At 47.3% G+C, this 143424-nt stretch overlaps 2 protein-coding genes and 2 non-coding genes across 5 annotated transcripts; all 4 read right to left on the bottom strand.

The window, feature by feature from the left end:
• Positions 1-13357: 13357 nt before the first annotated feature.
• Positions 13358-18299, bottom strand: HSPA8 (heat shock protein family A (Hsp70) member 8). 2 transcript variants are annotated; one of them, XM_043579660.1, is made up of 9 exons: positions 18180-18299; positions 16957-17166; positions 16419-16624; positions 16026-16178; positions 15377-15932; positions 14960-15162; positions 14522-14720; positions 14083-14315; positions 13358-13778 (listed from the first exon to the last, which is right to left on the bottom strand). In XM_043579660.1, the coding sequence occupies exons 1-9, from the start codon at positions 18199-18201 to the stop codon at positions 13593-13595; spliced, it is 1968 nt and encodes a 655-aa protein (XP_043435595.1). In that variant the 5' UTR covers positions 18202-18299; the 3' UTR covers positions 13358-13592. The 2 variants fall into 2 exon arrangements, with proteins under 2 accessions (XP_043435595.1, XP_043435596.1); XM_043579661.1 differs by lacking the exon at positions 18180-18299 and adding an exon at positions 17905-18035.
• Positions 14805-14890, bottom strand: LOC122484633. Its single transcript, XR_006297672.1, has one exon. It is a non-coding gene; the product is annotated as a small nucleolar RNA SNORD14 (small nucleolar RNA).
• LOC122484632 lies at positions 15230-15317 on the bottom strand. The gene has a single exon (XR_006297671.1). It is a non-coding gene; the product is annotated as a small nucleolar RNA SNORD14 (small nucleolar RNA).
• Positions 18300-21016: 2717 nt separating the features above from the next.
• Positions 21017-120056, bottom strand: LOC122483092 (CXADR like membrane protein). The gene is given in 8 exon segments (XM_043579662.1): positions 21017-24021; positions 24024-24268; positions 24848-24989; positions 25978-26100; positions 26562-26729; positions 27726-27927; positions 45325-45482; positions 119707-120056. Coding segments are annotated over 8 exon segments (1122 nt in total). The 5' UTR covers positions 119738-120056; the 3' UTR covers positions 21017-23968.
• Positions 120057-143424: the final 23368 nt, after the last annotated feature.

The raw sequence follows: 143424 nt of genomic DNA on the forward strand, positions 1-143424 counted from the left end.
GAACACGGTCTTTGCCCGGTGAAGAAGCCTGGCCTAGACTGCCCGGGCATGCAGGTCCGTGTGAAAAGAAGCCACGCCAGGCTCCCAGCTGGGCTCAGTTCCCAGTCAATCTGCCACCGGAATGCAGCCACATGGGTGGGCCTGGATGAAGAACCACCCGAACACATTAACAGAATCCTGAGAAATAACTAATTGTTGTCTTAAGCCTCTCCATTTGGGGGGCAGTTTGTTACACAGAGACAGATAACTGCTACATGGGCCCTCCGCAGTAGGAATTGTGCAAATCTGTCCGAGTTGTCATTAATGTGACTATTCCAAAGTCTGGCGTCCACGCCTCTTGGCTCCAAGTCTGAGCCAGGAGTCTACGTCTGAATCACTCAGCTGTGGCAGGGAGGCGAGGCCACCTCCTAGCACAGACAGGGGACCCAGGGGGTCACCCAAGTGGGTATCTCCCATCACACGCACACGTTGACCCAAGGAGTTTGCTCTGTCTGCTTTTAACCTTCAAATCCAAGCCCAGGGAGGATGGATGGTTTTCCTTCCTCACTTCCCTCTAAGAGCTGAAAAATGGGGAAACTTAAAAAAAAAAAATTGCCAGAACTTCAAGAGGAACCAAAGAGACCAAAATAAAGAGAAATAAGAGGTATTCAATAATCTAAGTAACAGGGCTCCTGATGAGTGCTAACTACCCAGTGATGGCAGGCATGATGAATTCCATCGGTCCTTACGTCATATGCTGAGAATAATTTTGTCCCTATCACAGATCCAATAATATACTAATATCCCGACCATGCGGTACACGTATGTATTGAACACGGTCTGTCCTGGGAAATTTCCGTTCATAAATTCCACTAGGAGAAGTTTTTCTATGGGGAGAGAGTACTGCACAGGGTTTAATATTATGAATCAAAGAGACAGACTAATCTCCTCATTGGTAACATGGAAATAGAATTATCTGCACCATTTAGGAGTAAGATAATGGTGCAGATTAAATTTAAAAAGCACGTATAGGGGCGCCTGGGTGGCTCAGTCAGTTTGATCTGACTTTGGCTCCGGTCATGATCTCGCGGTCCGTGAGCTCGAGCCCCACGTCAGGCTGACAGCTCAGAGACTGGAGCCTGCTTCATATTCTGTGGCTCCCTCTCTCTATGCCCCTTCCCCACTCACACTCTGTCTCTCAAAAATAAATTAACATAAAACAACTTTATTAACAAAAGCATGTATAATATTTAGCATACTTGGCAAATAGTAAGTACTCAATAAATATTTATTTTTAATAAACTGAGAAAAGCTTTGAGCACAGGGGCATCGCTCATTCATCTATGTATCCTCAGAATCTGCCACACTGCCTAGCATATATTAGGGGTTCAGTAAACGTTCACTGAGTGAGTCACTATCTCCGGGGCTCGGGGAACATGAGGACACCCAGCAACGAAGTCACTTGCCCAAGGTCACCATGCCCCCTGCCACTTTAAAGCAGAGCTTGTAAATCTCTATAGGGTGGGTTTCCCTTTAAGCTTCTTGCTTCCTACGTGTTTAGGTTGTACCTGACTGAGCATAAGTCTTGTGGAGAGAGATTCAATCAAAGTTCCAAGTCTGATTCTATTCCAGCCAGAGCTGCGTGAGTGTCTGTCTCTCCTTCTCCCTGGGTCTGTCACAATCTCAACAAATAGGCTTTTAAATTAAGTAGTGATTTGGAATGTAAGTGAGTGCATTTAAGATGATAAGAGACAGAGAGATCCTAATGGCTGAAATATTTGTCATATCACAAGTAAACGGAGTGTTTCAGGGAGTCACTAATATAACTAATTTTTTCCAAATCCTCCTCTGCTCTGTGTGGGAAGATGAGGTCAGCGCGGGTTGAGTCAGCCGGCAGTGAGCAGCTGTCGGGGGACTGAAGAGAATACTGATGGATGGCAGAGGCACCCAGACTGTTTTCCTCGGGAACCCAGAGCCCAATTGTTCAAATTAAGCTGGAGCTGCCCAACAACCGGCGACAGGCTGCTGCTAATGAAACCGTGGGGAGCTGAATGCGTGGCCCAGACTGCCTCTCCCCAGAGCACACAGATGTGCTGACGGTTTGGGCTGGGCCCTGCGCTGGGGCTCCGAAGGGAAGTCGGAAATAATCGAACGCCACTCCCCCTCCTCCTCGCTCCCAACTGCCCATTCCTGAACCTCCTCTGCAGCAAACCCAGACGATGGCCGTCAAACCTCTTCTTGACTGCCCCCCAGAGCCTGGGATCTCACTACCTGCAAAGCAACCTGTTTCAATTAGCGTGCTCGGGAGAACCCAGATACCTTCTCTTCACGCTAACATTTATTTACTTACTTAGAGAGCAAGGGGGGGTGGTGTGCAGAGAGAGAGGGAGAGAGAGAATCCCAAGCAGGTTCCATGCTCCGCACAGGGCCCGACATGGGGCTCGATCCCACGAACCGTGAGCTCTGATGATCAGAGGCGAAATCGAAAGTCCAATGCTCAACCGACTGAGCCACCCACACTAACATTCTTGAACTGAAAAGGGTGGGCAGCACCGGTCAGCTGGGCTCGGTGCTTGCTGTGTTCAGAGTTCAAGTCTTGATCCCCACCACCAACGTGCGGTTATATTTTTACCTGGGAACAACACTTGCTGAGACACTTCTGGTCTGTAAAACTGAGGGAATGATGCCTACCTTTTCCTAAAGTGGAAGCGATGGTGGAGAGGGAGAAATGGTCCTTTTACCCGGACTTTGCATTTACTGAATGTCTCACATTTAGATTTTGACATCATCTCAAAACAAATATACATTCAGCCACAGAGAAACACAGCCTTGGAAGGAGGTGTTCGCCCCCCGATTTGAAACTTATGTGACATTTTGGGCCACACCTGCAGCACACTCTAAGGAATTTTTTAAATAAATATTTTCTGGGACAAGTGCACGGCATCACATTCTGAAGACATTCATTCATTCAGAGTAAAATTTTTAATGTACCACAATTTTTGTAATATCAATTTGGTATTTCTTTATATTTTGAGAGCCTAAAAAATTGGAAATGGACCAAGCCTCCAAGAGTCCTGCCTGCTTGTAAGATTATTATTGTAATCAGGGGCGCCTGTTCGGCTTAGTGGGTAGAGCCCCTTCTGCAACACTTGATTTGGGGGTTGTGAGTTCGAGCCCCATGTTGGGTGCAGAGATTACTTAACAACAAAAAAGATTATAGGGGCACCTGGGTGGCTCGGTCGGGTAAGCGTCCGACTTCGGCTCAGGTCACGATCTCACGGTCCGTGAGTTCGAGCCCTGCGTCGGGCTCTGTGCTGACAGCTCAGAGCCTGGAGCCTGCTTCAGATTCTGTGTCTCCCTCTCTCTGCCCCTCCCCCACTCAGGCTCTGTCTCTCTCTCTCAAAAATAAACATTAAAAAAAATTTTTTAAGATTATTGTTGTAATCAAATAATATTAAGAATGTAAAGTTGGTTTTTTAGAAAAAGGTTTTGTAAACCTTTTATATGAGGTATCTAGAGTAGTCAGTTTTCTAGAAACTGAAATTAGAATGGTAGTTGTCAATGGGGGGGGGTGGGGAATGGGGAGTGATTTCATGGATACAGAATATCCATTTTGTAAGAGGGAAAAGTTCTGGGAGTTGATTGCACGACAACGTAAATATACTTAACACTTTTCTGTACTTAAAAATGGTGAAGATGGGAACATTTGCTACATGTATTTCACCACAGGCAAAAAAAAAAAAAAACCCAAACATCTTAGGGGCGTCTGGTTGACTCAGCCAGTTAAGTGTCCAACTCTTGATTTCGGCACAGATCATGCTCTCATGATTCACGGGTTCAAGCCCCACACTGGGCTCTATGCTGCTCCTGTGGAGCCTGCTTGGGATTCTCTGTCTCCCTCCCTCTCTCAAGAGAAATAAACATTAAAAAAAATTTAAAAACAGAAAAAAAACAAACAAGACATTTTTAAATCATAAAAATGGGGCACCTGGGGTAGCTTGATTGGTTGAGCGTCCGACTCTTGATTTCGGCTCAGTTCATGATCCCAGGGTGGTGAGATTGAGCCCTGCGTTGGGCTCCACGCTGAGTGTGGAGCCTGCTTAAGATTCTCTCTCTCCCCTTCTGCCACTCTTCCTCTCTTTCCCTCTCTCTCTCTCTGAAATTAAAAAAAAAAAAAGGTTAAAAAAAAACCCTTAAATGTTAAGTGTTGCTGCTACTATTAACATGAACAGGGATCATATCAGAGTATATCAGGCTGTTATCAGACTATAACAGAGTATCCATTCTGCCAGACACTGCAAGGCTCTAAAGGACTTTTAAGTGTAGGTGCTGAATAAAAAGAACACAGAATTTCTAGGGGCGCCTGGGTGGCGCAGTCGGTTAAGCGTCCGACTTCAGCCAGGTCACGATCTCGCGGTCCGGGAGTTCGAGCCCCGCGTCAGGCTCTGGGCTGATGGCTCGGAGCCTGGAGCCTGTTTCCGATTCTGTGTCTCCCTCTCTCTCTGCCCCTCCCCCGTTCATGCTCTGTCTCTCTCTGTCCCAAAAATAAATAAACGTTGGAAAAAAAAAAATTAAAAAAAAAAAGAACACAGAATTTCTTGAGGTGGGTAACCGGAAGCGTATAAAAATGTGATAGAAATTAGCGTCAGTTGTTGGAGGGCTCAAATGGTCTGCAGGGGCCATGTGCCCTACCCTCAGTGGGGCAGTAGGAGAATGCTAGAATGGGAGTGAGCCACCCCAGACTGCAGTCTGAGCACCGGTGCTGTGAGTTAACAGCAACACAGAGAAAAGAGTTTCTTAATGGTAGGAGCTCAAGCCAGAAGGCTTGGGTCCAAATCTCAGCTCTGCAATGTACTATCTGTGTGACGTTGGGGAAGTTACGTAACTTCTCTGGATCTCGGAAAAGAGGAAGGAGTAATAGTACCAACCCAAGAACGTTGTTATGGCTTAAAGGAACTGTCTAAACTGCCTCACATATAGTAAGTGCTGTATATAATTATTAAATGAAATAGCGTACTTTTCGGTGAGCCAGTTAATTTTCTGGGCTTCCATAAATTAACGAGGTGCAACACATAATTCGTAAGGATGCTTCGAGGTCTACCAATTCCGTGATTCCATGCTTTCAGAAATGAAGAGTTAACTGGAAGAATAGGTCGTAGCAAAAGCTTTCTTGATAATAATTAGGTCAGGGTCCAGGGTAAGAAACCAGAAACTAGGAGCGCCTGGGTGGTTCAGTCGGTTAAGCATCCGACTTCGGCTCAGGTCATGATCTCACGGTTTGTGGGTTCGAGCCCCACATCGGGCTGTGTGCTGTCAGCAGAGTCCGCTTTGGATCCTCTGTCCCCCTCTCTCTCTCCGCCACTCCCCGTTTGCACGCACATGCACGTGCATGCGCACTGTCTCTCTCTCAAAAATAAACATTTAAAATTTAAAAAAAAAGAATGGTTTTGGAACCAGAGGCAATAACTTAAGAATTGGCACATTAGCTCCCAAACTGCTGCCTGTTACTTCAAGTCAACCACAGAAGCCGGTCCTGACCTCCAGAGTAATACCAGTACGTTCATACTCTCCAACTAGGCAAAAACAGCCATCCCAGCCTCCCCATGCTTTCCTTTTCCAGCCTAACAGAGCCTCTGTGTTGATTTCTCCACGGTGGGCTCCTTAGGACAGGGAGTCTGGGAGACTCATTTCTGCGCCCCTCTGGAGTCAGCCTAACACCATGACCACACCAGGGGCTTTCTCAGAGTTGATGTGAATTGTCGGATTGTTCTAAACGTTCAGAAATTGGTCTCTGGGGGGCGCCTGGGTGGCTCAGTCGGTTAAGCGTCTGACATCGGCTCAGGTCATGATCTCGCAACTTGTGAGTTCAAGCCCCTCGTTGGGCTCTGTGCTGACAGCTCAGAGCCTGGAGCCTGTTTCCGATTCTGTGTCTCCCTCTCTCTCTGACCCTCCCCCGTTCATGCTCTGTCTCTCTCTGTCCCAAAAATAAATAAACGTTGAAAAAAAATTTTTTTAAATAAAATTATAAAACACTGCTGACAGAAACTTAAAAAGACTTAAATAAATATCACACTTTTGGATTGGTGCTCAATATTGTTAAGAGGTCAACTTTACCCAACGTAATCCGTAGTGTCATTAAAATCCCAATTAGAATTCAAGCTACATTTATGGTAGAAAATGAGTTTGTTCTTAAAAATTTACATGAAAAAGCAAAAGATCTAGAAGGGTCAAAACAAAGTTGGGGGACTCATACATCCTACCTGATTTTAAGACTAACCATAAAGCTATAGTAATCAGACTTAATCAGATACAAACTTAATCAAACCTCACTGTTCCAATTATCTATCACTGTGTAACAAAGCATCCCGAAACAGTGGCTTAAAACAGTAACAATCATTTACTTTGGTCATGAACCTGGGGATTGACTGGGCTCTGAGTAAAGATGGAGTCAGTTGATGGCCGCGGCTGGATCATATTCAAGCCTTTGTCACTCACGTGTTTGGGGTGCAGACCAGGACCGCTCAACAGCGGGGGCTCTTCTTCCTCTGGGACTTTCTACTCATGGGCCTCCCCGGGGGGCGGGACTTCCTGAGGAGTAGCTGAAGATTCCTACAGTGAGGGTCCCGGGAATCAGGTGACAGTGGCATGGATTTCACAATCTAGACTCGGAAGTTACCCTGAGTTACTTTCTCTGCTTTCTATCTGTTGGAAGCCAGTCCCCAAAGCCAGCCCATACCCACAGGAACAGGAATTAGATTCCATACCCTCATGACAAGGAATGTCAAAAAAAAAGTTGCAAGAAAAAAAAAATTGCAGATATGTTTTAAAGCCACCACATGGGGGCGCCTGGGTGGCTCAGTCGGTTGAGCGTCAGACTTCGGCTCAGGTCATGATCTGGCGGTCCGTGAGTTCCAGCCCTGCATCGGGCTCTGTGCTGACAGCTCAGAGCCTGGAGCCTGTTTCAGATTCTGTGTCTCCCTCTCTCTGACCCTCCCCCGTTCATGCTCTGTCTCTCTCTGTCTCAAAAATAAATAAACGTTAAAAGAAAATTTTTTGGGGGGCACCTGGGTGGCTCAGTCGATTAAGCGTCCGACTTCAGCTCAGGTCATGATCTTGCGGTCCGTGAGTTCGAGCCCCGCGTCGGGCTCTGGGCTGATGGCTCAGAGCCTGGAGCCTGTTTCCAATTCTGTGTCTCCCTCTCTCTCTGCCCCTCCCCCGTTCATGCTCTGTCTCTCTCTGTCTCAAAAATAAATAAATGTTAAAAAAAAAAATTTTAAAAAAAAATTTAAAAAAAAATTAAAAAAAAATTTTTTTTAATAAAAAACAAAAATAAATAAATAAAGCCACCGCATGAACGAAACAAGTGAAGAACCTGAAATAAAACTCACTTTGGGCCTAAAGAAAAGCATGGTAGAAACAAGAAAGCTTCTGATTTAATGGGAAATGCCACCTAAGACTCAGAGCTTTCCTGAGACTTCTATGGGATTAATCAGCAATGGCAAGTGAGTAAAGCCAAGAAAGCAGACTGGGGGTGGGGGGTACTTTTCCCCACCTCATACAAAGTGCTGACCTTACTCACCTAGGGGAGGTCCCCAAAATTTCACGTGCCTTCTTTCACATCCAATCCTTTTATTTATTTATTTATTTTATTTGTTTATTTTTAGAGAGGTGGGTAGGGGCAGAGAAAGGCGGGGGGAGACAGAGAGAATCCCAAGCAGGCTCCACACAGTCAGTGCAGAGCCCAACACGTAGCTCGAACCCACAAACCATGAGATCATGACCTGAGCCGAAATCAAGAGTCAGAGGCTTCACTGACTGAGCCACCCAGGCAACCCACTTCCGGGCCTTTTAAACATGCTGTTCCCACTGATTGGTATGCCCTTCCTCCTTCCTCTATCTCCTAGTCCTTCTTAGGTTTAGTGTAGCATTTGCCCCTCCGGGAAGCCCTCATTAACCCCCAAGCCTGGGTCAAGGCCCCTTCCGTGGGGTCCCATAATTCCCTGTACTTCGCCCTTTCTCAAGGCCCATTAGTGTCTTGCTGCCTATTTGGTTATTGGTCCCTTTACCGCAGTTGAAGCTCCCTGAGGGCACAAGGCACGATTTTGTACACCTTCGTATTCACAGCACCCCTGGTAAGAAAGACTCCCGACTTTCAGGGAGGGTGTGGCAGATTTCTGAGCTACAACAGGACTCAAAGCCACACAAGGAGGCGGCTGCGGGATCTCTCGCTTTATCCCAAGGTACGGTTCATCACCTCCCTGCACAGGCAAACTAGAAGTGGGCAGAGCAGATCTAACAGCACGATTAGCCAGTCCCTTGGTGTGAACAGCCAACACTACGATCTGCTCAACCGTGGCCTCCCCTCCAGCCTCCCCAAATCGGCCAACTCCCCTTCGCAGCTCCTCTCCGAGAGCAGATCGACCTGCTTCCCACTAAAACCACAGACGCGATAATAGGAGGGAAAAAAAAGGGTCGAGGTGGGGGGGGAGCACAATTGGTGGCAAGGACACGAGCATAGATTAATGATGCAGACCTCGCCCTGGCGGCCCCGGCCCGGGCTGGGGAAAGTTCATAGTTGATACCCATTAAAGGGCTTAATGAAATAATTATAATTCGCACCCCAGAGCATCAAAGAAATCAATACGGGGGAACTCTGGAGCACTCTGGGGGTGGCACCTCCCTGGCTTCGCAGTTCAGCACAGCAGGCAGAGCTGGTGGAAGTAAATGCAGTCCACATGGAAGCTGCATTAAAAGAGGGCAGTAATAGATTAAAAGCTGCCGGGATCCTGGCGACAGTCGTCGATATCCTTTATTCCCTACCTCGCTCCAATTCTGCCCCCTCCAGGCACTATTAGCCCAAATCAATGGGCTGTCAATTGACATCACCAGCTCCAGCATTAATGCGAGCTCACAAAAGCAGCCCGGCCCTATATTATCACTTCTCTCGCTTCCAAATTACCACATAATGCAGGCCACCGGCAGCCTGTGACATGTTAACACTACACACGATTTGTGCGGATTGGACTAAACGTTTCACGGCTAAAGATTTCATCAGAATCTTGATGACAGAAATAAACTGCTGCCCACGGGGGAAATCGCTGAGCATGAATAGAATTAGGCATTGTTTGGGAATCCACAGGGATGATGGGCTGGTAAAGGGATTCGAACCCACGACCTGTGAGATCATGACCTGAGCTGAAGTTCGGAGGCTTAACCGATGAACCATCCGGGCACCCCTAAATATATTTTAAAGATCTTCTGGATACCAGTCCTTTATTAGATATATGGTTTGCAAATACTGTCTCCAATTCTGTAGGCTTTTTTCACTTCCTTGATGGTATCCTTTATGGAAGTTAATTTTCAGGAAGTCTTTTTGTGGCTTGCGTTTTTGGGGTCGTATCTAAGAAAACTTTGCCTAACCCAAGTCAAGATTTGGAGCTCTGGGGCTGGCTGCATCCTCTGAATGCCCTGATCTGTGGCCCAGCTCCTTAGAATAGGCCCTATTCCCTCCAAGTTGTGCTGTCTGTCCTCTCATATGGCAAAGACTAGTTGTGCCTCCTCTGCTCACCCAGCCCACCCCCCACATACTGCCCCAACTGCAGGGCAACCTAAAGACATCAGGGGGTCCATTAGGCCAAAGGTTCCGACAGTCCTGTTGCCGCCAACTTTCATTTGGCTAGACCTATTCCAGGCTTGACTGATCATTTCCTCCTCTCACCAACTCTAATCCTGGCTCCTAAATTCTGCAAGGAGCCGATCTGTCAGGGGCCTGAGCTCAGCCAGCCAGCCAGCCAGCCACTCACCACTCCAAGACCCATGACCGTGACCACACCCTCAGAAAGCTCAAAGGGAGTACATTCTGCCACCAACCCATTGGGTGCCTGTTCTACTCCTTTTTCTTTCACTTGTGCCAAACACTAGAAATATAGGAGTGTGTGAATACTCTTGCATTCTTGGGTTTGAGTCTGGGGGTAGGTGGGAATTCAAGCATTTCATACAAATAGGATTCTCGGGAGAAGTTCAAAATAACACAGGGGCTTAAACTGGGGACAGTGTATCCACTAAGACTACTCTAACCACAGAGATTTAACCCTTTTTCTCCTCTATGGTTTTTTTTTTTTTTTTTTTTTTTGAGAGAAAGTGGGGGAAGGGCAGAGAGGCAGAGAATCCCAAGCAGGTTCTGCCAGCACTGAGCCTGATGCAGGGCCCCGATCTCAAGAACTTGAGATCCTGACCTGAGCAGAAATCAAAGAGTCAAACACCTTCCCGATGGAGCCACCCAGGCGCCGCTCCCTCCCAAGTTTCAAAGTTCTAGATCTAACCACCACCTCCAAACCCAAGCACTCGGAGACCTCTACTCAAAGCTATAACCCCAACCAGGAAATGCTTTACCTAGAACACGAATGTGAATACACGGGGCTTTCTTCCTCAGCACTTGCTATGCTTCGGGTTAGGCAAAACCTGTACTTTCCTCAGCTACCCTTTGCAGTTGCTTTCTAAATAGCTACTGCCATCTAGTGGGAAAAGAGGCCCTTACACCCATATGCAGACCCCACCCCGCCAATGAAAATTCTGAACTTTTTTCCTATTTATGTTCCACCATCACTCCACGCTACCTTACCAGAATCCAAAAGGCTGTTTTTCCTATGAAAGTAGAGGACCTGGAAAATTATATGTACTCCATAAATATTGTTTAAGCAAAGGATTGTTTGCAAGTATTACCACGCTATTTTGTACTATGTTTTAAGTATATAAATATTAATGCTGTTGAAAGTAAATGTCTTGCTGTGGCTTTACAGATAAAAACTACGCCCTTAGTAGTTTAACAATTACTGTTGACGAAAAACTTAAGCTATTGTCAAATACATTTAGCTGAAACCAACACTAACTCTTAAAAAGGTGGAGATGGGAGGAACAGTGCATTTTTTGCTCCCTCTCCCCAGTCCAGTGGGATCCTGTGCAAAATTTAGGAACCAGCCATCAAGCACCATGTTACCGCTTATAACCACAACCCCAAATCACCATTAGTAAAATTGCCTTTGCCACCCTATATAGATTTACGAGTGCACAGCTGACCATCCACCCATCCTTCCCGTAGGAGGTTGTTTAAAAAAAGTAGGAAAAGTGAAAGCTACCTGTTAACTCTAAACTGAATATAAGTGGTAAACACTACTGTTCCTTCCTTAGGGCCACCTTCTCTCCATCTTCTAAGCATTCTTCTTGCCAGAATTTTCTTGCAAGCATGCCATTTTATACTTTGTTACTTCGGAGTTACCAATTTATCTTCAGTCACTCTCTCCTGCTATCCTATAGACACATAAGGCTGAAACACATTTTTACCAGGTTTTGTATCTATAACCACAAACCAGGTCTCTTGCACAGCAGGAACCTAATTAATCACAAAAACAAAAGTTGATTTGAATCACTGTGCTTCTCAAATGCCCAGAGGGCGCCTGGGTGCTCAGTCAGTTGAGCGTCTGACTTCCGCTCACAGCCTGTGGGTTCAGGCCCTGTGTCAGGCTCTGTGCTGACAGCTCAGAGCTTGGAGCCTGGAGTCTGCTTCAGATTCTGTCACCCTCTCTCTGCCCCTCCCCCGCTCATGCTCTGTTTCTGTCAAAAATAAAAAGAATTTTTTCAAAAAATGCTCAGATGAATATTGGGACCAAGTTACTAAGTACACAATTGCATGTGTTTTGAGGACCAAGATCATGAAACTCCTTTAAGAAAATATTCTTTCCAGTATGAATCCCAGATGCTCTCTGTTGAAAGGAGCCAGAGTTTCAGAATTCACCATGGTAATGAAGGAGCAAAAAATACAGGTTTTGGAATAAAGCCGATCATTATTTGAAGATTTCGATCTGCTCTCCTACCGTGCAATTTGAAATGAATCCAACTCAATCTGTGTCAACTGTAAACACCACCTTATGCAGATTAATTTTAATTCTAGCAGAGTTAATTTCCACCTTCTTGACAAAGCCCCGTTATTTGCCCTAGCACAGGTATGGCTTCTCCCATTTGCATAAAGGGACTGCCACCACTTTTCAATCTGTTTGTTCCACTGATTATACTACTGTTCCCTTTTGAGATCTCAAGTCAGAGTTTTGTTCCAGTTCATAAAGAATGCAGTGACAAAAAGGGACTAAAACAAGTCAGATTAAGAAACCAAATTATAGAGATACTCCACCCTGGGCCTTTCCCAAGGATCATGCAAGGCTTTCAAATTTTGGATAAGCTAAGGGAAAATAAATATAAATCACATATGGTACCCCGAGTCTCCTGTAGACTCCAAGCACTACATGGGCATGGCCATAAATCACTATGTAGTAAAGTCCATGTAGTAATAACCTCATTTAGAGAAAAACTGATGACTTCCAAACATCTTCACTATACTCACTGAACTAAACGATCATTCTGCAATTACCACTGAAATCCTAACTGTCATAACAGGGGTCACCCAGGAACCAACAATTCTATAAAGGCAGGGAAAGATTCCAAGCAGATCTTAAAGTTGGACTGTTCCACTGGGAGCATTAAGACCTCGCCAACACACAGCAGGTTTCTCCTAAACTGACCACCAGATGGCAGGTGTCACCAGGCACTGTGGGTAACAATCCCTTTACCTGTTTCCTTACTTGAGGGTTCTCAGGACAGAGCTATACATTGCACACAAGGACATTTGGGGACTGAAATTTCATGGCAGCACTTGTGTAGCCCAATACCTTGGCTAACATTCCTCAAGAATCAAGGCCACGAATGTACAGCTTTGCTCCAAAACCAGGATCACATAAAGGCAATCCAGTTAAGTGGATTTAAGTGGAAATGTAGCAATGTTTGTTCAACAAAGTCCCTGAAGGTTAATCGGTGTTTAGTATTAAAGTCAGAATTAGATGCTCATGGTTTGATTCTATGGGTAAATAAACCCTACCCTCCTCAAACTCCATTGCCACCCCCTTCAAGTTCCCACCCAGCCAAGTTGAGAAAAAGGAACAGAACTGTTATCAAACGTGCTGGTGCAGGGCTTTACAGTTCCACACGTGGGTCAGTTTCACATGCTTAATGCTACTTTCATGGACTGGCTATCTCACTGTTCAAACGGACCATCCAAGCACAAAAACCCCTTCTGGTATTTTTAATGCTTCCTTCCCATCAACAGTTCTCCAAACACTGAAAAATCTGCAAATTTAAAAAGTTCACTTTACTATTAATCTCAAACCCCAAATACAACATTAACATGAATTCATTAACCCAAGGCCTCTTTTGAAAGATATAACTGCCCAAATACTATTTTGTGTGATTTGCAGTTAGCCAAATAAATATCCATCCAGCCCCAAACCAAAAATGCCTGCTGCCCTTGTATAGACTCAAGACAATCATATGGTGCCAATTTTAAATACAGTTTTATTTAAGACATTGCATTTTCCACTTAACAATACAGTGCTTATAAAGTGCAATGTTGTATTTCCTTTTCTTGTGCACATATTCCATATTCAAGTATCAAGAATGCCCAGTTTATTAACTATAGCAGCTCAACTTCACTGCCATGGAATTTGCTACAAATTTGGGTCCTTCAAATGTTTTGTGTGGAACAATGCTAGACCTATTCTCAGGTTGGCTTAATCAACCTCTTCAATGGTGGGCCCAGAGGAGGCACCACCAGAGGGGGGAGCTCCACCACCAGGGAAGCCTCCAGGCATTCCTCCAGGCATGCCTCCTGCACTCTGGTACAGCTTCGTAATGATGGGATTGCAGACCTTCTCCAGCTCTTTCTGCTGATGTTCGAATTCTTCTTTTTCTGCAGTCTGAAGACAAAACAAAATTCTTTACTATAGGTTCCTCAAAGGAGGAAACTTCCTACACCAAGTCAACCTGATGTTCCTAAAATGCAAAGACCTACCATCACATAGGAGTCTTAATTACCAACAAACTCTTGGGTCACTCAGACATCCAAGGAAGGAATCTAAGTTGCCAACATTGGAAGTTCTGGTGGAAACCGCGAATGTATGGACCATTCATCATTGTGACCGATGTGTATCGTAATATCCCATCTAATCTTGCTGAAACCCCCATACCCTCTCCACTCTCAATTTATTAGAAATTACAAACCTGGTTCTTATCCAGCCAGTTGATGATCTCATTACACTTGTCCAGGATCTTCTGTTTGTCCTCATCGTTGATTTTACCCTGAAGCTTTTCATCTTCGACAGTTGCTTTCATGTTGAATGCATAAGATTCAAGGGAATTCTTGGAGGACACCTTGTCTCGCTGCTTCTCATCTTCAGCTTTGTACTTCTCAGCTTCCTGGACCATGCGTTCAATGTCTTCCTTGCTCAAGCGACCTGTGGAAGTTAACTGGTCTTTTAGACAGGACTTTTGACATTGAACCTTCAGTTATCCTGCCAACCTTAACCGTTAATGCTCCAAGCCCATTAGAAGCGAGCCCTTGGGTTCAATGCCCTTGGACAGATTTTATAAGATCTATGGTCCCTACGACCCCAGACCAGATCTTTTAAGACAAAGGAAAAAGTACCAAAGTTGTGCCTACCTTTGTCATTTGTGATGGTGATCTTATTCTCTTTTCCTGTGCTCTTATCCACAGCAGAGACATTGAGAATGCCATTAGCATCAATATCAAAGGTGACCTCGATCTGAGGAACGCCACGGGGGGCAGGAGGTATGCCTGTGAGTTCAAACTTGCCCAGTAGGTTGTTATCCTTGGTCATGGCACGCTCACCTTCATAAACCTTGGTAGGAAATGAAAATTACTAAGGAGTTGCAAGCATCACAGCATACCAGTTTACAGACGTTCAAGTCAACCAGGAAAGACCTCGCTCAGACATCCAAGGAAGGAATTGGCCAACACAAGACTTCTGGTGGAAACTACGAATGGTTTTGGAATCGATCATCATAGCAGGACAAGTCTTCCCAAAATCTCATAGGACCTGAAGCATAACTGAATTGGTACCAATACAGCAAAACATACCTGAATGAGCACACCAGGCTGGTTGTCAGAGTAGGTAGTGAAGGTCTGGGTCTGTTTGGTAGGAATGGTAGTATTGCGCTTGATGAGAACAGTCATGACTCCACCAGCGGTTTCAATGCCGAGAGAAAGGGGAGTGACATCCAACAGCAGCAAATCTTGAACGTTTTCGGATTTGTCTCCAGAAAGGATGGCTGCCTGCACAGCTAAAACAAAAACATTTAGTTAAAAAATAAATAAATAAAAACAACCTCGTTACCTAACAAACGTCTATCGCTCAGACATCCAAGGAAGTTAGACCATCATCAGCTTAAGCTTTTGGTGGAAACTACGAATGTTTAAGAATCACTCATCATAGCGAGTCAGCGTGGGGCTTTCAAGACCACCTGTTAGAACCATTTAATTCGAATAGTGGATTACCTGCACCGTAAGCGACAGCCTCATCAGGGTTGATGCTCTTATTCAGTTCCTTCCCATTGAAAAAGTCTTGTAGAAGTTTCTGAATCTTGGGGATACGCGTAGAGCCACCCACCAAGACAATATCGTGGATCTGAGACTTGTCTAGCTTGGCATCGCGAAGGGCTTTCTCTACAGGGTCCAGCGTGCCACGGAACAGGTCAGCGTTTAATTCTTCAAACCGGGCACGAGTAATAGAGGTATAGAAGTCGATTCCTTCATATAGAGAATCAATCTCGATACTGGCCTGGGTGCTGGAAGAAAGCGTACGCTTGGCGCGTTCGCAGGCGGTACGGAGGCGACGGACTGCCCTCTTGTTCTCGCTGATGTCCTTCTTGTGTTTGCGCTTGAACTCCGCAATAAAATGGTTTACCATTCGGTTGTCAAAGTCTTCTCCACCTAAGTGGGTGTCTCCAGCAGTAGATTTGACCTCAAAGATCCCGTCTTCAATAGTGAGGATTGACACATCAAAAGTGCCACCTCCCAAGTCAAAGATCAGCACATTCCTCTCGGCTCCAACCTGCAATTAGAATACAAGGTGATTACTCATCCAAATCTCCAATGGCTCAAGTCAGTCGTTAAAATGAATCCCAGCTCCACAAAGGATACATACCTTTTTGTCTAAGCCGTAAGCAATAGCAGCAGCTGTTGGCTCATTGATGATTCGAAGTACATTAAGACCAGCAATAGTTCCAGCATCTTTGGTAGCCTGACGCTGAGAATCGTTAAAATAGGCAGGTACTGTGACTACAGCATTAGTAACAGTCTAGAAATACAGAAAAAACAAAACCGTGTTAGAGATCAGTTCATAAATCTGGCAATACTCCCATCTCCGTCTACTTCTGCGTGTACTGAAGATAGCAATCACATGCTTTCTAAAGATAAGGCAGTCAGATTACTAATGTGGATCCTTCAATCAAAACCCCATGCATGAATTCATCAGGGAATCTAGTGCATAATGCTCAACTTCCAGCCACGTGGTCTCTAGGATTAGCAGGCTACTCACCTTCCCAAGGTAAGCCTCTGCGATTTCCTTCATCTTTGTCAAAACCATAGAAGATACCTCCTCTGGATAGAAACTTTTGGTCTCTCCCTTGTATTCTACTTGGACCTTGGGCCTGCCAGCATCATTCACCACCATGAAGGGCCAATGCTTCATATCAGATTGGACAACAGCGTCGTCGAATCTACGTCCAATCAGGCGTTTGGCATCTATAAAAGTTTATCAGGTCAAATGTTACATTGCATCTACCAAGTAAGAACCCTAGTACACCATTACTGAAATGTGAAGATCAGAGACCTAGCAACCAAACTCCAGATTAGTCAAATGGACTCAAGTTCTCTCTGGCAGAATTGCTCAGATTTCCTTATCTGATACCCTATTTTTAGCATTTAAGAGTACAAAATTACCAGGTAAATCCTTAAAAAGGCTTTTCCCATTTTCAAAACTTTCATGGCTACCTTACATTGATAAACTTTGAACTTTCTCATTCAGTCTACACCACTTAAAACTCAAGGCATGTTGCTCGAAATTAACAGCTTACCAAAAACTGTGTTGGTGGGGTTCATTGCAACTTGATTCTTTGCAGCATCACCGATCAATCGTTCAGTGTCAGTAAAGGCAACATAACTTGGGGTGGTTCGGTTTCCCTGATCGTTGGCAATTATTTCCACTTTCCCGTGCTGGAAAACACCCACACAGGAGTAGGTGGTGCCAAGATCAATGCCAACTGCAGGTCCCTTAGACATAGTTGCTGAAAGAAAAAAAAAGCCCAGGGTTTGGAAAAAAAACAAAAAAACACCAGCACTTGGAAACGCTTCCTGCTCCTCAAGCTATCAGGTATGGACACTTTGGTAAGAAGATTACACTCAGCACCTCCCCCCAGAAACACTGCCCTTGTCGGAGGAAACCACGCGGGAGGGCCAGAGCGAAAAATGCTGCAATCGGGGTGTTACCGTGCCAACCGCGGGCGAGTCCGGCCCTGAATCAAGCACCTGCCCGGAGGGTCTGCGACAGGAGCACGTGGCCTCGACTCAGCGCAACCTTCTCCAACCCCACCCCCCACCCCGTGCTCCGGAGCCAACACAATACGGCCTGCGTGGCGAGCTCAGAAGCCCCCTCCCCCCACGTTGGGCCCGTGCCAAAAGCGGCTTCCTCTTTTTGAGAGCCTAGGGAAGGGTCCGCTCCAGGGGGCCGGCTGGACTTCCCGTGCCCCGCAAACGGATGCGGCCCACGCCCAGCCCTCCTCGCGGGCACCGCCCTGACCCCGCGGCGACCATCACGGCCTGCAGCCCACGTCCCGCTTGCCCGCAAGGCCGGGTCCGCCGCCTCCCCGTAAGGAGCGCGCCCCAGGCGGGCAGGGGCCCGGGGGGGGGGCCCCCCACCTACAAGAAAATGATCAGAAGCCTCTGGGCCTCTGCAATCCCGACCAGCCCGGTGGTAGGTTGCACATTTCTTAGAAACTCCCAAAAGCTCAGAAGACAGGCCTTACCTTCAGTATGGGCCCGGCCCCGCTTGCCAAAGAAACAGCTACCTGGAAAGCTAACGCCGCGTTGAATGAGGCCGGTTTCCGCCCGCCACCCTGCCTCTTATACCCTGCCTCAGAACCTTCCAGAAGGGGCCCACCCCTGCCGGCTGCCCATCATGACTTCCTCGACCAATGGGCACGCGGCCATCTCTGTGAGCCCCAATGACTAAGCCGGCTCTACCCTCGGGCCTCGCCCACTCCCGCCCCCATCCCACCCCACCTCGCGATGACGCACTCACCGCAGCGTTCTGGAACTTTCATTCTCGCCCCCGCTCTCCGAACGGCCCCGGGGAAAGGGAGGGTGGAGCCGTGAGAGCCCGCGCGCGGGAGTCCTCAGTCACCCCAGGCGCGGGGGGCCGGGCCGGGGGAGGGGGGGGGGGTGCATCCGCTTCTGCGCATGCGCTCCCCGTCAGCGCGGGCGGGAGCGGACGGAAGGAGGTGGAGGAAGAGGGGCGGGCAATTTTGGAACCAGCCAATGACAGCAGAACTAGCCGCAATCTGGATCTACGTGCAACCGGGGGAAGACGAACGCAGGGCCTGAAGGGAGGGGTCCGGACCCGGCAGCCCAGGAGCGAAGACGGAAGTGGAGCGAGGACAAAATGGCCGCGAAGGTTGTTGCGCCCCTCCCCCCCCTCCGTCCTGGTTCTGTTTTCCCCACCCCCCACTTCGGCGTTGTAGAGGCTCATTTAGGCCCTCCCGGATTCCACGTTTCTATGTTTCGTATCTAGGGTGCCTTTGGGCTAAGTCGGCCTTCTAGGAACCGGGAGGAATGTCCCCACCCCTGAGCGCTACTAGGGTGTCTTGCCCAGGGACACACAGATCTGTGGCTGGAGGGAGCCGCCTGGCCCAACTTGGGTGTAGGAAGAGACAGGTTAGCCAGGCCAAGCCTCCAGAACCCTCAGTCACCGTGGCACCTGGAGGCCGGCAGCCCTCGAGGCCGAGGTTGGAGGGGCTCCGGCTTTTCAGAGCCTTTAAGGCCGGATGCTGTGCCTGGACCCTCGACAAAATAAGTGGCCAAAGCCGCTTCCTTGACCCCAGACAACTCCGCCACTCCCCACCTCCCGCCAAGAACAGGTTTGGCGTCTCGGCTCTGCCTCTGCATTTGCCCAAGTCCCGCACCTCGCAGTTATTTGTGAAAAAGAAAAGCTTAGCCAGATTTTTCCGTGGAGGAGAATCAGGCATTAGGAACCTGGGTTCCGGTAGCCCCGTGTCCTTGATTTAGACTCTCGGAGCTGCTTTTATTTTCAGTAACATGATGTAATGTCTTTCCTGCCTTGACTTATAAAAAACTAAGCGACAGATCGTTCAGAGGCATCTTGAAAACATTACTAATCGAGTCCACGAAACAGTACTACTTAGAATTAAAATTGTGGTGCATGGTGGCAGGTATTTAGGCCTTGTCATTCTAAGAGCCTTTCTCAGTACCTGGAAATGTTTTCCAGTGTGTTCTTTCAAACAGGCAGGGCAGCTGATACTCTTATTTGATAGATAAAGGGGCAGATAGATGAAAAGATTTTTTTAACACTATCTGACACAGTGGTGTGGCCGGAATTAGAAAGACCTTCCAGACAGTGCCTCCAGAAAGGGTGTCACAAGAGTGAGGACACCTTGTCCTTGTCAAAGCCAGTAAAGCCTACAGACGGATTCAAACATACGAAGGAGACATTTTCTTTTCACATTTGCTTTTTCCGGGGCAATGTTGGCTTGAGTACGTGGAGGTATATACTTAATTTCTTCCCACCTCCCAAGATATTAATTTTATATGGTGTTTTCGCAGCATATAAAGTGCTTTCATTTGTTATATCATTCAATCATCAAAACAGTTTTCTGAGATATACATCCGGTATGAGGAGAAAAATGAGGTTCAGAGATGTTACTTGTGGAAGGATTAACAGCTAGCTGAGCTCAAATGGAACTTAGCTCTTTTGATTCCAGAATCTTTGGTCTGTGTTTGTTTTTTTTTTTTATTTTTTTAATGTTTATTTATTATTCAGAGACGGAGCGTGAGTGGGGAGGGGCAGAGAGAGAGGGAGACACAGAATCTGAAACAGGCTCCAGGCTCTGAGCTGTCAGCACAGAGCCCGATGAGGGGCTCGAACTCACAAACCGCAAGATGGTGAGCTGAGCCGAAGTCGGAGGCTTAATGGACTGAGCCACCCAGGTGCCCCTGGTCTGTTTTTTAGTTACACTACAGTGTAATTTTCTTTCTAGAAACACTTGTAACTTCAACTCCAGAAAGTGGAAGATGTGTGCTGTGGGAGGCTCCTTTCAATTTTCTTTGGTATCTACAGTCTTCTCCCACTCAACCTATCAAGGACAGTCTCTGAACTATGCCCTACATATCACAGTTTTTAACTAACCTCTGAACTACCCACATTTTAACTACTGAACCATTGGAAAATGGAACAAGGGCCAAGCCACCTAACAGCAGTGATTAAAGTAGAGTAGATAACCAATTTCCAGTCATTCAAAAGTACATTGTAGGACTTGAACTATGCTCTTATTACATAGAATGATTCAGAGTTTGTGGATTTAAAGGTCAATAAGATGACTGTCCTGTCTCCACCTCTTTAAATGCACAAGGTTTCAAACACATTCAGGATGGAAAGTTAAAGTTTGGGGGCATAGGAACTGCAGTGAAGAAGTCTGAGGGCTTGGGTTTCTGACTGGGGAATGGAGCCCTTAACATATCTGAGCCTGTCACATGTTCTAAGTGCTCTGTGTGTATCACCTCCTCTAATTCTGTGAACTTTGTTTCAGATTCCTTTGAATCTCTTGTATTTACTTCTTTTGAGATTTATTGGAACCCCCAAGTGTGGAGTTCTGTTGGCACTTGACCTTGGCATAAAATATTTGCTTAAGAAATACTATTTATTTTGGTAAAGTCTTTTAGAGCAGGAACTCTGCCATAACTTGGTATCTCCAGTACTGCTTAGCATCTTGCCTTGTGAGAAAATAGTACTTGGTATATTTGGGACTGAAATCAATAAATAATAGATCCTATGTAGGCTGAGTTCTTCCATTCCTCTCTTGTCAGCAAGCTAATGAACAAATTTCCAGTGCGGGTTATACGAGCTTCACCTTCTACAGTATCGCCTTTACTTATTTATTTTTAATTGCTGATACAGATGCATCTGTAATAAATATTTGGTTTTTGTGATCAATTACAAGGCAACTTAGAAGTTAAAATATGAACAGTTTAACACCAGAAATGAAGCAAAATTCTCCATCTTTTTGCATGAGCCATTCGGAAAATATTTTTACACAGTGTAACAGCAAGGGCATCAACTTCATGGTTTTCCAAATTTCAGTTTGGTTTATATGTTTTATTGAAATGGTTATTCTCTAAACATTCACACCATTCCACCGTTATCTTCTTCCACAAACATTTTTTCCTTCTACCTTTTAGTTATTTTACCATTTTGTTTGTTTCCCATTAAAGGATCAAATGTATTTGACTTGTAGTGTTAATGGAAATATGGCTTGAAACGTGTAGTGTCTCAAAACTGTGTCTTAAGCCCAGTATTTGCCATGTCTGAACCCAAAAGCCAGACTCCAAGAGAAGTGCACTATCATTGCTAAGACTTGAACATCTTATCTCAGAATTTTCAATTCCTTAGAATTTCTCAGATATTAGGTAGTTATCTGTGATTTTTTTTTTTTTTTGTAGATTTCCACTATGAATAGATTTCCAAAATAATCTGGATATCCACCTGGTATTTGTCTTTTAATAACTAACAGGCTTAAATAATCTAAATCTCCATATCATGCAAAGGGGACCGATTCCTGCTTTCAAAGGCATAGGCAGGAAACCTTAGGTTCAAAGGTAGAAATAATGATAAGAACAAATTGCTTGTGATGGTACAGCCACAGCCTCCGTAGTGTACTTGTTTGGCTCAGGTACGGTAGGAATAAGAATTCTCAGAATCACAAAGCAGAAGTGATATGTTATCACACTACCAGAAGAATAAAAAAGTAGAGTAAGGAAGGGAGTTAATATCTTACAACGAGGCAGTGTTAGTATAAGAAGCATTCCAAATATGCCAGCCTTCTTAAATTAATAGACCTTCTTTACATTACTTCCTCCATGTCTCCTATTTCCCACCTTTTTTTTAAGAGGAAGATAAAACTCAAATTACAATTTTCACCCAGGGATCAACCCCTGTTTCTTAAAGAACCTTAGAAGGAAATGCATTTGCAATATCCGAGGGCTCTATTGTGAGAAACACAGACGTGAAAAAAACAGAGAAATGGGGCAAAATCTCAGATCCACCATTTCTCTTTAAGCATCTGATTCCCATTTTAGAAACCATGCTGTCATCTCCAAATTCCGCATGATTTTTTTCTTCCCTGCAACCTGCTGCCCTTTTAATAATAAATATTTTGCAATACCAACGGTGATCTGGTGACATCTGCACCGGGGTCCTTGCAGGGCGGTTTCAGGTCTCCCATTCTTGCCACATGATCGGACTAACAGAATAGTTGGTCCGTTTTGATTAACAGAACAGTCAAAAGGATTAAAAAGGCAAGTTCTTGTATTGGAGGCTGCCGCTTCCTTTTTATTTTTCACACACCTTTTTTTTTCCCCCATGAATCAACCCTTCTGATGGTTATCCTGGTGAATCATTTCTGTTGTTTCCAGGAGGGTAACAGTTCAAATGTTAGCAGTCACTAATCCAGCCCTGTCCTGCCACCCACTAGTTATCCTCACCAGCTCTTCCTTAAATATAATTCCCTTTCCTTCCAGCCCACACCTGGACTTCCTCAGAGGGTAGGCTGGGAAATTACCGAAATTCTGTGTCACCCTCTCAGGAGAGAATGGTAATGAAGTACTTGCAATGCCATTAGGAAACGGTAATCCTTGATCTTTTTGATAATTTAAGGCTTAGAATTATCAAAAGTCCCAGGTTCACGTCCTTGTCCTAAAATGAAAAGAAATGGAGGAAGCTCCAAGTTTGGTATAATAGTAAACTTCTTTATACCGCTCCTTGACATGTTACGGAATATGAAGAGAAAACCGATCTAAGCTCCCTTTCTAGTCATAGTCAATCTTGAAATTCTGATTTCATATGTTCTCAGAAGAGAATGCAAGGATATGTCACATGATCTTTCAGCATCTCTGAACGAGCTCTTTTTCTCTAGAAGACTTCTGAGAACATTGTCAAATGACACATAGTGAACGTTTTCTTGCTCCAGAGATATCCAGCAGGAAAGTCCTTAGAGACATCAGATTTGAGGGAAAGTCCACAATTGTTCCAGTATAGATTTCTGAGATCTGTCAGTGACCCTCTGAACATGATTAAGGTGGAAAGTTTTTTGCAGTCCCTGGTCACACGTTTTGGATTCCTCTCTTAGTTCTCTTACTGTTCACTAGAAGTAGGGAGATTAGTAGTGGATAGAGTGGGAAAACTGGCACCGCCCACTAGTTCGGCGCCTTGTGAAATTAACATCCAAACCTTATGGTAAATGAAGTCAGGTCAGAAGAAACGTTACTTCCTTCTTTGAAATCTCTCAGAAGTGATATGCCCAGTACCTGGTGCAGCTAGGTGTAATATAAGGCTGTGGGTTCCCCTTGACTCTGAATAATCACAATAATCCAGTAGATTTGCAGAAATGCATAGAAAATGTATGAACACCACCTCATTTCCCCTTGACTATGGTGAATCAGTATTGATACAAAACATTTCCGGTGAGAAGTTTTAAGTGTGTTCAGTTCCCCTTTCCCCACTTTTTCCACCACAGGTCCTGGCCAACAAACACACGGAGTTGGACCCCCGCTTTTCCCCACTCTGGTCTCAAGGCACCACGAGATGCCTTTTTGGAGATGAACAGTTTACATCCTTTTTCTTGTTCGGTGTCCTAGAAAGAAAGCGCTCATTTCGATCCATTCCACGCAATGCTCGCCGCTACTTAAATGACCGGTCATCTGGTTCCAGGGGGTTGTGTGGCTGGTGACTGAGCTTCAATGCCTAGAAGAGTCCTAAGATCCTGACTCCTAGGAAAGCACAGGAGTCAAGTCCACTCTAATTCAGACGGTTTGCAAGGCTCTGCTATGGCTGGGGATCATGCCGGGTGTGGTTCTGCTTTGGTCAGGGTAGCATGGTGGACTTTCTTTGGTTCAGAACCTCTCCCCGCTGGCCCCACCAGGCTGTATGCATGGGTGGCCAGCCCCGGCTGGGGTGCTGCTTCCGTCGACAGCGTCCGCTGGCTGCGTGAGGCACTATTTGCTGTGGAGCGAGTGGAGGAAGAACCAGAGCGTGAGCTTCGAGAGCCTGAGGAAGAGGAGCTAGGTTTCACCAGGCGGGCTTTCGGGGCTTCCGCATCTTCTCTGAGGAGGAAAAAAACCAGCAAAGGTAAACTTTAACACCGGCAAGACTATGATAACACCTTCCACTACGGTTGCTTCCTTCTGAGGCTTCCCAATAAATTCCTCAAGCCGTAAACTTCACATTACACCACTGGAAGGCAGCCATTTAGGGGAAGAGGGACTTCCCCAGTCGCTGAGACTTAGCGGTTGACTTAGGCAAATGGATGTTTTGTCAGCCCTGAAGTCAACTCTATTACTCTGGGAGAGTACACGCTTACCATTGAGATTGACCTGGGGTTTGTCTACGCAAACCCTTTCACGGCCCATCGGTTATGCCCATTCCTTATTGTAGGCCCTTCATAAGTGGACACGAATCAGAAGTAATGTAAAGTTGATCTTTTAATTACCAGTTGAGGATAGACAGTTTCACGATAAAGGCAAGGGAAACCGGACTTTCTGTCCCTAGGCAGGAACTCCTTGCCTACCAGAATAATCCTTTTAACAGATTCACAGTTAAGAGCAAATGGGACATTTATGTTCCCTGGTCACTACGGAGCTGGAAAGGAAGCCTAGGACAAGGGATTTTGGAGGGAGGGTTACCGAATTTCATTAGGTCTCTCTTCTTCCTCATATCTCTCTTTGTCTTTCCTTCGGATTAGCAGCCACACCAGGAGGAATGTCAGCAGGGCTCCAGCCACCATGCCTGTCACCGCTCCTGCAATCATGCCGATGCTTTGTACATCTATTTTCTCAGAAACAAAAGCAGAAGTAAAACCAAACATAAGCTAGGGAACGCATGAACTTAAAAACATAAGCCCTGGGGGCGCCTAGCTGGCTTACTCTTGATTTGAGGACTCTTGATCTTGGGGTCGTGAGTTTGAGCCCCATATAGAGGGTAGAGTTTACTTAAACAAACAAACAAACAAACAAACCCATAAGTCCTGGACAGGATGGGTATTTCCAGATCTTTCTATCTTTTGGAGTTTCCCATTTACCCTTGATGTATGACTATCCTTCTTGGTATTGAAAGGTGGCAGAATATGCCACCCCAAAATATGCCTCTTTACCATTAGGACTGTTTTAACCTAATTTTTTTTCTTAATGTTTATTTTTGAGAGAGAGGGTACAAGTGGGGGAGGGGCAGAGGGAGACACAGAATCCGAAGCAGGCTCCAGGCTCAGCACAGAGCCTGTCGCGGGGCTCAAACTCACCAACCACAAGACCATGACCTGAGCCAAAGTCGGACACTTAACCAACTGAGCCACCCAGGTGCCCCTAAGCTGATTTTTTTAAAGTAGGCTCCACACCCAGCGTGGTGCTTGAACTCACAACCCTGAGATCAAGAGTCAAGTCCTATGCTCTACTAACTGAGCCAGCCAGATGCCCCCTTAATCTGATTATTTTTGAGAAACAGCAGACACAGGAGAAGTTCTAAAAACAAAGCACAAGTTCCCCTTTTATAAGGGAAATTTACATTTATAAAGGAAATCTCCCTCCGGTCCCCTCCTGGACCTAACACATTTCTTTAGGGAGCTGACAGATTCACACGTTTGTAAATACAGTTAGCTACACCAGTTGAATGGTCACTGCAACTACCGAATTTATTTTCACGGTCACCACGTCCTCCCGGAAAGAAAGATTTCGGCCTTGACCTTACTCTTACTTGCGATGAAAGGTGCTGTGCGCCAAACCACGACGCGACCACAGGAATAAACCGTTTGGATACTTACGCCGTACAGTCACTCGCACCACACAGCTCTCCTTCCCGGCCTCGTTGCCTGCTGTGCACCGGTAGAGCCCAGAGGAGGACATGGTGAGATTCTGCAGCAGAACGCGTCCAGGGTTATTGTAGTCTACATAAGCAGAAGGAACGACTGTAATCCCCTGAGTGACAGGGCCTCTGTATTGTTTGCTTCAGTGCGTCATTGACCTAAGATGCTCTAACACAATTTGGTGGGGAGGAGATGGCAGATTTCTTGGAAGACGGAAAAGGCAAACATTCGTTTAACGTGTGCGTCCACCAAGAGTTACAAAAGACTGAACGTGTAAGGGACACCAAACGCGATCGTTTAGATACAATGGCTACGCAGTATATTTCTTCCTCATTTCTTCTGCCACTTTTAGGTGCCATTTGAGGAGGGAAAGGATGGATTTTTCTCTTTTCCTGTCCCGGTTGACGGATGAAAAGTAGGAGCTCAGGGAGATTTGGCCGGGCACTCAAGGTCACGTGGTGAGTTGCTGACAAACCGGATTTAGGATTCATGGCTAGAGTACCATTCTGTGGTCTCAGCAGACTGATGGGAAGGTGACTTACCAATCCTGGACCTGGGAGGGAGATGCTCATCCTCTCCCTCCTTCTCCCGAACCCGCTGCCAGTCATACACGATGGGCTTTGTGCCAGAGGCTGACTCACACTGCAGAGTCAGGTCACTTCCTTCCGTCAGCTCTCCTTCCAACTCACACTTGGGCTTTGATGGTCTCACTGGCAAAAAGAAAGAAGCTTCAAAGATGGCCACACACCAGACTCCATGGAAGAACTATGTCCTGTTGAGTTGTTTCTCTAGCTGGCCATCATCTGGTCAACTTTTGCGTGGGGATTCAGTAGCCTTTTGCTACCTAACTATGCTTTACACCACCCCCAGAAACACACGCCCCCTCCATCCCCTGTGTGTGCGTGTGTGCGCGTGTGCGCGCGCACACACACACACACACACACACAATTCTGGCTGCTTCCAGTGGTGCTGTTGTAATTTGCAGAGGCTCCCTCAGAAACCTCCTCATCACTTCTCAAAGAGGACACTGTTATTTAATTAGAAATTTTAGGGGTGTCTGGGTGGCTCAGTCGGTTGAGCGTCTGGCTTCAGCTCCGGTCATGATCGCACGGTTTTTGACTTCCAGCTCCGCGTCGGGCTCTATGCTGACGGCTTAGAGCCTGGAGCCTGTTTTGGATTCTGTGTCTCCCTCTCTCTTTGCTCCTCCCCTGCTCATGGTCTGTCTCTCTCTCTCTCTCTCTCTCAAATAAACATTAAAAAAAATTTTTTAATAAAAAAAATAAAGAAGAAATTTTAGGAAAGTTGAGTGTGATTTTACTAATACTGAAACAGGGACAGAAGTCTGTTAACTCGGAAGCAATTAAATGGAACTCAGCAGCTCTCGCTGTCAGAAACCAGAAAGGCAGTTGAATCGTACCTGTGAGATTTAAGTTAAATACAAGAACACCACTTAAACGTCAAAGGAGATTTAAATTTTGTAATGCACTACCAGGGAAAATTGTGATTCTTCTTTCTCCTTTTATTACATCTAAAATATAGAACATAAACTATAGAACATACACACTTCTTTCCGGAAACTGGACTAGCTGATCTCTGCATGCATAATGCAGGGTATTGAAAAGTTTCATACCCCCATGATGCATTTGGCTATTCCTCACAGAAACCTTATTACTAAGATACAGGCGTTTACCTTGATGCTGTCTTACCTAAGACTTTTAAGGTGACGTGGCTCCACACATAGCGCCCTGAATTCTTCACCTTGCAGGTGTACCGGCCCTCATCACTGGGCTTCAGAGGCTCAATCTGTAGGGAAGCATCTCCTGCCAGGAAATTGGAAGCAAAGGCCACTCGGCCCTTCTGTTCCTCAGTCAAGTTACTGTAGACATGATGACTGGAGTAAGTGATCACCTGTGGGACAGACCAAGGCAGGGTCAAGCAATGTGGCCCTCAGCCTTCCTCTCTTGCTGATGTCAAGATGAGGGATGAGAACACTCCTAATGGAACAATGCAGCCAAGACTGGGGCTGATTCTAAGGGTCCAAAAGACCTCTGTTCTAAATGAAGTTAAAAGCACAATATGTTTCTCTAGGCCTTTCTCCTCCTTCCCAAAATAGCAACACTTCATATTTGTGCACGTTTTAATTACAGAGTAGCAACTGTTTCACTAAATTCTCAGAACCATTTCATTTAATTTTTTTTTAAGATTTCTTTCTTTCTTTCTGAGACAGAGGGAGGGAGACAGAGCAGGAGTGGGGGAGGGGCAGCGAGAGAGGGAGACCCAGAATCGGAAGCAGGCTCCAGGCTCTGAGCCGTCAGCACAGAGGCCGATGCGGGGCTCGAACTCACAAACTGTGAGATATGACCTGAGCCGAAGCTGGCTGCTCAAGCGACTGAGCCACCCAGGTGCCCCAGAACCATTTCATTCCATAGGTAAGGAATTTTAAACTTGAGTTACTTGTGTAATCATGACCACACAGCTAAGGCAAGGAAGGAAGCTGACGCACAATAAATGCATCAAGAGCTGGCTGTGAGGAGAACTGGCAGAATGGCACGGGAAGGAGACTTTCTAACTTTTGCATTTCCTACGAACTGCATGTGAGCTGTTCAAAATACACAACACTCAGGGCAGCTGGGTGGCTCAGTCAGTTAAGGTCTGACCTCGGCTCAGGTCATGATCTCGCGGTTCGTGGGTTTGAGCCCCGTGTTGGGCTCTGTGCTGACAGCTCAGAGCCTGGAGCCTGCTCCGGATTCTGCGTGTCTCTCTCTCTCTCTGCTCCTCTCCGCACCCCCCCCCCCCCCCACACACTCTCTCGCTCTCTCTCTCTGCCCCTCCCTCACTTGTGCTGTGTCTCTCTCTCTCAAAAATAAACAAACATTAAAACATTTTTTTAAAAAATACACAACAGGGGCGCCTGGGTGGCGCAGTCGGTTAAGCGTCCAACTTCAGCCAGGTCACGATCTCGCGGTCTGTGAGTTCGAGCCCCGCGTCAGGCTCTGGGCTGATGGCTCGGAGCCTGGAGCCTGTTTCCGATTCTGTGTCTCCCTCTCTCTCTGCCCCTTACCCGTTCATGCTCTCTCTCTGTCGCAAAAAAAAAAAAAATACACAACACTCCTTGTTCTGGGTGCTTTTACATCTAGCTTATTTCTCACATGATTTTTACAAGTTAAGTAGCCCTCCTCCTGCCTTATCTGTGGTTTCACTTTCCATGGTGTCAGTTGCCCAAGGTCTGGAAGCAGATGATTGTCCTTCTGACATATTGTCAGAAGGTCAACAGTAGCCTAACACTGTATCACAACGCCTGTGTCGTTCTCCTTGTCCGTCTCATCACAGAGGCACTCTATCATCTCACACCATCACAAGAAGACGGGTGACTATGGTACAATAAGATTTTGAGAGGGGGAGAGAAAAACTGGTCATATAGCTTTAGGGTCATTTTATTATTAGTTATTTTATTAATGATTGTTAATTTCTTACTCTGCCTTACTTATCAATTAAATGTTATCACAGGTATGTATGTATAGGAAGAAACAGTGCAGATAGGATTTGGCGTTATTCATGATTTCAGGCATCTAGTGGGGGTTTTGGAACACATCCCACGTGGGTAAGAGGGGGACAGTGTATTCATGATCTCCATTTCACAGACAAGTAGCAGAACTCGGATTTGAACATCACCGTCTAAGGCCAGTCAGTTCGTTGTCCCGGTATACCAGTTATCTCTCAGCCACTTCCTGTGGCCATCTCCACTCATTTCACTGCTCATTAACTGCTTTTCTAGAAAGTTTGGAAGTGAAGGAGGAAAAGCGACACTATCAAATCAATCTGTTTCGTTCTTAGAAAAGTTTAGAGTCCAGGGGTTCCTGGTTGGCTCAGTCGGTTAAGTGTACAACTCTTGATTTCGGCTCAGGTCATGATCTCACGGTTTGTGAGTTCGAGTCCCACATTGGGCTCTCTGCTGTCAGCATGGAGCCTGCTTGGGATCCTCTGTCCCCCCCGCTCCTCTCTGTCCTACCCCTGGTCACTGTCTCAAAAATAAATAAACGTTAAAAAAAAAAAATCAAAAGTTTAGAGGCCAGCCAAAGGGTTTGGAGGAGTTAAAGAGTAGGAGTCCATGCTTAAAATTCAAGTCTAATACTGAGGACTTCATTGTTTGGCTTTCCTTTGTGGGGGGTGTCACTGACAATTAGTAAAGGGAAGTCGGGTGGAAAAAAAATGACATCCCTTCCTTCCATAAAATACATGTGAGCCATCATGCCTTTGTTTTTCAAGACAGGGAAACCAAAGTTTAGATCTCTCTAGCAAAAAAAAAAAAAAAAAAAAGTGTTTGTGAAGTTTCATTTGCCTGCATCACAGCCCATAGTTCTCGAATCCTTCCTGGGTTCTGTTCCTCCTTTGTCTCACCCCTGTTAGTCACAAAAACCATACTGATCTAGTCCACCAAGACTTCAAGCTATATAACTTCAGCTTTACCCTTCCTACCACTCATCAATCATATTCTTAAATTCATTTGATCTTAAATGCCAGCAAACATTTTTTTGGAATGACTGCTTCCCATCAGGTCCGGGGGAGGCTATTCAGATGACTAAAACCCTCTTCCTGTGTTCAAGTGATTTAAAATCTAATGGGATTAACAAGGAGAGAAGTATAAACATAGAAAAAGGATTAATTAACTTGAAATAGTATCAGAGAGAATGTCCCAGAAAAGTTGGAAGCATTCGAGTTAGGCTTTGAAAGATAAGTAGATGAAATAAGAGATAACAGAGGCAGGGCGAAGCGGGCTGCAGGGAGCATTCCAGATACACAGAAGGCACTAAAAACAGGCTTGCAGGCCTAGGGGAGTCTCCCAGGCACATTTCTGGCTGCAGCTGTTCAAATTGTTTCGCTCCGCTCAAGCCCTGAACCCCGTCCTCCATCACAGGATGCTCTACAATGCATCAAATGCTTTCCTGAAAAGATTTGAAGCCATCCAAGAAAACGTCCATCCGTTCTCTCTCCATTATGTCAAAACCCTTCAGTGGCATCCATGTTACCTTCGCCATCTTTCTGAGAAACGAGTTTTCTCCTTTCTCTGCGTACTCTTTTTCATCAGCAAACATGTATTGCATTCGCATGGCAGGGTACAGGGCCGGGTGCCGGACGACAAGCAGGAATAAGACACCAGAGCCTACCCTGAGGACCTCACACTCTTGTGGGCGACACGTTGGGGAGAAGAAAGTAAGAGAAAAGTAAAGGTAGACCCTGCAACCGATACTAAACTTAAGACATTTTCGGGGTGCCTGGGTGGCTCGGTTGGTTGAGCGTCCGACTCTTGATTTCAGCTCAGGTCATGATCCCAGGGTCATGGGATGGAGCCCTGTGTTGGGCTCCACGCTGAGCGTGGAACGTGCTTAGGATTCTCTCTCTCTCTCTCTCTCTCTCTCTGTCTCCTCTACACCTCCCCCCCACTCACACGCGCTGTCTCTCTCTCTCTCTCTCTAAAATAAAAATAAAAAATAGACTTAAGACATGTTTAGTATTCAATTCCACCCACTCGTTTCAACCAGCACTACTGTTGTGATCATTCTCATCTCTCTGTGCCAACACAGTTTGGGGCCCCAGTTTCATATTTCCAGCTGCGTGGCTGCGTCTGTATTTCTGCCCTCTGCAGCCTGTAACATTGTAAATTGGATGCCAAGTTAATACCAATGTAAAACTCACAGGGGCTCTTTTCCAGCTCAAAAGACTTCAGTGGCTCCCGGCCACCTCTGAATGATGACCAGATTCAGTCTAGAGTCCTCACAGTGACCTCTGCTTTACCTTCCCAATCTCAGCTCCTATTGGCCACCTCCCCTACCTGCATACTCTCAGGTAACATCATCTCCCTTCCGTTAATACGGGTTATGCTTTCTTTGTACTCCATGCCTTTGCCCGCTGCATTTTCCCACACAGAAACTCCCTTTTCTCCATCTCTCCACATAAAGAATTCCCAATCATTCTCTTAAATCCAAAATCAACGTTAACTTTGCGTGACACATTCCCTGTTAATGACACTCAGATTAATGGTCTCTTCTCTTTGCTCTCACCCATAGCGGTTTTTTGTGTTTTGTTTTGTTTTGCAGCATTTTTATGTGAGGAGAAATCATGAAAGACTTTGGTCTCATAGGTTGCTGGATCCCCTTCCTGTAAGGCTGGGTGTCGTCCAGGAGAGCGTTGAGGGCATTCGGGTTTTATGTGTCTGTTGCCCTGAATGGTCTTTGGCTAGGCTGTTTTGTAACTCGGCAGTCCTTTGGTGAATACACAGTCCCTGAAAACAGACTCTGTGCCTGGCCCTGTGCTAGAGAGGATACCAATTCAGAGAAAATTGTTTTATGAACGTGTTGAGGACCAGGACGTGCCAAAATACGCCACTTTGCACGTGCCTAAGAATTCACTTCAAATGCTGAAGGCGTTTGAGTTCCTGAAGTTCCTTATCAGACCTAAAAGCAGAGCCTCTCAAAAGAATTTGTCCTAAATCCCCTCCTGAGAGCAACTCTAATCTCTTCGAGGAGACCAGAAATCTGGCACCACACCCCCCACCCGGACAGACAAGGTCACAGACTAGATCTCCCATCTGTTCTTCTGAGGGCCCATTTCTTTTCCTCAGAAGTCATTTGCTTTTCCCTAACTGCCCTCCCTCCTCTTCCCTTTCCCCCACTAAGTTAGGCAGACAGCCGAATTCTAGCCACCACTTGAGGTTACTCATCTGTGGGTATTCGCTGCATGCTACATAAATGGTACACAGAAGTTACAAACTTGTTTGTCAGTTTCCTGTTCATCTGTCCCTTGAAATATAAGGGTTGTACATCTGAAATATAAGGGTATGTGTCAACTGCATCTCAGTAAAAAATTTTACACTTTTTAAAGAGAGACAACAAACCAACAAAAATCTTTTGTCAGTCCAATTTATAGTGCCCCAGCTGGAGATCCTAGGAAGAGAAAGGGGAAAAGATATTCTTTTCCCTCTCCTGCGGTTTTAAAAGACAACTTAGAAAAGAAAAAGGTAAAGGGCACCTGGGTGGCTCAGTTGGTTAAGCGTCTGGCCTTTGGCTCAGGTCATGATCTCGCAGTTCGTGAGTTCGAACTCCGCGTCGGGCTGGAACCCGCTTCCAGCTCTGTGTCTCCCTCTCTCTGCCCCTCCACCACCCCTGCTCACACTCTGTCTCTCTCTCTCCCCAAACTAAATATTAAAAACAAGGGGAAAATTACGACCCTCATATGCATAGAAATAGGCCCATGTCGAAGATTTTATTTCACTCACTAATAAATGATGGAACCAGAAAGATTTTGCAACAGGTTCAAATGAGAATTGGACTAAGATTCATAGTCTCCTTCGGACAAATTTAATTTGCATTTCTACAAACAGGAACCACAGCTATGCGATGGGAAATCGCTATGGGCATTCCATGAGTTAATTTCTACTTCTGCAGAAATTAATACGTGAGGAAAATTAGACCCTAATTCATCTCTGGAAAATATGGAGTCTAAGCATGAAGATGATGTCTGGGAGGGACCTTGTATGTGGGAGGTGGAAGCAAGTGTTCCTATTGGGCTAGGGGGGGAGCCTCGAAGGGTTAGATTCCTTGAAGACCGCTCCCCTCTGCCCTGCCCCTACTCCCCGACAGCCTCCTCTGTCAGCAGATGGCTTCACGGATCAACTCTGCAAATTGAATAAGGTGGTCAAAGTAGACCTTATTGGAATGAGACAGAACAGTCAATACTTGAGATGTGGAACTAACCTTGGAGCTTTCTAGGAGAAAGAGAGTTCTAAGTGGAGGAAAAAGCCAGTGCAGAGACCCTAAGGCAGAAGAGTACCTTGACATACTTGAGGACCAGCAGAGAGGTCAGGTAATTGGAGTAAGCCAGGGGAATTGTCAACGACGAAGTCAGGCAGTGGGACCAGATCCTGCGGGGGCGGGGCTCTGGTCCATTATAAAGATGATGATGGCTTTCATTTTGTGGAAGTGGGGGGCTATTATAGGATCTTGAGCAGAATAGCATCATGATATGATTTATTTTGAGAATAGGCTGTAGGAGGCCAAGAGTGGAAATGGGAAAACCAGTCAAGAGGCTATTCTAGTAAAGATCCAGGCAATAGATGCACAGCCTCTACGGTGGTAACAGTGGAAGAGACAAGAAGTGATCAGATTCAAAGTGTACTTTGAAGATGAAACCAACTGGATCTCCCAATAAACTAACCCCCTTCTTTAAACATTTTTTTAATGTTTATTTTAATTTTGAGACAGAGAGAGACAGAGCATGAGCGGGGGAGGGGCAGAGAGAGACACACACACACAGAATCCGAAGCAGGCTCCAGGCTCCGAGCTGTCAGCACAGAGCCCGACGCGGGGCTCGAACTCACGAACCGCGAGATCATAACCTGAGCAGAAGTCGGATGCTTAACTGACTTAGCCACCCAGGCGTCCCGTGACCACCTTATTTAAATGTATATTTGTGGTATGAGAAAAAGAGAGGAGTCCAGGACCACGCTCAGGTGTTTGGCATGAGCCTCTGAAAAGAGAGAACAGCTACTAACCAAGAGAAGAAAGCCAGGGAGAGGAGGTTTGGGGTCAGAGTGTGCACAGTGAGGGGAATCGGGAGTTTGGTTTCAGATGCTTGTTAGACTCCCAGAGGAGGCATAGAGTAAGTAAGCAGTTGCATAAAAATGAGTCAGACATTCAGGGGGCGGTAGTCCTGGAGATGTACATTTGGGAATTTAAGCTTGTGGATAGTATTTAAGGCTGTGAGACTGGATAAGATCCTGGAGGGCACGAATCTACAGATTAAGAAAAGAAGGCATAAGGAGGCTATCCAAATGGTGGATATCTAAACACAAAGTTAAAACTCATTAAAATACCACGGGGTTGGGTGGGGGGGGGCGCCTGGGTGGCTCAGTTGGTTAAGCGTCCGACTCTTGATTTTGGCTCCGGTCACGATCTTGAGGTTTGTGGGATGGAACCCCATTGTCGGGCTCTGTGCTGACAGCGGGGAGCCCGCTTGGGATTCCTTCTGCCTTCCTCTCTGCCCCTCCCTCATTCACGCTTTCTCTCTCTCAAAAATAAACATTTAAAAATAAATAAACAAACAAACAAACTTAAAATACCAACCTCAGAGTAAAATTGATAATGCCATCTCGGATCTTTTTTTGCTGACTATTCAAGTCCAGCCTTTGCTCACCATTTCCAGCCTCACGCCTGGATGAGACCGCCTCTCCCTCCAACCCTCTCTTTCCTAGAGACTCAGTGAGTTGAACCCTGAAACCACCTGCTGAGGCAGGAGGCAGGAGGGGAGTAGGGGCAGGGGGAGCAGCCTCGAAGGGGTTCATTGCACTCATTATCATGCAAATAGAAGACCTCTCCCTACCCCAGCCTGAACACCTGCCCACAGCCTCCCACAGACACCACAGGGAGGTCACTCCTGAACTTCATCTTCACGCAGGGGCATATTCTGGAAAGTACAGGAAATGCATGACTTCAATCAAATGTGCAGTGTTTACTTCCGGACAAAAGTTTTACCTTGAAGTTCTGCATTCTTTTCAGCAGGGAGCTGTAAGTTACAGGGGCGGCGACAGAGGGAGAGAAAGGGATGTAGCTTCAGGAATTTGGGCTTTAGATCCTAGCTCTGAAATCTGTCTTGGGCAAGGGGCTTCACCTTTTAAAGTCTAAAAGGTATGAAGCCCCGCACGGTCCTTGAGTTCGAGCCCCGCGTCGGGTTCTGTGCTGACCGCTCAGAGCCTGGCGCCTGCTTCAGATTCTGTGTCTCCCTCTCTCTCTGCCCCTCCCCATGCCACCCTCTGTTTCTCTCTCTCTGAATAAACCTTAAAAATGAATGAATGAATGAATGAATGAATGAATAAATAAATAAATAAATAAATAAATAAATAAAAAGAAGGTTTGAAGCCCAAGTTTTCTGGAGAAGAATTAAGGTCTAATTTTCTTCACGTATTAAAAGAAAATTACAAAAACAATTCTTAGCTCCACAAGCTTATAGTACTAATTTTAAGAGCAGAGATCTGTGGAAGGACCTCGTTCCTTTGCTCACTGACCATTCAGTGACTACACTGTGACAAATTCAGCACTCGGCCCCGGAGTTAGGAAAATATGCATCAGGCCTAGAAACGAAAATCCATCAACACGACGCAATACGTTCGGCCAGGGGGTTGTGCTTTTATTTAACAAACACGTATGTGGTATTTATTTTGTGCTAGGCACTGTCCTAAATACTTTACAAGTATTAACTCCTCTCATTAAAGAGAAAACCTTGGCAGTGAAACGTTCACGAGATTAAGGAGATTAAGGAAGTGAGTCTCTGAGACAAACTGCTTAGACTTAAGGCTGTTCTTTTGTTTCACAAATACTTAGAGAAGGCCTTCAATGAAGTGGGTACATATATCGCAATCTAAAATGGGGCAGCTGCAGTCTGGTCCTACTCAAGTGGGGCTGTTTTTGTGGGCCCTCCTATGTTCACTAACTCATTACTGCATTCCCATGGAGACTGGGCATCCCAGCAAGGAGTTCTTAGGGCCAGGCAGAGGTTTCTTTCCTATTCTTATCCCTTAAAATGTGACCAACCTTGTGTGCCAGGCTACAGCCAGTAATGTGGAGAAGAAAGGCAAAAGAAATATAGATAAAATTAAATTTCCCTACAACTTGCAGCTCATTGGGGCATCTTGGTGGCTCAGTTGGTTAAGCACCCGATTTTGGCTCAGGTCACAATCTCACCGTTCAGGAGTTCGAGCCCCGCGTTGGGCTCTGTGCTGAGAGCCTGGAGACTGCTTCGGATTCTGTTTCTCTCTCTCTCTCTCTCTCTGCCCCTCCCCCTCTTGCTCTCTCTCTCTCTCTCTCTCTCTCTCCTCTCTCTCAAAAATAAATAAACATTGGGGCACTTGGGTGGCTCAACCGGTTAAGTGCCCGACTTTGGCTCAGGTCATGATCTCACCGTTTATGAGTTCAAGCCCCATATTGGGCTCTGTGCTGACAGCTCAGAGCCTGGAGCCTGCCTCAGACTCTGTGTCTCCTCTCTCTCTGCCCCTCCCCTGCTCACGCTATGTTTATCTCTCTCAAAAGTAAATAAATATAAAAAGTTTTTTTTTAATAAATAAAAAAAAGAGAATCATATTTTTTTTAAAAAAGAAAGGATAGGTTTCTTGGGGGCTAGTGGAAGGAGTGACCATAGAAATGCCAAATCGCTGGGGCGCCTGGGTGGCGCAGTCGGTTAAGCGTCCGACTTCAGCCAGGTCACGATCTCGCAGTCCGTGAGTTCGAGCCCCGCGTCGGGCTCTGGGCTGATGGCTCGGAGCCTGGAGCCTGTTTCCAATTCTGTGTCTCCCTCTCTCTCTGCCCCTCCCCCGTTCATGCTCTGTCTCTCTCTGTCCCAAAAATAAATAAACGTTGAAAAAAAAATTAAAAAAAAAAAAAAAGAAATGCCAAATCGCTGAGACAATAGCAAGAGGAGGAAATAAGTTAGTGATAGGAAAAAACCTGGAAGGCTGGGATCTTATCTCCTAAGACTGAAAGTTGGGGGCTGATGTTTGGAGTAAGATGGGAATGCCTAACAGGTGCCCAATTAATGTCCCTTTCTTTCTGACTTCTTCCTATTACCTCGTAGGTGCATAATCACTACGAGGAAGTTAGTTTGTACTTCCTAGGAAGAATGAAGAGATTCTAAACCTAGAAACCGGTAAAGCGCTGGGTAATATTTTTTCTTTTTTTTCTTTTTTTTTTATTTTTGGGAGAGAGAGAGAGAGAGAGAGAGAGCGCGCAGGAGCTCAAGCACGAGCAGGGGAGGAGCAGGGAGAGACAGAATCCCAGGTGCTGTCAGCGTGGAGCCCGAAGCGGTCTCCAACTCGTGAGATCATGAGCCGAAATTGAGAGTCAGATGCTTAACCAACTGAGCTAGCCAGGCACCCCAAGAGCTGGGTAATTTTTATGCATTTTGGGGTTTTGTGGGCTTTGGGAAGTTGGTGAACCTTTACACATAGTAGGTACATACAACCAAAGCGTGAGTTTCATGAAATAGCTTTTCCAGTCGGTGGTTAAAAAAAAAAAAAAAAGTCTGCTCACTTAGAATCCACTACAGGGCCTTGATTTTGAAAACCTTAGCCCCAGGGCTGCACCAGGGCACAGTGATTGAGAGTGAGCTGGCTGGAAAGTCCACCGGTTTACATTCCAATGGGAGCCCCGCCACTTAGAGCTGTGTGATGGGGGTCAGTTAATCAACCTTTCCAAACCTTTAGTTCCTCAATTGTAAAACAGGAATAAGCTACTTCATCGGGTTTTTGTGGCAATGAGAGAATAAGCGCTCACAATTACTTTCATTGTCTGATTCCGGGTTTACGAAAGCCCCTAAGGTTTCCAAAACTGTCCAGCCCAGTACCCAAACAACATTAGTCATTCCATACATTTGTATATTAAAGCTTCCCTAGCTGAAAGCCTCCATTTGTTTTCCATCACCTGTGTGCCCTATGGACCAAAGCTTAGCCCTCTGAATGTGGCACCTAAGGCCAGTACAGCCTGGACTCCACCTAATCTTTAGTCCCTGTCCTCACCTCTCTGAAGAGCCTAGTCCCCAAATTCGATGTCCCTTGATTCTGGAACAACACCCTCAGATGTGTCTTTGTCTCAGATCATGCAGTCTTCTTCTTTTGAAATGCTTCTCTTTTATTTTTGCCTACACAACACCTACAGGCCTCAAGCTCAAGCTCAAGGGCCAGCTTCTCTGTATTCTAGCCTTTCCTGGCTCCCTGTGTAGAATCACTGACTTCCTCCAGCAAGCCTCAGCTGTTTGGGCAAATCTCCACCATAGCACTTAATACATTCAGGTAGGGCTGACTCCTGAGAACTTTTCTCTCCTTTCCCCCAAATCCTGCCCCCCATTATTATTATTATTATTATTATTATTATTTTAGAAGATTTTATTTTTAAGTAATCTCTACACCCAACATGGGACTTGAACTCACAACCCCAAGATCAAGAGTCACATGCTCTACCGACTAAGCCAGCCAGGAGCAACCCCCCCCCCCCCGCCATCCCATTAATTAATGGAAAGAAAAAAGGGGGGGGGGAGACAACCAAGGTAAGTAGTTAACATCTTTGGAAAGCGGACATTATACAACTCCATAATAATCTGACTATAATTAAATAACCATGACCTAATATAAGCATTTTACACTCATTTATGACACAGGTTGGGGATCAGTTACAGCCTTGCAGTTTGTCTCCATTTTTTCAGACACACATTTAATCTTAGATACTTGTGTCTCTTTGTTTTGTTGTGTGATTTTTTTTTTTTTAGTTTAAAATAGTTTTATAAGGATATGTTATAACATACGACTGTTCACGCCACCAAATTTTGATCATAGAGCTTATTTTGTTTGGCAGCAGCGGGCAGGTTTTTCTAAATAGTCATCATTTTTCTCTGGTCTGCACAGACGTCTTCTCATTAGCTGCCTTCTGCTTTTGTTGCATTATCTCAGAGTCCCTCGGCTTTCCCTGAGAGATAGTCAAGCTATCCTCTTTTTGATGAGGGAGCCTAAGGCCAGCTGACACCCCGGAACCCCCTTCCCCCCGCCCCAGGTGGGACCTGTGTGACATTCCTCAGGCACTCCAGGCAGCCCAAGAACAAAGGAAAGAGAAAAACCAATGGTTGACTGATAGAGATCACAGTTAGCCAGGATAGGAGTCTCCCATCACTTCACAAAAGTCTTAGTAAATTACAAGAAAAAAGCAATCTTATCAATAGCCTAATCTCCAGAAACCCATAGACTCAGTTTCCCGGAGCCCCAACATCACCCTCCCCTTCATAGTGCCGCAGGGAACAAAGGCAAGAAAAAAATGGTACATAAAATTAAGTTTCTTTAGAACCTGCAGCCCACTGACAAATACTTAGGCAGAGTAAAACATTCCTCCAGGAACTCTCAGTCTTAATGTTAATGCCTTACTGGAGGGAAGATAACTTTAGTTCAACAATAACAAGGCCTCCGCAGTCCTCTTTAGCATATGAAAGTCGTTTTGGGAACCTCCCTTTGGCCTTTACCTCCCCCGACTCCACGGGTCCTGTCCCCGTGCTTTAATAAAACCACCTTCTCGCCCCAAAGACCTCTCAGGAATTCTTTCCTGGCCATCGGCACCAGACCACCGCCCACCACTCCAAAATCACATCAGTTTCTTTTTCCCTTGCTAATTTCCTGGGGTTTCTTCATGTTTTTCTGGCGGGCAAGTTCTCGCTAATTTCCGAGGGCCACGCAGACCCCGGACCGAGCCCGGAAGAGAGCTACTGGGGAGAGAGCAGCGGCCTCCCAGGTCGCTCAGCGAGGCTGTCGGTCCTGCCCACCCGCAGCTCTTGAAGGCTAAGCCCCTAGGGGCGCCCTCTGCAGGGCAGACACCTCTGCTCCTCCCACAGCCCCGCCCGCCGAGGCCCTGCTTTGTTGTGGTTTTAATTCTAGGAAACCCAGAGCCGAGGCTAAGTCCTTGTTCCAGGTGTGACGGGAGAACAGTGCACATACATTCAATCCTTTTGCAAACAGACAACAAATGAAGTACATGAATTGCAGCTGCTGTGGGGCTGTTTGTCTTCTGACATTCCAGGTGGACCCGTTCCCAGCGCATTTTTGAGAGGAGGAGGACGGTTTGTTAGGACCTGATGGAACAGATGGAGCAGCTCAGCTTCCTAGCAGGGGCTCTGCTGCGCCAAGGGCCCCGCGCAGTAATCGTGCAACTGCCTTGAACGGAAATGGACGTAGGCCCCTCTCTGTGGTTTTGATGAGGGTTTTTCCTGTTCGGTATCAAAGAAAAGGGGCAAAGGGAGAAAGGATGTGCCAGAGAGGTCTGGCAGGGGAATGAGAACATCCCTGTCCTAATTTCTTCGTCTGAAAAATAGAAGGGAAAGGTCTCCGTTGTGTGTGCATTGGGGGGGGGGGGGGGGGGGGGGGGGGGGGGGGGGGGGGGGGGGGGAGGTGGTCACTCCGACTTTGGAAATTAACTATGTGCCCATCCCTAGAACCAGGAGGAAAGCTCCAGAGTTCTAGCGGCCATGCTACCCACCTGGACTGAAATTCATATATTCCCCAAACTGCCTACCCACCCCCAAGCGTTTCTGGCACCTCTGAGCATCCTAGACAAAAGGGGTGGAGCCAACGCAAAGCTAAACTTGGGGTCTAGGTCATTGGCTAGCCTACCTTAGGCACCATCTCCGTTCCAGCCCCTCCCGGATTTTCTTTCCCACCCTCACTCTCATTCCGGACATGGTGCCAAATTTACCCGCTACATTTTTATTATGCCCATCGTGATATTCCAACTACCCATGGCTATAGTTTAAGCCCTTATTGTATAGCTTGAAATTTTCAACTGACCTTGCTCCCATTCGAGTCTGCTTTAAATCAGTGTGGCGCTGCGCGGGACCGGAGTGATCATCTGAGATGCATATATGTCCCTTTCACTCCTAAAATCCTTCAAGAAACTCCATGACATCATAGAAAAGGATCTGAGCTCCCTAGCATGGTACACAAGACCTTTTTCACGTTCCGGTCCTGCAACCTCTGCGTGCTTACGTTTTGAGCTGCGCCTGTGCTAGCTGCTTACTTTACCATTTCCCAGAATATTGCAGCCTTTGCGTCTGTGCTCTTGGGAGATCCTCAGGGCAGCGCCTTCTAACAACAGTCAGATCAGCTGTGACTTCTTGTAGGGAGCTGCCCTTGGCCTTTCCCCCTCCTCCAACTAATTCTGGCCAGTGGCTCCTCCTTTATATTCATCTAGAACGCTCTGCTTCTATCATGATCTATGTCAAATTGTCTCTTTACACATTCTCTTCAACCACCTCCTTCATGACAGAGTACGTGTATAGTGGGAATCCAGGGTTTATTCAATTTAACCTAAATTGCTTTTTGAACTTTTAGAATGTTCAACAGTGCCTGGCTTGTTCCAGCATTAATTAGGGCCCTGGCATAATTCGTTCTGTCTGGAACAATTTTCTTCCCACGTTCTCCTGATTTCCCACATAGCACGTATTATAACTTCAAATTATTTACGAAGGGAACATAGCTAGCAGTTAATAGCCCAGGTACTGACATCACAGTGCCTCATTTCAAACTGCAAAATGGGTGAACTTCTGCATTTTTCTCACTGTGTGTATGTAGGTGCACATGCTGTATGTGGTTCCCTTCTTTTTTGCAAAATAGGACTAGTAATCCTGGTTACGAGGATTAAGTTAAATGAGATCATTTGTGCTAAACAGACTTGAACCTGGCAAGTAGCTAATAGTGCTCTCTGCTTAAAAAAAATTTTTTTTGTTTGTTTTAAATCACGGAATGGCTGCATTGTAAGCCCCATGAAGGCAGGGACTTGGACATCTTCTTCAGTATTGTAAGCCAGTGTCTACCATGGCATACGGTAGGTGCTAAATAAATGCATGTAATCTGAATGACTGAATAAATGATTGATTCTTACTTTGGAGTATGATAGGAAAAGATAGGATTCAGTAGGCAGACAGGGAAAGGATAGGACCTGAGGTCCCTGGGGGGCTGGGGTGGGGGGAAGCACATATTTTGGAACACCGCTGGGAGTGTCTGACCACAGCAAACTCCCCTGGGCCTAAAGTTCCCCTTAAGACTATAACTCACACCAGGGCGCCTGGGTGGCCCAGTCGGTTAAGCACCCGACTTTGGTTCAGGTCATGATCTCGCGGTGTGTGGGTTCGAGTCCCGCGTCGGGCTCTGTGCTGACAGCTTAGAGCCTGGAACCTGCTTCCGATTCTGTGTCTCCCTCTCTCTCTGTTCTTCCCCTGCTCATGCTCTGTCTCTCTCCCAGAAATAAACATTAAAAAATTAAAAAAATTAAAAAAAAAAAAAAAAAGAACGTAAGAGACACCACCTACCCCCCTCAGGATTCCCTCAGGAATTTGATAAAAGACCTAACTAAAATAAGTAGTCATAAAACATATGACCCACAAGGAATGACATGGCCATAGACCACCCCTCGTACAGTGCAGTGGTGGCCATCGGGAATGGACAACCCAGCACCTAGAGCTTATTGAGCCAGTAAGGGTGTGACCTGAGAGGGAACGAGGGGGGGATGGGAAGGGGAGTGGCAACCAGAACCCTATAAAACAAAGACGCTTGTCTATCTTCGCAGGCATTCACACTTTGAAATGCCCCCTCTCTGGAAAGAGAGCTTCCACACTATTCTTGCTCTCTGATTTTCCACTCTAATAAACTTCTGCCTGCTGCTCATTCTGCCTCCACCTCTTCATTCTTCCAAGTGGTGAGACAACGAATCCCGGGTATTGAGAAAAAAAATCCTGCGACAGGAGTATGAATCGAAGACAAGTAGGGAACTGTCCCTGCTTCAAACGTCTCTGAAAGGCCTGCTTGAATCAACAATTAACTTCTCAGCCTTATATTCACTTGGCTACATAAGCATGCAACCTTTCTTTTTCTTTAAATGAAAACTCGTGGCTAAAAAGTTAGATGAGCGGAGTTTTTCATTTTTTTAATTTTTATTAGCAGGCATGGCTCTTATTTGCTTCATGCAGAACTGAGACTATCATGTCTATGATTGACTAAGACCCCGTGGGAATCAATATGCTCAGGTTAAGGTGACCTTGCTCTCCAGAGAACAGAGAGTCTCAGGACGATGTACTATGAGAACAAAATGACAAAGTGATGTAGGAGCTAAAATCCAACAGTTACCTTGGATTTTTTTTTTTTTTTTTTTTTTTTTTAGTGAAAATCTTAGCTTTGGGGCACCTGGGTGGCTCAGTCAGTTGAGCATCAAACTCTTGATTTCAGCTCAGATTATGATCCCAGGGTCACGGAATCGAGCCCCATGTGGGACTCTGTGCTGAGTGCTCCCTCTGCCCTTCTCCCCTGCTTGCACGCTCTCTCTCTCTCTAAAAAAAAAAATAATAATAATCATTTCTTTAAGAGTGCCTGGGTGGCTCAGTAGGTTAAGCGTCCGGCTTATGCTCAGGTCATGATCTCATGGCTCCTGTGTTTGAGCCCAGGGTCGGGCTCAGTGCGGACAGCTCAGAGCCTGGAGCCTGCTTCGGATTCTGTGTCTCCCTCTCTCTGCCCCTCCCCCACTCTCACGTGTTTGTGTGTGTGTGTGTGTGTGTGTGTGTGTGCACGCGCTCTCTCTCTCAAAAATAAACATTAAAAACATTAAAAAAATGTATAAAAAATAATAAAAACCTTAGCTTCCCCCAGCACAAACCATGGTATGAAATCGGCGGTATAGACAGAGAAGAAGAAAGGACACCTTTCACTTTTTAGTAGGGCAAGAGGTAAAGTTCTGAAAAGGACAAAAAGTCTAAAAAGTCAGCTTCCCTGGTATTCTGTGTGATGTTTTTAAATCACAAAACTTTTGACCAACAGATTTTTATTTATTTATTTACTCTAGATTTTGTTTTTTAAGCAATCTTTACACCCAGTGCGGGGCTCCATGTCACAACCCCGAGATCAAGAGTTGCACACTTCACCAACAGAGCCAGCCCAGGTGGCCCTCAACCCAAAGAATTTTTAAAAGTCAGTGGGTAAATGGAATAGGAAGAGTTACGCTAGAAAAGCCAGGTGGAGGAAAGGTACAGAGGCTGAATGCAGCCAAGTCAGACAGGATAATACAGTAGCTAACTTAGTTCTCGCTCGGTAGAGACCAGCCCAGCGGATCGTTGGGAGCAAAGCACTCACTACAAGCTCTGTTGACACTGCCCCAAAAGCACAGAAACACCAACGGACCTCCCATCCTGAGCACCGAAGACCCGGGGTCAGTTCCTTCATTTTTCCAACTCCAGAACCCATATCAATTCTTCTGCTGGCCAATTATTGAAGCGTTAACATTTTCAGTCCCGTCCTGCATTGTATGTGGTTTGTCGTATTATATACAATCTCCGAGCTTGCGAGTCATGGCTTTGTGCAAAACTTACATGTAGGCAGGTGGTAATGGTTTCCGAGGATGGGGAGGAGCAGGCTTCCTAGTATAGATCTGGGGTTCTGGCCACTTGGCTAGGGAGCCAAGCTACTGTATCTTTGCTCCCTTCTTAGGAAAGACGCTAATACTGCAGATGCCCTCCTCGGGCAAATGACAGGTGGATTCCTAGGAGTGTTTGCTTGCCCAAAGAGTACAGACTCTCTTGTCTTTAAGACCCAAATACCTTTTCTTATGTATAATGTTTGTATCTGGAGTCTTTCAACGATAAGCCAGATGGAAGAAACAGAACACTGGAGGACTGAGGGAAGGCGACTGTAGGAGGGTGGGGAGGGGAGCCGGGGGAGGCGAGGGGTCTGGCCAGTTGTACACTCACCACTTTTTGGTTCCCTTCGTTGTCGGTGAGCAGCCATTCGATATCCAGCGTGTCTTTTTCCGGAAGCCCCAGTTGATGGTGACAGGGCAAGGTGACCCTTTCCTCTGCCACTCTCTTGATCTCAGTGTGAGTCCCCAAGGTTCCAACATAGTAGGACACTGAAAAAGAAGAGCCTCTAGTGAGTAATGCAGAAAACTGGGTAGCAACGTATAGGAAGCAACTATTACAAGTAATAATTATTGGATGTTCCTGCAGGCAAGGGGCAAATCAAGGTGTCCGAAGAATCCTAGACCAGAAGCACCGGAAGTCCTGGAATCGCACAGTGGTTCCTCCATTAACTGAATTCATTGTATCTTCCATGGCCCCCCAGATTACACTCTTACCTACCTTATTGGTTTTTTATGAGTGATGAAATGACTCAGGTCAACAACTGTGTGATCTGGACCTTCTCTCCCTTACTAGCAGAGGCTTCCTTAAGAACAGAGACCAAAGGAGAAAGGCAGGGGTTGGCATCCTCCCCAGAACAGGCTCTAGGTACCATTTTCACTCCTTGAGCCATCTTAGAGACAGGTGATCCCCCCACAGACCTACAGGGAGCGCAGGATGCCTCAGAGAATAAGTGGGCTCTTATAGGCAGTTACTACTTCCTTTAGGGACACTCATTCTCTTAACCCCAACTTCTATCTTCCATTCTTTATAGTTTCACACCACATGGCTTCAAAATATAGAGGCAACCCTTCCTATCCAAAGTGAAATTCCAAGTTCCCACATTTGGATCCCGTCCCTCCACCCATCCAGTATCCCTTTGGCCACCGGGATTTCGGTTCCATTTTTGACTTTCTTTACCTCTAATTTTCATCTTTTTACAAATATTTTTTAGAGAGAGACAGAACGTGAGCGGGGAAGGGGCAGAGAGAGAGGGAGACACAGAGTCCAAAGCAGGCTCCAGGCTCTGAGCTGTCAGCCCAGAGTCCGATGCGGGGCTTGAACTCATGAGCTGTGAGATTATGACCTGAGCCGAGGTTGGACGCCTAACCGACCGAGCCACCCAGGCGCCCCTAATTTTTATCTTGTTCCAGGAACGGTATTCCGTCAGCAACTCCGGGCTCCAAAGCTCACCTTCTCTCCTTCCTATTAATCTCAGACATTGTTGGCCATTAAATCCACAGAATTAAAGAACTTCCCCTGGACTCTAGGTGTGATGTGTCTGGCGTTAAGTTGGGCTGTAAGGTCCTCCTTTGTCTCCTTACACAGTGACCAAGAGGCTCAGCGTGAAAATGGTCTCTTTCTCTTTCTAGTCACTTACAACGTCCCCGTGCCTCATTCACCATGTAACAGAATCATACAACCTCTGAGTTGCAATAGCCCCCAGCGTCAGGGTTTCTACAAAGTCCCCTTTCCCGGGGAGAACTCACTCTGCCAGTTCAGAGAGTTTTAAGCACTAAGCATCAAGGATCATGACTAACGGAAGCACGTAAGCTACCTTTTTTATTCTGTGTTCATTTCCCAAGATAGATTAGCAGTAACTCTGTGGGAAGGAAAAGAGCCTGAAAGAAGGAAGAAGGGGGCAGGAGAGACTGTAGTTCCCTCTCCGGGGAGGCAGACTGGTTTGACGTTGCAGGGCGGGACCCCCAGAGGCATCCACCCTGGAGAAGCAGCAGGTGGATTCCCAAGCTCGGAGGCAAAGAAAGGAGACCACAGAAACCCGTTGGGCCTAAGAAGGGGCCTTCAGAACCAACGGGATAAGCCCCTTCCGGAGTCTTACTGACGCTCCCAGTAAGGTTTCTGTTCTTTCTGTTTAGAACTTAAACCGCGTTGAGAGTGGCCGCCCTTTGTGTGCCCTGGCTGAACGCTGAGCGCTAAACCCCATGAAGAAAGCGATGTTATCCGCATCTAGGGATGAAACAGGAAGAGGAGCTCAGCACTTTGCTCAAGGTCACGCCGCTAAAGGTGCCAGATCGGGGGCTCAACCCCAGATCTGTCCCGCTGCAAAGCTCACGCCCTGACGGCCATTCTGTGCCGCGTCCCCCCTGTGTCGTATGCGGCTTCCCGGACACCTGGTTCTCCCATTAGCCTCTAGGCTCCTTGAGGTTAGGTACCATCCACCGCTACGTTCTCAATGCACTCGGCTCAGGGTCTCTCACATCGCAGGTGCTCACTAAATAGTTGTTGGACTGACTCGAATTTAACCTGTGTATTCCTTTCACCCTGAGCGAACTGAGGCCCAGGGATAAAGGAGTCGCCCTGAGGTCCTACAAATCACTTAAAGGCAGAAATAGCCCATACAAAACCCATCCTCCCTCGGTCCCGGGAAAGCACACTTCCTATAGAGCAGCAGGGAGATTAGCCCAAGAAGGAGTTCCGCCTTCTACCCCTGCTCACTTTCCCCTGGACACAACAGTGATCAAATGAAACCAGCATCCCACACCCCTGGCAAAGCGAGAGAACCCAGCACCGATCTGGTGCATACAGTAGGCACTATACGTTAAATACAGGCCAAGAAACAACCAGGCAAGTTGCCGATTGGAGCCACTAGAGGGACTCAAAGGCTCAGATTTGGTTGCTGTCCCCAAAGGAAAGGAACAAAGCGGAGGGTGGTGTATTTTACCAGAGTGCCAAGTTCTATTTATACCATGTCCAGAATTAAATACAGCAGGGCAGGGAGGGGGCCAGCCAGCGAATACAAATGACTCCACCAAGGCAGGGAATCTCAGACTTCAGGGGTTTGCTGGGATCCCTGCAAATTTCTCAGATTGCTCCTTCTGTGCTCCCCCCACCCCTCCCCTGTGGCGGATGGCCTGAACACACAGGTGCCTGGGCTCTATTTATAATTCTCAGGCTTGGCAGTGTGTAAGGGGACGGCCAAGCATGTGTCTGTCCACTGCCTGGTGGGTGAGTGGGAAAAGCCAGCCGTGGGCTCCAGGGCATCGAAGGATTCATCTTCATCGAGAAGACCGTAGGAGGGGCGCCTGGGTGGCTCAGTCGGTTAAGCGTCTGACTTCAGCTCTGGTCATGATCTCGCGGTTCGTGAGCTCGAGCCCCGCGTCGGGCTCTGTGCTGACAGCTCAGAGCCTGGAGCCTGTTTCGGATTCTGTGTCTCCCTCTCTCTCTCTCTGTCCCTCCCCTGCTCACACTTTGTGTGTGTGTGTGTCTCTCTCTCAAAAATAAACATTAAGGGGCGCCTGGGTGGCTCAGTCGGTTGAGCGTCCGACTTCAGCTCAGGTCACGATCTCACGGTCCGTGGGTTCGAGCCCCGCATCAGGCTCTGGGCTGATGGCTCAGACCCTGGAGCCTGCTTCCGATTCTGTGTCTCCCTTTCTCTCTGCCCCTCCCCCATTCATGCTCTGTCTCTCTCTGTCTCAAAAATAAACATTAAAAAATTTTTAAAAAAATAAATAAACATTAAGAAAAAATTATAAGTCTTAAAAAAAAAAAAAAAAAGAAAGACCTTAAGAGGTCATCAAAACTTAACTTAGGAGGAAACCACAACCCAGAGAACTGAAATGCTAAGTCACAGGGTTAGCGGCAGAGCTGGTAGTAGGAAGATACAGCTGATCTGGAACAAAGCAGGGTTAGGGACACCAGTGCCCCTCGCAGTCCAAAACCCACGTATAACTTTTGCCTCCCCCAAAACTTAACCGCTAGCCGCCTACCGTTGACGGAAATCTTCACCGGCAACACGATCATTTGACACATAGTCTACATGTTATACGTATTATACGCTATATTCTTGCGATAAAGTCAGATGGGGAAAAAGAAAATACTAAGAAAATCACAGAGAAAACACTTGCACACCACTGTACTGTCAGAAATCCACATCTAAGTGGATCCACACGATTCAAACCGGTGTTGTTCAAGGGTCAACGGAAGTCTCCACTGGGTGTCTGGGACACTCGTGGTAGTTGGTGGCGGGGAGGTGCTGGAAGGTAGCAGGGGTGCAAATCCTCTCTGTGCGCCCGTGCAAGAGGCAGTCATGGAAGCCTTGGGCTCTCCCTGAGGGAAGGCTTCGGCGTGCAACTCAGGCACTTAACACAGGACCTTTGGGAGCCTGAGCTTGGGAGAATTAGCCTCTCTGAACCTCAGTGTTCTCGTCTGCAAAATGGGAATTAACCAAGACACTGGAGGTAAGGCACCCAGCTGTGTGATGGCACATGGGAGTCTCCCCCCACCGCCAAAACGTCCGTTCCCTTCCCCTGCTTTCCTCTACTAGAAGGAGGATTTTTGTTTTCTCTTTGTTTTTAATGTTTATTTATTTTTGAGAGAGAGGGCACAAGCGGGAGAGGAATAGAGAGACAGAGAGGGAGACACAGAATCCAAAGCAGGCTCCAGGCTCTGAACTGTTAGCACAGAGCCCGACGTGGGGCTCGAACTCACGAACCACGAGATCACGACCTGAGCTGAAGTCGGATACTTCACCGACTGAGCCACCCAGGCGCCCCCTAAAGATTCTCTTGAACCTCCTTTAAAGAGATGGGGCAGGGGTAACGTTTGGTTTTTCAGCATAAATACTTTTATATAACTGAGGGACATAAGGTATCTGTTTCGAAGGTGAATCCGCTGAGGAGATAATAGGACATTTTAAAAAGGAGGTTTCTATAACCAGTTGACTGTTCCATTCACACGAAAACAGACAGAATCTGAGCCTTTAACCACTTTTATGCTCAGAGAGCCAGCATCGTTTCTGCTGTCAGGTAGACAGATGTCTTGGACGATCCGTTCAAGCAGGTTCACGCAGTCCAACCACACGAAGCCTCTATTCCTCACATGCTTGTGTCCCATCACATACGGAGGCCATATTTCTGGATCAAACCAATGACATACAGACAATTCTGTCAGCTTGGGCAGACGCGGCAAGAGCAAGAACTTGGCGAACTTTCTCGAAGGGCTCCTCTAGAGCTGCTGGTACCCATCTTGCTGTCGCGGATTCAAGGAGGCAAAGGAACAGGAGAGCTTTTCACAGCAACCAGGATGCTGCATGTAAAATATCTACTTCTCTCTTATTTCCCTAACGGGCAATTCTTCAGCTTCTCAAGGACTCCCTGATGCCCATGGGGTGCAAGGTGCCCTAGGACCTCATGGTTAAGTCTGCACGCTCACTCCCCGCCAAGGATGGACCCTCCAGCACCTGTCGTCGACACAGGCACCCAATGCTCCCTGGCGCCTCCACCTAGGAGAGGCCACAGTGATTGGTGCACAGGTCAATGATAGATAGGTGCTTTTTTTTTTTTTAAGACTTGAGCTATTTACCAGGCTGTGTAGACATGCAGTTTGCAAGTAGCAAAGTTAGAGAGCGGCAGTTAGAGTCACTACCTGATGTCGGGTACAGGAGCTGTGACCTCACCCCGTTTCATGTACAGTGGGGCCCCCACCAATGGGCTTCTGGGGTGGGTAAGGCCTCCTTCCACTAGGGATCGTATTTTTCTCATTGGGCCTGTTTGCTTACCTGAATGGGAAGAGAATTTTCTTGTGTTTCCCTTCACATGTTCCAGAAAGCCTCATGAGAATCAAAAGCATCAAATGTCCGTCAGGAAAATAAGAAGGACTTGGGATATTTTTAAATCAACTTCTCGGGGCGCCTGGGTGGCTGGCTCAGTCGGTTGAGCGTCCGACTTCGGCTCAGGTCATGATCTCGCAGTCCGTGAGTTCGAGCCCCGCGTCGGGCTCTGGGCTAATGGCTCAGAGCCTGGAGCCTGCTTCTGATTCTGTGTCTCCCTCTCTCTCTGCCCCTCCCCCGTTCATGCTCTGTCTCTCTCTGTCTCAAAAATAAATAAAACGTTAAAAAAAAAACTTAAAAAAAATAAATCAACTTCTCTTGTGTTATAGATCCAGAAACTGAGGCTCAGAGAGAAGTGACTCACCCAAAGGCCTCCTGATTTCTAGACTAATGACATACATACAATTCTGTGTGTGTGTGTGTGTGTGTGTGTGTGTGTTTGCAGGCATGCGCCTTCCTGGCTGTTTCTGGAACACTATGTACAATTCAAGAGACCGCATGATGTAATAGAAAGAGCATAAACTTTGGAGTCAGATCAACAGGGACTTAAACAGTACCCATAAGTCCAATTAATTTCCTGACCACTCTAGGTCATTTTTCCTCCCTGCGAAACGAGAAGAAAAACATCAACCCGGAAAGACTGTTGTAGGATTATATATGATGTATGTAAAGTGCCTAGCACAGATACACGGTACACAGTAACCAGTCACACATGGTAATTATTATTATTCATAATTCTACAACTGTACTTCAAAAGGCAAGAAAAACCAGAAGAACATTCTGAGGAGATAAAGCAGGACGGTGAGGAGTTTGGAAGTCATTTTGCTGGATAACTGTTAGTATTTGGCCGTATTTGCTTTGTCTCTCTCTCTATATATATATGGATATTTTTTGCTGCACTGGTTGAAAGTAAGTCGCAGATAGCAGAACATTTAACCTCTAAATGTTTCAGCAAGCACCTCTGAAAACTAAGGGCATTCTCGGGGCGCCTAGGTGGCTCAGCTGGTTAAGCGTCCGGCTCTTGATTTCGGCTCAGGTCGTGATCTCATGGTTTGGGAGTTCAAGCCCCGAGTCAGGTGCTGCACTGCCATCATGGAGCCTGCTTGGGATTCTTCTCTCTCTCTCTCTCGCTCTCGCTCTCGCTCTCGCTCTGCCCCTCCCCAGCTTGCGCACACACTCACTCTCAAAATAAACAAACACGAAAAAAAAAAAAACCAACGAAGGGCATTCTTCTACACAGCCATAATATCACACCTAAGAAAGTTAATAATACTATATGGGAGCTCATTTATTTTTTTTAAGGTTTTTTATTTTTAATTAATCTCCTCTACACCCAACATGGGGCTCAAACTTACAACCCCGCGATGAAGTCACATGCTCTACTGATCGCGCCAACCAGGCGCCCCTGGAAGATCGTTTCTGACAAGAGTGGGTGAAGGAGGCTCTGGTGATAAGTGGGATTGAGATAGTTCTGGAAAGACAGACATGCTTCTCCTGCGCAGCCCGGAGGTGGTGTAGGGGCAACTTGAACAGAAGGCAGCACGGTCTTCTCCTGTCCCCTCCTTCAAGCTCCCTCACTGACAACTGGAGAAGTCTCTCTTCTATATATTTTGCCTTCCCAACCTACTCCCTCCCAGTTCCACCCCAGAATCTCTCGGGCCAGTTCCCTTCATGAGGTCTTCGGAAAAGGAAAACCACATTCACTGTGACCTATTAAGCAACTGATATGCTCTCATGTCTTCTCAAACACAAACATATATTCGATATTTAGAGAAAGCCTACAGCCAACTCAGCGAGGCTGGTGGGTCATCAGTGGAATTTCAGGCATCTGAAAGGGCGGGTGACTTCTTACTTGTGTCCCTCCCGAGGCGACTGTTTGTTCTCGAAGTCCCTAAAATTCGTGGTGTGTGTGTGCAAGGACCCAGGTGGCAGCCTGAGAGGTGGGCTCGGGTCAGGGGGCCAGATATTGAACTTCCTCCCCCTCTCCCGTCTGTGGGTTGGTCTGGGGGATGAAAAGAGAGAAAGGGAGAAGGAAGAGGAAGGAAGAGGGAACAGGAAGATGGAGTGGGGGAGGGGTGAGTGAAGAAGGAGCCTAAGCGCCTGAGCTAGTGGGGGAAGGTCAGAGGAAGAGGGGAACGGAGAGCCTCACACTACAGAAGGCAATTGAAGACATCTTCAGACTAAACACAGATGGATTAAAAGTGATCACCTCCCTTGGGGCGCCTGGGTGGCTCAGTCGGTTGAGCATCCGACTCTTGATTTCAGCTCGGGTTATGATCCCAGGGTTGTGGGATCCAGCCCCACACTGGGCTCCACACTGAGTGTAAAGCCTACTTAAGATTTTCTCTCTCTCCCTCTGCCCCTCTCCCCTGCTCATGTGCTTTCTCTCTCTCTAAAATAACATAACATAAAATAAAATAAAATAAAATAAAATAAAATAAAATAAAATAATATATAATTATCTTGGGGCACCTGGGTGGCTCAGTCGGTTAAGCGTCTGGCTCTTGGTTTTGGCTCAGGTCATGATCTCATGGCCGTGAGCCTGCTTGAGACTCTCTCTCTCTCTCTCTCTCTCTCTCTCTCTCGTGCGCACATGCTCGGCACCCGCTCCCCTGCTCTGCTCTCTCTCTCTCAAATAATAAATTAAAAAAAATACATATAATTATCTTGTTAGCTGGGATCCTGAGCCAAAAGTGAGATGACATTTAATAGAGACAAATGTTAGAAGTTACAGCTAGACACAAGCCCAGAACAGGAAGGCCAGGGGACCCGGGCGGCTACAAGATTTAGAGTGACCACCAGTGTGATATGGCTGCGGAGAAAACTGACAAGAGTCTGGGCTGCATTAACAGAGGTCTGAGGTCCCAAATATGGGGTGGCACACTTCCATCGTATTCGATGCTAGCCAGAGGAGGGGGTCTGAAAAACATATCCGATGAGTAAGGGTTGACACAATTATAGGGGAAAACTTAGGAAGATGGGAGGCTAAGGGGCCACACAGTACCTACCTTCCAACATTTAAAAGGCTGCAAAACAAGTATTGTTACTTGTTGGGTGTTCTTCTAGAAGGTAGGATTGGGTCCAGATGGCATAATAGCTCGGACCATAAAATGATAGACTGGGAGATCTCCAACACCTCTTTCCAGTTCTCAAATGATATGGTTTTCTTACAAAAGACTTATTCCATTTCAGCTTCCTATGTTGACAGACTTTCTAACCGTCCTGTCTGACAGGAGAATGAGCTGTATCATTTGTTTGTTTGTTTGCTTGTTTACTTATGTGTGTTTATTTATTTTTGAGAGACAGAGAGAGCAAGTGGGGGAGGGGCAGAGAGAGAGAGAGAGACAGAGAGAGAGAGAATTCCAAGCAGGCTCTGCACTGTCAGCACAGAACCGTGAGATTGTGACCTGAGCCAAAACCAAGAGTCAGACGATTCACCAACTGAGCCCCCCAGGCACCCCCCCTTATTTCGTGGATTTTCCATTACCGGCATCATTCGAGTTGGGGATGCATCAGGGGCTATAAGAGGGATCCTTATACATGGATGTTGAATCAACATCAAAGTCCTTTCTAACTATAACATTGTATGAAGTATTAATTGATATATTAATATCCAAGGCATTGTCCTAGCTGAATGGGATGCAAAGTATAAGATAAAATGTATTTCTATTGTCAGTATAGTGTGTTTTGTCACCATCAATCATCTCTTTTTTTTTTTTAATTTTTTTTCAACGTTTTTTATTTATTTTTGGGACAGAGAGAGACAGAGCATGAACGGGAGAGGGGCAGAGAGAGAGGGAGACACAGAATCGGAAACAGGCTCCAGGCTCCGAGTCATCAGCCCAGAGCCCGATGCGGGGCTCAAACCCACGGACCGCGAGATCGTGACCTGGCTGAAGTCGGACGCTTAACCGATTGCGCCATCCAGGCGCCCCACCATCAATCATCTCTCATGCAATTTACACAAATGATCTAGTTTGGTTTCATTGTTATCATTGCTTTTAAAGATTGTTGAGGTGCTTTTTGAAAGAATTCAAGGGAACTGACCCGAGCAGTTACATTTCTTTCCTATCTGTGGACGTTTAAATCCACAAGGGGGCAGAATTTACTTAGAGAGGCTTAGCCATGCCTCCTCTTTAATGCAGTTCTTATATTAGTAAGAAGGATGATAATTGACAAAGTCTTATAGATGACCTTGAATTTAAGCTTGATAAGCACTTTGTTGCCACTTGTGATTATATACTAAATTTCAAACGATGCACATTTAGTTTTCAAGGGCAACACGAATCAGAAAATATGGTCAGACGTTTGAGAGGAACCTTATCAAGGAAAGAGAAGCGTATACTATTTTAGTAGCTTAAGTTCACGATTTTAACTTTTTCCAACTGAAATGGATGTTTACCTTGAGATCAAAAACCTTATTTTACTTGTAGAATTTATTATGAAGCAAATCGATTACTCAGGCGCTGTGAAATATTGTTTTAGCAGAGAGTCAATAAGAAAAGACAAAGGGAAGGAACAAAAATCCATCACAGATGGCTCAGAAGGACTGAGGAATCAGCAAAAGAAATCTCAAGGTCTTTTCAGTCTTGAAGTATAGTCTTTGTTCTAGGCCGGCATCGTACTGAATTACAAAATCCTGGAATGTCCTGGTTATACGTAATCCACAATCTCAAGTTTGGGAAGGGCTGCAGAAGGTCATTGTCTTGCCTTCCGGACAATTTCATATTTAAAACCAGTCTGCTGAAACGTATCAAATAGTTCATGTTCTCTTATTATCATTGAGAATCTGAAATCATAGCAAAACTGTTCCAAGATACTGATATCTGTTAGGATCAAATTTTTTAGTATTGTACAATCAGGAGATGCTTAGGGATATTGACTTCTATGTCGTAGGATAATCAGGGATACTGACTTCTATGGAATGTCCTTAAACAAACACCTTATCCTCAATGCTTCAGATTCCGGGTGCCCCCAAAAGAAACACTGACAAAATGGTGGGTAACCCGAGGGGAGTAACTAGAAGTTCACCTTTGTTGGACGAATTTGAGTGGCATTCCTGCTACCCTACTAGATGCTGCTGGAAACAAAGATCAATGTCATTGTCTTTTGTCTATAAAGAGATCACAATAATAAAGAAACAAAACAGGTATTCAACAAACCCAGTTCAGGACGGCGTGTGATCGATATCAACGTGACGGTCAGGAAGTGGTAAGGGAATTAAGAAGAGGAAGATCACCAAGGTGACCAGGGATGGCTTCATAGAAGGGGAAGTATTTCACCTGGGCCTTGAAGGATTATTAGTGAATGTGCTGCCGAAGGGAGCACTGGACGCTGAAGAACAGATTGGAATTTTAGCAGTGATAACTGAGGGGATGGCACTCCAAAGACTGAAAACGGCAGCCTGGCTGCTTAGGAAACCAGTTGCAAAGCCGACCTCAGAACTTGACAGATTGGAACATCACCGTGGACCCTTGGTGTTGACAAGTTCCCACGGAATGGGCAGTAATATCACATAAACGGCATGTGAGCTGTGCCACAGTCCTACAGACTGGGGGTTGACTTTGTTGACTGTGCAAGAGTTTTATCCTGATACCTCTAGTAACAATTGTCAGAGAAAGGATACTGACCTGGTCCACAGGGATCAATCACCCTGCTGCTCAGAAATACACTTGTTATCCTTCGGAATTCTGTTCTTGGAAACATGCTAGTACATTTTCCATACACGTATTCGTTTTTATACATGGGAAAACCTGTGCAGAGAACCCTACAAGCATGTCTGTGTCCGTACACAGATCAGACAAGAATGTGAGCCTTTTGATTCTGAGACTCTGAGAGCTAGATCCCTCACTAACCTATTTCATCGACATGTCTATTTATAGCCTCTGTCTCATTTCAAATGCTAAGTCTCTTTCTAAATCTAAATCTTTTATTACCTTCAGCAGAGATTTGAACAGAGGGAGGAAATTAAAAACACAGTCTTACACTTGAGAATGCGATAGTCCGTTGTTAGGGACTCATGGCAATAGAAAATTGAGATTACGCTGATAAAAATCCACTGATAAATTAAAGCAGCAATTCAGCCATTATCTATCCCATCTACCTTCCTATAAAAACTAGTAACAAAGAGAAGATGATCTTCAGAGAGAAGATCTCTTTCTCCCTCAGTCACCTTCTCTAGGGATAGAGAGGAGAGTCATGAAACTTTGAAAATGAATAAAGAAAAAATGTCCACCAAAATGGAGTTGGGAAGTTCTGAAGGGATGTGCTTATGCAGGTACCACTCCTCAAAACTTACTTTACATACCCCAGCAGGAAGAAGGAAGGTTTTCTTTTTGCCCGGCAACAACTCAGCTAATGAGAACCACTGCAACTCAGCCAATGAGAAGTCACCATAACCCCAAATTCTTGCTCTGGTCCAATAGACTTTCATTTAAAACAGCCCCTCCCAACTTCCTTCTTTCCTCTCCTTTGTTGTCTGGACTTGCCTATGGTTCCCCATGCTTTGCATGTCCCAAACTGCAATTCCTCTGCTATTCCTTGATTAACTCATCTTGCTGATAAACTCACTGGTTATTTTCTTTTCAAGGTTCACAAAACAAACAAAAAGAATCAAGCAAGCTGTATTTTCTACTCACAGGCAAATCATTTCCTACATGAGATAAAATGATAGGTAATACACATTCGCCATCCAGTATATTTTAAAACCCCTCTATGGAAGCATTTCTTAACAATAGCTAGCAATTTTTGAATGCTTATTATGGGCAAGGCATTGTGCTACTTGATTTCTATTCATTTCCATTTAAAAAAATTTGTAATGTTTATTCATTTTTGAGAGAGAGAGAGACAGAGACAGAGCATGAGCAGGGGAGGGACAGAGAGAAAGGGAGACACAGAATCCCAAGCAGGCTCCAGGCTCTGAGCTGTCAGCACAGAGTGCGACACGGGGCTTGAACCCACGGACTGTGAGATCGTGACCTGAGCCGAAGTCAGACGCTTAACTGACTGAGCCACCCAGGCACCCCTATTCGTTTCCATTTTTAATCTTCTCAACAATCCTGTAAGGTAAGCACTAACTATTATTACCCACACTCTACAGACAAAGACACTGAAATGCAGAGAGATGAATTTGTCCAAGATCACAAAGTTAGTAAGGACTGGTGCCACAGTTCAAACCCAGCCATTTTAACTTTAACACCATACCCTTAATGGTATATTATACTGCCTCCCAGGATATATATGTAACAAAAATTTTATTGATCAAATGTCACGCTAGCATTCTTAGGAGTTCCCTCAAAGTTTTTCTTCTTTTTTTCTACTCTTGGCCACATACAGAATTGCTTCTCAATATCTCTCTACTTACCCTCCCATTTTTTGCATATATAAAAATTCACACTCTTCTTTACTGTTATTTGGAATAGATTAAATACTGTGATTACACAATGGCAGTTTAGAGGACACTTTTAAGAACCTAGATATTAATATAATGCTGATCAAAAGAAGACAGACACAAAGCAGTACGTACCACATCATTCTATTTACGTAACGTACAAACACAGAAAGAATTAGTCTATACTGTCGGGATTCCAAAGAGTGGTTACTCAGAGGAAGAGATGATGAGTAGAAGGGAACGTAGGGAGGCTTCTAAGGTGCTGACTATGTTCTATTTCTTTTCTTTTCTTTTTTTTTAGTTTATTTATGTATTTTGAGAGACAGAGAGAGAGAGAGAGAGAGAGAGAGCATGCGTGCATAACTGGGGGAGGGGCACAGAGAGAGAATCCCAAACAGGCTCTGGGCCATTAGTGTGGAGCCCTATCTGGGGCTCAAACTCACAAACAGTGAGATCATGAGCCAAAATCAAGAGTTGGACCCTTAACCAACTGAGCCTCCCAGGTGCCCCTGTTCTATTTCTTGATTTGGGTGCCTATTGGGGCATGTTCATTTTGTGAAATTTGTCAAGCTGTACACTTACGGGTTGTGCATTTTATGTATTACACTTTTCACTAATCATCTATTGCTGCATAACAAACTCTTCTAAACTCTGCAGTTCAAAATAACCAACATATCTTATCTCGGAGTGTCTGGGAGGCAGGAATCCGGGCATAGCTCAGCCAGGCAGCTCTGGACTCTCATGAGGTGGAATCAAACTGCTGGATGGGGCCGTGGTCTGATCTGAAGGCTCACCTGAGGCACAGAGAATCCACCTGTCAGCTTACAATGTGGTTGGTGGCAGGTCTCAGCCACCACGTGGGCCTCTCCACAGGGCTACATCACCACATGGCAGCTGGCTTCCCTCGGCGTGAGGGATCCAAGAGGGAGCACAAAACAGTGCCTAAGATGGAAACTCAGAGGAGACATCTGTTGTCATATTCCATTTGTTATAAGCAATCAAATCATTCCAGCCCACATTCAAGGAGAGGGGACCAGCAGGAGGCAGGAATCATTAGGGACAATCTTAGAGGCTGCCTACTACCCAACTTAATAAAAGCTTTAAAAATTATACAATAACTTCCTCTACCTCTCCACTCACAATGATAATCATTGTCTTATAGACTTAAAAGTGCTTTAACCATTCATTAATGTTTTGGTAATCACAACTTCCCTTAAGAGTAGGTGATGACATGAATTTTTCATTCTGTTTTATGGAAATGCAATAGTAAGTCTGATATTACCACTTTTATATTTGCATAGCACTGTTCAGATTTCACAGTTCTTCCCCACATGTATTTTCAGTTTTGCTATGCAGAATAAGTGGGGATTATAGTTTAGTGTTAGTTTATCTGAAAGTACTATGAAAATTACAAAAACGTTTTATAATATTAATAATAACTAGCATTTATTGAGCGCTTACTATATACCAGTTACTGTATGCTAAGGAATATTTACGTATGTATACATATGGTGTGTGTGTGTGTGTATGTGTGTGTGTATACTTAATCATTCACTTAATCATTTAACCCTATGAGGCAGGGTTTTGCTTCATTTTACAGAACAAAACTGGAGACTCAGAAAGGCTACTAATTTGCTAAGACTCCAGAGCTAATAATATCTAGAGCCAAAATTCCAGCCTAAAGATTCTGATGTCAGACTTCCTATGCTCTACAAAGAAGGTAAACTATAATCTTCATATCACTCTGATAATACATTTTCCTAGAATTATGTCATGGGAATTTTTTTTTTTTTTTTTTTAGATAGAGTGAGTGAGCAAGGGGCAGAGAGAGGGAGAGAGAGAGAGAATTCCACGAGGGGCAGGGAGAGAGAGAGACAGAGAGAGAGTGAGAGAGAGAAGTGGAGCTCACCCCAAGCAGGGCTCGTGCTCATCCCACGTGGGACTCGAACTCATGAACCATGAGATTATGACCTGAGCCAAAGTCAGATGCTTAACTGACTGGGCCACGTAGGTGCCCCATCATGGGAAAATTTTTATAAAAGCTGTGCCATCCTGATCTTGGTGTGTGTTTGGGGGCAGGGGGGGGGCAGAACTGTCTTCAGAGATTATGGCAGGTAGAATGCAAAAGACAGTAATTCCCCATATGGTGTTTGTATCCAACATTAAAGACTATTTTAATCTTTCTCCGAGAGGCTGATGCTACCGAGCTGTGATCATTCAGGTAAAGTGCTTGGAATACATTCTTACTAACATATTCGTAAAAAGTTGACCATATTCATCATACTATTCACTTAACACCAACTCTTTCTAAAGGGCTTAAAAATAATTAGTGTATTAGATAAGCTCTTAAGGACTGCAGTGAGCTTTAATATTCTTCTTACATCAAGTGTATGAGCAGAATTGTAATCAGGTATAGCTCACGCTTCACAGGAAACTAGAGTTTCTCTTCTCCCAGAGACAGATAATGGCAATTAAAAATCTGGACGTTGATCTGTATGCTACTTAATGACGGTCTGCAGATAAATCAGCTACAACAGACGGCAGCTTCTCACATTAAGGTGGCAAGAACAGATCCAGAATTGCGATCTGGCTCCCTGCACTCAGGATATATCCCCGAAGAACATGTCAGTTCTCTGCAAGGGAGGATTCGTAATGCCAAGTAATTTCCCCTAACTTTGCTCTCTTCCTGTTACTCACCCACACCCAGATGACTCACATGGCTGCTTCTTGCTCATTTATTCATTCATTCCCTCATGTATTTATTCAAATGGCCTAATGATGAGTCTTGGCTTTGCAACGCCCAAGAATTGTCTTCCAGATGATCTTCGCCATCAGCAGTGCAAACAGGTTCCGGTTGACCTCCCTTTCCCCCTGCCCCCTGACCAGGTGTATTTCACGCTTACGGGAGAGGACTGGTGAAAAACGAGACATCACCCAAGTGCTTTATAACTTAAGATGGGTGCCTTCCAAATCCAGGTCATTATTAGGACCACGTAAAAAAGCTTTTAAAAAACTTCTTGGGATAACATAAGCGTATGGTAAACAAACGGAACAAAATGGCATATGGTGAAGAGTCAGCCTCTTGCCCGCACCCGGGTCTCAGTTTCCCTTCTACAGGGAACACTTGTTAGTTCCTGTGCATTCTGTGTCTCACGCTTGATTCACGGTTCGGCTGGGTATAGAATGTTAGGCTGGATAGGATTCTCACTCAAATTTCAGAAGGCATGGCTCCATGGACTTCCAGCTTTCCAGGGTTACTGTTGAGAAATCTGATGCCAAATTTAATTCCCATCTTTTGTAAGTGACCTCTTTTTTCTGAAAGTTTTTAGGGTCTTATCTTCATTCCCAGAATGAAGATGGGTGCCCAGATGGGTTTTTGTTGGCAAGTCTCTTGTTCTGTTCATTTCAGTCTGAGAGCCTATTTTATTTAAATGTCAGGAAATGTTATTATACTATTTAAAAATAATTCCTTCCAGAGTGCTGGGTAGCTCAGTCAGCTGGGCATCCGACTCTTGATTTCAACTCAGGTCATGATCTCATGGTTCGTGGGCCCGAGCCCTGCATTGGGCTCTATGCTGACAACCTACGGAGACTGCTTGGGATTCTGTCTCTCTCCCGCTCTCTCTGCCCCCTCCTCCTCCCCCCGCATGTGCCCGTGCTCTCTCTTTCAAAGATAGATAAATAAATAAATAAATAAACAAATAAAGAATAATTCCTTTCATTTTATTTTCTTCCCGTTAGTATATATATATGTGTTATATTGATCCTGGATTGATCCTCTATTTTTCATGTTTTTCTCATGGTTTTTGATTGAGTTTTCCCAAGAATTTTTTTCAAAGGCTCTCTCAGGGGACGTTATAAATACGGTAGTTGTTAAAATCAGGGATTCAATATATTTAGTATACACGCCTTTCTAGGTGTATGACCTTTGACACTTCCCTTACCTCTCTGTGCCTCAGCTGTCTCATGTATACAATGGAGGGGAAATAATGGTACCCAACTCACAGGCATTAAATGAGGAGTAAAGGAATGCTATGCTGGTAAAGTTAGCTTTCATACAAGCCTGGTACACAGTAAATTTTCAATAAAAACTGCTATTATTATTATTATTATTAATCTGTTCCTTTTGCAAAACATCGTACAATATCTTCCCTTACGTCTCCGAGGATATTAATCACAGGGTTCCCTGCAAAATCTCTGTTTCTATTTGTTTTCCTCTTACTTTTCGCAAATGGCTTTGTACGGTGGGTTTCTCTGTAGCTTTTTTTTTCACGGTGGCCTTCCCAAATGTCAGCGTCTGTAGGCCTCTTCTCGGAAGCTGTTCTCTTTCTCCGGAGGAGAATTCTTAAATCACCCATCTGTCAGTGGGAGGTGGGCAGTGGCCCATGATCTCCGAGCCGGGTGAGTAAAGGGGTTGGGGAGTCCAATTTGAAATGCAAATCAAACAGCCTCAGAGAGAAGGCCTCTCAAACTCCCTTCTCCTGTGGGATGGGGGAGGCGCTGGGCCGTTCCATAGACCGTCCAGCAGGAGAACCTGAGATCTTTTTTTTTTTTTTTTAATTTTTTTTTTCAACGTTTATTTATTTTTGGGACAGAGAGAGACAGAGCATGAACGGGGGAGGGGCAGAGAGAGAGGGAGACACAGAATCGGAAACAGGCTCCAGGCTCCGAGCCATCAGCCCAGAGCCTGACGCGGGGCTTGAACTCACGGACCGCGAGATCGTGACCTGGCTGAAGTCGGACGCTTAACCGACTGCGCCACCCAGGCGCCCCCTGAGATCTTTTTTAAACAGATTTTCATCTGACTCCCCAGCTTTAAGACCACGTCTCTGCTCCGCGTTTTGCTGTATCTGTGGCGCCCCCAGTTCCTGAGACTTTTCGCCAACTGGCTCCCCATCCATAAGCAATGGGGGCTCAGCTTTACTAGATTTAGAATACTCTGTCTTTAACCCGGTCGATACCGCATTCGGGGGAAAAAATATTCATTTTTTGAGATGGGACACAAGAAAAAGATCACTCTTGAGGGTCCACCTTGAAAAGAAAAAGCCAGTGTTTGCACACAGCCGCAAGACAGCCCTGTTTTTGTGCAGCTCACCCGCACACAGTGGGCGTGCATACACACGCACAGACACGGTTCACCGCGTCCGTTTTGACGTTGAGAACCGGGGCTTGTTCGAGTCACAGGTGCCCCCACGTTCCGCAAGGAGGCGGTCGAATTGCACGTGCACGGCGAGAAAGTGAAAATAAACAAGGAAACAAATATGGCAAGCCCCCTGTCGGGTGTAGAGATTACTTAAAAATCAAATTAAAAAAAAAAAAAAAGCAGCCTTAAAAAAAAAGAAACAGATGCAGCAAATATAACGTGCTTGGCATTCAGAACTCGGCCCAAAGCTAACACTTAGGAATGGTCATTAAAGGGGTTTCCACTCCTTACAAAAAGGCCCTCGTTGCATATTTTAAAATTTCAAGATCCCAGAGAGTTTGGCAAGTCGATTGTCTCTCCTGCATCTGCTTCGCTTCACCCAAACATTTGTCAGCCTTTCTTTCTCCTTTGTTTCCTCCCTCATTCTCTTGTCCTTGTGGATTTATATCCATTTTACTCCTTCACTTTCATCTCAATGGGATTCGGGGAGCAGAGAAACACAACGGTGCTCCATCGACCACATGACCTCAAACATCAGTAAGTGATTTGGGTGGGGGCAGGTATCGTCTTGGATACTGCCCTGATTTTTTTTTAACTTTTTCTTTTTTTTTTTTTTTTTTTAATTTTTTTTTTCAACGTTTGTTTATTTTGGGGACAGAGAGAGACAGAGCATGAACGGGGAAGGGGCAGAGAGAGAGGGAGACACAGAATCGGAACCAGGCTCCAGGCTCTGAGCCATCAGCCCAGAGCCTGATGCGGGGCTCGAACTCCCGGACCGCGAGATCGTGACCTGGCTGAAGTCAGACGCTTAACCGCCTGCGCCACCCAGGCGCCCCAACTTTTTCTTTTTTAATTATAGTTTTTGGAAGAGAGAGAGAGGGAGAGACAGAGCGTGAGTGGGGGAGGGGCAGAGAGAGAGAGGGCCACACAGGGTCGAAAGCAGGCTCCAGGCTCTGAGCTGTCAGCACAGAGCCTGATGGGGGGCTCGGACTCATGAGCCCTGAGATCATGATCTGAGTTAAAGTTGGACGCTTAACCGACCGAGCCACCCAGGTGCCCCTATTGTCGTCAATACTGTAGACACTTTCTTTTCACCATTTTTGAGAATAACTCAAGGCTTGATAGTGTCTGTGGCCTTTGACCCTCCCTCTTCCTCTGTCCAACAGGCAGTCATCTTGGCAGGGCTATGTCCCTCCTCTGGGATCCTGCCATGGAACCCTGTGCCCTTTGGGGTCATTCTTTGGGAACAGAAGTGCTTACTCTTGCACTTGGGATGTGCGCATCGGGACAGGGTGGTCACGCTCCTGCCAGAAAGCATTTCTGCTGGAACAGCCTTTGCTCGGCATGATAGAAGAGGGAAAGGAAGCTGCTGCTTCCCAGCGCATTCTGTCTCTTCTCCATAAGATCTTGCCTGAGAGAAGGGCACAGAAAAATGTGAAAGCAAGTCTCGTCTGGAATGAGAAAACCGTGAGTCCTTTTGCTAATCTTGATTTAGGAAATGCACAGAGAAAAGGTGTGCGGGAATTTTGTGAATGTCTTCCTTCCCTTCCCTTCCCTTCCCTTCCCTTCCCTTCCCTTCCTTTCCTTTCCTTCCCTTTCTTTCCCTACCCTTTCCTTTTCCTTCCTTCCTTCCTTCCTTCCCTCCTCCCTCCCTTCCTTCCCTCCCCCCTTCCTTCCTTCCTTCCCTTCTTCCTCCCTTCCCTTCTGTTCACCAGGCATGTTGCATTTAAGCTATTTTGGTCAGACTGGGGCAAAACGCGTGAAGGTTCTCAGACCACATGAAGGAAGTGCAGAAATCCTGGGGACGAAGTCACCATGCTCAGCATAAATGAAACCCTGTTCTGCCAGACAGAGTTCCTGCCTGTACCCTCCTCTCTTCTGCTGTGTCTGCAACTTGGAAACCCTACCAGAGACTGAGGCCTTCTCAGGACACATGTTTGTTGAACTCTTTCGTTTTCTCTGTGGTCTTTAAAAGCCACTGTGGTTTTTAGTCCTGGAATCAGCTTTTCTGGGCATGATACGTTGGCCTCCAGCTGTGACCTTTCTGGGGCCACGAACTCTAACAGGACTCTAGCAGAGATCTGAAGATTCTCGTTAATGAGTTGGTGGCAAACCCCGTGAGCAGCTGCGGGGGACGGGCAGGCAGACTTCGGTGACTACCAGCTCCTGTAGCGACCAGTGAACCAACCACGTGCCCAGGTACCCCTTCCCAGCCTTGCACGGGAATGCTGTGGAAGACAACGGGAGTAGGGTTAACACGGGAGTCCCGGTCCCGTCCTCACGGAGCGTCCAGTAAAGTGCTAAGTTAGATGAAAGAATCAAAGAACACCAGAAGACAGCACAAAATTGGTACAACCTGGAAAGCCACAGGAACTCAGAGGAGGTGGCAGCCTGTGGATGATGAAATCAGTGAAGGATATGAAACTTTCAGTGTGAAAGATCACTGGGTGGGGTGGGTGACAGGGTGAAGGGATTTGGCCAAGCCAGAGAGGCAGGAATGAGTCCTGGACGTTCGAGCAGCAGTGGATTCATCACTCAAGGTTGCAGAGAGGAAGGAGTGAGTCATCTGAGGTGAGGTTTACGAGAGGGAAGCTTCTAGAAAAACACTGTTTGAATCGGCCCCTCGAGAACAGCTCTAATTTGTTGTTGTTGTTATTTTTAGTTGAACAACTGTCTCTGTTTTTATGTACAATTTTCCCAGCTCACTGGTTAGCCACTGTTTGGGATTAAATCAGAGGCAAGTGGAGACTTATTTTTGCCACCCCCCCGCCCCAACTTTCTTAAATTCCCACGCTTTTGGTGGACTGTGCTGTCCAGGTGAGTGAATGGAGATGAAAAGGGACAAGGCTCTATCTCAAAAACTCAGCAGACAGGCCTATGGGGCAGCAGAGGACTGAAGTGCCAATATGACTGGGCTGCGTCTCTGAAATAATCCAACAGCCACCTGTCCACGTCACCTTTTAAAATATCTGGTCAGGGGGCACTTGGGTGGTTCAGTCGGTTGGGTGTCCAGCTCTTCAGGTCATGATCTCTTGGTTCGTGAGACTGAGCCCTGCATTGGGCTCTTCACTGAGCATGGATCCTGCTTGGAATTCTCTCTCTCCCTCTCTCTCTGCCCCTCTCCTGCTTATGCTCTCCACCCACCCGCCTCAAAAAAAAACAAAAAAAAAAACCATTTACAGTATCTGGTCAGGGGGCGCCTGGGTGGCTCAGTCAGTTAAGCTCCCGACTCTTGATATCAGCTCAGGTCATGATCTCACGGTTCATGAGATCAAGCCTCAGGTTGGGCTCTGTGTTGACAATGCGGAGCCTGCTTGAGATTCTCTGTCTCTCTCCCTCTCTCCCTGCCCCTCCCCTACTTGTGAGTGTGCACGCTATCTCTCTCTCTTTCTCTCTCTCTCAAAATAAATAAACATTCAAAACATTCAGGGCATCTGGGCAGCTCAGTGGTTAAGCATCTGACTTCAGCTCAGGTCATGATCTCCCAGTTCATGGGTTCGAGCCCCACATCAGACTCTGTGCTGACAGCTCAGAGCCTGGAGCCTGCTTCGGATTCCGTGACTCCCTCTCTCTCTCTCTCTGCCCCTCCCCTACTCGTGCTCTGTCTCTGTCTCTCTCTCTCTCAAAAATAAATAAACTTAAAAAAAATAAAATAAAAACATTAAAAAAAGAATATCTGGTCAGATTATGTCATTTCATGGCCATCATTCATTCATTTATTTTTTTATATGAAATTGTCAAATTGGTTTCCATACAACACCCAGTGCTCATCCCAACAGATGCCCTCTTCAGTGCCCATCACCCACTTTCCCCTCTCCCCCACCCCCCCATCAACCCTCAGTTTATTCTCAGTTTTTAAGAGTCTCTTATGGTTTGCCTCCTTCGGGGAAGCTTGTGGTGAGTAATTGAAAACAAGGACCTGTATTTTTTTTAAAAATATAGAACACAAAATTCATATGCAGTTTTCAGCTAAAGCAAGACTGTAAAGAAATGCCCTTGTGGCAGGTTATTCTGGGCTGTGTTCCCAAGTCCCCGGGGGTACACATGCAGGCTCCTTCCTCTGCCTTTAGGCGTACTTGGGGGGAAAGTCTGCAAAGCATTGCCTTCCTTAACTGCCTCCGATGGCCTCACCTTGGCCTACAGGATCAAGGGGAAACTCCTCTGTGAGCATTCCACGTTCTATATCTGTAAGAGTGGTCCCGAGCCACTTTGCTGAGAACTCACGCTCCCTGCTTCCTAGACCCCCCTCCCACGGCAGGAGTGAGCACGCCCTAAACAGACAATTACTGAGCACCTATTCAGTACCCACCAGCCTCTGTAAAAGTATTAATGAGTTTATTCCTTATCTATCCAGTCATGAATTAAATATTTACCAGTTTTCTACTACTGAGCCAGGTGTATGAAGACAATCGTAAGGAAAACAGAGTTAGTCTCTCCCCTAATGAAGCTTATAATTGTCTAAAGAAGACTCACAAGAATAAAAGAAAAATAATTATAAGTATCTAATTATGTTTAATGTGATAAATTAATATGATTAAGTAATTAGATCAAATCTGTAAATGTGATAAATGTTATAAAGGAAAAGCATGGGAAGCTATAAACCTATATTTTCATCATGAAATATATTTGATTTCGTAATATCCTACACAGCTAAATAATTTTTGAGTACAGTAGAATTCTTCCTTTTTTTTTTTTAATTTTTTTTCAACGTTTATTTATTTTTGGGACAGAGAGAGACAGAGCATGAACGGGGGAGGGGCAGAGAGAGAGGGAGACACAGAATCCGAAACAGGCTCCAGGCTCCGAGCCATCAGCCCAGAGCCCGACGAGGGGCTCGAACTCACGGACCGCGAGATCGTGACCTGGCTGAAGTCGGACGCTCAACCGACTGCGCCACCCAGGCGCCCCGAATTCTTCCTTTTTAAACTTTTCCTTCACCTATTCAAGCTCTTTTTGAACCGTATTGTTAGACTTTTCCACCTTTTGAGACAATGACTTCTTTTCCGTATTGGTAATTAAGACCGCTTGGACAGGGAAGGGGGTACTAAGGGGACAATCTCTTTCACATTTAAAAACCAGAGATAGGGGCACCTGGCTGGCTCAGTCGGTAGAGCAGGTGACTCTTGATCTTGGGGTTGCAGGTTCGAGCCCCACGTTGGGTGTAGAGAGTACTTAAAAATAAAATCTCTAAAAAAACCCAAACAAACAGAGATAGGTCTTCTGGAGGCATGACAGCAATTCTACACAAAATCTTTCAGAAACCAGAGAAGGAAGGAACACTTCCCACCACATTTTATCAATATTACTCTGATTCCAAAACCCAGATAAAGATATCACACACACACACACACACACACACACAAATCTCACATACAAAAACCGCAGACCATGTGAACACGTACGCGATCATTTCTTGACAAAATCAGATCAAGTAACAAATACAAAAAATAATGAATCAGACCAAGTAGGTTTTATCCTCAGAATGTAAGGTTAGTTCAACATTAAAAAAAAAAAAATCATTGTGGGTCGCCTGGGCAGCTCAGTCAGTTAAGCATCCAACTTCAACTCGAGTCATGGTCGCACGGTTGGGTTGGTGAGATCACTTTGGATCCTCTGTCTCCCTCTCTCTGCCCCTCACACACACACACGCTCTCTCTCCCTCTCTCTCTCTCTCAAAAATAAACATTTTTAAAAAATCATTGTAATTACCCATATTTATAGAAAGAGAGAGAAGCAATATCATTTAAGCAGATCAAGAAAAAGAACATAATAAATTCAACACCCATTCATGAATTAAAAAACAATTCTCAGCAAACCTGGAAGAAGAGGAACTTCTTAAAAAACAAAACTGAAATAGAACTCCCAGTAAAAAAAATTGGAAGACTAATTTAAAATGTAATCATCAGTGATCTTTTTATTTTTTAATTTTTTTTTAACGTTTATTTATTTTTGAGACAGAGAGAGACAGAGCATGAACAGGGGAGGGGCAGATAGAGAGGGAGACACAGAATCTGAAGCAGGCTCCGGGCTCTGAGCTGTCAGCCCGGAGCACGACGCGGGGCTCGAACTCACGGACCGCGAGATCGTGACCTGAGCCGAAGTCGGATGCTTAACCGACCAAACCACCCAGGCGCTCCATCAGTGATCTTTTTAAAAATCAAGTCATAAACTGTATAGATGTGGGAAGAACCCTGTGGAGCCCCTACGCTCATCATAAAAGTTGTACCTATTTTATAGAGTGGCTGTAAGTATAAAAAGATAGTGCTCACTGAGCTAATTTTATTGAGCACTTGCTAAGTGCTCAGTGAACACTATCTTTTTATACTTACAGCCACCCTATAGAATAGGTACAACTTTTATTCTAATTTTACGGACAATGAAACCGAGGCTTGGAGAAATCAGGTAAATTCCTAAGGAAATATGACTCACAAATGGCACAGCCGGTACTTGAAACTAAGGACTGTGGGCTTAACCACTGTCCTCACAACGTCTAGCCACTTTGCCTTACAGAGTAGGTGACTGAGTGTCAGGTCACACCGATGCAAGTTAATGGCAAGACTGACAGGAACCCGGGCCTTCTGGGGGCGCTGTTTTTTTTTTCCAGAAACTATGTGCTCCTTTCACGTCGAATCCTTCCCCCCTCACTCCTCCTTTTCACCAAAACACACATTTTTCCTCCATGGAAGCTCTAGGCCCAAAATACTAGAGAAATAAATATAATTTAGAGAACCAAGGATTGAATTTCATCTCCTACTCTGTTTGCAGTGGAAACCACTAAGCCACAGACAGGAAGCCGCCCACATTCAGAAAAGAACAGGCTGAGGCAGGATCGGGTGGGAGCCTCCCTTCCCAGGAATGGACACGGTGAGAAAGCACATGTGTTAAAAAGAAAAGGAAGTTAAGAAAGTTAGAGGCGGGGATAGAGAATACTGGATGGTATTTACCTTCTAGAAATGTGAAGCTCTGGGGCCCAAACAGGGAAACCCCAAATGTGTAAGTGCCTCAAGAGGCCTGGGACTGGCCCTTTGGTGACAAAGATCAGCCACTTGTCCCAGCCACTGGGACAAAGATCAGTCCCGTCCCGGCGACTTACTCACATGTTACCTAGAACAGCCCGAGAGGGGCTGGGAAGTGACCCCCCCGGGGCAAGGAGGCTCAGGTGTTTTGACCTGCGCTCTGGAAAGCGTTGGCAGAAAGCGTTTTCTTACAAAGGAAGAAAAACATCCTTGCAATCCGAGCACTGAGGGTCAAGAAGAGCAACGGTGTGGGCTGGATGGTGTCTGAGCAGATCAGGAGGGAAAGAACAAGGTCGGCACACTTTCTGGTACACACGGTGGAAAGCCCCTAAGTGACACTCTCACCTTCCCTGGCAGGCACCCAATGTGACCAACGTCATACCCGGGTCTTCTGCACGAGCCGGGAATGTACAGCAAGCATTCTGAATGATGAGGGTTGGGCTTCTGAAAATGGTTGGGGGCGGGTAGAAAAGTAGTTCATGAGTCAGAAAACAGTTCAAAGATCTAAAACTTGGTTGAGGGGCCCCCCGGGTGGCTCTGACGGTTAAGCCGTTCGACTCCTGGTTTCAGTTCGGGTCATGATCTCGCGGTTTGTGGGTTCGAGCCCAGTGCTGAACTCTGTGCTGGCAGTGCGGAGCCTGCTGGGATCCTCTCTCTCTCCCTCCTCTCTGCCCCTCCGCCCCCCTCAAAATAAATACATAAACTTAAAAAATGTATAAAAAATAAAACTTGGTTGGAAGTTGCTTCTTCTAAACACCATCATGCATGGTCTCTCCATGGGGGTGTGATATTCACACCCAACTAAAAAGGTGTGCTAAGACCCAAAAACTCTTTGTTTTTCTTCCCTAAATGGATTTCAAAAATGATAGACATCATTCCAAAATGGGATCTAGATGATTGTTTTTCCTTCCCTCAAACCGCATTTGGTTCGAGTTCTTTGTTCTCCTCCCTCAGATATAAAGGGTACAGAAGAAATTTCACTTGCCCTGTCAGTTCCATTAACAAATATTTCCTGGTAGCCACAGAGGTTAGGCAACAAACAGGGAAAAGAATATTTGGAGTCTTGGAGGGAATATTGCACTCCTCTTAGCTTAATTTTATGTATTTAAGATTAGGAGCAAAGCAAAACAAACAGACGATAACAACAAAATAAGCCCCAAACTTACTCCTCCAAAGTCTCAAAATAGTAGGTTTAAAAGACAGCATGGAGAACGGTCACCTAAGTGGGCTTGGGTCCAAAAGGAGTCCTTCAGTAAGATCTCCCTCCCCCCCCCTTTTTTTTTCCTAACGTAGATCCTTAACTTTAATAAACCTGGTTTTATTATCCATAAATTGCCTAACAATAGTCCTGATTTCGCTGGTCTATTGTAAGGATTAATCACAGGAAAGCTGGGTTTAAAGCACACAGTATGAAATCTACCTTAGCTATTATAACAAGGAGTACAAAAGTGGAAAGAAAGGAATAATCCTAGTGAGAGGGAGGACATAGAGGCAAGAAACCTCTCAGGAAGCAGCAGAACCAACCCTAAAGATGGAAACAGGGTCTCTAGTTTCCCGACCAAACTGCAGAAGGACAGGATTTCTATCTTCCTTCAGGCTGACTGAGCCCCACACAGACACAGGCCAGTAAGTGCGCAGCAGCCCTTATTCAGGCATTTGGGAAAGGAATGATTGCTTTGGGGACCTGTCAAAGACAATTACGGTATGATCCCACTTAAGTGTGGAACAGGGGAAGCCGTTTGGAGGGTGGATGTGGAGAAAACGATTTCTTTAATAAGTCACCACGGTGTTTCCTATTTCTCTGCACTATGACATTGTAGTTGCACCCAAAGGAATTCCAGAGTTGTTGGATGACCCGGAGAAATGCTCAGGGAAAGATGAGAAATTTCCAGGGACTTTAGTAGGGAATTGACAGGAGCTAGGGACTGGAAATTAACTGGAAAAGTAGATGGGGCCAGACCAGGAAGAGTTTGCGCGACATGCTAAGGAGACGAGAATTTCTCCTTGAAGCACGGGCAACCGGGAGCCAGAGGAATTGCAGGCAGGGGTGTCTCATGCCCACATTGACACTCTAGCATGACAGCTCTGTTCGCAGTGTGACAAATTAACTGCAAAGAAGGGGCCTGGATCACGGGGGCCAACTGCAATGAATCTGAGAGCAGCAATAAACAAACGAACTGTTTTTGATCCTGGGAAAATTTTCCCTTTTCCTTATTCACCTCAAGAATAACAACACGTTGGGCGCCTGGCTGGCTCAGTCCAAAGAGCATGCAAAACTCGATCTCAGGGTCGTGAGTTCAAGCCCCACATTGGGCGTGGAGCCTACTTAAAAAAAAGAGAGAGAGAGAGGGAGAGAGAGAGAGAGAGAGAAGCATAGCAAAATACTCAAGAAAGTTGCCAAACATGATTGCAATGTTCGTGCTGATGTTCTGAGAAAGTAAGGTTGTTCTGTGAAAATGGCAATCCTGATTTGTGGAGTGCAAGCGATAGGCACGAATGGCCAAGGCTAAGGGGAGACAGGTTTTTTTTTTCTTAATGTGTTTTTATTTTTGAGAGAGAAGACAGAGCGTTAGCGGGGTAGGGGCAGAGAGCGAGGGAGACACAGAATCCAAAGCAGGCTCCAGGCTCTGAGCGGTCAGCACACAGCCTGATGTGGGGCTTGAACCCACGAACCTTGAGATCGTGACCTGAGCCGCAGACAGACGCTTAATGACTGAGTCACCCAGTAGCCCCTAGATCATTACTTTTAAGCAACACTTCTGAAATCTAGGCCCAAAGTGTAACTTTCTCATAACCTGCCTTAAGTGGAATCTCACGTATGGGCTGGCCAACAGCCCTCAGTTTTAGGAATGGCAATCTGCCCACACCGACTGACAGGGTCTGTCCGCATTCCAAACTGGGCGAGAGCAAACCTCCCCTGTCCAGTTCCTGGAATCCCACAGAAGTTTCCATGCAGCCCTTCTTTTCTAGAAAACCAAATTAATCTTCCACCTTTGAAAGCTTGAATTTCCCCTACAAACCCCTTTCAAATTCAGAAGAAACCGGTTCGAAGCGGGGGAGTGGGCGGGTGTAGGGAGTGAGAGGAGAAAAGGCCCGTGAAGCCTGTGGGGTCCCAGAGGGGAGATGGCCATCTCCCTAAGAATGAACCGTGTCACCAGAAGCTGCGCTGGGGACGTGTGCTCGCTGTTTGCTTTGGCCAGCGCTGGCTGAGAGGTCGCAGGTTTACTTCTCCCCAGAGACCCTGAGCAGGGCCCCAGGCAGCCCCAGCTCCCCCAGCACGCTGCCTGCAGCCTGCAGCCCTCGCCTGGGGCTGCCCTACCATTTCCGGAATGTCCTAGAAAGGGGAAGCCCGCCAGCCCCGAGGGGCCCAGCTCTGAGCAAACAAAGAACTCAGAGGGCCTCCCGAGCTGCTGGGCTTTACGGGGGTGGGCTGGGCGGAAGGCGCAGGGCTGGGGATTGAAACCACATGGGCTGGAGGGTTCGAGAATGCCTCAGACCCCACCAGGCTTTGGGGCGGAGGAGGTGGCAGGCTGTGAGGCCGTTTCCGACTCCAGTCTCCCTCTGCAGGGCCCTGGACCACCAGTGTCCCCGCAGAAAAAGCACTATTGTAGCTGGCTTTTTCTTTTTTATTGTCCCCCTTAATTTAGTGAAAGGTCATTCCTCACCTCCCACCCCCGAATAACAGAAAATGACCAGAAACCCCAAGGCCTGGGGCCTTTGACTCCGAGCCCCGTCTCCCGGATTTTTCTACTTATAGGAGGTTTCCCAACTCCCTCCGGTAAGACAGCAAGGAGGGCCGGATTTGGGGGTGAAGGTCCAGGGCCGGTATGTATATCAAAGTAGTGTAAGAGACACATTAACCCTTTTTCAATGTAAAACTTCACCGGGCGCCTGGGTGGCGCAGTCGGTTAAGCGTCCGACTTCAGCTCAGGTCACCATCTCGTGGTCCGCGAGTTCGAGCCCCGCATGCGGCCCTGGGCTGACGGCTCAGAGCCTGGAGCCTGTTTCCGATTCTGTGTCTCCCTCTCTCTCTGACCCTCCCCCGTTCATGCTCTGTCTCTCTCTGTCTCAAAAATAAATAAAGGTTTAAAAAAAAAAATTTAAAAAAAAAACTTCGAAGAATTACAAGACTAATACAGAAATATATTCTCTCATTCTCCTCAACCCTCCTCCCCTCCCCCATGTAATTCCTGGTAGCGATTTTAGAAATGCTCTTCTAAAGTTTCCTCTCTGTAGTTTATACGTACATGCATGTGTACATATACATAGAAAACTCGGTTTCACATAGAACAAAATGAGATTCGTGTTGCGTGTATGGTTTGCCATTTATTTTCACTAGGCTTTGAAAGTTGTTTCATGCCAGACTATAGAGAGCAAACTTTTGTTCCCAAATTGGACTTATAATTATAAAAAGTGGGGAACAAACAAGAGAGAGGGATTGGCTATAGTAACTTATCAGCATTTTTTTTTTAACTTAAAAAAAATTTTTTTTTACTTTTATTTATTTTTAAGAGACAGACCACAAGTGGGGAGGGGCAGAGAGAGAAGGAGACACAGAATCCGAAGCAGGCTCCAGGCTCTGAGCTGTCACCACAGAGCCCAATGTGGGGCTCGAACCCACAGACCAAGAGATCGTGACCTGAGCCAAAGTCGGACGCTCAACCACCTGAGCCACCCAGGTGGCCCTCAGCAGTTGTGACCTGTAGGCCAAATCTAGTAACACTTTTCCTGTCCCTGCCCCTGCCCCCCCCTTCTGTATGACCCGGAATTAAAAATTAAGAATGGTTTAGGACATCTAGGTGGCTCAGTTGGTTGAGCGTCAGACTTTTGGTTTCAACTCAGTTCACAATCTCACAGTTGGGGCCCTGAAACAGGCTTAGCGCTGACAGCGGGGAGCCTGCCTAGGATCCCCTCTCTCTCTCTCTCTCTCTCTCTCTGCCCCTCCCCCGCTCACACACACTCTCTCTCAAAATAAATAAACTTTTAAAAAAGTTAAAAAAAAGAATTTGTTTTTCCACTTTTAAATGGCGGAAATACAAAAAAGAATAATGTTCTTTGTCACACGAGAACGATACGAAGTTTAACTTCAGTGTCCATAAATCCAGTTCATTGGAACACAGAGCAAATGCATTCCTGTCTGCATCACCCGCGGCTGCCTTCACGCTACAGCGGCACAGCTGAGTATTTGCAACAGAAATTGCAGGGCCTACAAAGCTTAACATGTTTACTCTCTGGTCCTTTACGGAAACACGGAATACGGAATACGGAAATACGCAAACTTCTGAGCTGTAGAACAGTTTTCAACTTAGGAGGAACCACCTTGGATGGGAGATTTCAAAAGGTTATTGTATTCTTAGAAATCAAAAAAAGGGGCGCCTGGCTGGCTCAGTCGGTGGAGTATGCGACTCTGAATCTCGGGGTCGTGAGTTCGAGCCCCCGTGGTGGGGGCGGACCCTGCTTAAAAATAAAATCTTAAAACAAAATCAAACATACAACGGAAGAAAGAGGACTGGGCTGGGCGCTAGGGGCCTGGGTTTGAGAGCCGGTGATGTTGTCCTACCTGCAGGAAGGAACTCAGTTTTGTCTCCTTATGGCTGAGTATCCATATCTGTAATACTGAGGGGTTAGACTGGATCTCGAAGCACCCTTTCAGTGATAACACTTTAAGATTCTAACTCTGTAATTCTTACGTTCGCTGCGGCTGGCCAGCCATATGTCAGAAGACGGGCTGTCATTAGTTGGAGAGAGAGAACCCTCTAGATTAGCCTGTGGGCGGTGGTTGGTGCCTCCACCGTCCCGCCATCTGTTGCTTCGCTCCCCTGCTGCCCCGCCTCCCCCAACCTTTGCTAAAAGGCTTCCTCTGGGACAAGTCTAGACCAGAGTTTTTCAACTTTGGTTTGGTTTCGCTTTTTTCAACAAGTCAGCACTGTTGACATTTTGGGCCAGATAATTCTTTGTTGTGGGAGCTGCCCTGTGCTTTATGGGATATATAGCAGCATCCCTGGCCTCTGTGCACTCACTCTATAACCCCTCCTCCCCCATCAAGTTGCAACAATCGAAAGTGTCTTCAGACATGGCCAGATGGTTCCGGGCAAACAAAATGGCCCCCGTTTGAGAATCACCGCTCTCTAGGGTCTCTTTCTAAGCCTGGCGCAAGCTACCAGATTCTGGTTCACAGTGGGCTCTTCCCTCTGTGCGTCGGTAAGGCATTTACCCTGTATTGTAATTCAGCGCTTAAGCAGAAAAAATTAATTACTGAGTTAATTTAAATAGTTTTTCATAAAGTGGCTCATAGTGGTTTGGGTTCATCATTTGCAGTGTGCCGATTTCACCCCCCAAAGCGTAATGAATGTGTTCGGTAAGACAGGGATGGTGTTTTGTAACTTCTTTGATTTCGCATGAGTGCCCACAAAGACTTCAATAGTACTTATTCACACAAATATTCTCTCCACTGTGGCCCAGCAGGACAGCTCTCTGTCAGAGCCAGAGAGACTTAAGCGGATCCGGTCAAAGTTCTTCAGGTGGGACCTTGATCCTGGAGGTCAGGGGTGGGATAAGGGAGGCAATGGGAGATCCAAATGTCTAGGTGCTTCCCTTACGGGTACTCAAATGATCTTAAAGCTGAAATGTGAGCCGAAGATTAAAGAGCAATCTTTAGGGAAGTTTCCATGGCACCTGGCAGAGGAGACAAAGGAACCTATAGTAAGTGGCTTTGACCTCTGAATCCCACAGGCAAAACACTAAGTGGGAGAAGGGGGAAATGAAAGTTGTGGGGTTTCTCTTGTAAAATCACCTAGGAAAAGTTGTGGTTGAGGCTCCTGGGTGGACAGGATTTCTGAAAATAGTCAGCCTGCTGCTGGACATGAGTTCACGATGTCTTAGCTCCAAGCCAAAGTCCTACCTCTCATCTCTGGTGTCTCTTGGGTACGTCCAGGGAGGGACACATCAAGAACCCAGTGAAGGTTCCTGACAACCTATCCCCTGGGCCAATCCTCTCCTGTGTGATGGCACTCCAGAGTTCTGGGGGGTCCTATTTCTAGTCCTACTCCCCAAATTTTTGGCAAGCTGCTTAAGGGCAGGATCCTTATCACTGTCTCTATTTGGTGGAAGGAACAGTGGCCAATGGAATCAGAACACATGGACCTTAGTCCCCTACAAGCTGAGTGACTACTGCTGATCATGTTCCCTGACCCTCACTGCTCATCTCTGATAAGTAGGGATATTGCCATTGTGGTGGATAGACCCTAAGGGGGCCCCCCTAATCCCTACCTCTTGGTATTCATGCTTTTGTGTAATCACGGGCCCTTGAATGTGGGTGGGACCTATAGCTAGCTTCTAACCAATAGAACGTGGCCAAGGAGATGGGCTGTCACTCCCACGATCACATCAAATTATAGGCTCCCACCTAGCAGACTGGAGTTAGAAGCACTCCTGCTGGCCTTGAAGAAGCAAGCTGCCATGTTTTCTGCCTATGGAAAGCGCCACACGACAGGGAACTATAGGTGGTCACTGACAGCAAGCTAGCAAAAGACAGAAACTCTCAGTCCTACAACCACAAGAAACTGAATGCTGCCAGCCGCCATGTGAATGGAGAAGCCCATCCTTCCTCAGTTGAGCCCCCAGATGAGAACCCAGCCCTGGCCAACACCTTGACTGTAGCCTCGAGAGGCTCTAAGCAGAGGATTTAGTTAAACCACGTCTGGACTCCTGGCCCACAGAAACTGTGATACTAAATGTGTGTTGTTTTCAGCTGCTAAATTTGTGGTACTTTGTTACATAGCAATAGGTAATTAATACACCTGCCCCGTTGGTCCGTGTGTAAAGGATCTGTAATCTGCAGGGTACGACATACTCACAGCCCAACATCTAGCATAGGGTCAGACACATCACACTCTCGATAGCTCTTTGTGGATGATGATATTCTTGGTCAAATAAGGTTAAAATGGGCATCAAAGTGAGGAAGGATTTTGATGCCTAGGATTCTTCCCCTGGACAGTGGGGATCTTTACCCCCAGAATTCAGACCTTCTAAGAGATGAACAGATCACGCCCCGAAGGACTCCAAGTCTAAACGCTAGATCCCCGAAACCTTCCGCCCTCGCCCCATCTGTATCTCCCTGGCATTTACAGTGGGAAGAGAGTCAACCAGTGTGGTTCTGGTCAGTACTAAACATTTTTTAAATTACCAAGACTTGTCCTTCACTAACTCACTGCCTCTGTTCTACCCTATCGTGGCTGTACCCCCACAGAGCACTTGTTCACTGCTTTGTAAGGCAAGGGTTATATTCTGTTTCCTGTATAATCAACGCATGTGCTCAAGCAAGGGGAATTGGGCTAGGATGTGGTGACGGATGGGCCAGATATCGGGGGCAGGTGCCTAGATGATCACCAGAAGACATGGCTGTGAAGAATACGCCACAGCATGTGGCTCTGAAAAGCCCACCGAGCCTTGGTGGGAAGGCATTGTTGTTGTTGTTGTTTAATTTTTTTTTTAATGTTTATTTCTGAGAGACAGAGAGAGAGAGAGAGAGAGAGCGGGGGAGGGGCAGAGAGAGAAGGAGACACAAAATCCGAAGCAGGCTCCAGGCCCTGAGCTGTCAGCACAGAGCCCGACGTGGGGCTCGACCTCATGAACTGTGAGATCATGACGTGAGCCAACGTCGGACGCTTAACCGACTGGGCCACCCAGGGGCCCCGTGTTGTTGCTTTCTTGTTTGCTTGTTTTATAATGTTTATTTATTTATTTTGAGACAGGGAAAAAGCGAGAGAGAGCATGCGTGCGATTGGGGTAAGGGCAGAGAGAGGGAGAGAGAATCCCAAGCGGGCTCCATGCTGCCAGTGCAGAGCCGGACACGGGGCCTGACCTTATGAACCAGGAGATTATGACCGGAGCCGAAACCAAGAGTTGGACACTCGACCAACTGAGCCACCCAGGTGCCCCAGGAAGGTGTCGCTTCACATCTGGAAATGTTAGCGTTTGCTTTGGCGGCATGTAGACGAACTTCTGGAAATCTGAGCACTTCTGCCGCATGCATGAGACTGGGATTTGCTCAGGGTAGTAAGGGCATAGGAGAAACTCAACACGAATCAGCAAGACGTCGCTCTTCCACAAAGAGAATAGATTCCTGGGAGGCAGGGCGGTCTGGTGCCCGTCTTGGTAGTTTTCACAAAACTTGCTTATTGAAAGCAAACTGACTTAGGAGCCCCGGATTACAGTCCTATCCTCAGGGGAAGAAAAGAACAGCAGGCCCACTGATTCTAGCCCATGCAGGCTTCTTGATAAACACGCTGAGAGGAGACCGAGTTGCTCTGATGTATTGGGGTCCTTCCACCTGATCTCACCATGTTCCTTTTACAGCCGGACTTGTCCACTCAGCAGGGGGCCTTCCACGTGCCACGCAGACACACAGCGTGGGGACGGCAGCGGGCAGCAGGACAGGAGAGCATCCGGGAGCTTAGGGGAAAGGACCGCTCCGGCACTAATGGGGAAGGCCATGGCGAAGAAACCACTGGGTTCTGCCTAGAAACCTGTTCCATGAAATCAGTTATTTCGTGTCGCGTGTCCCGCTTCCCCAGCAATTCTGTGCGATCGAGTCCACAAGCTTTATGAAGTCCGCTCTGTGCATAAGAAAGCAGGCTAATTCTGTACGAGAAAGGCCACGGCTGCCTGCAGTGACCCGGTGGTCAAAACCACTTACTTGAAGTTTCTTGGGCTTTGTAGAGTTCTCTCTTAGGTTGGATTTACCTGCCTGCACATGAGGCTGTCCTGGGGACACCTGGGAAGTCTCCAACCCTTGTCCTCAAGGTCTTTCCCCTCTGCTTTATATGTTCTTCTCCTCCCCTATGCTCATGTCCCACTTCCTCTCGCTCATTCATTCATTCATTCATTCACTCAACACGTGTTTACTGAGCTTCTAACCCCTGAAGAATTTTACTAGGTACTGGATATACAACGATGGAGAACAGACTGTCACCTCCCTGGAGGAACTCACAGTCTGGGAGGGGACAGATATATGCACACACAGTTACGGTACAACATACCAAGGGTCTGTAAGGGGCACGTGCGGACATACCTGCGCTTTTGTTCTCCCTGCTCCTATGTCCAAGCCGGGAAAGAATCCAAAAGATTAAGTCGTGCCGAGATCCTGAAGTCCGATGAGACCCAAATACGCTAACCCCTCCCAGAGGCATTTTTTGCTTATTTCCCAGCGCTTTCATTTCTCGCCCGTTTACTGATCAAAACCAGCACAGTATGTCTGTTTAAAGTGTTCCGGGTCTAGTACCGCTCCTCTAACTCGGGCTGTCACCACCGCACTCCCCTTCTTTCTAGTAACTCCCAGCCCCCTGCTCCCCGTCTGCAAGGGGCTCCTCACACACAGCCTGTCAGACTAATTCGCTTGGAGTGAATTCTGATCGCGGCCCTCTCATCTGCTGGTCAAGCAATTTAAACTCCCTCCACCTCGATCTCCGAAATGTATACAGTGGTTATGATGATGCCCTGCTGATCCTGTTACGTATTTGTGGCGAAGAAATGGGACGACGTTTGTGAAAAATCTTAACGGGTGTAAGGAGAGATCCCGCGTATGTTATTCTTGTTGTCATTTTACCAGCCAAGTTCAGGGCCCTGCATGGGAGAGAGTCTATCCACAGCCCAACCCTTCACTCTCAAGTTTCAGGCCACTGTCTCAGGCTCGTCCCTCCTCGTGTCTAACAAAACGAATGCTCCAATCTTACAGGATTGGTCTAATCCACATCACCCGTGTGCGTCTTCTTAGCATCCCATCTGCACCATTTTCCAGGCGATTCCTTCTGCCTGAAATGTCCTCTCCTCCTCCCCTGTTAACCCCCACTCTACCCTCATCCGAATCGTATCTCCTTTCCTTTTTAGCTGGTTCAGTTTTCACGCTTCAGGATAGGCTCCTTTCTTTTTTTTTTTTTTTTCAGCGTTTATTTATTTTTGGGACAGAGAGAGACAGAGCATGAACGGGGGAGGGGCAGAGAGAGAGGGAGACACAGAACCGGAAACAGGCTCCAGGCTCCGAGCCATCAGCCCAGAGCCCGACGCGGGGCTCGAACTCACGGACCGCGAGATCGTGACCTGGCTGAAGTCGGACGCTTAACCGACTGTGCCACCCAGGCGCCCCAGGATAGGCTCCTTTCAAACCACACTGGCTCATGGCAATTTCCCCATCCCCTGAGCTCCTTCCCATAATACCACACACCTGGCAGGTAGCACGGCAGCCACATGGATAGATTTGTATCACTTTTCAATGGGTGTGAATAGTTTCCTCCTCTAAACACCCCTTGCATGGGTTGAGTTATGGCCACCCTCCTTCCCACCCCCCCCCAACTTATGAATGTTGAAATCCTAACCCACAGTACCTCAGAATGTGAAGGTATTTGGAAATAAGGTCTTTAAAGGGGAATTACGTTAAAAGGAGACCATTAACGTGGGTCCTAAGCCAATCTGACCGATGTCTTTACAGAGGAGATGAGGACACAAACAGGTACAGAAGGAAGACTATAGGAAGACACCAGAAGACAACCGTCCACATCCCTGCGGACACCGTGATCTTGGACTTCCAACCTTCAGCATGGTGAGAATGACTTTCTGTGGTTTAAGTCACCCAATCTGTGGTACTTTGTTATGATGGCAAAGTGATACCACGCTGAAAGGCTGCCATTTTCTAATTTTCTCCAGAGCTCAAATAAGGGAAACATTTGCCAAGGACCTTGTCATTTTTTTTCTCACTTGGCTCCGTATCCCCGCCCCCCTCCCCCAACCCGTATCTTTTCATATGGTGTATCGTATACGTCCCACGCAGGCTGTAAATTACTAAAAGTCAGGGCCATGTCGTCTATTACACATACTCAGTAGGGCCCAGTAAGGGACTTTGAGCACAGAGGTTGTATAAGAAATGCCTGAAGGGGGAAGCATGTTGGAAAAGCGTCTCAGCCACTGGGCTGATACAGACTGCCCTCAAAGGAAGTTCGTTGAGGACACTCGTTCTTTTTTCTAAAGGTTTTTCTCCAGGAAATGAACTCTCGTGATGAAACGCATCTGGCTGAGAGCGTACAGAGCAATGACATTAAGTGTAATTGACATTAAAGCATCTCCCTGGACTGCGGTTGACGGAGCTCCCAGGCTTCAGGGCTCGGGTTGCACCAAGCACTGACATTCAAGCTTGCCCATCGTCTGGAACACTGAATTCTTCTCCTTTCCCCAGGCACAGAACGGCCCCCAGGGGGTTGAGCAAATAAGAGCTCCAGCTACTTTCTCTTTACGGAGAAAGGTGCAGCTCAAAACTTTTATCTGATCGAGTTCCTTTTTTCTCCTGCCAGCTTCTCCTTTGAGTCCTGTTGCCTGGACCACATAAATCCCCAGAGATGTACCTCCCCCAATTAAGATTTTGGCAGAAGTATGGAAAATACAAACCCTGTTTTCGTGCCCTTGAATAAAGCAGAGGCCGGCTGGAACATTCAAAAGGAACCCGACTAGGGACTAACAGGGAAGGGGGCAATAGACGCGGACACGGAGCAGAACAACATTTACAAACATTTGTTCTTAAACAATCGGCCCAATTAGCTTGCTCACAGGCACCGTTCTTTCCACCTCTAGGCTGAGTAAATTCCTCTTTAATTCTTTGGCTTTTCTTCCTTTGGTTTTTTTGTTTGTTTTGGTTTCTTTTCAGAGAAGACGTTGGGATTAGACATCTGTCATATACTGACCTTCTGACCATGGTGGGTTGATGGCCTGCCCCAGGGTGAATACAGAGCCCCCATAATTCTCAGCTCTCATTCTCCATGGCAGCAAGACAGAGCATGGCTGAATCATGCTGTCACCCCCTGCTCCATGCAGGTAGGGTCAAAGATGATCTCCTTGTCCCCTCTCCTGACTTGACTTCTATTTGTTAGTGAGAAGCTAGCTTCTCTTTGGGATTGGAGTGTGGGCCAGCGAACTTGAAGGCACAGAACTAGCTCTCTACCTTAAAGCTCTAAATAGCTCTAGAAGTTATCGACACATCAGCTAATGGAACAGCCCTTCAAGGAGGCCACATGGGCAATGGCCTGTTCTATGATACTTATGGGCCTGCCTCCATTTGGGGGGTTGGGGGTCTTGCCCATTTGTGCTATCCATGCAGCTGGGGCCTTGCAAAGGTGGATGTTTTATTCCAGAGTTCTGTAATGTTAGACTGAGGGAGACCTTGGATCTCTTATTATGTCCAACATCATGAAATATGGCACAGCACATGAAATGGATAGGGTGACTATTTAGAGTTCAGGGATGGTCACTGGCTTGGAATCAGGAGGTCCAGGTTTGAGCCCTAGATCTATTACTAACTAATCTGAATGAACTTGGATAAATTCCTTCATCTTTCTAAGCCTCTAAAGTAATGATTGCTTTGATTTTCACTGAAATTATCCCAACTCAAGGTGGAAGCACGGATGGTCTTTCACCGATCAGAAGTTCTGATGAGCAGTTATATAGGCTTTAATGAATATACCGGGAAATGAAACATGCAGTTCATGACATTTGTTTGGGGATCAAAGATCTACCTTCCTTCCTTCCTTCCTCCTTCCCCCGTCTTTCTTTCTCTTTTCTTTTTTCCTTTCCTTTCTTTTCTTTTCTTTTCTTTTTTTATCTCTTTTTCTCTCTGTCTCTCTTCCTTTCTATCTCTACACCCAACGTGGGACTCCAACTTACAACCCTGAGATCAAGAGTCGCATGCTCTACCGACTGAGCCAGGCAGGTGCCCCTGGGATCAAAAGGATTTCAAAATATAGGGCTCATTGAGAGAAAAATCAGAAGAGCCTTGGGGGTTAAAAAAGTGGGGACTGTTCAACTAGATGCTACGGAAATCCCTCTAGTTCTGACAATTTGGAATTCTTGTCTTGTGTTGTCATCCTATAGAAGTTGTCATTGTACAGACTGGAGAAGGTTGGGGAGGGCACTACTTGTGACACAGCACGTCTGTTCTGTCATTTAACACAACCATCCTGAGGAAGCTGTAATTATCCGATTGATGGAGAAACAGACGCAGAGAGGTTTAGCGTGTGCACAGCTTACAACTCGGACTGCACTCTTTAGGGGACACCAGGCATCAGGGCATGAGGACCATAAAGCAATACGTGGGAGCGACCCACATGGGGAGGAACCAAGGCCTCCTGCCCACAGCCAGCACCCTCTAAACACGCCACCTTGGAAGCTGTCGTAGATTGAATCTGTCTCCTCCATTATCATCATGTTGATATCCTAACCCCCAATGTGGCTCCATTGAAAGATGCGGCCTCCGGGAAAAACAAGTATCATATGACCTCACTCATCTGTGCAATTTAAGAAACACAACAGATGACCAGACGGGAGGGGTAGGAAAAAGAAGATAAAAACGGAGAGGGAGGCAAATCGTAAGAGAGTCTTCAATACAGAGAACAAACTGGTGGTTGCTGGAGGGGCGGTGGGTGGGGGATGGGCTAACTGGGGGATGGGCATGAAGGAGGGCACTCGTTGGGATGAGCACTGGGTGTCACACAGAAGTGATGAATCACCGGGTTCTACTCCTGAAGACGAGGCTATATACTGTATGCTAACTAACTTGAATTAAAATAAATAAATAAATACATTTAATTAAAAAAAAAAAAAGATGGGGCCTCTAAGGAAGTAACTGAGGTTAAATGAGGTCAAAAGGGTGGGGCCCTAATCTGGTAGGATTATTGTCCTTATACAAAGAGACACCAGGGAGAGTGCCTCCCCTCCCCTCCCCAGCCGTGCTGGCCCCTGCACCCGTCCACCGAGAAAAGGCCACGTAAGAACACAGTGAGAAGGTAGCTGTCCACAAGGAAGACAGTCCCCTAAGAAACCGAATTTGCCAACACCTTGATCGTGGGCTTTTAGCCACCAGACCTGTGAGAACACAACCGCTGGCAAAGCTACCAGGCCCGTGATATTTTCTTACGGCAGGCCAGTCAGACTAATACGGACAACCAGATCCTTCGGCCCTGCCGAGGCTGCAGATGACCAGCCCCAGCCTGACTGCAGACTCGGGAGCAATCGCTGGCCAGAGCCATCTAGGTAACCTCTTCTGAATCCCTGCCCCACAGAGACGGTGAAACAATCAGTGTTTGTAGTTTTAAGCCCCTAACGTGGGGAGCGGGTCACTGGTTTCGCAGGAGAGATACTTGACGCCAGGGGACAGGGAGGGGGCCCTATTTATCCCCAGGGCGTTTTGCATAACAGCAGGAAGGAAGCGGCAGTCGGCAGTCGTGGATGGGGCTTTACTTGTGGGATGGGGCCCAGCTCTGCTCTGTCCTGCAGGCAAAAAGCTCATTCGATGCTTCCTTCTTTCAGCTCTGCAAAATGGTGGAGAGATGCTTAGCTGTGCTCGGGCCCACAGAGTAACATCTCCCTAATGATGCTTCCTTCTCCCTAAAAAGGTTTGTTGAGCATTCCTCAGCCCTGCTTGTGGCTCCAGGGAACCACCCCCCTCCCCACCCCCCCCCCCCCCCCCCCCCCCCCCCGCCAAGAATATCACCAATTGGACACTTTCTTTCCAGAACTCTTTTACCTTGCTAATAAATTGTTTGGTTAATGTTTCTATTGAACGCTGAGGCTTATGACCACAGTAACGTCTAACAGTTTGAGAAGCGGCAACACTGAGGGATATACATTCAGTCCTGGGAGAATGGAGGAATCGTGGGGGTTAAACACCTGGGACCCATTTATCGGCGGGCTCCGAGAAGAACTTGGAGAGGTGACTGCCACCGTTGCAGAATTTTCCGAGTGGGTTTAGGACATCAGGCCTAACCTTAAACGATCCCCGTTTAGAATGTCAGAGCTACAGTACCTTAGACATCACCAGTACTTTAGAAATCAACTTCTTTCTTTATGTCGCAAGTAAAGAAGACACGAAGGCCCAGGGGCTCAGTACCCTGCCCACGTGTCAAGTGCCGTGCAGGGAGATGATTCGGCCGGGGCTGGAGCTCTGGCCTTGGCATTTGAAGTGCAGGCTGTTCTAAGTGCCTCCAGGGCTCCCTCCAGAGGACAGTGTGGAACTATCACCTTCTCCTGTACCAGCACTGTACCACACCCCCGTCTGTGGTCACGCATTTTCTTCCTGCTCCTTCCTACCTGGTCCCGTCTGCACAAACCCCAGAAGTTTGGTCACACTGATCACTCAACCCCCCCTTTCAAAAGGAATCCATGCTGCTCTGTTCAAACTCTGACGGCCAGCAAGCCTCTGTTAGGGCAGGAAGATGGTGTAAGGGCTAGAAGATAGTGGAGAACGTAGGCACGGTGGAAGGCTTGAGTGCCAATCTCTACCGCTAGAAATCAGACTTGGGGACTCCATGGACAGCACGACCGTGGCCTGCTGGCTTTGGGCGGGCCCGTTAACCTAGCCGGGCCCCACCGTCTCCCTCTCTAAAAGGCACTGCTCGGGGCACCTAGGTGGCTCAGGCGGTCAAGCGTCCAACTTCGGCTCAGGTCATGATCTTGTGGTCCGTGGGTTCGAGCCCCGTGTCGGGCTCTGTGCTGACAGTTCAGAGTCTGGAGCCTGCTTGGGATACTGTGTCTCCTTCTCTCTCTGCCCCTCCCTTGCTTGTGTTCTCTCTCTCTCTCTCAAAACTAAACATAAAAAAAGGCACTCCTAGTTATTTTCTCATATAAGTTCTGCTGTTGGGTATATCATTTTAGTTGTGCAAAAACCCCACAAAGCCAGTAGACTACCCAAATATTTACAGTCCGTGTGATCAAAGTTTGTTCAACTGTTGACCTCACATCGTGTTGTGGTAAATACGGGGGCTCTGGAGCTAGACGGACCTGGATTTAAAATCTGTGTTATCCCTTCTGGGTGATGGACCTGGCCAAGTTACTTGGCCCCTGTGAGCCCCGGGTTGTTTTCATTTACCAAATATGGTGGTTGTTAGTGCCCAGGTCGCAGGTGGTTATGAGGGTATTAAATAAGATCATCCCATAAAGGACTTCTCAGTGTGGCGCAGAGAAAATGTTCAGTGGATATTAGCTATACTTTTTCTATCTTGTATCTAATTCCTTAGCCCACTTTATGTGCCAGGAATTGTGCTAGGCACTGGGGATTCCAATATAAGAGACAATAATTTTCTCAAGAGGTTCAGGAGGTAGTTCCTATCTAGGCTTGGCTCTAAGACCTTTGGAAAATGTGGGAAAGACCAATGATCTGTCAAAACACTAAAGAAACGAATGTATTTAAATATGGATGTGTGCGTGTTATTTTTAAAAATGATTAAGACAGTGTCTGAAAGCTCAGCAAAAAGCCAGTATCTCCTGGGAGCCATTTAACAGCTATTTTCAGTGAGAAGATAAGTATCAGGCTGTGAACTTTCCAGAACGTGCTCATTCACGATTACCTGCAGGCCACTATGAAGACAGAGCTGCTGTCCCCACCCTGGGCGAGCCTGGGCATGAAGGGAAGGAGGGGGGAGAAACAGATCCAGTGGGTGAGAAGGGTAAGTACTGTCCCCTAGGGTCTGTTCAGGTTCCCCATGCACCTACAGGCAACAAGTGATGCCCCAAGCAGGTGTGGGAATCATCTGAGTGTGTGTAATGTCTGAACGAGAACATGAGAATACGTGGCTTGCTGAACGGAGTCAATAGATGTTGAAAAGCCGTGTGCTGCATGGGTTATAATTTCTGTTAGCTTTACTGCTTCAGTCTTAACTATCTCACACTTAACAGAATAGGGATGGTCAACTGACTTTTGGAAGGCAGTGAGGTAAGTGCTGTTCTGGTGGAGACGCCAAGCTGTGCCGGGGGCCACACGGGGGAGGGAGCGGCACCCTGGACCTGATGAAGTGTGGGAACACCCACAGGACAGCTGTGATGCCCTGCGTCTACAAGGAATGGCGTTTTCCATAATTCTCTGCAAATGCTCTCAGTTGAGTCATAACTGTTGCTTAATAAAGTTCTTTTTAGGGCACCTGGGTGGCTCAGTTGGTTAAGCGTCCGACTCTTGATCTTGGCTCAGGTCATGATCTCACAGTTTGTGAGTTTGAGCCCCATGTCAGGCTCTGCACTGACAGGGCGGAGCCTGCTTGGGATTCTCTCTTTCTCTCTCTGCCCTTCCCCCACTCATGCATGTGCCGGCTGTCTCTCTCAAAATAAATAAATAAACTAAGGGGCGCCTGCGTGGCTCAGTCAGTTGAACATCCCACTTCAGCTCACGTCATGATCTCACGGTTCATGAGTTCGAGCCCCGTATTAGGCTCTTTGCTGTCAGTGTGGAGCCTGCTTTGGATCCTCTGTCCCGACCCTCCTCTCTGCCCCTCCCTTGCTCACACATGTTCTCGCTCTTTCTCTCTCAAAAATAAACATTAAGAAATCTTGCCATTTGAGACTACGTGGACGGAACTGGAGGGTATTATGCTAAGCGAAATTAGTCAGAGAAAGACAAATATCAGATGACTTCGCTCATATGAGGACTTTAAGACAGAGAACAGATGAACATAAGGAAGGGAAGCAAAAATAATATAAAAACAGGGAGGGGGACAAAACACAAGAGACTCTTTAAATATGGAGAACAGGAGCGCCTGGGTGGCGCAGTCGGTTAAGCGTCCGACTTCAGCCAGGTCACGATCTCGCGGTCTGTGAGTTTGAGCCCTGCATCAGGCTCCGGGCTGATGGCTCGGAGCCTGGAGCCTGTTTCCGATTCTGTGTCTCCCTCTCTCTCTGCCCCTCCCCCGTTCATGCTCTGTCTCTCTCTGTCCCAAAAATAAATAAACGTTGAAAAAAAAATTAAAAAAAAAAAAATATGGAGAACAAACAGAGGGTTGCTGGAGGGGTTGTGGGGGGGGAGGGGCTAAGTGGGTGGGGGGGTATTAGGGAATCTACTCCTGAAATCATTGTTGCACTAGATGCTAACTAACTTGGATGTAAATTAAAAAAAAAATAAATTAAATTTAAAAATAAAATAAAATAAAATAAATAAACATCCAAAAAATTAAATAAATAAATAAATGAACTTTAAAAACCGATCTTTTCCGTTTCTAGTCCAAAAGGGAAGAAACAAGGAACTCTGCGCCCAGCCCTGGGCTCTGCCTGATGGAATTTGCTGGAGAAGTAGTCTAATAAGACTTGGTCTCCAAGTGCAAGTGACTTATAATCCATGTGGGGAGGGAGAGCTAAGATAGGTGGAGCAAATAATTTTACCCATTAAGTATTTCTCAAGCCCCTGCTGTGCCTGCCTGAGCTGTGATTTCCCTTCCTCACAGCCAGAACCTCATCTCCAGGGCAGTGGTCCTCCAAGAGCCATTTTCAAACAGCGTCAGCATCATCTGCCAACCAGTTACAAATGCAAATTGTCGGTCCCCTCCCGCAGTCCCTGGGGTGGGGCAGGTACTCTTCGTGTCAACAAGCCCTCAGGTGCATATGACGCGTGCAGGCACTCAAGTTTGGGAACCATCGGATTCAACAGGCCTGGTTGGTGTGGGAGGCCAGAGAACTGCTTGTCCGGGGGCAGCTCCTGGAAGGGCTCGAGCTCACCCTGCATCCTGAAGCTGAGCAGGACCCCAAAGAGCCGTGGGAGGACCTCTGAGGGGACAGACGAGCCAAAGGGCCGGAAACAGGAAGGAACGGAAAGCGTGAAGCCAGTAACCTGCTCTTGACTCAGCCCTGAAGAAGGCATCCATCTAGTCACTTCACAAACGATTCCTGAGGGTCTACCCTTGCAGCTGATTACTTATGATTGATAACTCGCCAATTTCCAAAAAGGATTCAAGGGGATTTAGAGTGTCGCAACACGTCTAACACAGGGGCATAAACAATGCAAGTAGAACAGAGTCCCACTAAAAGAACTGGGAAATAGATCTTTCAGGCACCGGGGATGGATTAACTGAGGGCTTGCTGGGAGCAAGGCCCTGGCGTGAGATGCTGTGGGGTTTGCGGAGAGATGAAGGAACGCACAAGGGAAAAGGCACACAAATAACCGTATTTGGGCAAAGAGCTGTGCGGGTTTGAGATGCTTCCAGCTGCGGAAGAGGGTGCCCAGGCCTTGAAGGAAGGAGAGGGTTTGGGTGCTGAGATTAGGGCCACGGTTGGGCCTGGGAAGGAGCATCAGCAGAAAGAACAGTGTCCACAAAGTCCCCAAGGCAAGAAGCAATGGAGGTCACGGGTAGGGTAAACCAATGGGAACCATGGGATCTCTCACACCGAAAAAGCTGGGGCTCACTCTTACAGGATCTCAACTTCCGTTAGAGACATTTGCGTCCAGTGTGCTGGTCAGTGGGGAGTCACCGGAGGCGTTACAGCAGGAGAGTAACGTGAAGGAAGTTGCATTTTAGGAAGCTGAATTTAGCAGAGGCGTGTAGGATGGGGCGGAAGCAGGGAGTCCAGGAAGGGAGGTCACTGAGGAGCTGGGGTCTCAGCTGTAGAGGAGGAAGGATGGCCTGAGCTGGGGCAGCAGGAGCGTAAGGAAGAGAGAGAGTTGAAAGAGAGGCTTTGGAGTTATAATGGACAGCTTGCTACTCAAAGTGTGGTCCTGGGACCAGCAGCGCCAGCATCGACTGGGAGCTTATTAGAAATGTGGGGCTTTAGGCCCCACCCAGATCCTTACTTGAGTCAGAACCTGCATTAAAATTTTTTAATGTCTATTTATTTATTTATTTTGAGAGAGGTAGGGGGCAGAGAGAGAGAGAGAGAGAGAGAGAGAGAGAGAGAACACCAAGCAGGCTCCACGCTGTCAGCACAGAGCCCAATATGGGGTTCAGATTCACAACCCATGAGATCATGACCTGAGCCAAAACCAAGAGCCGGATGCTTAACCGACTGAGTCACCCAGGCACCCCTAGAATCTGTCCCAGAATTTTAACAAGAACCCTGGGTGGTCTATATTCACAGTAAAGGCAGAGAAGCACTGTTCCTCAGCCCAGACAGCTTACTGACTAAAAGTAGGGAGTAGAGAAAGGGGGTTTTAAGGTAGTGTCAGATGTTTTGAGGGTTAGATCATAAAGAGTAGGGGGTAGAGTCAGAATAAGTTTGCGCGGAGGCGGGGAAGACCCGACTGATGGCCAGCTTGTGGGTTCAGAAGCCTACAGTAAGAGGGATATGCTGGGAGCCAGAATGTTCGTTTTAATTTTTGAATCTTTACTTCAAGTCCAAACTGTTTGGTGTAGCCACTTAAATCATATTATGTACAACTGCTTCTGTAAAATGGAAAAATGACTATATTACCCAGATTTTATAGGGGAAAAAATCCAAATTAAGTCACCAAACATTTGCCAACAATAATAATAGTGTTGATAACAACATATATTACCGTTTGTTGAGTGCTTGCTCTGTTCTAAAGTACTAAATAATTTACTTCTATGTAAATCCGTAAGAACAGGCCTGCCCAAAACTGCCTTTTTTGTTGTAAATTTTTGTACCATATAGTTTATCTACTTATTTGTCGATCTCCCCCCCCCCCCAAAAAAAAAACCCTCTTTGGTTTCCCAGTACTAAATATAAGGTCTTACACTAAACTTGATTTTTTGGGTTTTGTTTCAATGAATGGAAAACCAATGGAGGGAGAGCAACTACCTGTACAGCGCTTTAAACATCATGCTGTTTGCCCACACATGATGTTTTGTTTATGTATCTGCCTCACGTAGGCAGAGACACCTTTCATCATTCTGTTCCCAGTAGTGAACCCAGCATCAGGCATATAGTAAGTGCTCAATAAATTTGGACGAATGAATGATCTTGTAGTTTGCACTCAAAGGTTTTCGAAATGTGATAATCGACTCCTGAAGTTAGTAAAAGGGACCCCGGAATCCCCAGGACTGAAACAACCAAAGACTGTTGTAACATAATCCAGTATGTTTTCATTTGGCCAAAGAACGGATGTCATAACCAAAGAGTCGGGATCTCTATGAAGTTCTGGACAAAGGAAACAGAAAAATGAGGTTTGGACGGTGTCATTCTACCCTGTGCAGGGAACAGACTGTTCTTCTAATGAAAACAGACACCTCTTCAAGCTGGAGACGGCTTGCCCAGTTACACCAGTCGAATGGAAGGATCCTTCTAGTTACCACAGCATCCCCTGGTCTGTAATCTGCCCTCCTGAGGACCTGTAACCGCCCCTGGCCCCTCGGGAGTGTTCTAAACAAGTAACCAATCTTGGTATAGGCTGCTAAAACCAGCCTGACAGAGTAGAAAGAAGTTTGGATCCCAGCTCCGTCACCGCCAAGTCTGAAACCTTGAGCAAGTTCCCTGACTTCCACGAGTGTTCGTTTCTTCATCTGTAAAAGAAGAATGAAACTAACTTCCCAAGGTTATGAACGTTAAGAAACAAAACAGTGTAGGGGCGCCCGAGTGGCTCAGTCGTTGAGCGTCTGACTTCGGCTCAGGTCATGATCTTGCAGTTGACGAGATCGAGCCCCACGTGGGGCTCTGTGCTGACAGCTCAGAGCCTGGAGCCTGCTTCGGATCCTGAGTCTCCCTCTCTCTCTGGCCCTCCCCCGCTCATGCTCTGTCTCTCTTTGTCTCTCAAAAATAAATAAACCTTAGAAAAAAAAATTTGAAAAAACAGTGCAGATAAAACCCAGTGTCTAGAACCTAACAAAATAACCATCAGTGCTCCCGTCCATCCCTGCTTCTGATCATCCTCCCCCCACCCCCACCCTCGGATATCCCTCTGATGGTTAACAGGGACATATTATTATTCTGCATTCCTGCGGTGGACGCAGGCCCATGGTGACCACCATGGCCTCAGCAGCAGCAAGCCTGTCTTCATACCCTTATTTTCAGTTCCCGGACTTCCTAGCAATTCCTCCAGCTGACTTTAGGGCCAGTGTTCTTCTTGCCCAACCCCAAGTCTGTAGGACCAGTTCCAGACCCTCTTTTTTACCCTTTCATCCTCCTGGGCACCTAAAGAGCATGAGGTCTACCTAGAACACGTGGAATCTAGTGCGCTCTCCCCAAGCAGAGACCACGGAAGTCCCGACGATGCCAAGGGCAGAACTTGCCACAGGTCAACAACCAGACTGGACTGTGGGTGCTGTAAGCCACCCTTCCCTTTTCCAAGCTCTGTGAAAGGTCTGCTACTTCCAATGTGCAGAAAAGGGTCTTGAGGTAATCTCAAGGGAACAAACAAAAGAAAAATTCAGGGGCATAGGAACGGAATCCCCCACCACAAGGCCATATGGGTTGTCTTACATTAAAGTCCACTAAAACCTCTTTGATTGGTGGCCCTGATCTTTCCATTCGTTCCACCTTCCAACCTCCCTCTGGCACTGGCCTGTTCTTACCCTGCGAGCCCGAAGGGGGAGCCGCCGAGCCCAAATTCTGGGAAATCAGTGGTGTTCGGAGGTAGGGAAGTTTCTAGTAGTTACGGCCTGCCTCCCCTGTGCCAGGTGCCTTTCCTCCAACTTCATCACTTTTGCCCAACCCCAGGGCTACACCCTCTTGAGAAGGATTGACTATAAATGGTCATCAGGGGGAAGCGGCCAGAATGCCAAGAGCTATAAGCCCGACAGAGCTTGTGTATCAGCCTGACAGCTTCAATAGCCCAGAGTCTGCATGGAATCCCAAACAGCCCTTGTTTCTTCCTCCCCAACCACAGGCTGCCTGCCTGCCTCCTTGGCCTTGTTTAAACAAGAGACAGCAGGCTGCGTTTGGACGAGAAGGCTGGTGACCATCCCTCAGTGCTGGAGAGCAGGTCAGCAAGTCACTGCTCAGACTGAACATGAATTGCTTTCCTGCTTTGGGGGTCTTCCTGGATTCTAGAAAGTGGGGGGCGGAGGAGTTTTATCATTTGAGAAGTCTGCTGCCAGAGGTGAGGCATGACCGTGAGCAGGGTCAATTGTCGGGGACTGCATGTACTAATAATTACAGCAAACGTGACTGTATGCCAGGCCTGGCATTAGGCCACAGAGTGCTCGCCTGGCCCTTGGCACGTAGTAAGTACTCAGTAAGTGACAGCCATTACCAGCAACCATCTTGTAGACCATCCTACAAAAAGATCACCTTTCTTTCTCCTTTGTTTTTTGGCAGCTCAGGATGCAGACACTCAGAGAAGTTCAAAGACTTATTCATGGCCAGCAAGTCAGAAAGATGGAGTGCGGAGCCAGGCTGGTTTGGTTGCAGAGATCATTCTGTGCCCCCTATACCGTGGTGGCAAGGAGATGACCACGGATTATGGTCCCAGCTCTGATTATTCCCTCCCCATGCCCCTCCAACATCCTCATTCTGGGCTTGTAGCAGGAGTTGAAATCAGTGACCTCTGAGGATCCTTCCAGTATGACGTGCCGTGACTTGGGATCGCCAGTCTCGGGGAAAGGGGGAGCTCCTCCCTGGCTGAGAAATCTGCCTCCTTCCCTAAGAGAAAGCTGTCACAGATGAGGACAGATGATGGAGTTCCCCGAGAAGAAATGAAGAGCTTGGGCTCTCTTATCAGGCCCTAGGGAAGACAGGCTACCTGGGGTGAAGGACGCTTCGGAGAGCAGAATGCCTGTTCTTGAGCTGACTGAGGCCACCAGGCCGCCAAGGTGGCCAAAGGAAGTGGGACCGGAGAAACCTTTTCCAAACAACCTGAGCTGGAAATCTACATTTGGAAATCTACCGCGGTCATTTCCTCTTTCCACTTTATCCACTGCCCTCCCCTAGTCCACTGAGGGATCCATGGCTTTCCATCACAGAGGAGCTGCAGAGGGCGGGGTCATGTATCTGGCCAGGGCAGTGCTGTGGCATCGCACCCCAAAATCAGGGCCAGGGTACTCCAGCTTCGGCCAGAAGCACCGGAGGACAGCCACCCACACCAGACTCTCCCCCCCATACATCGGGATTCAACTGGCTTCGTTTTGTGGCTTTTCTCTGAAAGTCCTTTCCTTCCAGTCTTGGAAACAACTGTGGTAGCGGGCTAGTTACTGGGAGTCTGAGGACCCTTGGGGCTGCTTTACTCCCCACCACTTCGACTGTGCTGCAGTGCCCCCCGTGAGGGGGATGGGCAGCCAGTCAGTACCCTTCCCAACTCCGCCCTTCCCCAGTCGAAATTCACCTCCTCCGAAAGCCCTCTGAGACTTCAGCACTGTATCTAACAGCACAGCTTTCTGTCCCCACCCCCTCGCGGAATTTACAAGGTTCACATGCTATTGATTATGTTCTCATGTATATTTCTCTGAGGTTGGTGCTGTGTCTCAGGTTTCTAATTTTTGTTTCCTTCTTTATTTTGTCGACCCATTAGATCAGGAGGACTTTAGGAACAAAAAGCCCTGAGTCTCCTCACCTCCCTCCGTCCTGAGTTTTGCAGCATCCAATCTGGGCTCCGCACAGGGCTCCGCCGTGCGGGTTCATGCAGGGTATGTGGGTACCATGCAGCGGTTCACTCTGCCCTCATGTCTCCAGGATCGGGGCATAGGAGAGGGCAGTGGGGAAATATCTGATCTTTAGAGACCCTGGCCCAACATAAGGGGGGGGGGAGGAGGAGGGCCAGAACAGGGCTGGTTCCCCCAAAGCCCAAACGACCAAGCGTCTATTGTTGCCCCCCTGAAAATGAGCTGTCGGGCCCCTGCTGGGGAATAGCCTCACGGAGCTGGGCTTCCCAGAGGCAGCTGGGCTCAGAGGGTCCAGGAGGAGTTGCAAAGAGGGAGAGATGCTGCCTTGGCTGTGAGGGCCTCCAGGCCTCCCAGGGGAATCCACAGTCCTCATATATATTTATGTGACTGCAGATGCTAATGAGGGCTGTGGAGCCAAAGCCCTACTGGGCTTCGGGAGCAAACGCCTTACTCGCAACAGTCTTCTTTGTCTGGGGGGCGTTAGGTTCAAATTGCAGATCTGGGTTTGGAAGTGCAGCTGAACGTGGAAAACTGCCCAGGCCTAGAGCTGAATCACAGTGGGCCCTGGGAGAAAGCAGAGTTTCCGACTGCGTTGCCTTGGACGATACACTGAAACCCAGGTCCGGCTGAGGTCACCTTGTCTACCTTCCGGGCTCCCAGAAGGGCAGTGCCCAACTCCTCTTAGGGAGATTTTCACCCCATTCTGAAGGCATCACCCCACCCCACCCCCCATCACTCATCTAGTCCAGTGACGGCAACCTGTGGAAGTTCCTCCTTTTGGCTAACTTAAATATGGCTGCAATGAAGCCTGCTTTTTTTGCTGCTTCCAGGGAGGTCAGGCCACAGCCATCTTATAGAGACTACCTACTTGGCCTGGGAACTCCCTGCTGCTTCGTCTGTCCCAGCTCAACCACCAGATTTGGTTTTGTTTTTTACCTACTCATCCCTGGGCACCTACAGACAAATGAGTCTCAGACTCCATTCTCCCAGTCGTATGGTCCTATGTGGGGAGAGAGGCAGGGGGGAGGGAGCAAGAGACATAAAGATGCATTTATTACAACAAATTGTATTTGCGCAAATGGCGCTATGGGCAAAGTCTCTGGGAGCAGAGCCAACAGCAACCAGTTCTGCTTGGAACTGAGGGGTAAGATTTCGCAAAGGGGCTCACCTCTGATCTTGGCTATAAAGGTCAAGTAAGACTTTCCCAGGTAAAAAAGGAAGGGAAACGGTGTTTGTTTGTTTGTTTGTTTGTTTGTTTGGAGAGAGCGCTAGAGAGAGAGTGAGCGTGCGTGGGGGAGTGGGGCAGAGGGAAAGAGACAGAGAGAGAGAGAGAGAGAGAGAGAATCTCAAACAGGCTCCATGCTTACCATGGAGCTCTACTTGGGGCTCAATCCCACGACCCTGGGATTACAACCTGAGTGGAAATCAAGAGTCGGACTCTCACCCGACTGAGCCACCCAGGTGCCCCAGGAGGGGAAAGGGTGTTGTAAGCAGAGGGAAGACCGTGCATGAAGACTGGAAGATCTAAAAGGGTCTGCCCCATGCGGAACAGCAAATCACACGAAGGAGCTTGAACCCTGTCTTCTAGTCTAGAGGCAACAGGCAGCTGAAGCCTGTGCTAAACCAAGGGGTATTAACCTTGGTCAGCTTTGAGTCATAGAAGGGAACCCTGGAGACAGTACAGGCTGGGCTGGGGAGGGAGCGGGAGAGGAGGAAGGGCCCCTGGGAGCCTCCGGTCTTTTTCCAGCAAAAGAGAAAGCCATTTAAGGAGGGGTGACCCTTAGATATTTAAGCCATTATTGAAGAAACATTTAAAAATAAAAGTTATACCTACTTATTATACAAAACTTGGCCAATAAGGACAAAATAATGAGGAAAATAACTATCACCAGTAAAACTTCCTTACAGCCTTTTTTCGGTGCCTTTACATGAGCGCAAAGTAGCGACTGTACCGTATGCCCAGTTCTGTTGTGTTTTCATCAGTCAACATGATATCGTAAGCGTTACCAAGTCACGAAAATTCTTTGTTATATCTTGCTAACAGCATTCTATTCGATCGTACAGATCCACGAACATAATTTACTTAGCCATGATCCTATCTGGGGACACTTAGTTTGTGCTAGTGTTTTTACTGCAGTAAACATGTTTGGACATAAACTTGGTACATTCTGTTTATCTCTTCAGCACAGGTTCCCAACAATGGCCAAGACTATAAGTTATTTTTAAAATTCCTGAGGCAGAGGCGCCTGGCTGCCTCAGTTGGCTGAGCGTGCAACTCTCGATCTCGGGGGTGTGAGTTCGAGCCTCACGTTGGGTGGAGAGATTACTTAAAAAAAAAATCTTGGGGCGCCTGGGTGGCGCAGTCGGTTAAGCGTCCGACTTCAGCCAGGTCACGATCTCGCGGTCCGGGAGTTCGAGCCCCGCGTCGGGCTCTGGGCTGATGGCTCAGAGCCTGGAGCCTGTTTCCGATTCTGTGTCTCCCTCTCTCTCTGCCCCTCCCCCGTTCATGCTCTGTCTCTCTCTGTCCCAAAAATAAATAAACGTTGAAAAATAAAAAAATAAAAAAATAAGAAAAATAAAAAAAATCTTAAAATTCCTGAAGCAGACTTCGAAACTATTCCTTAAAGTAGTTTGTGCTACATGTACCCCAATGTTTATAGCGGCACTTTCAACAACAGCCAAATTATGAAAGGAGCCTAAATGCCCAGCAAGTGATGAATGGATAAAGATGTGGTTTGTACATACAACGGAATACTACTTGGCAATGAGAAAGAATGAAATCATGCCATTTGCAGCAACATGGATGGAACTGGAGGGTATTATGCTGAGTGAAATAAGTCACTCAGAGAAGGACAGATATCATATGTTTTCACTCATATGTGGATCTTGAGAAACTTAACAGAAGACCATGGGGGAAGGGAAGGGGAAAAAAATAGTTACAAAGAGAGAGGGAGGGAGGCAAACCACAAGAGACTCTTAAATACAGAGAACAAACTGAGGGTGGATGGGGGGTGGTTGGGAGAGAGGGGAAAAGGGGTGATGGGCATTGAGGAGGGCGCTTATTGGGATGAGCACTGGGTGTTGTATGTATGCAATGAATCACGGGAATCTACCCCCCAAACCAAGAGCTCACTGTATACACCATATGTTAGCCAACTTGACAATAAATGATATTAAAATAAATAAATAAATAAATAAATAAATAAATAAATAAATAAATAAAATGACAAAAATAAATTTCAATTTTTGGTTAAAAATAAATAAAATAGTTTGTGCTAACTGTACCCCACTAATCGTAGATGAGCCTTCCTGGAGGGACCTTCTGAAAGCATCATACTCTTCCTCTTCACCGTTCTGAGGACACCTTTTCAGGGTGCAGAACATGTCACCCCTGAATACCCTTGGGTCCAGACCAGGAGCCTCTTTCTCCTCTTTATCATTGCCTCAAAGCTAACACCCTCTTTCCCAGATTCCCCAGAATAATGGCCAGTAACAGCAGATATGGTTTGCCTTGGTCTCTTAGAAAGAACTCATTTCTGGGGCACCTGGATGGCTCAGCTGGTTGGGTGTCCAGCTCTTGATTTCAGCTCAGGTCATGATCCCAGGGTCTTGGGATCGAGACCCACATTGGGCTCTGCACTGAGCATGAAACCTGCTTAAGATTCTCTCTCTCTCTCTCTCTCTCTCTCTCTCTCTCCCTCTGCCCCTCTCCCCTACTCGCATGCACTCTCTCTCTCTTTCTCTAAAAAAAGAAAGAAAGAAAGAAGGAAAGAAAGAAAGAAAGAAAGAAGAAAGAAACTCATTTCTGGGATGGGACAGCAGGTCCAGGATTATCCCAAAGTGAGCCCCGTGTCACTAATGCTCGAAAGATCAGCACTGGCATTAGAGCATAGAACTGCTTTTCATGTGGCTGAAGCCACTGCAGAGCCTGATTTCTGGGAGATTCCCTGGTTCTGTCCTGTTACTGCTAAAGTATTTTTACGCTAGTCAGACCACAAACTTGCTCATGTTTGCAAAGCAGTCTTGGATGAATATATTCATGGACGCACGCGGATGTGAGCCGACACGTCTCTTTGTGCACGCCAGATGGAAGTCTGTGCCTAATAACCACAAGGGAATGACTGCACAGCGCCTGGCTCCCGACAGACATTTTAATGTATGTGATCTCATCTCGAGAGTTGGTGTGGTTAGGGAAAAGAGCACAGGCTTTGCAACAAGATATGTAGAGGGTGGGGACTTTGGCCAAGTTCCTCCGTCTCTAAGCGCCTTGCCTTCCTCCTTTGTGAAATGGGAGTTGTGTCCCCATTTGGCAGATAAGGAAACGGAGCCTCAGTGACAAGTGACACAGCTGATAGAAAAATGGAGCTCTCTGGGGCTCCCTACCTCCCTATCGATCTTAAAATTCCAGCTCCCTACGTCTAAACTTCTGCGAACCTTAAGCTTTCTACCTGATGGAGAGGCCAGGACTTACCTTCTTACACTTACTTAAATGCGTTTCTTACTACGATATGCTTCCTCATATCGCCCTCCAAATCCAGTTCTTTGGGAACAGGAGAGAATTTGAACATTTTTTTTTTTCCATGGGTAATAGGAAGTTCTGACTATGGCCTTCTTTCTTATTCAGGGAAACAAGACGGTCCAGAGGAAGGGACAACACAAGCAAGGGTCATCTGGACTTAAATCATCCTGAATTCTGGCTCCTCTCCCACCTGGATACTAAGGCTCTGTCTCCCGAAATGTAATATTTCTCAGCTAAGCCTGACATTGGGTCTCCTTGAGCTGATTTATTAAGCTTTGGAAAAATAAAGAACAGAGTCTCCCACTTGCTTCCTTCTTTTGAAGACGTGTTTGGTCTCTGGGGAGGCTTTGCAGTGGATGACCCCGCTGGCCTGTTCATTTTCTGAAGAAGGCCCTTCTGTCTAGAGGCAGCCTCCTAACATGCTTTATCTTCTCTTTCTATTTCAGGCCCCATGGATTTCCTTTAATCTCGAAATTAAGGAACACTTCGGTTGTTTTTTTTTTTTTTAATGGTTGTTTAGGGTTATTTAATTCATACCCTGTGACTCAATCCAGCATTCCTTCCTCTGGCCAAAGCCATCTGGTTTGTGTTCATTGTGAAACCTGATAATGGGATATTAAGTTTTTGAAAGTTCAGGCAAGAAAAGGGAGTGGGGGAGGCTCTATCTTACAAAAGTGGTAGCATTTCCTTCATTGTTCAAGACCCGCAAATGTAGTTGGAAGCACGTTAGCTCTGGCTGGATTGCGATTCACTTGGGCCGTTGCATTTGTCAATGAAGACTCCAAACTCGTGAGTCTCAGGTGCAAGTGGAATCGGAACTCGGGGTGTCCCTCTGGCAAAGAAACTTCGGAGGAAGATGTTGGTCACCTGGATCCTGCATAAGAAGCTGGTCTGAAAGATCACATCCTGGCCTCCAGATCAGGTGCAAACTTTAAGGGTCATAGAAAGTTTGAGTCCTAGGGCTGTGAGTTACCTCAAAGAAGTTTTCTCATCTGGTGATTTTTTTTTTCCCCTTCCTTTCCTTTAAAAAAAAAAAAGTTTACGTATTTATTTATTTAAGTAATCTCTACACCCAACGTGGGGCTCGAACCCTCGACCCCAAGATCAAGAGTTACACATTTCTCCAACGGAGCCAGCCAGGCGCCCCTCATTGATTTTCTAAGTCTGGGGTAGAAACTGGCACCTCTGGAACATGAAGACATTTTCATAGCTTCCTAGAGAAGAAAAAAATATACATGATGGAATATGAATGGCGTAAAATAAGAGTAAGACTCCTAAATCGGCGCCCAGCGTAGAGTCAGCACTCAGTCGGTGTTAGTCGTTGTAGACAGAGGGCTGTTCTTGTGTGGTTGTCTTTCTGCCTTTTTGCTATTATTGTTGTTGAAATGCCATTTCCTTTTAGGAATAATTTTAACGGCATGCCGGTAGTTTGTATTTTCGTTTAATACCTGTAGTCAGCAATATTTGAAAAGTGGGCCCCACATGTATTTGGTCCCTGAAACCTAAAAGTCCGAGAAACACTGATTTAGGCATGCCTATACTTCAGATCAAATTTTGTCTAACCCGTAAATGAATTCCTTTTCGAGTGACCTAACGGAAACTTAACTGCTCGGGCCATTCCACGTTGGCCCACAAGGAATGGATATCTCTGGACAAGGAATGAGAGCGGTGATCCGTGAGCTCTACTGCTCTATAGACTTCCTTCCAAGGTTGAGATTGAGCAAATGGGACCCCAGTTGCTGAGCCCCACACCCCCTGGCTGAACCACTAGCACCTGCTGGAACCACTGGAGGCAGGAGCTGTGTCTCCCTCAAGAGATAGCCTCACCAGTGACAGCAGTCAATTTCCTTCTGTGAGCCAAGCCTGTCAGGCCAAGCCTCACCTTTGCTTAGCATTAACAGTGTACGTGAAGAAGACAGAGCATGTATCTCCTTGGCTCTATTTATATCACACGAGTGAGAATCCTCATTTGGGGTGTAATACTTCATGCGTGACATCTGGTGTGAGAGGCGCCAAGGTAACGTTCGTTCAGCTCTGAGTCCTAGACAAGCCCACTGCAGAGCAGTACCGCTGTTCCTGGAGGTTTAGGACAGGTGCATCATTCATTCATTTGTTCAACAAGTATGGTCGTGTACCATGGGTCAGACACCACAGGGGAGGCGAAAACGATCAAACCAGGATCATGCCTTCAGAGAGCTTACAGTGCAAGAAGATGTGCGTGTGGACAATTATGTTTCAGAAGGTAGAAGGTGCTTGCTGACATAATGGAAAGTTGATGGCAGTTTAGAGCAGACAGAGATGACCTCGACTGGGGAGAATGAGAACGCTCTTCGGGTAAAGATGGTATTCAGGCCATTTCAGTCATCCTAGAGTAAGCCCTTTGCGTTCAGAGCCCTTCACTGGGAATCCTCACTACTTAGGGTATTTTGCTCCCTTTGACGCAGTATGTATTGGGGGTGGGGGTTCAGGAGACAAGGACATAGGCTGGGAAGATGGGAGGTAGACACTGACCCTGTGGCTCCTGTCTTCTGGGTGTCCTCTTGGAGATTCCGGTGGGTCATCTCATTCTGGCTGAATTGAGAACCCTGAAATTTGAGGCTTTATCTGGAAGACCAGCCCCGCTGGATTCCATTTTACTAAATTCTTCAACCCCAAGAACTCGATGGTTAACTTATTCTTGAACCCAAGTGGAAAGTACATGGGAATCTGGAGAAGCCAAACTGGGCTGCACATGCGAGTCTAGATCAAAATAAATCAGAAAGCTACAAGGTAGCATGGAAATCTAAGAGGCTGAAGGGTCCCACCCCACCATCGGGATCATCTGGGTCAACACCTTCCCCAAGGCTTTCTAGGGACTGGAGATGGGTTTTCATCTTCCCTGGGTCCTTCTCCTGCCCACCCTCACAGTGAAGATCAGAATCTCAAAAATTCATTACTAGGGCTGTTATCCTTGTGGATTTGTGACATATATTTAAAATATCTTGATTATGGGGGCACTTGGGTGGCTTAGTCGGTTGAGCATCTGACTCTTGATTTCGGCCCAGGTCATGATCTCACGGTTCCTGGGATTTAGCCCGCATCGGGCTCTGTGCTGACAGAGTGGAGCTTGCTTGGGATTCTCTTTCAAAATAATGTGTGTGTGTGTGTGTGTGTGTGTGTGTGTGTGTGTGTGTATTATGGTGGCAGTTTAATGGTCATATACATATATATATATATTGATTATATTGATTATGGTGGCAGTTTAACGGTCATATACACAAAATTAAATAAATAAATAAATAAATAAATAAATAAATAAATAAATATCTTGGTTATGGTAATGGTTTCATGGACATACATCCACGCCAAAACATAACAAACCATACATTTTAAATATGCATGGTATGTTGTATTTCGGTTATATCGCCATCATTGATGCTGTTTTTTGTTAAGTACTTAGAATTGATCTTAAATAACCCCCCCAGACCAATGCCTTCAATAACTCAAGACCCCACCCCCCTGCATAGATCAGGCTCCCCTGTTTTGTGCGAAGTCTGTCCGTAGGGGAGGCCACGCGTGCCAACACAATACAGAAAGTTACAACGGGAGGGCAGCCAGATTTGCGTCATTTCCCACTCGGATCCCCACTGTCCTCATTCCATCCAGCGTCCTCCCTCATGTTCACAGTCCAGGAGACCCACGCTCAAATCCCGGCTTGCCGTCACTTACTAATTGAGTGACGCTGAACAAGTTACTTCTCTGGGTTTCAGCATTCCGTCCATCTATAACATGGAGACCTCTTAGGGCTCCTATGGAGATTAATTCAGTCTACATATTGTGTGCCTGGCACATCTCATGGCTTCGGTCAATGATGGTGAGCCCGACTATTATGAAAACTAGGGGAAACCGTTCCAGGAAACTGGAGGGTTTGGTTCCAAAAGAGAAGAGCAGGATGGGAGACATACATGAAAGCAACTTCCCTCATTTATTCACAGGGCTTTGGGGGCAGAAAGAAGGTATGTGGGGATACTGTGGTAGAAAGGACATTGTCCGTGCAGCCTATTGGCTGTGTATCTTGGGACGAGTTGCTTAACCTCCTCCCTCCGAGCCTCAGTTTCTGTATTTGTAAAGTGGGGGTTGAGACTACATACTTCAAGGCATGGTTATTGGCCTGAGGTGACACACAGATGAAAATATCTAGCACAGCACCCATCATAAAGTGGAGGATCCTTGGGACCCCGGGTGGCTCAGTAGGGTAAGCATCCGGCTGTTGCTTTTGGCTCGGGTCACGACCTCACGGTTCGTGAATCCGAGCTTCACGTCAGGCTCTGTGCTGACAGTGCAGAGCCTGCTTGGGATCCTCTCTCTCCCTCTCTCTCTGCCCCTCCCCGCCCCTCTCAAAATAAATAAATAAGCTTTTTTTTTTTTTTAATGGAGGGTCCTTTACTTGCAAGGCAACTGTGGCAACTAATCTTTGTAGCCTCGGTTGGGGGCAGTTCCCAGGAAGGGTGACTCCAGCTCAGAGTAGAATGTCCTTCCCGGTAGTAAGAGCCGTCTCAGAGTGGAAGCATTTGTAAGTACTGACTTCCTGTTGTTTGCTCCAATGGAGGACACAGGATCATCTTTGCAATCTCTAATTCGGGTGGCTATATTCCTGCAAACAGTCTTTATTTTTTTTTTATTAAAAAAAATTTTTTTTTTAACGTTTATTTATGTTTGAGACAGAGAGAGACAGAGCATGAACGGGGGAGGGTCAGAGAGAGAGGGAGACACAGAATTTGAAACAGGCTCCAGGCTCTGAGCGGTCAGCACAGAGCCCGATGCGGGGCTCGAACTCACAGACCGTGAGATCATGACCTGAGCCGAAGTCGGACGCTTAACCGACTGAGCCACCCAGGTGCCCCATCAAACAGTCTTTAAAAATGCGTGCATGCTTCCAAATCCCTGAGGTTGTGAGCCGTTGGAAGGGCCTGGAGCTAGAAGTGGGGACACCGGGCTGGAGTCCCTGCTCTGCTACTAACTATCCGCATGATCTAAAGAAAGCCACCTAACCTTGTAAGCCTCAGTTTCTCTCCCTCCATCTCTCCTCTCCTTCCTGAGCGCTATTTTCCACAGACCAGCAGCACCGGCTGGGAACGTGGAAGCAGAATCTGAGCCCCATCGCCCGCCCCAGATCTACCAAATCAGAGTTGCATTTTAACAAGATCCCCAGGTGATTCAAAAGCATCCTAAACGCTGAGAAACACTGGCTTAGAGGACTTGAGTAGTACTTGAATTTATGGCATCAGCTCTGTGGTCAAACTGCCTGGGTCCAAATCCTAACTTCATGCCTTACCAGCTTTTCAGTCTTCAGCAAGGGCTCAACCTCTGTAGTGTTCCACGTTCGCCTCCGTACCACCAGTAGCTACTGGTGGTAGCTACTCAGTAGGGTGGCCGTGGAGATGGAATGAAATCATGGGGATGACGATCTTTGCATATAATTGGGCCCATAAATGACTTTTGTCACCTATAAACTTTCTCTGTCGCTATGCATATCACACAGGAAAGAGCACACGTGTTTATTTGTCACACCTTTACTGAGCCTCTAGCTCTCTGTCAGGCACTGTTCTTAGCACTGAGGACACAGAAGTCAATGATGCAGGCCAAGTCCAGACTCTCATAGCAAGGAACAATAGAAAAGTGCATGAATGGAGGGAAAACGAGTGTTTCCGACTGTGATAAATATTAGGGAGAAAATAGAACAGGGTAAGGTGAGAGTGAGCAGGTAGAACTCTGGTTAGACCAGGGACGGTGGGTGGAGCTCAGGAAAAGGTCTCACGGAGGCAATAGTTGCACTGAAACCTGGAAGGCAAGGAGCCAGCTTTGCAAAAATCAGTGGGAAAGAGCATTCCTGGGGGAGGGAAAAACAATGCAAAGACCTTGAGCCTGGAGGGACTTTGGCCTCTTGGGGACAGAAGCCTGGGCAGGATCAGAGTGTGTGGGGTCCATTCCAGCGCAAGGGAAAGCAGTGGGGGCCCAGCCCGAGCAGCAGCAGGGAGCCTGGGGGTGCGGAGCTGAGGGGCAGGTGAGAACCCCAGGAGTGGCCTGGGGCTCTGGCCTCCCACAAAGGAATACCGCAGAGCCCTCCATCTGCAGAGCCAGAAGGATCTAGAAATGCTCCGTTAAAATCTCCCCTCTTGCACGGTGAAGACCCAGGCCCAAAGAGTGAGGTGCCCAAGGTCACTCCTCAACACCACCTGAGGAAGGCGCCCAAAGGGGCCTGTAAACTGAATGAGTGTTATTTCTAGAGTCAGATGGAACAACTATTTCACATGGTCTCTGGCCCCGCATCTGGTGCCCTTTCCCCCTCTCTTCCTCTGCTCCGGGCTCTGCCTCTCTGGCTTCCTGCCCCTCCCTGGCCCCAGATGAAATGCCTTCAAGTCATTCTGTATTCACCTCACATTCCTGCTCCACCGTTGGCTGAAGGAAGCCCTCGCACCTCGATGACTACCCTTTCCCAAAACTCCTAGCCACTTCCTGTCCGTACCAAACACTTGGGCATTTTATGACAGTCTGTCCAACATCTTTCACCATTTCCTTCTCCTCGCCCGGTCTGGTCCCCCCACCAGACTTTGATGCGTGGGGTCTTGGGTCACGAACGGGTCCTTCTCTACCCTCGGAACCAAGCACAGAGGGTTGCTTCACGATGGAAATCGGTTATCCTCTTTTAAAATCCGCCCACACCCAAGCCCTTCGAGATCCCAGGGAAAACGACGAGCCGAGAAGAAACTGTTACAAAACCGACCGACCTGGGTCACAGGCGTCTCCCTTTATTACGACAGAGGTGACGGTTTGATTTCTTGGTGTCAGGGTGGGACGAGTATCACGGCAGAAATCAGCTTTGCCCAAAACCGCTCTCACTGAACGGATGAACACATTCATCTCCCCGCCTGCCTGTCACCCCGTCCCTGGGGCGGCCCTTATTTCAGAGTCCCTACTGGCCGTGTGACTTGGAAGAGAGAGAAAGTTGACAAATGTGGGTTATGCTTCTTTTAGTCCGAGGCCGCGCTGCCAGCCCAGAAATACGAATGTCTTTTCCTACCTTGCCCGGTGCCTGCGATTTTAACGTCTTGACGGTCAGGCTGCAGGGCCCGGAGACGAGCAGAAGATAACGGGCCAGCACCGTCACGGAAAGGCCTGGGACCGAGGCTTTGACCCCGGTTTGCTTTGAGAAGAGCCAAGGTCTAGAGAAGCTGTTGGGACCTAGCAGGAGCTGGCAACCGTGTCCTCTCCCGGAGTACGGGTTCAATCACTTCTTGTTTGCAACGCTGGGTTCAGCTCTTGTGACAAGGAGCCAGGCACCAAACGGGGGGAAAAAAAAACGCATGGGTTCGGAATACCGCTTTTACAGCCTCATTATTCCTTCAATAACTGACCACCGAGGGTGGGTCTGCTCTTTGCCACGCGTAGCTCTGTTGTATGTTAAGTGCGCCCCTGTGCTTTCATTTCAGGTGTTTGAGTGCCCGGCCCCGGGGTGGGGAGCTTAGCCCGCTGCCACCATTGCATGAAGTCTGGGTAATTGGCTGCTCACTACGGACAGTGCCAGCCTCTCCCGAGTCAAAGGGAGGGTGAGTCCAAGGAACTTCAGAGCCTTAATAAGAACATCATCGTTTCACAGACGGAGAAGCTGAACCCTGGATCATGTCATGCCGAGACAGCATCAAGACACTCTCCCACTTTGCACGCACCCCAGTTGGGTCACACGTGGGACCCCTGACTTCTTTCTTCCTCAGCCTATAAGCCTTGTGTGTTTAACGCACATCAGCTGAGGTCACGGCCAAGCTTTTCCCAGGTCAGACAATTCAGGTCCGAATCTGCCATTTCCCCAACTCCTGTCAAAGGTGTCTTAGATCCTGCTCTATGTAGCTTCTCAGATGTTTCTTTTCTTTCTTTCTTTCTTTCTTTCTTTCTTTCTTTCTTTCTTTCTTTCTTTCTTTCTTTCTTTCTTTTAACGTTTGTTTATTTTTGAGACAGAGAGAGACAGAGCATGAGCAGGGGAGGGGCAGAGAGAGAGGAAGACACAGAATCCGAAGCAGGCTCCAGGCTCCGAGCTGTCAGCACAGAGCCCGACGCGGGGCTCGAACTCACGCGCCACGAGATCATCACCTGAGCCTAAGTCGGACGCTCAACCGACGGGGCCACCCAGGTGCCCCATTTCTCAGATGTTTCTTACGTTCACTGGGGATCCCGCACAGACCTTGCAGCGTCTGGTTCAGTGGGGCCTGAGATTCTGCCTGTCTAACCAGCTCCTGTGATACCGCTGCTGCTGATGTGAGGACCACACTTTGAGTAGCCAGATGGTTGACCAGCAGAACGGTTTTCCCGGGACGGTTGTGGTTTCAGCGCTGAAAATCCTGTGTGTCCACATCCTGAGAAACCCCGCGATCCCGGGCAAATCAGCGTGGTCCGTCACCGCACATACGAAATCTCAAACCTCCCCAAAGAGGAGGGCAGCCATACCAGGCAAGGATCTTTCATTCAGCGCACACTCAGCGAGTTGCCGGGACAACAGACGACAGGGTGGGGGCAGGGAAGAGGCCAGGTCAGGCCCGTGGGATGCTGCTGCTGCCCCTCCTAAGGGGGCTCCAGCTCGTGTGGAGAAGTGGCACAAGCAATGATCCGGGGGCCAGGAGAACTGGCTTCTCGTTCTGGCTCTGCTACTAATGGGGACATCCCTTAACCTCTCCGATCCCTCTTCTATAAAATGGAAGCTGCCACTACCTGCCTCACCATGCTGTCATGAAGAGCTAATGTATGCAGAAAAGCACTCAGCCTGGAAATAAAATAAAATAAAATGTAAAAATATCGCTAACACCCCACCCCTGTTTTTGGTGTTGGTCGGCCGATGAGCGTTTCTTCTGCTTGCCCTGCCTCGGTGACACTGCGCTAGTTAGTGAGGTGCAGGGTAAATCCGCCAAGGCAGAGGAGAAAGGAGGAGAGAGAGGACTTTTAACTCCGTGTGCCCAAGGACGAGCCATTCACCCCCAGAGGGCCAGGGAATGAGTCGGTCAGCATGGCTGGGCTGGCCTTCTCCACTAATGAGGCTAAAAGTTCAGATTACGCCGGAAGGGAAAGCCTCAGGTTTCCCAAACTATTACAGCACATGGAACATGGAAAATAAGTCCCCAACGTGTAAAAGGGCTGACGACTATAGGCTCCCCACCACCGGGCGGAAAGCAGAGGGTTTTCAGGGTGTCTGGCCACTTCCCACCTATGCACCTGCTCACTGCACAGCCCTGACCATCCCCTTACAAAGAGAGCGTGTAGTCCTGTTCCAGGAGCGACCAACGGTGGTTGGCCTGCTGGGGGGTAGGGTTTCCAGGCATGCTGGACGGGCTGCTCTATCTGGAAATCTTTCCACCATCTGTTTTGTGCCTAAGATCACCATTTCCTCCTCGGGGTCTTTCTGATGATGAAGAATCCTCATTAAAGATACTCTAGGAAGGGACACCTGGGTGGCTCAGTCGATGAAGCATCTGACTCCTGATTTTTGGCTCGGGGCATGATTTCGCAGTTCGTGAGTTCCAGCCCCGCCTCGGGCTCTGCTGCTGACAGCATCGAGCCAGCTTGGGATTCTCTCTCCCTCTCTCTCTGCCCCTCCCCTGCTCACCCTCTCCCGGACCCCTCTCTCTCAAAATAAATAAACTTAAAAAAAAAAAAAAAGATGCTCTAGGAAGAGATCAGCTTTTTATTTTTGTAAGCTTATACTTTATATTCATCAACTTTTTCATTCATAAGTTTGTCATTTATTTATTTATTTTTAAATGTTTATTTTAAGAGAGACAGAGTACCAGTGGGGGAGGGGCAGAGGGAGAGGGAGACACAGAATCCGAAGCAGGTGCCAGGCTCCGAACTGTCAGCACAGAGCCCGACGCGGGGCTTGAGCCCACGAACAGTGAGATCATGACCTGAGCCGAAATCAAGAGCTGGAGGTTTAACCGACTAAGCCACCCAGGCTCCCCACTCTGTTTTCTCTCTCTCTCTCTCTCTCTCTCTCTCTCTCTCTCTCCCTCTGTCTCTGCCTCTGTGCATGTGTCTGTTTCTGTCTCTCCCTGTGTATCTCATCTCTCTCTGTGTGTTTCTGTGACAGCAGGGCATACTGGGCCCAACGAGAGAACAAAAGAGCGAGAAGGTCAGGTTAACGTGGCGGCAGGCGTGTGAGGGACTGGATTCCTCAGGGCTGGGAAGCGGCAGGACTCCGGGAACAGGGAGGGAGAGGCAGTGGAGCGGAGAGGGTGGCTGTGGAGAGGTGGCCCCGTTTCTGCCTCTTCTCCTTTGAGGGGAGAGAGGGTAAGGCGGGAGCCTGTTGCGCTGGGCCGTTGGCCGAAGCAGCCTGGGGGGATGAAACTCCACCAGAGGGAAGCAGATGGAGAGCAGGCCTCGGCTGGACACCCAGACCCTACCTGCCTGGCCCAAGGATGCATTCGGAGTGGGAATTCTAGGTCTGCAGAAATCTGGGACGCTCTGCTTAGCCCCGTTCAGTGGAGAGGGCTGTCACACTCTCTGTTGTTCAGGTCAGTGGAAAAAACAGACATTTTCCTTCTCACCTTGAGGTTTTCCTGTCCTCCCAAATTTAAAAAGGAAATATAACTCAACACATCTTGAATGTGGGTGCTGGGCGTGCTGCAGTCTAATTCTGGTCAGGACAAAAGACAGCCTGGAAAGTGGGTGAACGAAGGGCTGACACTTCCTTCGGAGGCCACATCCTCAAAGGCCAGGCACACCTTGGTCCCTGAGCGGCCTCCCGTCTGGGCGTCACTACACGGAGGTTACCCACCTGTCTCTTTATTCCCGTCTTCCCTGGATCATTGCTGAAGCAGGAGGCAAACCCAGCTCCAGTCCGTACGACAGAACACCTGACCTCTTGTCTCACCTTGCTGACCTATAAAATGGGATACTGGGGGCGCCTGGGTGGCTCAGTCGGTTAAGAGTCTGTCTCTTGATTTCAGCTCAGGCCATGACCTCATGGCTCATGAGTCCGAGCCCTGTGTCGGGCTCTGTACTGGCGGTGTGGAGCCTCCTTGGGATTCTCTCTTTTTCTCTTTCTCTCTCTCTTTCTGCCCCTCCTTTGCTCACATACTCTCTCTCTCAAACTAAAAACTAAACACTAAAAAATAAGAATAATAAAATGGGGATAATAATATCTGCCTCACAGCTTGTTAGGAGGATCCAAGAAACCACTTGTATGGAAGTCTCTAGCACAATGCCTAGTACGTAGTTGATGCTCAATAAAACACTACCTGACGGCGAATGCAGAAATGAGGCACCCAGTGTCTGCCCGGTGGGGGCAGCCCACGTTGGCACAGGCATTCAGGAGCACATAGTGGCCAGGACAGAGCCTGGGGAAAGAGGGGCTTCACGCTGAGCTACTGTCTCAGCAACCTGCACACAGGGTACCAGGTGGGGTAAGGAAGGGCACCTCTTGCCCAGGGCTACGTGACGCAAACGTTACTCTCCCAGGGCGGCTGCACGCAGTTAGCGGGGGGCACAGATGGGGTCTGTGCACCTGTTGGGGTCCCGGAGCAGGGAGACAATCCCCAGAGGACATCTGGGGACTTGTCTGCATGGGGGAGGAGCAGCAGTGGCCGGAGCTCCACAGGCTGGCCCTGCCGGCCCGGTGTCGGCTGACTTCAAGCAGAATATCCTCACATCGGCCAAATCCCCATGGGCCGACCCTCCCCCAGCAAGGACAGTCACGGTCATCACCACGGCCATTGGATTCCTTTGTCCCAAGCAGGGCGCTGAGATTCTTTATATGCACGACCTCGGGTAACTGTCGCTACAAACCTGTGACATCGTCACTAGGTGCGGTGGCCGGGGAGAAAAGTAAGGGCAGAGGTGAGGGTCACGTGATGGGGAGGTGGCCGAGCAGGGCTTCAAAGCTGGGGTCTGAGGAGCCCGGGGCCCTGGCTCTTACTGAAGTCGCTGCACTGCTGGTCCTTCCATGCTTCCCCCGCTCTTCCCTTGAAGAGTGATTGGAAATAATTGGAACTGTCACTGGAAGTAATGAGAAGTGACAGAGGCTGGGTTAGAGGCTTACTGCTCCCAGTCTGAACGATCCGACAAAGCCCAGCCTAAATTTAAACAATGAAGTCACAAGGCAATTTCCCCCCCTCTGAGATCTGATTGCCCCGCCCTCCAACCAGAAAAGTAAGACTATGACGGGAGCCGAGTCTCTGCTCAATACAATGGATTTCTCTTGGAACAAAAAGTCCTCCTTGGCTTGATCCTATGTGCTTTCCATGTGGACAAATACCAATTACAGCCGTGGGTGAACAGACCTCTGCTCTTAATCACGAGATCCAAATTCATCGATGTATTTCTTTCTCTTTTTCTTTCCTTTTTTTTTTTCCTAACATCCCCCGAAGGATGAGGCAATAGAGGTAGCTAGGGAGCTGGCAGGCTGTGATGAAGGATGAGACCATAATCTTCAATAGGCAAGGACATCGGGAGGTTCAATCCCTCCAGGAAGCACCTGGCCGAAGGCCAAGGACACACACCACTTAAATATCCTTTCTGATGATGATGGGGGGGATCCATCACACCCCCCACCCACCCCCCCGAGCTGTTTACTTAGCACCAACCTCAGGATGTGTTAGTGTTGTGAAGGATAGAAGGACAGCTGGCCCAAGTCCCTGAAGACCTACACGAGCAGAAATACCCTATTTCCACAAGACAGCTCATAATAAAGTTCCTTTCCTCCTTGGGACTCCTAGAAATCTTGGTACTTTCCTCGACGAGAGCGCTTTCATATATCGGTAATTCCTCGTTTATGCCTATTTCACCCCCACTGGCCTGAGTTCTTAGGCGGTAGAAACCGTGGCTTTCTCATATCCCGGGGTCTGAGAGCCTACTACGGGACCTGAATCCACGAGGCGCCTCCCTTCTACCTCCCTCGCTGTGTCACTTCAGAAAAACCTCCAAAATCCCCCCACTGACTGGGGAGCCATTCTGAGGATGGTTGCCCATTTTCTCTTCCCCGCTTCCCCATGGGCGCAAGGGAGACCGCTTTCTCCCCTGCCTTCTACTGAAACAAAGCAGCTTTCGGTCTTATCACTCCCAGACTCTGGCTGATGCTGATCCCAGACAGGGATCCAACAGACGGTCACTAACAAAATAAAGGTTGTTTGATTTCAGCATTCCTTCCCATTTTGATCTATACAGTGCCAAAGGAAATAAGCTTTTGTTTTTCTGGAATCCAGATACTTAGGAAGTTCAGATAACCAGATTTTTTGTTTGTTTGTTTTTTGGTAGAGTCTGCATTCTTTTTTGGAAGGGGAGGCAAAGAAGTCAAAACTGCTGAAAACAGGGATTTAACTAGAAAAGCCACATAAAGGGCAAGTCATACCCAATCATACACCTTCGCCACCCATAGCCACAGGACTGTGTGCTAAAGACGACAGTTCACGAATCTGACCCCGAAGCAGGGCAAGGTCTCTTGAATACTAACTACCTCGATATTAATTTGAATAACCTTGGATAACTGACTACAAGAGTCTTCTGCTTAATCAGAAGAGCTAGTAATCCATGTGAGACATACACAGGAATTCTAAATCATAAACAATAGTCATATTAACCCAACCCACACAAGCCAGATTAACCATTTGAATGGAATAGGGGAAGGGGGTAAGTGATAAATGTCCTCACTGTATTTTCCACCATAGGGTTTAATCTCTGGCATCCAGTCAATGAAGCCTCTGCTTCTTGGTAATATATCCTTGATTCTAGAATATTTCTGTCCCTCCTGGTAAATGAAAAGCAAATGGTCTTTGGAATCTGAAGTGCTGGGTTGCTATTCTGGCTCAACTATTTACTAACAGGGTAAGCTTGAGAAACTTACTTGAATTCTCTAAGCCTCAGTTTATTTACCTGTAAAATGGCGTAATAATGACATTTGCCCTCAAAGAGTGATTTAGGGAGGAGGTAAAGTATGTTAATAAACTTTGTAAATTGCTCAACCTTGTACGATTGTTAGACATGAATCCTACTGTCATGATAATCCTACCCATATAATCCTCTCTCAGGTACTACAAGTAACCTAATAATATACAATTCATATCTCGAAACCTAACCACAAGTTCAAAACCGTGCAAGGAACCCGTGAAGCCACATACTTAATAGATCACTTTATTATATGTGAATTACACCTTATTTTTCATGCTTAATGCTTGCAAATAGTTTCACACAATAGACCCTCTATGCAGAAGTTTACTCTGGTGTCCATGCCGGGGGCTGTTTTGTAGGTAACTCTGCTTAGGATGAGGTCATTTAGGTGAGTATTTCAGTTACTAACCTTCTGGGGCATAGGATTCTAACCACCCATCCTGACCTTGAATGATCTTCCCTCCCTCGTTAACAGTGCCACAGTGCACTTCCATGGTGAAGTCTCTGCTCTCTTCGCATTAGGCAGGATGCCCTTCTGGATTTATAATCATATGCAACCAACCGCCATGAGTGGACAGTGCGTGAAAAAAATCAGAAACGCATGCCAACACCCATGTGTTCCTAAACCCCAACCGCGTTCAGACCAGCCAGCAAATTCTCAGAATTAAAAAAAAAAAGAGAGAATGTTAATGATGTACAGAAACTTAGAGATAACCTTAGTCTAATGATCTCACGTCACAGAAGAAGAAACTGAGGTTCAAAGTGGTAGAATTCACCCAGAATAACCCGGCAAAATTATGAAGGCGCCAGAGCTACTGGTTTTCCAATCTATTCCTTGTAAACACACACACACACACGCGCGCGCACACACACACACACACACACACCCTCTTTGGGACTATGGGTATAATTCTCTTTTTCTGAACACACCAGACATTCTACAAGGCACTGCAGAAGTTTCCAGGATTTCCACTTATGATGGCTAAATTGGAATGTTACGACATCTGCCCTATTTTTCAGGCAATTTCTCAACACAAAACCAATGCCAATTAATCAGCATGTAGCACATTTAACTGAAGCATCTGAAGCGCAGTTGTGATCTTGGAGCTTAACTACACGCGCTGAAAAGGAAGGAGAGACCTTTTCTATTTCAAGAATGTGTGACAGAACAGATTATGGAATCAGGATTCCAGTCTCGGCCTTTCTATGAAGCTAGCTGTTTGACTTCAGCTGAGTCTTTCTGAACTTTGGTTCCTTCTTCACCATAGGAAAAGGAGTAGGTTTAGATCAAGCGTTTACTCGGTCCCGAGGAAGGGCATTAGGACGTCCATGAATCCCTAGAGGTTACAGGCAAAATTCAATGTATATATGCCTTTTTCTAAGAAATGGTTTCACGGGTTTCATCCGATTCTCAGTGGGGTCTGCGATTCCACAATTCTGTGTATATTTTTTTTTCAAGTGGTACTAGTCCCATTTGCATTAATGGACAAGAAAGCACCAAGGCAAGCTGAGTTAAAACTGGGCTCCTCACAATTGTGTCATTCCACAGTCCGAGTGACAATCCTCCAATCTTTCACCTCTCTTGACCTTAAATCTTCCAAAAATCCAACTATCTTAACAAACGGTCCACAGCTTTTAGTCTACGCAAGGTACTGAAAGTGGTACATGGATAAAGGAGACACTGACCTGCCTGCATGGAGCTTACGCTCTCACCGGGGCAAAGACAAGCCTCCGGATCACTATCATGCCAAGCAGCCTCACAGACAGACTACTGTGACTCAAAAGAAGGAAAGTGTATCCTGTTGGGGAAATCATGGAAGGGCATACGGAGGAAGCGGTATTGGGGGTGAGATGTGCAGGGTGAACAAGATTTTGATCTGCTGGGGTAGGGGGAGAATAAGAGGGCATCTTTGGTGGAGGGATTCTCGTAGGCCAAAAGAATAGAAACAGAAAGAAGCATGGGGCTTGTGTAAGGCACAGGAAATAATCCAGATTCCCTGTAGAGCTGCCTGGGGTGGGAGGAGAGGAGTTGTGAATGACATTGTGTAAAATCTTTGAACGAGAATGGTGTTGGTACTCAATGTTATAAGCAATGGAGATTGCCAAAGGTTTACGGACGAAGGGAGTAAAATCATAGAATTATAGAAACTCTGAATTAAAGATCTCTTTACCCCTGTTTTAGGGACAAGAGAGTCAGAACAAGAACCCAGAGAGCTTGCCAGATTCCCAAGTCCAAATTCTTTGCATTATACCAGCCGCCTCACGAGGTCCCACTGGTAGCAGTGTGTAGGGTGGAGAAGGAAGAGTTCAGGCAGGAGACCAATATGGCAGCCATTACAGGAGTCCAAGTGAGAATTTAAGGTGGAATAAAGAGAACCTGAGCATCAGGGGAGGGAGGCAGTCAGAGGAGGGGCTGGGGCTGGGGGCGGCCACGAAATATCCCTTTTCTCTGCTCCGTGAAGCTCAGAGCATTACGTGTTCATCCACATCAGAGGGGTGTGGCATTTGATTTCACTCACCGGCAGGTCCAGAGTCAACCGGTCCATCCGTACTCAGCTTATGAACTCTTAGCCCTCCCAACTCCCCTTCAGTACTGTGCATTCTCTAGAGAAAAGAGGCCAGAAATCACGCCGGCAGTGATCATAAGCAGCCCTGGAACTGTTCCTTTAAGGGACCGGTAGATGACTTTAGGATTCAGGCAACTCTGAGGGTTTTCTTTCTGGCTTTGCTAGAGTGCCAGGCATACCATGGCTCAAAACCACTTAGCAAATGAGGTTCCTCCAGCCCACAGGAGTGCTTCCCTGGGGGCTTCTGACCCATGCAGGAATGTCTGGCATAGAGGGGTCCCTTCCAGTGTTTTTCCCTTCAGTGGCCGGTCTCTGGATCACCAGCATCACCTCAGGTCTCTTGCTTTGTCCCTTGTCCAGACCCGTCAGCTCATCAACTCTGTGACTGGCTCATCTTTCTTGAACTGGGATGTCAGGAGTCTGAGTATGTCTGACCAAGAACATAGGTGTGACAAAAGCTGGATAGTGTGAATGGCAAACATCCAGTTGTGCAGAATGCTAAGTCTATAGTCTGACTTTTCCCCTTCTACGTTGGCCTTTCATTTGTGCCAGTTTCGTAAAGACAGAACCAACAAGGGAATCAGGAGAAGCAGCTTCTAGGAGAAAGAAAGTATCAACCCAACAGATTATTTTCTTGCCAGAGGAATGGCCACACGTAACAGGCGTGCGGTAAAGAGGGGACAGTGAATCAGTGACATCTTTTTGATGCTTGTCTTATCAGTTCCTCTTTCTCATGAACCGAGAGGATGACGGTCATCGAGGCCAGCCAGTTGATTTCAACGGGCCATGTGGGACAGTCACTTTTCACTTTCCACCGTAAACTGTGCCCAAACAGTGCTGGTATGGAGCAGGTGTTCAGACAGGCTTAGCTTAGTTTTCTCTCCCTTCCCCAGACCCCCCACTGGCAGATTCGCTCTGACACCTCAGGCTTCATGACGAGGACTAAACCGGATTTCGCTACAAACAACACCTTCAAGTCCTTCTGTCGTGAAAGAAGGCTGTACTCACTGCGGTTTAGCAAGCCATCTCTTGAGGCAAACAACCTACATTCAAGTCCCATCTCCGTTCACTACGAGCTTACAGCCTCAAGCAACTTCTCTGACCTCTTTACACCTTGATTTCCATTAAAACGGGGATAATGACAGTGGGTAACCAATAAGGCTGGTGTGAAGGATAAATGAGTTAACAAGGTGGTGCATATCAAGCACGCCGGGTAAGTACTTAAAGAACTCCAGCTGCTTTTCATAAGGGAGCTCTGAAGTTTGAGTCTACTGAACATCTGGTGATTCATAGCTTCGGGCTAGGGGCCAGTAAAGGGGACCAAGGTGCCGTCCAGACACACCAGCTGTGCACCGAAGCAGCACTGCAAGACTCGGCCAAGTATCAAGGACAACACAGTGGTTCCACACCTGCCCTACTTGAGCAATAGTTTAGGCTAATCCACCTTCTTTATTCCTCTAACCTGGGTGATTATTGGCCCGAGGCTGGCCTCCAAAGGCCTGCACGTGGCCTCCTCGGTTTGTACGTTTAAAAACAAAAGAGAGGGGCGCCTGGGTGGCTCAGTCCGTGCAGTGTCTGACTTCGGCTCAGGTCATGATCTCAGTCCGTGAGTTCGAGCCCCGCATCGGGCTCTGTGCTGACGGCTCAGAGCCCAGAGCCTTCTTTGGATTCTGTGTCTCCCTCTCTCTCTGCCCCTCCCCTGCTCATGCTCTGTCTCTGTCTCAAAAATAAAAACATTAAAAAAAAAATTTAAAAACAAAAGAGAGACAGAGAGCTCTAGCCATCTGAGTCAGGGTGGCTATTTTGTGCCTCTTCACTTCGATTTGGGTTTGGTTTTTCTATTTCTAGACATCAGGCCCTGTCGCCCTCCCGGTGTTTCAGGCCGTCAGAGCTACGTGGGGATTTAGGAACCATCTAATGTGCTTGTTTTGGAGCCAAGGAAACCGAAGCCCTGGGTAGTGAGTAAAGTTGCTCGAGATCACCCACAGCTAGTCAGCTCAAAGTCAAAACTCGTTCTGTCGGGAGGTCCGGTGTCCCAGGCCGTGCGCGCTCCCAGGCCCAGCTGGGTTCGGTTTCCTGAACCCTGGCTAACTTTTCTGTCCTGTCCCCAGGGAGCCCCCACCTTCCCTGGTGCACACCACGACTGTTCTTCAGCTCAGCTCCTGCCTGCCCCTGGAGCCTCAGACACTCCTGGTCTTCCTGTCCGCTCTTGCCCACACACATCCTTGATGGGAACTGTCCTGCCCTGTCCTGCAAGCCCGACTGCTTCCAGCCCAAGTGCGTCTGGTCTGCGCCTTAGGGCCTGTGAGGTTTCAGGAGCCCGGCCCGGGTGACATCCAGATGGACACCGGGAAAGCTCTTCTTTGCCCCAGAACCTGTTCCTCTCTGTTCTTCTCTTCCCACTCCATTTTCCTCTGTCTTCCCGACTCTCTGTTGCTCAGTCTCCCTCAGTCTTCCTCCTCTGCTTCCTATCCCCCGTTCTCCTCTTTTCTCTCCAGCTCCCAGCCCGGTCCCCTTGTCCCTCTTCTCTCCCTCCGTCCTCACTTTCCCGTTCCTGGTCCTGCCTGCGCTCTGCCCCTTTCCCTCTCCTCCTTTTCGTCCCCCCACCCTCCCCCGTCTCTTCCTCCACTCCCTTCCTCTCACCCTTCCACACATCTGTTTCTAATCTGAGCCCTCGAGGCGCCCGTTTGAAACAAAAAAGCTCCCCCCACCCTCAGGAACCTGGCACAAAAATTCCTGAATAAACCTTCCTCCCTCCTCCGATCCTCCCGCTTCCCCAGATACTCCTGAAACTGACCACCAGCCCCCCCCCCCAATCCTCCGCATCAGACGGTTCACGCCCAAAGTCCCCCCGGAGACGCGCCCCCCCCCGCCCCCCGCCCCCGGCCCCCAGCCCGCTCCCGGGCCCAGATGTGCGAGCCGCTGGCGATGGCCGACCGGGCGGGTCTCCGCGGCCAGATGTGTGCCCCCGCCCCCCAACCCCGCGCGGCGAGCGGGGACCCGGGCGCCCGCGCTCCCTGGGGGCCGCGGGGACGGCCTTGCGGAGCTGGCCCGCGCTCGCGAGCACTCACCTAGCCAGAGGAGGAGGAGGAGGAGGCTCATCCCGACGCCCCCGGCGCGGGCGCTCCCCCGCTCAGCCGCTGCTGGGCTCCGGGCCGGCGGGGCGCAGCCGACGGACCTCGGGCGAGCCGGGCGCGGCGCCTCGGGGTGCGCGCGGGGCGGCCGCAGCCATGTGCCGGCGCGGGAGCCGTCCCCGCGCCCGGTCCCCGCGCCCCCCGCCACCCCCCCGGCGCCGAGGGGCAGCTCGAGCCCGGACGGGAGCGGGGACCAGGGTCGGGGAGGACAGGGCCAGGCGGGAAGACGCTACCGCTCCGCGGAACACTTTTCCCTGTTAGGAAAGAAAAAAGAAGTGAAGAAAGAGGGGGGGGGGAGAAAAGAGTGAGCTGGAACCACATGGTCGCCTCCCACCGGCAGCCCCTCCCTCGCCCCCCCCCCCCCCCCCCCGCGCCCGCCCTCGCGCAGCCGGGCCCGCCGCCGGGGCCGGGAGGGCAGGGGGCCGGGCCGCACCGACCCGCGCGGGGGATCGGCCGAGGCCTGGCTCCGTTCTCCGTTCTCACTTTGTGCCTCTCTCCACTTCTCCCTGGCATCTCATTTTCTCGCCCCCACTCACCCTCTGTGCTTCCAACTCTCTCCCTCATCTGCCCTCCCTCCCGCCACCGTCTCTCTCTCTCTCTTTCTTCATTTCTCTCCCATTTACATTCTTCTGGCCGCTCCCCTCTCACCTCCTCCCTCCTCTCCCTTCTTCCCTCGCTCCTTCTCTCCTCTGCTCGGCCCTCCCTGTCTGGCTGCGTCGTAGGAAAGCGCAGGCTGACCATAAGGACGGTTAGGCGTGGAAGGGACTGCGACGGTCCGGCAGCCCTCCGCTGGCCGCTCCCTGCCTGCTTGGGAACCCCAGCCACCCTTCGCCTGGCCCTCCCTTGGCCTTTCGCATTCGCTCGCTCTCTCTTTCTGCTGTCAGTATTTACAGCAGCCCATCCTCAGATCCCCCGGGGGAGTGGGCCGTCCAGACCTCAGTGGAACTGGTCCATTAGGAAGCACTGCACGTGGCTCTGGCCCAAGTAGGCATCACTCCCTTCCAGAAAGAAAAGGCAGAAGGCGTGCGATTCCCTCCTCGCCAGGGCCACGCTCCTGGGACCCGCCTGCCGGCCAGTGGCACAGGTGGGAGCTGGCCTAAGGGAGGGAGAGGTCTGCCCTAGAGGGCCCTGGAGCACAGAGGCTAGAGGATACTAGAGGAAAGGGCAGTAGGGGCCACGCTCGGGTCTCCACTGCCTGGAGCACGACGTGTGGCACACACGCCTCCTGGGCTCTGGGAAACCGTGGAGCTGCGCTCTCTGGTCCCCAGACTCTGGATGTTCCTGGAGCAGTGACTTCTCTTTCAGCCACATTGAGGCATGAGGACCCGCTCCTCTCCAGCCTCACCGTGTCTATGAGTGAGAGCTGCCTCCCCCCCCCCCCCCCCCGCGCTGAGAAGTTGGGGATGCTTTCCAAGAGATGAACCCCTCCAGGCCTGTTAGGCTTGCCTGATCACACATTTGCCCCATCTTTCCAGGCCTCTCTCTAGGAGTCTTAGATCCCAGGAGCTGTATAGTACCCTCTGGTCCTAAGGAAAACCAACCCATCTCATAGATGAGGAAAGCAGAGGCTTGGAGAGGTAGGGGACTCTCGCCACGTCGCTCAGAAGGGAGGGTCAAGGCAGGGGCTGTCGTGGCGGCTTTGGGATCAGCTGTAAGTTCCTTTAGAATGCCAACGTTTATCTGTGTTGTCTCTGCTTCTTCAGTAATGATTTATTCATCTACTGTGCACCAGGTGCTTTTTTTAGGGTGAGGACACAAAGCAAGTAGAACTTGGTTATGGACATTATTTCAATATTTGGAACTAATATGTCAGGGCACCGACTACAGACCACGAATTACGTTAATTATTTAACATTTGTCTTTGCATTTAATTCTTAGAGTAATGCTAAGGGATAGGCGTTTTTAAAAAAAAAATGTTTATTTACTTTTAAGAGAGAGAGCAAGTGTGAGTGGGGAAGGGGTGGAGAGACAGAGAGAGAGAGAGAGAGAGAGAGAGAGAAAGAGAATCCTAAGCAGGCTCCATGCCATCAGTGCAGAGCCCCCTGGGGGGCTTGATCTCGTGAATGAGATCATGACCTGAGGGGAAAGCAAGAGTTGGACACTTACCCGACTGAGCCACCCAGGTGCCAGGAAGAGGCATTTTTAACTCCATCTTTTTTTTTTTTAATTTTTTTTTCAACGTTTATTTATTTTTGGGACAGAGAGAGACAGAGCATGAACGGGGGAGGGGCAGAGAGAGAGGGAGACACAGAATCGGAAACAGGCTCCAGGCTCCGAGCCATCAGCCCAGAGCCCGACGCGGGGCTCGAACTCCCGGACCGCGAGATCGTGACCTGGCTGAAGTCGGACGCTTAACCGACTGCACCACCCAGGCGCCCCTAACTCCATCTTAATGATGAGGAAACCAGAAACCAGAGAGATTAATATTATGCCTCATATCACAAAATATTAAAACCTCTCTCTTTTATTAATATTCTAACTTAATATTCTTTTTTTTTAAATGTTTGTTTATTTTTGAGAGAGATAGAGACAGAGCATGAGACGGGGAGGGGCAGAGGGAGAGGGAGACCAGAATCCAAAGCAGGCTCCAGGCTCCGGGCTGTCAGCACAGAGCCCGACGCGGGGCCCGAACTCACGAACGGCGAGATCCTGACCTGAACTGAAGTCGGATGCTCAACTGACTGAGCCACCCAGGCACCCCTCTAATTTAATAATCTAAAATATTATTATTTTATATTATAAAAGATTTAAAAGCTCTCTGACTCTGAGTAGTTTTATCTTCCATTTTATACTTCTGGTTCAATAGGAGAAATCGAAATATTCACAACTATAATTCACATGGGAATGTGTTGAAACAAGGTTTATTCTTTTTTTTTTTTTTTAATTTTTTCAACGTTTTTATTTATTTTTGGGACAGAGAGAGACAGAGCATGAACGGGGGAGGGGCAGAGAAAGAGGGAGACACAGAATCGGAAACAGGCTCCAGGCTCCGAGCCATCTGCCCAGAGCCTGACGCGGGGCTCGAACTCACGGAGCGCGAGATCGTGACCTGGCTGAAGTCGGACGCTTAACCGACTGCGCCACCCAGGCGCCCCGAAACAAGGTTTATTCTTAAAGGCTGACAAAGGTGAGAGGGAAAATAGAGAAGGTGGCTTTTTGTTATTTCCGCTTTAAAATTTTATTTAGTATTTGGAATAAATTTCAGGCTTACAGAAAAGTTGCGAGAACAGTACAAAGAATTCTTGGGTACCCTTCACCCAGATTCCTCCTTTTTATTTCTTTCTAAGGGAGATCTTTTTGCAAAGGTTTTAAAGCCCCATTTCTAATCCCCCTACCACTGTGGCCTTTCTCCTGAACCTTGTGACACCATTTATTGCTTAAGGGCTGGTGTGCACAGGACAGATGTGTGTGGGTGTAAGCATGCGTGTGTTTAAACCTACATTGCTCAAGCTGGAAGGTAACAAGACTTCACTCCAAGACATGAGTCATCAGCAAAGGAAATGGATCGCCTGGGCTGAGATTAGGTCATAAACACTTGGTTTTCCCAGGTCCAAAGTCTTATAACCAGTAGATATTTGGCATATGTTCCTTGGAAAGAGCTTTGTGTCCCTGAAGATGACTGTCGCTTTACCTGAAGCCTCTTATCTACTATCCCGCATCTGTGGGCCCCAAGTGGACAGTGCCTTGGGACGGTTCATAACTCAGCAGCCCATTGCGTACCTACGCCATAGCCCACGCTGACCCAGCTGGGTGACACGGGAATCGAAAGAGCTATGTGGCAGTCCTTACCCTAAATGGACCTCTCCGTCCCGTGGGAGAGGAAAAGTCAACATGTGAACTGTTTCAGCAACAATATGAGAAAGCTATGTAGTTAAGTGCCTGAATAAATTATCCTGACAGTACGAAACACTGGGCATTCCAAGAAAGGAGGGAGCACTGTAGGCTGGGTGGTGGTGAAGTTTCCCTGGGAGAACAACGCTGGAGTCAAGCCTTGGGGGATGATGAACAGAATAGAATTTCATTAGATGAGAAGACCTGAGGAGGACCATTGCGGCGGGGGGGGGGGGGGGGGGGGCGCATTTCTAGACAATGTCGCAGAGGTAGAGTTTGGTGTACTGGGGGGGGGGTATTGAATGAAATGAAATACATGAAAGGAAAAACCGATGGACAAGCGAAGTCCCCTGGAACGGATAGCCTGAAGCAAAAATGGTGGAGTCCTGAATGCGAGGCAAAGGATTCTGGAAACGATTCTGTGGCTTCTCCAGACTCACTGACAAAACTTTTAGCAGAGGGGACTTTGATGAGAACCATATTTTAGGAAACAGAAATTGGCAGCTTTTGCCCAGAGGTGATCCCAATGACGGCCAAGGGTGGAGGGTTTCTGCACCCCCTTTCCTATCCATCAGGCTCCCTCCCCCATGCATTATGGTGACAGCTAACATTTTCTCAGTGTTTTCTTCTTCTTTTTTTTAATGTTTATTTATTTATTTTGAGAGAGAGAGAGGCAGGGATTGGGGAAGGGTCAGAGAGAGGGAGAGAGAGAATCCCAAGCAGGCTCCGTGCTGTCAGCACAGACCGGATATGGGGCTCGAACCCACGAACCAAGAGATCAGGACCTGAGCTGAACACAAGAGTCGGATGCTTAACCGACTGAGCCACCCAGGTGCCCAGCTCAGTATCTTCTAAAGTGATAACACATGCAGTTTCAAGACAAGTCCCTTATCCTCCCCACTCAATGGGGGAGCCAAGAGCACCACCCTACATTTCTTTTGTACAGGAATTTTAATTTTTTTTAAAGCTTATTTATTTATTTTGAGAGAGAGAGAGCACGCGCAAGCATGCATGTGGGAAGGGCAGACAAAGAGGGAAAGAATCCCAAGCAGCCTCCCTCCGAGTTATCAGTGCCCGACACCAGGCTCAAACTCGGATCCACTCAGGAACTGAACCATGAGATCATGATTTGGGGCTGAAATAAAGAGTCGGATGCTTAACGGACTGAGCCACCCAGGTGCCCCTGTACGGGAATTTTAGAACCACCACAGGGTGCATGAAAACATTAAACGAAAAACCTGAAGCAGAGAAACTGATCAGGACTTGTTGCATCACATGGGGAGATCACATGAGGGTTGTGAAACAAACAAGGAAGATACTTGGAAGAGAGATTACACAGGTCATAGCCAATGGTCATCATAGTGGGGGGGATGAAAGAGACACCAAAAATAAGTGATCTCATATATTGTTATATATGCTAAGATTAATAACATTTATTTACTGACCTCCTAGTCAATTCCAGGGCTTAGAAACATCATCAATAAGCCCCACAACACCATATTATAATGAGGACGCTAAGGTTCGGAGAGATTAAATCAATTGCTTATAGTTCTATGTAAACAACTGAGGCAGGACATAAAGTCAGAAGACTGAAAGCCCCTATACTTCACTGTCTTTTGATGATACCACTAACAAACTAGGGAAGTCAAGTAAGTTAACTTATCAGGAAGGGAAAGATACATTTGAGACATGGTAACTTTCAGGGGATGGTAAACCATCATTTGTCATCCATCTATCCATCCATCCATCCATTTTTTCTATTTTTTTCTTTCAGTCAGCAATTCAGTGGAAAATCAATGGTGAACAAAGCCAAAGTTGCCCTTGCCCTCCAGATGTTTATGGTGAGTTAAGGAGAATGGATAATTTAAGCAGTCACGATGGGCAATGAGAAGTAATCTGAACGGGAAAGGGCACAGCACCATGGGGCTGATGGCAGGACCCTGTACCGAGCGGAGGAGCCGTCCAGGGAGACCTCCCTGGGGCGGGAGAAAGCCCTGTAAACATAGGGGGCGGGGAACAAAGTGACGAAGCTCTTCGTGGCTTCGTGGCTTCGAGTAGGTCATCTGGCTTCACCGAGCCTTCCTTTCCTCTTTCCCCAACACTGTTCCGAGGAAGAAAGGAGATTCTGAAGAAAGTGCCTACCACAGTGTAACCCACAGGAGACTCAGTAAATATTTGTTCCGGCAAGATAACTTGAGTTCATAGGATCCCCTTCCCCGCAGTAAAAAGGAGCCAACTTCTGTCTCATTTCCTTTTTCTACTAAAACAAGGTTATCTTTTAATGTTCTTTCCTGTCTCGCAAGGATGCTTCTTGACCTGGCTCTTCAGTGTGCTGGTTCTTTTTCTGGCTGAACAGTACGAGGCCACGGCTGGCTTGCAGGGTCATGACTGGAGGCTGTGTCTAGGGATCCCTGTGAGCTAATGGGGGCCAAGGAATAAGGAGTTCTTCCAAAGGTAGAGAAAGCAGCTCTTTTCCACCCAGAGGGCCGGGGACTGGGGGAGAAGTGCCAATTGCCGGGCCCTGCTCTGTCCCACCCTGTGAGAGGACAGTCCCCAACTTTGATCCGTGTGGCCAGCTGAGAAGGCAGGATGCACAGACCTGTCCCTCGACCCCATTGGGGTCTGGAGGGGGCCAGTGGGAGAATCAAGAGCCAAGATGAAACACAGAGGTGTATGTAGCTGCTGAGCCGAAGGATGTACAGTCAGAATCTTTACTGCCCTTCTTCCCAGAGGTCAGCAAGATCTGGGGGTCCCCGGCTTTTCCCTACATCCCACTTTCAATTTCTGCTAAACTCACACCCTCGGAGAGGCAGTTTAGACTTTGGAGGAAGACCGGCTGATTTCATTTTTCAGGGTGCCTGGGTGGCTCAGTCGGTTAAGTGTCCAACTCTTGGTTTCAGCTCAGGTCATGATTTCACAGTTCATGGGTTCAAGCCCTCCATCGGGCTCTGTGCTGACAGTGCAGAGCCCGCTTGGGAGTCTCTCTCTCTCCCTCTCTCTCTGTCCCTCTTACACTTGTGCTGTCTTTGTCTCTCTCAAAGTAAATAAATAAATTTAAAAAAAAAAACGGTTTTATTTTTAAGTAATCTCTCGACCCAACACGGGGCTCGAACTTAGAACCCTGAGATACAAGAGTCACACGCTCTACCGACTAAGCTAGCCAGGAGCCAAAGGCAGGCTGGTTTGAGATTCTCGCTAGTCTCCTTACTGTGGCCAACTTGGGCAAGTTTCCTAACCTCTCTCAGCCTCCCCTATTTCAGCTGTAAGATGTCTCTTGGGGTTGATCAGAAGATCATGTGAAAGCCCCTAACACAGGGCACATGGGTGGTCGGTAAGAGTTAAGCTCCCTTCTCTGTTCTCTCTTTATTTTTTTTTAAATTTTTTTTTTAATTTTCTTTTTTTGAACGTTTATTTATTTTTGGGACAGAGAGAGACAGAGCATGAACACGGGAGGGGCAGAGAGAGAGGGAGACACAGAATCGGAAACAGGCTCCAGGCTCCGAGCCATCAGCCCAGAGCCCGACGCGGGGCTCGAACTCCCGGACCGCGAGATCGTGACCTGGCTGAAGTCGGACGCTCAACCGACTGCGCCACCCAGGCGCCCCTGTTCTCTATTAATGCAACAGCAAGCGCCCTGACGCCAGTCTACGTGGTAATTGGATCTCTGCATGCTCCTTTCACCCCTCGGAGACTGGGAGGACAGAATCTCCTCCCTTGAAGGGTGAAGTCTTATAGCTTCCCTAGAAACACACAGCAAAAGGAGAAGTAAAAGCATCGGTAGCTTTCTCCCTCCCCTCATTCCCCACCTCTGAGTTGAGATCGACGCCAGAAGGTTTTTCTTTGGTTAATGATACTCAGAATTAGGGGCACCTGGGTGGCTCGGCTGGTTAAGGGTCCGGCTCTTGATTTCCACTCCGGTAACGATCTCATGGTTCGTGGATTCAAGCCCCACAAGGAGCTTCATGCTAGCAGCGTGGAGCCCGGTTGGGATTTGAGATTCTCGCTCTCCTTGTCTCTCTCTGCCCTTCTTCTGCTTGTGCTCTCTCTCTCTCAAAATAAGTAAATAAAAACTTAAAAAAATTTCGGGGCGCCTGGGTGGCGCAGTCGGTTAAGCGTCCGACTTCAGCCAGGTCACGATCTCGTGGTCCGTGAGTTCGAGCCCCACGTCGGGCTCTGGGCTGATGGCTCAGAGCCTGGAGCCTGTTTCCGATTCTGTGTCTCCCTCTCTCTCTGCCCCTCCCCCATTCATGCTTTGTCTCCTTCTGTCCCAAAAATAAATAAACGTTGAAAAAAAATTAAAAAAAAAAAAAAAAAACTTAAAAAAATTTTAATATTTATTTGAGAGAGAGAGAGAGAGAGAGAGACAGCGTGAGCAGGGGAGGGGCAGAGAGAGAGAGAGAGAGGAAGGCACAGAATCCAAAGCAGGCTCCAAGCTCCGAGCTGTCAGCACAGAGCCCGGCGCGGGGCTCAAACTCATGAACCGTGAGATCATGACCTGATTGGTTAAACCCAGCCGCTTAACCGATTGAGCCACCCAGGCGCTCCGACAAATAAAAACTTAAAAAAAATAATAATACTCAGAATTACCCACAAGACCAACTGTCCTAAGGAAACCAAATGGGAGAAGAATAAGATTAAGCACTAAATTTCAGATCGTCGGATCTAAAGGAGTATTAGGGGCCACTCATCAAACTTGATTATTTTACGGAAAGGACACAAGCTCAGAGAGGAACAGCACCTCGTCTAGGGCCACACAGCTAAGTTGGTGGCATGGCAGTTATGAGAGCCCTAGTCTGATTCCTAGTCCAGCGTCTCATGCATGAGGTCTGTGTCCCCTGGGTAACCAGACCCATGCCTGGCTTCATCCTGCAGCCCAACAGAGACCTGGGTGATTTTTCCGAGAACGCTCCAGCATGTTTCCCTCTGTGACATGTAAACACATCGCAGAGAATGCAAACTGCCCAACCAGAAGACAGAAATAATTCATATCTTTCCGGCTGGGGAGCAGTGACTTGCTGTCCCCAGCTAGCACGAACTCTCGTGTCCTTTTCATTCATTCAGGCCTGAAAGCCGCGTTCCAGCCTGAAAGCCTGCATTAGTTCCCCCTCTGGGCAGCTGCTGTCTCCACTATCAAGCTGGATGGGTCCTTCGAGTTCCTTTCAGTTGAACTTCCTCATTTTGCAGACTTAGCCCCAGACAAGGCATGTGCTGTCTCGGGGGTCACAACTCAAGTTAGGGGCAGAGCCAAGTTTGAGACCAGTTACCTAGCGACCAGCCCCCTTTTCCTTCCAGCTGTGTGCAAATTAGCTTACAGCCTCTTCCTGAACAGTCAGGAATGAGAACAGAAAAATCCATGGTGGCAGAAACAGGTGTGATAGGGCTCAGGGAGGAGCTGGGACACTTTTCTTTCTTGCTTGCTTGCTTTCTTGCTTTCTCCCTCTCTCTTTTCTTTCTTTCTTCTTTCTTTCTTTCTTTCTTCTTTCTTCCTACAAATGGATAAGGCTGTCAAAACCACAGCATAAAACTCAAGACAACATATGCAAAGCCTGAACAGGCCACTAGGGTCCTGTGGGGAACGCGTATTTTTGTGGGCTGAGATGCTGAGAGCTGTCAACAGCTGCTTGCAGCTGCTCTGTGGCAAGACTCATGTGTGTGGTGGCCAGGCCGAGGAGACAGGAGGGGAGGAGAAACATTTCCCACCTTCCCAGCTACCACGCACGACACCAACTTGGGTCGTGGTCATGCAGCCCCTTGCATTGTCTGGCATCTGTCCCGACTATACTATTCCCAGGAGCAGGGGTGAGGAGCAGGCCAGCTGCGGTCTGTGCGCTGTGTGAGAGGCAGTGGAGGGTAGGGGATGGAGCCCGATGAGTGACATCAGGAGAGCAGGATTGTATACTGCCCGGCATTGGCACTCACCGAGTTCCCTTGAGCGAATTGTTTAACCTCAGGCTTCTGTCTGAAGAAAACAGGGATGCTAGTGCTTTGCGAACTCTCAAGTTCTTTACGGATGCGAGGTAAGGATTGTTAAGAGTGTAAATTGCAGGAAATAGAATGACCTAAGTTGAGTTGGTCGTTCTTCTCTGGGCCCCCTCTTTCTCAGCTGGAGCAGAGAATCGATCAGTCCAGGAGTGTTTAGTGTCTACCCATGATAGACACAGAAGCAGCAGAACCCGGGCTCGGGACTCAGGGTAGCTCTTCCCCTCTGGCTTCCCCGAGGATGTGCTGAGCACAAAGACAAGTTTGGGTGAGTCTGGTCCCTGGATCGCCCAGCCCCAGTCTCAACACAACTCTACCATAGAGAGAACTGAAAAAAACCTGAAACCTTTCCAGGGCCTGCCTTGCTCCGGGGAAGTCCACGTGACGTCGTTCTGGCCAATGTGTCAGGAGTAAGAGAAGTTTGCTAAGGAGTTTTTGGTAAATATTTGCTTTATGCTATGTGTAAGCCAGAAATGGATTTTGCCTGTAAAGAACATCCAGTTTTAAGGGGAAGCGTATAATGTGTGTGTGTGTGTGTGTGTGTGTGTATGTGTGTGTGTAAGTAATCTCTACACCCCACATGGGGCTCGAACTTACAACCTGGAGGTCAGGAGTGGCATGCCCTACTGACTGAGCCAGCCAGGTGCCCCTAATGTGTTCTTACATAACCACAAACCTAAGATAAGGCTTTGGCCTAAAACAGGCATAGTCAAGTGCTGTAGAATTTAAAAGGAGGACACTATTATTTCATCCTGTGTAGTCATCAGGGACTGCTTCATGGAGGAGGTGGCATTTGAGATGGATAGAACTTGAACAAGCAAGGTCGGGAGAATCAGACATGTTTCCCAGCAACAGACTCGCCAGCCCCAAACTTCCCCACTATTCTGAGCCACGTTGTAGGTAATCTAACCGTTCTCGCCAGGTGGAAAAATTATAACTGCCAGACATAATCAGATATTACATCTTGTACTCACAGAGCACTTTCTTCAGAGTCCTTTAAAGATACCATCTGAGGCACCTGGGTGGTTCAGTCGGTTGAGCGTCTGACTTCGGCTCAGGTCATGATCTCGCGGTTCGTGAGTTCGAGCCCCGCGTCGGGCTCTGTGCTGACAGCTCAAGAGCCTGGAGCCTGCTTCGGATTCTGTGTCTCCCTCTCTCTCTGCCCCTCCCCTGCTCATGCTCTGTCTCCCTCTCTCTCAGAAATAAACATTTAAAAAAAATTTAAAGATACAATCGAACTCATCCGTCTATAGTGGGCAGGGGTGGATAAACAATAAAGAAGGGGGCTCACAGACATGAAGGGAGGTCTCGAGATTCTAGAGCTGTTTGGAAGGAGAGCCTGCTGATCAGCCTTGATACAATCTGAGGCCCCTGGGCTTGGCCACATCAGCCTTCATGGAACCTTCCACCTTCATCTTTAGCAACGTAGATGCACAGCCTCCCCTGCGTGTGCACTCACACATACCCTCTAGTTATGGTGGTGGGAGGGCTTTATCCAGTATGCATCATCTAATGACTTCCCATGCACAGTGAAGGTACATGAACTTTCTACAAGGAAGCTCTGTGCTTGGGGTTGGTTCATTATCTCTAATAGCAATTCATGGATGAGCCCAAGTAATTCGAGTGCTTTCCCTGGTGACCAGTGAATGCTTTTATGAGATTCCTGGCTGAGGTTAGGGCTGGCATGTCAAATAGAAGCTAACCTGGTTTCCCAGGGACCATTCTTCAACCCCTCCGAAAAAGCTAACCTGGACAACCACGGGTGGAAAAATCTCCATCCATACATTCAATAGGATGGCTCGTGTAAAACAAACAAACAAAGCCCAGAAAGTAGTAAGTGATGATGAGGATGCGGAGAGATTAAAACCCTTGGGGACCCTAGTTGGGAATATAAAATGGTGCAGCTGTTGCGGAAAAAGGTATGATGATCCCGCAAAAAATTAAACATAGAATTACCATATGGCCCAGCGATTCCACATCTGGATATATTCCCAAAAGAACTGAAGGCAGGGACCCAAAGAGGTACTTGGACGCCCACGTTCATAACAGCATCGTTTACAACAGCCAAAAGGCAGAAACAACGCAGACGCTCACTGACAGATGAACATATAAACAAAATGTGGCATACCCGTACAACGGAATATTATTCAGCCTTTAAAAGGAAGGAAATTCTGTCCCGTGCGACCACATGGATGAACATTAAGGACACTATGCTAAGTGACATAAGCCAGTCACAAAAGGACAAATATTGTATGATTCCACTTATATGAAGGACGTAGAGTGGTCAAATTCAGACAGAAAGGAGAACAAGACTTTCCAGGGGGCTGGGGGCAGGAGGGAATGGTGTTTAATGGGTACAGCATTTCAGCTTTGCAAGACGAAAGGATTTCTGGAGATGGGTGGTGGTGGTGGTGGCCTAATGATTTGAACGCACTTAATGCCACTGAATTGTACACTTAAAAAATGGCTAAGATGATAAATTTAACGTTACGTGCATTTGGCCACAGTAAGAAAAATTATTCCTCTACAACGTCGGTTCCTTTTTAAAAAATCTACTCCTAGGAGAGCCTGGGTGGCTCAGTCGGTTAGGCATCCGACTTCATTCAGCTCAGGTCATGATCTCGCGGTTTGTGAGTTCGAGTCCAGCATTAGGCTGGACAGCTCGGAGCCTGGAGCCTGCTTCGGATTCTGTGTCCCCCTAGCTCTCTGCCCCTCCCCCACTTGCACTCTGTCTCTTTCATAAATAAATACATAAAAATTTAAAAAATCTACTCCTAAATGGTCCAGCTCGGCTGTGACCTAGTCTACCTTTTGGAGATTATTAATAGAACTCAAATCGCTAAATCTTGAATCAGAAAGCCCAGATTCAAATCTCAATTCTACTGCTTGTTAGCTGTTTGATCTTGTTCTTACTGAGCCTCAATTTCCTGGTATTTGGTCAAATATAAGATCAACTTTGACTATTTCCTCAGGCAGATGTGCAGATCCAATGAGATAATTTATGCATGTGGTGAGCAAACTGCAGAACACGAAACAAATATGAGAGATTTTTTTTTCCAGAGAACAATGAGGTTCTCTCTGGGGCCTACTGCAATATTTTCCAACTTTTCTTGCCAAAAAGTTCCTTCGATCACACCTAAATTCCTTCTAATCCAGCTTCAGCCAGCTTGGACCTAACCTTTCCATTGGGACATCTCCAAATTCCTGGTTTAGAGATCCTTCCATCTGGCGGGTGTCAAAGAGGACAGTAGGAACCATTAACAGAACCATTTGGAACCGGTAACTTTTGGGGCCCGAGGACAGAATTCTTCTCCAGGTCCGATTTGGCTTGCAAATTCCTGGCTGTCATAGCAACCCCAAAAGCAAAGGAGGACTGTTTCGCATCATCTTTGACAGCAGCCTGGGCTGGGAGTGCACTCAGGTTGGCCCAAGTAAACAGCGTTCAGTGGTAACCACTCTGTGCCCCTCTCTCTGGGCCGAGGGGTAGGGGGAGGCAGGGAGCTGGCCAGCCTCAAGCCCTCTGGCCGCACTGCTTCCCTCCTGGTGTCACCCAGCTCCCCATCTGCTTCTCATCTCCCAGCGGCTTGGCCAGATCCAGAGTGGGGAGGGGTTTCCGGAAGAGGCCCACCTGGGAGATGAAATTAACGCCACCACGGGAGCAACGACGGCACCTTGCGTCAAGATGTAGGAGGATGACTTGGGGAGGAGGTGGTCGGTGGCACTTTCACGGTGTTTCAAGCGTCCCCGTTAATGTCACAGTTGGCCTCGGCTGACCCCACTCCAGTGTTTGCAACCGGGCCCATTTGTCTCTAGGGCTGATCTAAAAATGTTGAAGATCTTAAAAAGGAAAAAAAAAAGTAACCAGCTTCACAGTATGAAAAGAAAACATGAAAACAAAATTAAGCTACCTCACTAAATCTACAAAGACGTGATTATGCCATTTTAATGGTTACATTTACCACGCGATCTTTACCTACCCAGAGAACAATTCACAGGCTAGCTTTTCCTCATGGGCGCAATTCCCGAGTGGGTACGATAACTGCCGAGGAATCATTGTTAGGCCAAATTAGAAAAGTAAAACCATAGGGGCGCCTGGGTGGTTGAGCATCCGACTTCGGCTCAGGTCACGATCTCGCGGTCCGTGAGTTCAAGCCCCGCGTCGGGCTCTGTGCTGACAGCTCAGAGCCTGGAGCCTATTTCGGATTCTGTGTCTCCCTCTCTCTCTGCCCCTCCCCCGTTCATGCTCTGTCTCTCTCTGTCTCAAAAATAAATACATGTTAAAAAAAAATTAAAAAAAATACTGCAAGATTTTTGTAGTTAAAAAAGTTAGATTTGCGGTATGTTTTAATATGCTTCATAGAAAGCGGTCTGAGGGTTCTAAAAGGCCTATGGAGGCCTCAAAATGTTCCTGCTTATTGCTTATAAGTTGATTTCTTTTTCCTTTCTCTTTCTCTTACTCTTGTTTCTTTCCTTCTTCCTCCTTCTCTCCCTCCTCCTTTCCCTTTCTTTTCCCCCTTCCCTTCCCTTCCTCCTTCCTTCCTCCCTTCCTTCCTCTTTTCTTTCTCCTCTTTTCTTCCTTCCTCCTCTTCTCTTTCTTCCTCTTTTCCTTTCTACCACAGAGCACAGTACTATTGCTCCCTGATACCGAAGCCGTATGAAATCGTACAGAGGATCTATGAACTCAGACAGCTTGTGTTCTCCTCCTAGGAACCTGGACACATTGCTACCTGCCTGGTCCTCTGCTACCCACGTATCCACTTATAAACCAGTAACCATTGCTTCTAAGACTTCTTGCGCCAGTTAGACTAAAGCATTGGACAAAATTAAGTTGTTCTTAATACCGATATAAACACCCACCCCATTTCGCTCGTCATCACCAAACAGTAATATGTCTTCTAGCCACTGGAATATCTCTCCTCTAAGATGCGCAGAAGCCATGTCTGTGTTTCTAGTTCCTTCTGTATTCAGGCAAGTGAGGTATCCTGTCCAAAAGTCAGTGTTGTTAAACCTATTTGATTATCATGTTTCTCCTCTCCGTGGGTGATGTTCAAAATTACTGTGCACGTGTCAACTAATTCTGGAGACTTTCTGTCGTGTTCAGTATCATCTCTTTAGGTGCTGGATCATGCGGGGGGCTCAGGGGTCTCTCAGAGGAGGATACAGGGAAGTTGGGGGACTCCAAGGAGCCTAGACAGTAATTGCTGAAATTTGTCAATGTGGAACAGTGCAGAAGACGTACTCTTAGAATAGAAATATTCCAATGTTGGGGCGCCTGGGTGGCTCAGTCGGTTAAGCATCCGACTTCGGCTCAGATCATGATCTCACAGTCTGTGGGTTCAAGCCCCGCATCGGGCTCTGTGCTGACAGCTCAGAGCCTGAAGCCTGCTTCCGATTCTGTATCTCCCTCTCTCTCTGTCCCTCCCCTGCTCATGCTCTGTCTCTCTCTGTCGCAAAAATAAATAAAAACATTAAAAAAAATTAAAAAAAAATTCCAATGTTTAGTAATGAGCATCCCAACTGAATATCAGCCTTCCTCACCCCATCGTAATCCATTATTAATTTCTGCATTTACTCTGTCTGTCAACACTTAATTTTGACCCGCTTCTTGTGCAAAGCAACAGGTTAGACACAATGGGGGATATTAAGAAGAATAAAGAAACATGCCCTAAGGAAACAGCTGGTCTAGTAAGAGAGCTATGGCATATGAACAAATGGCCTCAGTGAGGACAGTGCATGAAAAATGTCATAAGAAAAGTATACTTGACTTAGGGGTCAAGAGCGTGAAGTCACCTCGGGCTAGAGAGATCATGGAAGACTTCACAGAGAAGGTAACTTCTGAGCTGGGGCCTTGAAGGATGGGTAACATTACAATACATGAATAAGAAAGACATGGCCAGGGCAGAGAGGCTCAGAGGAGGTGGAATAGAATTTTGGAGGGTCCACAAGTGGTGACATTTGGGGTGCATAAGACACTTGTGGGTACAGGTAGCCCAATGGAGTGGCATTGGGCCAAATCGCTGGGAAAATGTCTAGGCTTTACTCAGTAGGCACAGGAAGCTGTTAGTTTTTGACCCAGGGAGCAACATAGGCCTCATGAAGTTTGATCAGATTCACATGTATACACCTTAAAGGAAGGCAGTGGGATTGGAAACGGTTGAGGAGAGCGGGTAGAGTGCGCTGGGACCAACTGGGGATGGAAAGTTCGCCTTCAAGGCATTCAGTGTCCCAGGTGAGAGGTAAAGAGGGCTGAGCTGGGACAGAGGCAGTATGTCTAAGGAAGACATGACGAGTCTCAACCCGTGAATTGACAGTCGAGAGATGTGGTGATTGATTAGAAGAGCAGGAGTATGGGAAGGGAGAGAGAGAAGTCAATTGCAACGTTGGTCTCAAGCCAGGACAACAAGAAGAGTTACCATTCTTCTTTTTTTAATGTTTACTTATTTTGAGAGAGAGAGGGAGAGAGAGAGAGAATGAGGGGGAAGGGGCAGAGAGAGGGAGAGAGAGAACCCCAAGCAGACTCTGCATGTCAGCATAGAGCCCAACATGGGGCTCGAACTCTCGAACCGTGAGATCATGACCTAAGCCGAAATCAAGAGTCAGACGTTCAACCAACTGAGCCACCCAGGTGCCCCAAGAAGAATTACCATCTAAGATCAGAAAGAAACACAGACGCCAGGAGTAGGAGCTGCTTGAGAGGAGGACCCAGTGAATGCATTTACGTTGAGCTTGAGTAATGAAAAGGACACCCTGCTGGGATGTGCGCTGGTCTTCTAGCTTCAACGTGGATTATTAGTTATCTACACCAGGAGGGACCCGAGCTGCCCCCTGGGGCAAGACTGCTAACAGACAGTGAAAACTAATGAGCAAACAGGGTGGTTAAGGACACTGAGATCTCCGGGCACCATCAGGGCAAAGGGGAAGGCCAGAGGGTGGGGCACGGTGGAACAGCAGGTTGAACCAAACTTTCAGAGTTGAAATCTTCTAGATCAGACTTTCAAATATAGCAACTTGATGATAAGTCCTGGTGCAGCGGTTCCCTCACCCGGCGATACAGCAGAGTCACAGGAGAGCTTTTAGTAGGACATATTCTTGTGATCCCCACCCCCCACCCCGGATTCCAGTTCTCAGGCGTTAGTCTGGTGGGATTAACGGCTCTCATCTCTGCTTAGCCTGGGTCCTGGTTGGTTGCCGCAGAGCTGATCCTGTAGGTGAGAACCTGATGTTCCTGGTCTCCTCCTCCTCCTCCTCCCCTTCCTCGTCCTTCTGAGTGGAGAGAAGAGAGCCACATCGAGGGTCTGGTCCTCAGGTTGGCAAGAGTTCTGCAGAGAGGTGAAGGTGAGCATCCTGCCAGGGAGCCCTCGGCAGAGAAGTGATAGCGACGCCCTGGCTGTGGACTGACCACCAAAGGGCAGAGCGGAAAGAAGAAGAAAACTGAGTACAAGCACTGTGCGTCCTGCTGTGTGCCGATTCCCTCACACCGCCTTCCTTCTCGAAGACAGTCTAAGCTCCATGAGGGCGAGAATTTCTTAAAAATCCCTCTATGGCACATTTCCAACCTAAAAAAGAAGAAGAGAGAGGGTAGTGTGATGTGCCCCCATAGCTCCTCTGCTCTCCTGTTTTGCAATCCAACAGCCCCTGGTAATAAGAATAGTCTCTGAGGATGGGAAGGAGGGATCAAGAAAGAATCATCAGTTTACCCTAATTCCTCTTTTAGACACAGAGGCCGTCATAAACGTTGCTCTTTCAAAATGCCACCAAGTCTCCAAGCAACATCTACAGACTCTAACAAAAAGAAATACACAAGAAGCTCTTGTTAGACCAGTTAGAATCAGAAGGGCTGCAATCTGAGTTTACGAGTGTACTTTCTGCATTCAGCAGCCTGGTCCGAATCATAAACAAATGATAATTCTGCTCCGGAGGGCGAGGCTCTGGAGAGCAGAAATATGTGCATGGTTCAAGGGGCTCAGGGCAGTAGGTAGGAGCTAGTGAGCCTGGGTGGTCTCCAACTGGAAGACTGAAAAAAATTGTTTTCATGTTTTATTTACTTTTGAGAGAGAGCGCACACAAGCAGGGGAAGGGCGGAGAGAGAGGGAGACAGAGGATCCGAAGCGGGCTCCATGCTGACAGCAGTGAATTCGACAGCTCGAATTCATGAACCGTGAGATCATGACCTGAGCCGGAGTCCGAAGTTCAAAGGACTGAGCCACCCAGGTGCCCCACCAACTGGAAGATTTTCCCTCTGCTACTCTTCCCTCTCATGGAAATCTCTCTGTTCTAAGGCCACTGCACACCCCTCCCCTGGCCTGCCCCTTCTATAGGCCCACTTCCATACCCAATTATGGAGCAGAAAAACTAAACTGAGCAAAAGAATTTGGGGAAAACTCAAGTATTCATAAATCCCCTTAAACCCACTAGTCTTCTGGGGATCGGGAGTGGGAGAGGCTGGAGACTCATGGCTGGTGGGAATATATGCAAGGGAAAAGGGCTGCGGAGAAGGCTGGAAGGAAGTGTGGCTGCAGAGGGAAGCTACTGCAGAGGGCGTGTCCTCTTTTAGATGCCATCCAAGGAGTTCCGGTCCCCCGGGTGCTGAAAGGGCCCCAGTCAAGTGTGGAAGCTTCTGGGCAGTGACTTGATCACCAAGATGTCATGAACAATATCACAGTAAGCTGCTAACATTATGGTGCCTTTTATTCATTTAGTTTAAATGTTCATTTATTTTGAGAGAGAGAGAGAGGGAGGGTGTGCACGCACAGGGGAGGGGCGCGGAGAGAGGGAGAGAGAGAATCCCAAGGAGGCTCCGTTCGGCACGAAATCACGACCTTAGCCCAAATCAAGAGTCAGACACTTAACTGACTGAGCCACCCAGGCGCCCCTACAGTGCCTTCAGGATGGGATACTTAAGCCTCTTGGGTTATGGGAACCACAGAATAAATATGGGACATCTTGAGGGAATTCAAATTTACCAAAGATTTTTTTTTTTTTTTGGTGGTGGTGGGGGGACCATTATTTTTCATATTGAAATAATCTTGGATATCTGATGGAATAGCATGTAAAACTTTCATGAATTTATGAAGCTACACACAAGAATTAAAGTGTCCCCTCCAAATGAATCAATCATTAGTGAATGAAGTGTCCCAATTGTCGAGGTCTTTTTGGAGAGTTGTTTTCTTTCTTCTGCCTTCAGGGCTATTCGGGGAAAGTTTTGACAGGCACTGCCCAGACGTTTCACGGGACAGGTGAGTCACCATGAGTTTGCGGGTGTCTGTCCATCTGACGCGTCTGTTCGCATCTCCTGCCAGCCTGTGAAGTTGGCGGTTTTGGGGTCTCCAGGGATGTTCTCACCCTTTCCTCTCTCCGAGCCTTTGTTCAAACTGTCACTTACGTCTGGACAAGCTCTCGCTTCTTGACAGCCACAACCCATTCTCTTCCTCTCCTCATAATGCAGTCCAAGGCCCTTTTGTCCAGGAGCCCTTCTCCAAGTTAAGAGAATCGGCCCTCAGAAGAGAATCTGTTAGGGAATGAACAAATCACGGGGACCTAAGGTACAGGGAACACAGTCAACGGTCCCGTGACGGCGTTGTGCGGTGACAGGCAGTAGCTGCACTCGGGGTGAGTGTAACACAGACTCGGTGAATCGCTGCGTGGCACGTATACGTCAATCAGTCCATCAATCAAAATTCAAAAAAATAAATCGAATGAGAAAGAGAGGAGCTGAAGGAAGGGCCAGGCTGCGACGCCAAAAACGATTCTGCTACTAAATATTTGCCTCGTTTGGTACACGACTTTACAGTGTTTCCAACTGTCAGAGGTATGTCTTATTTAGAAATCATTACGGGGCGCCTGGCTGGCTTCATCAGTTAAGAGTCAGACTCTTGCTCTCAGCTCAGGTCTTGATCTCCGGGTCGTGAGTTCAAGCTCCACGTTGGGCTCTGCTGGGCTTGGAGCCCACTTCACAGCAACAACAAAAAGAAATCACTACAACCCTAAGAAGTATAGAGGTCAAGGCTTTTTTTGTTAATAATTTTTTAACATTGATTACATATCACAATAATATTTTGCATACATCAGGTTAAATAAAATCTATTATTTTGGGGTCCACCTGACGTCGGCTCAGGTCGTGATCTCGCGGTTCGTGGGTTCGAGCCCCGCGTCTGGCTCTGTGCTGACAGCCCAGAGCCTGAAGCTGGCTCTGAATTCTGTGTCTCTCTCTCTGACCCTCCCCGCTCTCTCTCACTCTCTTTCTTTTAAAACTAAACATTAAAAATTTTTTAATAAAAATATACTTTTTATTTTACTTATTATTTATTTGAAAGAGAGAGAGGGTGCAAGTGAAGAAGGGGCAGAGAGAGAGAGAGAAGCGAGGCTCACCCGAACCAGGGCTCATGCTCACCCGACGTGGGACTCGAACTAACAAACTGTGAGATAATGACGTGAGCCAAAGTCAGATGCTTAACGACTGAGCCATCCAGGTGCACAAATAAAATACATTATTATTTTCACTGTTTTACCTCATTTAATATGACTACTAGAATTTTTTTTAATGTTTATTTTTGAGAGAGAGAGAGAGAGAGAGAAAGAGAGAGGGGTGTGTGTGTGTGTGTGCACGAGTGGGATGGGGGCAGAGAGAGAGAGGGACAGAGGATCCAAAGCAGGCTCTGCGCTGACAGCAATGAGCCCGATGTGGGACTCGAACTCAGAAATCCCGAGATCATGACCTGAGCCAAAGTCAGATGCTCAACTGATTGAGCTACCCAGGCACCCCAAGGATTATTTTTCATCCTCATCTACCAGTCAGGCAAGGAAGCTTTACAGATGTTAAATAACTTGCCCACAATGACACAACTGTTAAGGGGTTCTTTCCACTCTGTTATGAAAAATGATCCAAAATTTGGAAATAAAGCAAGAGGGTGACTGCGTGTCCTCTAATGTCATCGTGGGGCATTGTTTAAAAGCTCTCCCAGGGTTTATGTAGTTCTTCTGGCCGGGCTAGCTTCCTGGGTTGCAATCTGTACAGTCACCCAGAACCCTGCACGTTAAACCACTAACTTGGTTTAATGTTCTCCTATTGCTGTCGTGACATTCTTCATAATTTTTGAACACGGGGCCCTGAATTTTTATTTGCGCTGCGCCCAGCAAATTAGTCTGTCTCTAGGAGAATAAACTGATGTTTGATTTTGTTATTCACAACTAATTCAGGGCTCAGGCTCTGCGAAGTTACATGTTACCTTGTAGATGGGAGTCCAATCCATAACATGTATCTATCTGTAGAGGTACAAATAATTTCTGTCCTTGGAAAAGATAACTCATGCGTTTATTCCCTTCCCCCTCCAAAGCCCCCGTGGAACATTAATTAGATTTGTCTCTAATTTAAAAAAAAAAACACTAATTTTGGTGAGCCTGTCCCTATGGGTTATATAAGCCCCACTTCCTCGGCTGCTCTTGGGGTGTTTCCACCTCACTGATGCCTTCGTGTTTTTAAGTATTTTGTGAATTATACGTTGACAACTCCATACTCCAAGCTCCTTCCATTATATCATGCAACCAAAGTCACTCTTTGCTCTGCACTCTGCTGGCCAGGAACACACCCTGAATTCTTTTTGTGCATTTTGGGTGCACCTGTTAATTTCTGTCCTGTCACTCTTTCTATCCCATCAATTCTTTTAAACTTGTATTTGCCTTTTTTTTTTTTTTAACAGATGATGTATTCACTTGGTTCAAATTCAAAAAGTGAAAAGGGTAAGGGGGTCCTGGGTGACTCAGTTGGGTAAGTGTCTGACTTCGGGTCAGGTCATGATCTCACGGTTTGTGGGTTCAAGTCCCTATTGGGCTCATCGTTGACAGTGCAGTCAATGATGCACTCTCTCCCTCTCTCTCCCCGCCTCCCCGCTTGCACTCTCTCTCTCAAAAATAAATAAACTTAAAAAAAAAGTTCAAAAGGGTGTATAGGAAACATTTTACATCCTACACTATCCCAGACACCCAGTTTTCCTCTCCAAAGAGGAGAGGGAGTTTCCACTCCAAACAGTGCTATTTTCTACATATATCATCCAATGTGTTTATACATATTATCTGTTTGTTTTTAATTTTTTTTTTATATTTATTTTTGAGAGAGAGACAGAGTGCGAGCAAGGGAAGGGCAGAGAGAGAGAGAGAGATACAGAATCCAAAGGAGGCTCCAGGCTCTGAGCTGTCAGTACAGAGCCTGACGCTGGGCTCGAACTCATGAACCGCGAGATCATGACCTGAGCTGAATTCAGACGCTTAACTGACCGGACCACTCAAGTGCCCCCTTGTTTGCTTTTTTTCAATAAATTGCAGAATATTCTACACACTATCCTGCAACTTGGTTTTTTCATCTAACGATATAACCTGGAGATTATTCTATTTTAATGCATGAAGAACTCCCTCGTTGTTGTGTATGGCTATGTATTTATTATTCCACTGGATAAATTTAGTCATTTATCTTACCATTCTCTTATCAATAGAGATCTAGGTTGTTTCTAATTGTTTGAAATAGCAGGCAATGGTGCATTAAATAACTATGTACATATATCATCTTGTACATCTATAAATTCCCAGAAGTGAAGATGATTGGTCAAAGGACATATGCATTTATTATTTTTGAAGTGTTTGAGGAATTATTGTGCATAAAGGTTGTATCAGTTTATACCCCTACCAGTAACATGTAAGCCCTTGTTAACATTACAGCAATGTGTTGCAAAATTTTTGAACTTTGAGAAGGGGCATATTATCTCATTGTAATTTTCACTTGTAATTTTTTAATTAATAATGAAATGACGCATTCCTTTCATGTATTTCTTTTGGGGATAACTGCCTGCTCACATCCTCTGCCAATTTTTCTATGGGTTTGCTAATCTAAGATATAAGTTGCAAATACTGTTTTCCCTGGAAAACAGTATTTTTTTTTTAATGCTTGTTTATTTGAGAGAAAGTGAGAGAAAAAAAGAGACAAGGGGCAGAGAGAAAGGAGAGGGAGGATCCCAAGCAGGCTCCACACTGTCAACATGAAGCCCAATGCGGGATTTGAACTTATGAACCATGAGATCATGACCTGAGCGGAAATCAAGAATCAGACGCTTAACTGACTAAGCCACCCAGGTGCCTCAGAAACAATAGATCTTTTTAAACTTTATTCATGGTGATTTACACTACGTGGACTTTTTATTTGATGTTGTTGGATTTGCCAATCTTTTCTTCTATGGCTTCTGGCTTTGTGTCATAGTTAGAAAGGTCTTTCCTGAGATTACAAAAGAACTCTCCTAGATTTCTTTCTGTAAGTTTATGGTCCTATGTTTCATATGTAAATCTTTGGTTCATTAAGAATTTATTCTGATGATGGGGGCGCCTGGGTGGCGCAGTCGGTTAAGCGTCCGACTTCAGCTCAGGTCACGATCTCGCAGTCTGTGAGTTCGAGCCCCGCGTCGGGCTCTGGGCTGATGGAGAAACAGCCTGGAGCCTGTTTCCGATTCTGTGTCTCCCTCTCTCTCTGTCCCTCCCCCATTCATGCTCTGTCTCTCTGTCCCAAAAATAAATAAACGTTAAAAAAAAAATTAAAAAAAAAAAAGAATTTATTCTGATGTGAGGTGTGAAGTTTGATTCCAGCTCGATTTTTTTCTTCAAATGGTTACCTTATTGTTCCTGAGCGCTCTTTCGAATAATCTTTAAATAATCCACCCAATGGTCCTCAGCTTGATTCTACGCTAATTTGTCTTATGTATTAGACATTTAAATTTAAATTTCCTCATCTAGTCCATGATCTATTCATTGTATGAGAACTGCATGATTTATGTTAACGTAGCTTCAAAATGTATTTAAATTGTAGCA

Source organism: Prionailurus bengalensis, chromosome D1, assembly GCF_016509475.1.
Source record: "Prionailurus bengalensis isolate Pbe53 chromosome D1, Fcat_Pben_1.1_paternal_pri, whole genome shotgun sequence".
In the NCBI taxonomy this organism is placed as follows: domain Eukaryota; kingdom Metazoa; phylum Chordata; class Mammalia; order Carnivora; family Felidae; genus Prionailurus; species Prionailurus bengalensis.

Coding starts and splice junctions, on each gene's coding strand:
- HSPA8 (XM_043579660.1), bottom strand. CDS start 18,201: ATGAAAGTTCCAGAACGCTGCG. Junction 16,179..16,418: donor CAGAGGCTTACCTTGGGAAG/GTGAGTAGCCTG, acceptor CTGTATTTCTAG/ACTGTTACTAATGCTGTAGT. Junction 14,316..14,521: donor CACCATCACAAATGACAAAG/GTAGGCACAACT, acceptor TAACTTCCACAG/GTCGCTTGAGCAAGGAAGAC.